At 44.0% G+C, this 134,388-nt stretch overlaps 1 protein-coding gene and 1 long non-coding RNA gene across 2 annotated transcripts; one reads left to right on the plus strand and one right to left on the minus strand.

The window, feature by feature from the left end:
* The first annotated feature begins 51,955 nt into the window (after positions 1 to 51,955).
* ARMC7 (armadillo repeat containing 7) lies at positions 51,956 to 99,193 on the plus strand. Its single transcript, XM_056550305.1, has 3 exons — positions 51,956 to 52,103; positions 83,273 to 83,416; positions 98,135 to 99,193. Exons 1-3 carry the CDS (start codon positions 52,019 to 52,021, stop codon positions 98,470 to 98,472), a joined length of 567 nt encoding a protein of 188 aa, XP_056406280.1. The 5' UTR covers positions 51,956 to 52,018; the 3' UTR covers positions 98,473 to 99,193.
* Positions 99,194 to 105,167: 5,974 nt separating this feature from the next.
* Positions 105,168 to 105,816, minus strand: LOC130297621 (uncharacterized). Its single transcript, XR_008849633.1, has 3 exons — positions 105,682 to 105,816; positions 105,561 to 105,581; positions 105,168 to 105,476 (listed from the first exon to the last, which is right to left on the minus strand). It is a non-coding gene; the product is annotated as an uncharacterized LOC130297621 (long non-coding RNA).
* Positions 105,817 to 134,388: the final 28,572 nt, after the last annotated feature.

Raw genomic sequence — 134,388 nt, forward strand, 5'->3', positions numbered from 1 at the left:
TGCTGGCTATCACTCATAATACTATTATCCCCTATGTATTCCTGTATGTAATCCCGTATAAGTCCTTCAAACAATTTACCCACAATGCACGTTAGACTTACCGGTCTATAATTGCCTGGCGAAGACCTAGAGCCCTTCTTGAAGATTGGTACCACATTCGCCTTGCGCCAGTCCCTTGGCACAATACCAGACACCAGAGAATCTCTAAATATCATGAACAAGGGTGCAGATATTACTGAACTTACCTCTCTAAGTTAAAGAAATTTGTAAATTATTTCTATAAAAAATACTAATCCTTCCAGCATTTCTGTCTGACAACAGTGCTCTCTGCTGCCACAGCTGTCAGTGTCAGGAACTGTCCAGAGTAGGAGCATATCCTCATAGCAAACCTCTCCTGCTCTGGACAGTTCCTGACAGAAAAGAACAACTCAACTTCCTCTGTAGTATGCAGCAGCTGATAAGTACTGCAAGGATTAAGACTTTTTAATATATATATATATAAATATATATATATATATATTTATTTATTTATTTATTTATTTATTTATTTATTTAAAATTTACAAATCTGTTTAATATTCAGGCACCAGTTGAATTTTTTTTCCCACCAGAGTACCCCTTTAATGCACAACTCAAGTGATGATTTGATTTGAAGAATATAGGTTTACATTTACATGTCACTTGAGTCTTCAGAGCCAGAGACTACATTGTTCAATCAAAGGATTTGAAACCGTAGATTGAATACCATAGTTTCATGCAAGTCTTGGGCGGTGGTACAAGAATTTAAGCAAATATCCTGCAGCCGAGCCATCACTGGAGTTGTGAAACCAAATGAAGACCCCTGAAGGTTCCAGGGCAATAAGTAATAAACAACCTTTAAGGGGTGAAACCCCTTGCGGGGACAACCCTTACTAGAAACCCCCCGTAAAATGTAATACTTTATTGGATGCCGATACTAAAATTTAAATACATATATACCATAATGACATACACTTAAAATTATCAGCGGTATCAATAGGTCAAGGAGGAGGAGAGAGGGTAGCCTCTCCTATATTCTCTATTATAGCTGACACTTATTTGTAAGTACTATGGGGGAGATTTATCAAAACCTGTCCAGAGGAAAAGTTGGTGAGTTGCCCATAGCAACCAATCAGATGTCTTCTTTCATTTTTAACAAGGCCTCTGCAAAATGAAAGAAGCAATCTGATTGGTTGCTATGGGCAATTCACCAACTTTTCCTCTGGATAGGTTTTGATAGATCTCCCCCATATGTGTACTGAATCTGTACACTTGTGTGTCAGACTTAATATGTATTATTAGTCACTGCCTATCCGCTGGATAAAATCATATATATATATATTTAAAATTTACAAATCTGTTTAATATTCTGGCACCAGTTGATTTGAGTTTTTTTTTCCACCAGAGTACCCCTTTAATGCACAACTCAAGTGATGATTTGATTGGCAGAATATAGGTTTACATTTACATGTCACTTGAGCCTTCAGAGCCAGAGACTACATTGTTCAATCAAAGGATTTGAAACCGTAGATTGAATACCATAGTTTCATGCAAGTCTTGGGCGGTGGTGCAAGAATTTAAGCAAATATCCTGCAGCCGAGCCATCACTGGAGTTGTGCTTTGAGGACCATGGCCCATTTTTTAAATCTGACCTGCTTAAATTTATCCAAAAGAATATGAGATTGGTGATGGCAATTTATGGCCAATACATGCATGAATTCCATGTGAGAAATGTTTAAATTTCCCTACAAATGTGCAATCTTTAAAATTTTTAAATTTCTGCTAATAAGGAAGATAGTTATGACATCACTAATTGCTGAATATATGCAGTTTTTGCTTTAAAAAATGCCATTGTGTCAGCATGCAACTTAACACCGAGATCAGGGAAGAAAAACCAAACCCAAGATGCAAAATGGGTTTGTCTTTTTCCTATTGACTCCCTGCCAACACTTGGCCACTACATTTTTCCCGCAAAAAAAAAGTTGTGTGACAACGTTGGCGGTTTTTCTGACATTTTGCCAAAAAAAGTGGAAACCTTTCCTAATGGTCATCCATGTGTAAATAAAGGTAAGTGGACCTGACAGGAGACAAAGCTGCCACTTGGCTGGATAACCACTCATAAGACTGTAATAACATATTCTAGTAATATGCCAGCCAATGTATTCAATAAGACAACACCCATAAAATTTTATAGACTGCATAACCAGAAAAGCTTTAAAAAAAATAAGCATAATAACACAAGCATGTTTGTGTCTACTGTTATATGAAGACTGTACATATGATCCATGGTATGTGATCACATATCAATTGCAGTGATCTTTTCTTCTGCATACAGAGGATTATACTGTCTGCAAGGAACAGCACATAAGATATTTATCAAATTTCTTTTGTTATGTAATAGGGTGATAGGTATTGCACAATTCATTTCTGCCAGTAAATAAAGAATATTTCTTTATATTGCCAGCTAGTCACAGTCTTTCCTTTGTCCTTTTCCTTGCTGTGTAATGAATATACCTGCATTGGGCCTTTTGTTCTCCGACAAGGAAAATAAATACGTCCATTATACTGTAAGCATGCAATTAATTATCCTATACCAGGCCAGACATGGTAGACCAGGGGGACTATGGATAAAGGTCACAAAATGCAGTGAAAAATGTATATTTCTATGAGATTTTACTGCGTCTAGCCTAGCTAGACAGAATAAGAAAAGCAGAGCTTCTTATAGGACAATATAGAAAAATGTAGAAAAAGAGTGTAGTGGCCCTCAGGAGGGGACTGCTTATTTTTATTGGTTGTGTAACAGACACAACCACTATGCAGACATGAGAAGGATGGTGCAGTCTCCTAGGTGTCGGAACTAGCTGAGGTATAGTTGAGAATCTGTAGAATAAAAGTCCTGGGTCTTCTGGTGAAATCCAATGGGAGAGATATAGTATCATAGTACGGATTAGTACTATGGACAATCTTCTTGTACAGCCTGGATCTGCTGGCTACACAAGAAAATTGGCAATCCTGCACACCATAGGTGTATAAGAGACCTCCAGCTGCCATTTGCTATGAGAGACCCCTGCCATTGCTAGGCGGGGCTCTGTAAGCCCACGAGGAACCCTCTGGCACTTCCATACATGATCGCTGATGTCCGCTATTAGTGTTGAGGATCCATCATGCATGGAGTGAGCGCTGCTCCTATGCTCATTTCATGTTCATGATGTAAATGTATTTCATGGTGTGCTAAGTCCCAGGGCAAATCATGGTACAATAGGATAAACAGACACAGAACTAAGGACAAAAAATAAACACAGGGAATAAATAAACAAAGAGACAGAAAAAGGGAAGTCAGACAGACTAAGTAGAAACCTAGAAGGGGCGCAGTACAAATACAGAAAGCAGAAGAATGGTCATAAAAATTGTCAAGATCAGAATACACAGGAATAAAGCAAAGCACAAGTCAGACACTAGTGTACAAAATGAACTATATCACAAGCAATAAGCAGACTAAAACCTTTTAAAGATAATCTTAGGAGGGTGCAGTCACTAAGGCCAGAGTTGATTAGCCCAGTGCCTGCAGCTCCTGAGTGGCCAGAGCACAGCATATAATGCCTGGTTAGGTGCGATCAATACACAATGAGACTGAATATGTGCGGCTACAATAATTAGTATGCTAGTAGTGCAGACTCTTAAGGATCACAGCAGGACTCAACTCTCCTGCAGTGGTTTAAGAAACACTCGCGCATGCCCAGTGCAAGATAAGATAATGATGATGATAGTCTACTATCAACGGTACAGAGCTAATGGCAGTGGGTATACAGAAAGTGGGGCTCCCGGCAAAACCTGTTTGTATATAGTATTGCTCCAGAGATTGAAGCGTGCATGGGCAAAAGTATGTTAATAAGGAAAAACTACATAAGGTAAAAGTAAAATATCTAAAAGGATAAACCTTAAAGGGGTACTCCACTGCCCCAGCTTTCAGAACATTTAGTTCCGAACGTGAGCTGCGGGGGTCGTGACGTCATGGCCATGGCCCTCGTGATGTCACGCCACGGCTCCTCAATGCAAGTCTATGGGAGGGGGTGTGGCAGCCGTTACGCCCCCCTCCCATAGACTTGCATTGAGGGGTTGTGGCATGACGTCACTACCCCTGCATCCAGCGTTCAGAACTAAATGTTCCAAATGCTGGGGCAGTGGAGTACCCCTTTAAAGGGGTACTCCCGTGGAAAACTTTTTTTTTTTTTAAATCAACTGGTGTCAGAAAGTTAAACAGATTTGTAAATTACTTCTATTAAAAAATCTTAATCCTTCCAGTACTTTTTAGGGGCTATAAACTAAAGAGGAAATGCTTTACTTTTTAGATTTCTCTGATGTCATGACCACAGTGCTCTCTGCTGACCTCTGCTGTCCATTTTAGGAACTGTCCAGAGCAGCATATGTTTGCTATGGGGATTTTTTTCCTGCTCTGGACAGTTTCTAAAATGGACAGAGATGTCAGCAGAGAGCACTGTGGTCATGACATCAGAGAAATCTAAAAAGTAAAGCATTTCCTCTTTAGTATATAGCCCCTAAAAAGTAGTGGAAGGATTAAGATTTTTTTAATAGAAGTAATTTACAAATCGGTTTAACTTTCTGGCACCAGTTGATTAAAAAAAAAGAAAAGTTTTCCACGGGAGTACCCCTTGGAATCTTCTACATTAGAAATATACAGCACTCGCAATGGGTGCAGGATACGGGGAACAGTAAAGGAGACAACGGGTGCAGGATGCAAGAAGAATATTTTGTAGTATGCATATGAGGGGAAGTGGCAGCAAAAACAAAAAAAAATCTATAAAATATAAATATAAAAAATATATTCATCTACGACATTAGAAACATACAGCACTCACAATGAGGATCGTAATGTAGAAGCACTGCATTAAAGTATTCTATGATAAAAGGGCCGGACTGGGTGTGCAAACCAGCCCTGGAAAAAATTACATACCAGCCCCATAGTGTTGCGTCATTATACCAGCACGTCGTCATTTTCTTGTTCATAAAAGGTAAAATCATGCATTTTAAAGCATATTAGTTCCCGCCACATTAGGTGCAGTACAGTTCCCCACATTAGGTGCAGTCAGTGAGGACAGGCAGGGCTCTGTACACTGAGGACAAGCGGGGCTCTGTACACTGAGGACAAGCGGGGCTCTGTACACTGAGGACAAGCGGGGCTCTGTACACTGAGGACAAGCGGGGCTCTGTACCTGAGGACAAGAGGGGCTCTGTACCTGAGGACAATTGTACACTGAGGACAAGCGGGCTCTGTAACTGAGGACAAGCGGGGCTCTGTACACTGAGGACAAGCGGGGCTCTGTACACTGAGGACAAGCGGGGCTCTGTACACTGAGGACAAGCAGGGCTCTGTACACTGAGGACAAGCAGGGCGCTGTACACTGAGGACAAGCGGGGCTCTGTACACTGAGGACAAGCGGGGCTCTGTACACTGAGGACAAGCGGGGCTCTGTACACTGAGGACAAGTGGGGCTCTGTACACTGAGGACAAGCGGGGCTCTGTACACTGAGGACAAGCGGGGCTCTGTACCTAAGGACAAGCAGGGCTCTGTACCTAAGGACAAGCGGGGCTCTGTACACTGAGGACAAGCGGGGCTCTGTACACTGAGGACAAGCGGGGCTCTGTACACTGAGGACAAGCGGGGCTCTGTACACTGAGGACAAGCGGGGCTCTGTACACTGAGGACAAGCGGGGCTCTGTACACTGAGGACAAGCGGGGCTCTGTACCTGAGGACAAGCGGGGCTCTGTACCTGAGGACAAGCGGGGCTCTGTACCTGAGGACAAGCGGGGCTCTGTACCTGAGGACAAGCGGGGCTCTGTACCTGAGGACAAGCGGGGCTCTGTACCTGAGGACAAGCGGGGCTCTGTACCTAAGGACAAGTGGGGCTCTGTACCTAAGGACAAGCGGGGCTCTGTACACTGAGGACTAGCAGAGCTCTGTACACTGAGGACTAGCGGGGCTCTGTACCTGAGGACAAGCGGGGCTCTGTACCTAAGGACAAGCGGGGCTCTGTACCTAAGGACAAGCGGGGCTCTGTACCTAAGGACAAGCGGGGCTCTGTACCTAAGGACAAGCGGGGCTCTGTACACTGAGGACAAGCGGGGCTATGTACACTGAGGACAAGCGGGGCTCTGTACACTGAGGACAAGCGGGGCTCTGTACCTGAGGACAAGCGGGGCTCTGTACCTGAGGACAAGCGGGGCTCTGTACACTGAGGACAAGCGGGGCTCTGTACCTGAGGACAAGCGGGGCTCTGTACCTGAGGACAAGCGGGGCTCTGTACCTGAGGACAAGCGGGGCTCTGTACCTAAGGACAAGCGGGGCTCTGTACACTGAGGACAAGCGGGGCTCTGTACACTGAGGACAAGCAGGGCGCTGTACCTGAGGACAAGCGGGGCGCTGTACACTGAGGACAAGCAGGGCTCTGTACACTGAGGACAAGCGGGGCTCTGTACACTGAGGACAAGCGGGGCTCTGTACACTGAGGACGAGCGGGGCTCTGTACCTGAGGACGAGCGAGGCTCTGTACCTGAGGACAAGCTGGGCTCTGTACCTAAGGAAAAGCGGGGCTCTGTACCTGAGGACAAGCAGAGCTCTGTACCTGAGGACAAGCGGGGCTCTGTACCTGAGGACAAGCGGGGCTCTGTACCTGAGGACAAGCGGGGCTCTGTACCTGAGGACAAGCGGGGCTCTGTACCTGAGGACAAGCGGGGCTCTGTACCTGAGGACAAGCAGGGCTCTGTACCGGAGGACAAGCAGGGCTCTGTACCGGAGGACAAGCAGGGCTCTGTACGAGAGAGAGAACAGCCAGGGAGGCGGGCGCACTGATCGGTGGCACAGTGAACTCCGACGTTGCACTGCTGCACTTAGACGTGAGGTCACGTCACCCCCACGGTGAAGTGACCTCACGTCTAAGCGCAGTGACGCGCCACGCCGGAGTTCAAAGCGCCTCTCCCAGGCAGCCGACCACCAAGGGCCGTAAGTAAGAAGCAGGGCCGTCCCCCTTTTTCTGTTAAGATATTTATCGTCGGCGCCAGGCGGCCTATGCGGTCCGCCTGTGCAGCCCGCCTGACCTATTTTCATTTAGGGGCCTGGAGCCCCTACGTTAATCCGGCCCCAAAGCGGCTCCAGGCCCAGCGGCCCACCGTGATAATTCCCGGTATCCCGGTAGGTCAGTACGGGCCTGTATGATAGTACAGCACTCAGAGTGAGTGTGGGATACAATGACAAGTGGTTATAGTGTTTAAACGGGAACTACAGTGAAAAAAGTGGACAATAAATGTTTTCAAATCAACTGGTGCCAGAAAGTTAAACAGATTTGTAAATTACTTCTTTGTCAAAATCTTAATCTTTCCAGTACTTATCAGTTGCTGTATACTACAGAGAAAATTGTAAAGTTCTTTTCAGTCTGACAACAGTGCTCTCTGCTGACACCTCTGTCCATGTCAGGAACTGTCCAGATCAAAAGCAAATCCTCATAAATCCCCATAGAAAACCTCTCCTGCTCTGGACAGTTCCTGACATGGACAGAGGTTTCAGCAGATAGCACTGTTGTCACACTGGAAAGAACTTCACAAATTTCTCTGTAGAATATCTGTAGTATACAGCAGCTGATACTGGAAGGGTTAAGATTTTTAAATAGAAGTAATTTACGAATCTGTTTTACTTTTAGGCACCAGTTGATTTGAAAAAATAATAATTCCACCTTTAAAGTGTACCTTTCGTCAACAAAAACCTTTTATAAAATAAAGATAATACAATTATATGTATATTTGTAATATTCATTGGTTAAAAATTGTGTATATTTTTGGGTGGAAAAAATGCTGTCCCTGCAGCTATTGTCTGTATGTCTCTATGAGGAGTCCAAAAACAGGAAGTGAGGGTAGGACAAGCCGGGCTCTGTGCACGCTCCTGGCTTGTCAGTCATCCTGATGTACAAGCTAAGAGCATGTTATACAGCCTCAGTGCACACTGTCCTGCTTTTTCTTAGTGCACAGAGCCCTGCTTGTCCAACCTCACTTGCTGTTTTTGATCTCCTCATAGAAACACACAGACAATAGCTGCAGGGACAAAAATATACACATTTTTTAACCAATGTATATTACAAAAATTATGCTCACCTGATGTCCCCCGCAGCGATCTCCTCCTCCTCCCCTCCTCCCCCGTGTCTTTTCCCCTCCACGGTACAGGCACCAATGAGTGACATCATCAGCACCTGTACTGCGTGCTACATAGGTGCAAAGGTCACATCTTTGTGTAAGGTGCAGATGCGGCTCAGACAGAGGGGACGCCTTCTCCAGTATATGCATGTATCGCACATACCAGAGAAGACAGCGCTGTCTGCTAGGGATCTGGGACGAGTGTCTCGGATCCTCAGTAGAGGCGGCGGCGGGCCCTTAACCCGGCCGGGCCCTCTGACGACGCCCAATCGGACCGGTCAGTCAATCCGCCCCTACATGTATACATACATATATAAAGAGATAAATTATATAAAGTGTAATGGGTCTACAATGGATAGCTGTTGTTATGATTCGGCTAGCTGGATACGGATCCTCTGTGTCAGCGAGGGATTGGCGTGGACCGTGTCGGTGGACCGGTTCTAGGTTGCTACTGGTATTCACCAGAGCCCGCCGCAAAGCGGGATGGTCTTGATGCGGCGGTAGCAACCAGGTCGTATCCACCGGCAACGGCTCAACCTCGCTGACTGCTGAGAAGGCGTGGGACAGAAGGACTAGGCAGAGGCAAGGTCAGACGTAGCAGAAGGTCGGGGCAGGCGGCAAGGTTCGTAGTCAATAGCAATAGCAAGAGGTCAGGTACGCTAAAAGACAGGGAGCAGGTGGAGGCTAATTAGACAGATTGGGCCAGGCATCAATCATTGGACGAGACAGCCGGGGACCGGGGCAGGTGAGAGTCTTGGGATGCGATTCGCGAGCGGGCGCGTCCCGCTATGCGAATCGCATCCCCGCCGGCAGTTTCAGTGCAGCGCTCCTGGTCAGCGGGTCTGACCGGGGCGCTGCAGAGAGAGGAACGCCGCGAGCGCTCTGGGGAGGAGCAGGGACCCGGAGCGCTCGGCGTAACAGTACCCCCCCCCCTTAGGTCTCCCCCTCCTTTTGTCCGGATGTCGCTCCACATGGGACGAGGACATTGGGAGTGATTGTAGAGTCTCCTTCTGGAGGACAGTGAAGTCCTGGGTATGGTCATCAACGGCAGGCAGTTCAGAAGGAATGGGAATGGGGAGGGGGGGCAGAGGGTGAAGCTTGGTACGGGGCCGAGTGTTACCAGGACTGGGGCTATGAGGAGGCAAAGCATAGTCCTGATAGGCCTTGGGGAGACCAGGTGTAGGAGGAGGCACTGAGGCTTGCCGGACGGGACTGGGAGCAGACGTGAGGCATTTTTTGTGGCAAGAAGTACCCCAGCACTTGATTTCGCCGGTGGTCCAGTCAAGGGTAGGAGAGTGGCGTTGGAGCCATGGCAGACCGAGGAGGACTTCAGAGGTGCAGTTGGGCAAAACAAAAAATGTAATTTTTTCGTGATGCAGTCCAATGCTCATGAGCAGGGGTTCTGTGCGGTAACGCACAGTGCAGTCCAATTTAACTCCGTTGACCGAGGAAATGTAGAGCGGCTTGACGAGACGGGTCACAGGGATGTTGAATTTATTAACAAAAGAGGCCAAAATAAAATTTCCCGCAGAACCAGAGTCCAAGAAGGCCATAGCTGAGAAGGAAGAGTTGTCAGAAGGAGAAATCCGTACGGGCACAGTGAGATGTGGAGAAGCAGACTTCAGATCAAGAAACGCCACTCCCACGTGAGCTGGGTGCGTGCGTGCGTTTCCCAGACGTGGAGGACAAATAGGGCAATCCACCAAGAAATATTCGGTACTAGCGCAGTACAGACATAAATTTTTATCTCTGCGGCGAGTCCTCTCTTCATGGGTCAGGCGAGACCGATCCACTTGCATAGCCTCCTCGGCGGGAGGCACAGGGGTAGATTGCAAAGGATACTGTGAGAGAGGTGCCCAGGGATCAAGGTCTTTTTCCTGGCGGAGCTCCTGGTGTCTTTCAGAAAAACGCATGTCAATGCGGGTGGCCAAATGGATAAGTTCATCCAGGTTGGCAGGAATTTCTCGTGCGGCCAGCACATCTTTGATGTTACTGGATAGGCCTTTTTTAAAGGTCGCGCAGAGGGCCTCATTGTTCCAAGATAGTTCTGAGGCGAGGGTACGAAATTGGATGGTGTATTCGCCTACAGAAGAATTTCCCTGGACCAGGTTCAGCAAGGCAGTTTCGGCAGAAGAAGCTCGGGCTGGTTCCTTGAAGACACTACGAACCTCAGCAAAGAAGGACTGTACAGTGGCAGTGACAGGATCATTGCGGTCCCAGAGCGGTGTGGCCCATGACAGGGCCTTCCCAGACAGGAGACTGACCACGAAAGCCACCTTCGACCGTTCTGTAGGAAATTGGTCCGACAACATCTCCAAATGTAGGGAACATTGTGACAGGAAACCACGGCAAAGTCGAGTCCCCATCAAATTTGTCCGGCAGGGACAAGCAGAGGCCAGGAGCGGGCACTCCCTGCGGAGGAGGTGCAGGAGCTGGCGGAGGAGATGGTTGCTGCTGTAGCTGTGGCAGAAGTTGCTGTAGCATGGCGGTCAACTGCGACAGCTGCTGTCCTTGTTGGGCGAACTGTTGTCCAAGTTGCTCTATCTGTTGAGACTGCTGGGCGACCACCGTGGTAAGGTCAGCGACAACTGGCAGCGGGACCTCAGCGGGATCCATGGCCGGATCTACTGTTATGATTCGGCTAGCTGGATGTGGATCCTCTGTGTCAGCGAGGGATTGGCGTGGACCGTGTCGGTGGACCGGTTCTAGGTTGCTACTGGTATTCACCAGAGCCCGCCGCAAAGCGGGATGGTCTTGCTGCGGCGGTAGCAACCAGGTCGTATCCACTGGCAACGGCTCAACCTCGCTGACTGCTGAGAAGGCGTGGGACAGAAGGACTAGGCAGAGGCAAGGTCAGACGTAGCAGAAGGTCGGGGCAGGCGGCAAGGTTCGTAGTCAATAGCAATAGCAAGAGGTCAGGTACACTGGTAAAGCAAACACTGTAACGCTTTCTCTGGCACAAAGGCAACAAGACCCGGCAAGGAAGTGAAGGGGAAGTGAGGTTAAATAGACAGGGAGCAGGTGGAGGCTAATTAGACAGATTGGGCCAGGCACCAATCATTGGTGCACTGGCCCTTTAAACCTTAGAGAGCTGGCGCGCGCGCCCTAAGGAGCGGAGCCGCGCGCGCCAGGACGAGACAGCCGGGGACCGGGACAGGCGAGAGACTTGGGATGCGATTCGCGAGCGGGCGCGTCCCGCTATGCGAATCGCATCCCCGCCGGCAGTGTCAGTGCAGCTCTCCCGGTCAGCGGGTCTGACCGGGGCGCTGCAGAGAGAGGAACCCGAGAGCGCTCCGGGGAGGAGCAGGGACCCGGAGTGCTCGGCATAACAGCTGTTACCTATATATTACTATAAAACATGTGACTGTAGTAGTATACATACAGTGCAGAAATGTATGAAAACTAGCTATTTACGGGCATATAAAAAATATAAAAAGGAATAGAAATATGATAATGCGTATTATTAGTGCGTATAAAAAACAAAAAAGCCATACATCTTAAAACCATTGAGTTGAGGGAACACAAACAGCACATGGTAACTCCAAGTCAAATCACACTTCTGTGAAATTACACTGTCCACTCAGGAAGCAACACTGAGTGACAATCAATTTCACATGCTGTTGTTCAAATGGAACAGACAACAGTTGGAAATTATAGGCAACTAGCTGAATACCCGGCTTGCCCGGTTTTTCCTTCCTAATCCTTGTTGGGGAGGAAAATAAACAAAGGAGTAATCTTTTGACTTCATATCCTGTCCTCATATATTGTTGTCATATCCCAACCCCATATCCCGTCCTCATATCCCGACCTCCTATCCCCTCATCAAATCTCAACCTCATATCCCATCCTCACATCTCGTCATCATATCCCATCCTCATATCTCGGCCTCCTATCCTGTCGTCCTATCGCGTCCTCCTATCCAGACCTCCTATCCAGTCCTCCTATCTCGACCTCCTATAATGATCTACTATTCCCGACCTCCTATCTCGACCTCCTATCCCGACCTCATACCCCGTCCTCCTATCTCGACCTCCTATCCCGTCCTCCTATCCCGTCCTCATATCCCGACCTCCTATCCTGACCTGTAATATGTGTACCAGGTATTTAAATATCGCCTGCCGTACGGAAGTTATGTGGGAACATACATTTACCATTCATTTGCATGGGACTTTAAACAAAAACCCAGACCCTCACAAATGGGGGTAGTTAAGGGTTAAATTACCTATCCTATATTTTAAGTGGACATATAAGTAACATGTGACCAAGTATTATCCAAATATATCCAGCCACTTGGAAGTTAAGCAGTAACTTAAATTTTCCATTGACTTGTATGAGACTTTAAACATCAACCCCGCCCCTGGCAAATGGGGGGGGTGAGTAAGGGTTAAATCACCTATCCAATGTTTGTTGTTGACATATAAGTAACATGTGTAACAAGTTTCATGTTAATATCTTTAGCCGTTTGGACGTGATGCTGGAACATACACACATTGAGTTTTATAAATATAGACTAGCTGAGTACCCGGTGTTGCCCGGTTTTTCCTTCCTAATCCTTGTTGGGGAGGAAAATAAACAAAGAAGGAAGCTTTTGACTTCACATCCAGTCCTCATATATTGTCATACCCCGACCTCCTATCCCGACCTCCAGTCCCGTCCTCCCGTCCTGACCTCCCATCCCGACCTCCTATCCTGTCCTCCTATCCTGACCTCCTATCCAGTCTTCATATCTCGACCTCCTATCCCATCCTCTTATCTCGACCTCCTATCCCGACCTCCTATCTCGACCTCCTAACCCGTCCTCATATCTCGACCTCCTATCCTGTACACCTATCTCGACCTCCTATCCCAACCTAGTATCTCGACCTCCAACCAGACCTCCTGTCCCGTCCTCATATCCCGTCCTCCTATCCCGACCTCATATCTTGATCTCCTATCCTGACCTCCCATCCGTCCTCATATCCCGACCCATAATATGTGTTCCAGGTATTAAAATATCTCCAGCCGTATGGAAGTTATGTGGGAACATACATTTCCCATTGATTTGCATGGGACTTTAAACAAAAACCCCAACCCTCACAAATGGGGGTAGTTAAGGGTTAAATTAACTATTCTATATTTTAAGTGGACATATAAATAACATGTGACCAAGTATTATCAAAATATCTCCAGCCATTTGGAAGTTATGCAGTAACATATATTTCCCATTGACTTGTATGGGACTTTAAATATAAACCCCACCCCTGGCAAATAGGGGTGAGTAAGGGTTAAATCATCTATCCTATGTTTGTTGTTGACATATAAGTAACATGTGTGCCAAGTTTAATGTTAATATCTTTAGCCCTTTGGACGTGATGCTGGAACATACACACATACATACACACATACGTTGAGTTTTGATATATATATATAGATTAGCAAGACACCGCCAATAAAGGAGCGGTTCTTCAGGTGGTGACCACAGACCACTTCTCAGTTCCTATGCTTCCTGGCTGAAGTTTTGGTCACTTTTAAATGCTGGCGGTGCTTTCACTCTAGTGGTAGCATGAGACGGAGTCTACAACCCACACAAGTGGCTCAGGTAGTGCAGCTCATCCAGGATGGCACATCAATGCAAGCTGTGGCAAGAAGGTTTGCTGTGTCTGTCAGCATAGTGTCCAGAGCATGGAGGCGCTACCAGGAGACAGGCCAGTACATCAGGAGATGTGGAGGAGGCCGTAGGAGGGCAACAACCCAGCAGCAGGACCGCTACCTCCACCTTTGTGTAAGGAGGAGCACTGCCAAAGCCCTGCAAAATGACCTCACAGGCCAAAAATGTGCATGTGTCCATTCAAACGGTCAGAAACAGACTCCATGAGGGTGGTATGAGGGCCCGACCTCCACAGGTGGGGTTGTGCTTACAAGCCAACACAATGCAGGATGCTTGGCATTTGCAAGAGAACACCAAGATTGGCAAATTTGCCACTGGCGCCCTGTGTTCTTCACAAATTAAGAGAGTATACGAAAAAAATCCCTCTTTAGGCCCTGCTTCTCCCAATAGAGTCCCGCAGAGATATGATTTAAATAAAAGTATTATTTATTAGCCAATGAAGCGTTTCGGGTATTACCCTTCCTCAGATTGGCATGAGAATAAGTATAGCAACACGGTATATATAAGATAAAAACACCCACAAAATACGGACAGGTGATGGGGGAGGGGTTACAAGTGCGGGTGTAATCCCATGACAATACCAATAGGTATACTTGTTAAAATGAAGATAAAAATACAGATAAAAATACAACTTCGGTAATGATATCAAGTTCTCAACTTTCGTAACAGTGTTCTTAATGTAGAAACTTAAAAACAATTTCTACGTTGTAATTCAATTACATGTAACCTTTCACACTATATATTTTACTACAAAAACACGTAACCTCGTTGAAATCATATCTAAAGAATACCGCAGAATTTATTAAAAATGATTAAACAACTAAAATGGGAAGATATGGATAAAGCTGATGTAAACAGCTAAAATACCAGTCCTTAAGGTATAATTAAGGAAGAAAGAGATAGTGGTCAGTAATAGATGATCCAGGTGTTAGTAATAAAAGTATTTATTTGATAATATGTATGTTAATAGCTACTTTTCGCTGTCCCTGCAGGGCCCTTGCATGGGACATAAAACACAGCAAAAATGTAGCAATGTAAAACACAGCTGCAGGGACAGTGAACAGTAGCTATTAACATACATCAAATAAATACTTTTATTACTAATACCTGGATCATCTATTACTGTCCACTATCTCTTTCTTCCTTAATTATACCTTGAGGACTGGTATTTTAGCTGTTTACATCAGCTTTATCCAGATTTTATGTATTAGACCTTTGGGTGAAGGTAACACCAGTGTTACGCCGAGCGCTCCGGGTCCCCGCTCCTCCCCGGAGCGCTCGCTTCACTCTCCCCGCGGCAGCGCTCCGGTCACGTCCTCTGACCCGGGGCGCTGCGATTCCGCTGCCAGCCGGGATGCGATTCGCGATGCGGGTAGCGCCCGCTCGCGATGCGCACCCCGGCTCCCCTACCTGACTCGCTCTCCGTCTGTTCTGTCCCGGCGCGCGCGGCCCCGCTCCCTAGGGCGCGCGCGCGCCGGGTCTCTGCGATTTAAAGGGCCACTGCGCCGCTGATTGGCGCAGTGGTTCCAATCAGTGTGTTCACCTGTGCACTTCCCTATATCACCTCACTTCCCCTGCACTCCCTTGCCGGATCTTGTTGCCTTAGTGCCAGTGAAAGCGTTCCTTGTGTGTTCCTTGCCTGTGTTTCCAGACCTTCTGCCGTTGCCCCTGACTACGATCCTTGCTGCCTGCCCCGACCTTCTGCTACGTCCGACCTTGCTTTTGCCTACTCCCTTGTACCGCGCCTATCTTCAGCAGCCAGAGAGGTGAGCCGTTGCTAGTGGATACGACCTGGTCACTACCGCCGCAGCAAGACCATCCCGCTTTGCGGCGGGCTCTGGTGAAAACCAGTAGTGGCTTAGAACCGGTCCACTAGCACGGTCCACGCCAATCCCTCTCTGGCACAGAGGATCCACTACCTGCCAGCCGGCATCGTGACAGTAGATCCGGCCATGGATCCCGCTGAAGTTCCTCTGCCAGTTGTCGCTGACCTCACCACGGTGGTCGCCCAGCAGTCACAACAGATAGCGCAACAAGGCCAACAGCTGTCTCAACTGACCGTTATGCTACAACAGTTACTACCACAGCTTCAGCAGTCATCTCCTCCGCCAGCTCCTGCACCTCCTCCGCAGCGAGTGGCCGCTCCTGGGATACGCTTATCCTTGCCGGATAAATTTGATGGGGACTCTAAGTTTTGCCGTGGCTTTCTTTCCCAATGTTCCCTGCATCTGGAGATGATGTCGGACCTGTTTCCCACTGAAAGGTCTAAGGTGGCTTTCGTAGTCATCCTTCTGTCCGGAAAAGCCCTGTCATGGGCCACACCGCTCTGGGACCGCAATGACCCCGTCACTGCCTCTGTACACTCCTTCTTCTCGGAAATCCGAAGTGTCTTTGAGGAACCTGCCCGAGCCTCTTCTGCTGAGACTGCCCTGTTGAACCTGGTCCAGGGTAATTCTTCCGTTGGCGAGTATGCCGTACAATTCCGTACTCTTGCTTCAGAATTGTCCTGGAATAATGAGGCCCTCTGCGCGACCTTCAAAAAAGGCCTATCCAGCAACATTAAAGATGTTCTGGCCGCACGAGAAATTCCTGCTAATCTACATGAACTTATTCACCTAGCCACTCGCATTGACATGCGTTTTTCCGAAAGGCGTCAGGAACTCCGCCAAGATATGGACTCTGTTCGCACGAGGCGTTTCTTCTCCTCGGCTCCTCTCTCCTCTGGTCCCCTGCAATCTGTTCCTGTGCCTCCCGCCGTGGAGGCTATGCAGGTCGACCGGTCTCGCCTGACACCTCAAGAGAGGACACGACGCCGTATGGAGAACCTCTGCCTGTACTGTGCTAGTACCGAACACTTCCTGAGAGATTGTCCTATCCGTCCTCCCCGCCTGGAAAGACGTACGCTGACTCCGCACAAAGATGAGACAGTCCTTGATGTCTACTCTGCTTCTCCACGTCTTACTGTGCCTGTGCGGATGTCTGCCTCTGCCTTCTCCTTCTCTACAGTGGCCTTCTTGGACTCTGGATCTGCAGGAAATTTTATTTTGGCCTCTCTCGTCAACAGGTTCAACATCCCGGTGACCAGTCTCGCCAGACCCCTCTACATCAATTGTGTAAATAATGAAAGATTGGACTGTACCATACGTTTCCGCACGGAGCCCCTTCTTATGAGCATCGGATCTCATCATGAGAGGATTGAACTTTTGGTCCTCCCCAATTGCACCTCGGAAATTCTCCTTGGACTTCCCTGGCTTCAACTTCATTCCCCTACCCTGGATTGGTCCACTGGGGAGATCAAGAGTTGGGGGTCCTCTTGTTCCAAGAACTGTCTAAAACCGGTTCCCAGTAACCCTTGCCGTAACTCTGTGGTTCCTCCAGTAACCGGTCTCCCTAAGGCCTATATGGACTTCGCGGATGTTTTCTGCAAAAAACAAGCTGAGACTCTACCTCCTCACAGGCCTTATGATTGCCCTATCGACCTCCTCCCGGGCACTACTCCACCCCGGGGCAGAATTTATCCTCTCTCTGCCCCAGAGACTCTTGCCATGTCCGAATACGTCCAGGAGAATCTAAAAAAGGGCTTTATCCGTAAATCCTCCTCTCCTGCCGGAGCCGGATTTTTCTTTGTGTCCAAAAAAGATGGCTCCCTACGTCCATGCATTGACTACCGCGGTCTTAATAAAATCACGGTTAAGAACCGCTACCCCTTACCCCTCATCTCTGAACTCTTTGATCGCCTCCAAGGTGCCCACATCTTCACTAAATTGGACTTAAGAGGCGCCTATAACCTCATCCGCATCAGAGAGGGGGACGAGTGGAAAACGGCATTTAACACCAGAGATGGACACTTTGAGTATCTGGTCATGCCCTTTGGACTGTGCAACGCCCCTGCCGTCTTCCAAGACTTTGTCAATGAAATTTTTCGTGATCTGTTATACTCCTGTGTTGTTGTATATCTAGACGATATCCTAATTTTTTCTGCCAATCTAGAAGAACACCGCCAGCATGTCCGTATGGTTCTTCAGAGGCTTCGTGACAACCAACTCTATGCCAAAATTGAGAAATGTCTGTTTGAATGCCAATCTCTTCCTTTTCTAGGATATTTGGTCTCTGGCCAGGGACTACAGATGGATCCAGACAAACTCTCTGCCGTCTTAGATTGGCCACGCCCCTCCGGACTCCGTGCTATCCAACGCTTTTTGGGGTTCGCCAATTATTACAGGCAATTTATTCCACATTTTTCTACCATTGTGGCTCCTATCGTGGCTTTAACCAAAAAAAATGCTGATCCCAAGTCCTGGCCCCCTCAAGCAGAAGACGCCTTTAAACGACTCAAGTCTGCCTTTTCTTCGGCTCCCGTCCTCTCCAGACCTGACCCTTCCAAACCCTTCCTATTGGAGGTTGATGCCTCCTCAGTGGGAGCTGGAGCTGTTCTTCTACAAAAAAATTCTTCCGGGCATGCTGTCACTTGTGGTTTTTTCTCTAGGACCTTCTCTCCAGCGGAGAGGAACTACTCCATCGGGGATCGAGAGCTTCTAGCCATTAAATTAGCACTAGAGGAATGGAGGCATCTGCTGGAGGGATCAAGTTCTCCTGTTATTATCTACACCGACCACAAGAACCTCTCCTACCTCCAGTCTGCCCAACGGCTGAATCCTCGCCAGGCCCGGTGGTCTCTGTTCTTTGCCCGATTTAATTTTGAGATTCACTTTCGTCCTGCCGATAAGAACATTAGGGCCGATGCTCTCTCTCGTTCCTCGGATGCCTCAGAAGTTGAACTCTCTCCGCAACACATCATTCCACCTGACTGCCTGATCTCCACTTCTCCTGCCTCCATCAGGCAGACTCCTCCAGGAAAGACCTTTGTTTCCCCTCGCCAACGCCTCGGAATCCTCAAATGGGGTCACTCCTCCCATCTCGCAGGTCATGCGGGTATCAAGAAATCTGTGCAACTCATCTCCCGCTTCTATTGGTGGCCGACTCTGGAGACGGATGTTGTGGACTTTGTGCGAGCCTGCACTATCTGTGCCCGGGATAAGACTCCTCGCCAGAAGCCCGCTGGTTTTCTTCATCCTCTGCCTGTCCCCGAACAGCCTTGGTCTCTGATTGGTATGGATTTTATTACTGATTTACCCCCTTCCCGTGGCAACACTGTTATTTGGGTGGTCGTTGATCGATTCTCCAAAATGGCACATTTCATCCCTCTTCCTGGTCTTCCTTCTGCGCCTCAGTTGGCTAAACAATTTTTTGTACACATTTTTCGTCTTCACGGGTTGCCTACGCAGATTGTCTCGGATAGAGGCGTCCAATTCGTGTCTAAATTCTGGAGGGCTCTCTGTAAACAACTCAAGATTAAATTACATTTTTCTTCTGCATACCATCCTCAATCCAATGGACAAGTAGAAAGGATTAACCAGATCTTGGGTGATTATTTGCGACATTTTGTTTCCTCCCGCCAGGATGACTGGGCAGATCTCCTCCCATGGGCCGAATTCTCGTATAACTTCAGGGTCTCTGAGTCTTCCTCCAAATCCCCATTTTTCGTGGTGTACGGCCGTCACCCTCTTCCCCCCCTCCCTACTCCCTTGCCCTCTGGTCTGCCCGCTGTGGATGAAATTTCTCGTGACCTTTCCATCATATGGAGAGAGACCCAAAATTCTCTCTTACAGGCTTCATCACGCATGAAGAAGTTCGCGGATAAGAAAAGAAGAGCTCCCCCCGTTTTTTCCCCTGGAGACAAGGTATGGCTCTCCGCTAAATATGTCCGCTTCCGTGTCCCTAGCTACAAGTTGGGACCACGCTATCTTGGTCCTTTCAAAATTTTGTGTCAAATTAATCCTGTCTCTTATAAACTTCTTCTTCCTCCCTCTCTTCGTATCCCTAATGCCTTTCACGTCTCTCTTCTCAAACCACTCATCCTCAACCGTTTTTCTCCCAAATCTGTTCCTCCCACTCCTGTTTCCGGCTCCTCGGACATCTTCTCGGTCAAAGAAATTTTAGCTGCCAAAAAGGTCAGAGGGAAAAATTTTTTTTTAGTGGACTGGGAGGGTTGTGGTCCTGAAGAGAGATCCTGGGAACCTGAGGACAACATCCTAGACAAAAGTCTGCTCCTCAGGTTCTCAGGCTCTAAGAAGAGGGGGAGACCCAAGGGGGGGGGTACTGTTACGCCGAGCGCTCCGGGTCCCCGCTCCTCCCCGGAGCGCTCGCTTCACTCTCCCCGCGGCAGCGCTCCGGTCACGTCCTCTGACCCGGGGCGCTGCGATTCCGCTGCCAGCCGGGATGCGATTCGCGATGCGGGTAGCGCCCGCTCGCGATGCGCACCCCGGCTCCCCTACCTGACTCGCTCTCCGTCTGTTCTGTCCCGGCGCGCGCGGCCCCGCTCCCTAGGGCGCGCGCGCGCCGGGTCTCTGCGATTTAAAGGGCCACTGCGCCGCTGATTGGCGCAGTGGTTCCAATCAGTGTGTTCACCTGTGCACTTCCCTATATCACCTCACTTCCCCTGCACTCCCTTGCCGGATCTTGTTGCCTTAGTGCCAGTGAAAGCGTTCCTTGTGTGTTCCTTGCCTGTGTTTCCAGACCTTCTGCCGTTGCCCCTGACTACGATCCTTGCTGCCTGCCCCGACCTTCTGCTACGTCCGACCTTGCTTTTGCCTACTCCCTTATACCGCGCCTATCTTCAGCAGCCAGAGAGGTGAGCCGTTGCTAGTGGATACGACCTGGTCACTACCGCCGCAGCAAGACCATCCCGCTTTGCGGCGGGCTCTGGTGAAAACCAGTAGTGGCTTAGAACCGGTCCACTAGCACGGTCCACGCCAATCCCTCTCTGGCACAGAGGATCCACTACCTGCCAGCCGGCATCGTGACAACCAGTTAACCTCAGGTATATATATTCCACTGAGTGAGCTACACTAATGTTTATATATTTAAAATGGGAAGATGACTGTATATTTGTCACTATGGACATAGCGTCTTTATATACAGTCATCGATCATGATCTTGGTATAAAAGCTATAGAGCACTTCCTTTCTTCAGACACATCTATGCCTACTTTACAAAGAAAGTTCGTTTTGGAAGCAATCACATTTATCCTAAAGCACAATTACTTTAAATTCAACCAAACCATATTTGAACAACTCCGGGGTACAGCAATGGGGACACGTTTTGCCCCAAGCTTTGCAAATCTTTTTGTAGGACTATTTGAGCAAAATGCAATATATATACCGGTAATTGTCTATATTTTAAACGTTATATAGACGATATTTTTATTCTAAACTTTGCATTATTTTTACAAAAGCACGATCTTTAAAAAATATTTTAGCCCCCAGCCATTTTTTAAATGTAACTAAAAACTCCACTAAACCTAACAAACTAACAAAAAATTTCTTCTCAACTCTAAAGAAATTTTAAAAGGCTCTTTTAAATGTGGACAACAAAGGTGTAAATGTTGCCTAAACATTGCACACAAAAAAAGCCTTGTTTTGTTCCTGTGTTAGACTGTGCGCTGACCCCGGGAACAGGTAATTATAAAACCGGGGATGGGGGAGGCAATGGGGCAGCAGTGGTGGTTGGCCTAAGGTCCGGCAGGGGGAGAGAAGCGGGTGGCGGCGGTCTCTGGGCAGAGGATAGGTGGGGGGGGGGGGGTAGGCCTCAGGAGGACCCCAGGACAGGCAGGGGGAGAGAAGCAGGTAGCCGATAACTTATACCAGAATATCGGTATAAGTTATCGGCTATCGGCCTTAACCTCCACAGATTATCGTATTAGCCCTAAAAAATCGATGTCGGCCGATCCCTAGTGATAAGGCTCACTGTACCCCTTGTTACGTTCCTTGAGAGGTGTAGTTTCCAAAATAGTATGCCATGTGGGTTTTTTTTTCTTTTCTTTTGCTGTTCTGGCACCATAGGGGCTTCCTAAATGCGACATGCCCCCCAAAAACCATTTCAGCTAAATTTTGCTTTCCAAAAGCAAAATGTGACTTCTTTTCTTCTGAGCATTGTAGTGCGCTCGCAGTGCACTTGACGTCCACACATAGGGTATTTCCATACTCAGAAGAGATGGGATTACAAATTTTGGGGGGCATTTTCTCCTATAACCCCTTGTAAAAAAGTTTTAATTTGGGGGGAAAAACAGCATTTTAGTGAAAAAGAAAAAATTTCATTTACACATCCGACTTTAACAAAAAGTCGTCAAACACCTGTGGGGTGTTAAGGCTTACTGGACCCCTTGTTACGTTCCTTGAGAGGTGTAGTTTCCAAAATTGCCATGTTGTGTTTTTATTTTTTTATTAATTTTTTTTTTTTTTTTGCTGTTCTGGCACCATAGGGGCTTTCTAAATGTGACATGCCGCCCAAAAACCATTTTAGAAAACTCACTCTCCAAAATCCCATTGTCGCTCCTTCCCTTCTGATCCTTGTAGTGTATCCACAGAGCACTTGACATGCACATATGAGGTATTTGCTTACTCAAGAGAAATTGGGTTACAAATTTTGTGGGGCTTTTACCCCTTGTAAAATTTCAAAAACTGGGTCTACAAGAACATGAGTGTAAATAATGAAGATTTTGAATTCTCTCCTTTACCTTGCTGCTATTCCTGTGAAATGCCTAAAGGGTTAACACACTTTCTGAATGTCATTTTGAATACTTTGGGGTGGTGCAGTTTTTATAATGGGGTCATTTATGAGGTATTTCTAATATGAAGACCCCTCAAATCCACTTCAAAACTGAACTGGTCCCTGAAAAATTCAGATTTTGAAAATGTTGTGAAAAATTGGAAAATTGCTGCTGAACTTTGAAGCCCTCTGATGTCTTTCAAAATAAAAACATGTCAACTTTATGATGCAAACACAAAGTAGACATATTGTATATGTAAATCAATATAGAATGTATTTGGAATATCCATTTTACTTACAAGCAGAGAGTTTCAAAGTTCGAAAAATGCTAAATTTTCATGAAATTTGGGGATTTTTCACCAAGAAAGGATGCAAGTAACAACAAAAATTTACCACTATGTTAAAGTAGTGTCGCAAAAAAAAATCTCTGAATCAGAATAATCGGTAAAAGCATCCCAGATTTATTAATGCATAAAAGTGACAATGGTCAGAATTGCAAAAAAGGCTCAGTCCTTAAAACGCAACTGTCATGGATATTATACCCCCCAGACTAATAACATGATAGTATAGATGATGACACTTGTAATGCAGCTATACTTTTGGCTGCTCTTTATCAGCAGGAAAATAGTTTTATTGTGCGGTCATCAACAGTCGGATAGGCGTGGCTTGTGATCGTAATGCCCCACCTATCCACTGTAAGTGAGCGCAGGGATCACTGTGTGATTGACACACAGGTCCCCACCCCCGATGTCCATGATGTGCGGTCCGGCGTGATTCCACTGAGCCTATACATATTATGTGCACCTTTATGATATACAGTGTCCGTTCTCCTCTTCTCCTGGTGCCGGAGACGCGCTGCTTCTGCTTTCACCAGAGGCTGAGAGCTCGCTCCCTGCCTCTAGCACTGCACAGGCGCACTGATCTGGTGGCAGACAACGGGAATGAGCGCTTTCTCTCTGCCTCTAGTGAAAGCAGAAGCAGCGCGTCTCCGGCACCAGGAGAAGAAAGGAGTACGGGCACTGTATATCATAAAGGTGCACATAATATGTATAGGCTCAGTGGAGTCACGCCGAACCGCACATCATGGACATCAGGGGTGGGGACCTGTGTGTCAATCACACAGTGGTCACAGCGCTCACTTACAGGGGATAGGCGTGGCGGAGGCATTACGATCCCCAGCCACGCCTATCCGATTGTTGATGACCGCACAATAAAACTATTTTTCTGCTGATAAAAAGCAGCCAAAAGTATAGCTGCATTACAAGTGTCATCATCTATACTATCATGGTATTAGTCTGGGGGTATAATATCCATAACAGTTGTGCTTTAAGGTGAAAAAGGGCTCAGTCCATAAGGGGTTAAAGGACATGAATGTGCTGGATTATCTACGGTTTAGTTTTTGTTGCGGAATTCAGTGCAGCACTTGCACTACAGGAGTCTGAAGTGGTGAGCTGGAAATAGTTTTTTTTTCTATGGTCAACTTCATTGTCATTCATAACCTGCAAACTGTCATGGCATTAATGCAGGCATATGTTTATAGTTTTTTTTTACTGTGCATACAGTCATAGCATTTATACTGTGCTTACACCCATAAGACTTATATTTTTCTTATGTTCATAACATTCATACCTTCCATACGTTCATAGCATTTATACAGTGCATACATTCATAGCATTTATACGGTGTATACGTTCAAGGCATGTTATTAGCAGTCCTACCAGGTATACGTTCATAGCATGTGTACAGCATGGAGATAGAATTGTCATGCATACATCATAGTATTTGTAATGCATACTTTCATAGCATTTGTTTCATGCTTATGTTTGTAGCATTTATATCATATATATGTTCATAGAGTGTCATGCATATTTTCATAGCATTCATAAGTTTATAGCATTTATATAATGCATACGTTCATAGCATGCTCACGTTTATAGCATTTATCATTAATACGCTCACAGTAGATGTTATGCTTACGTTAGTATAATTATGTCATACATAGGTTTCATAGCGCATATCATGCATATGTTCATAGCATGCACACGTTTATAGCATTTATATCATGAATACGCTCACAGTAGAGGTTATGCTTACGTTAGTATAATTATGTCATACATAGGTTTCATAGCGCATATATCACGCATACGTTCATAGCATGCACACGTTTATAGCATTTATATCATGAATACGCTCACAGTAGATGTTATGCTTACGTTAGTATAATTATGTCATAAATAGGTTTCATAGCGCATATATCATGCATACATTCATAGCATGTGTTTTATGCTTACCTTAGTATAATTTATATCATACATACATTCATAGCTTTGATAGCATGCATTCCTGCATAATATTGTGTTATGTTTACGTTAGTATAATTTATATCATACATACATTCATAGAGTTTGTCATATGTACGTTCTTAGTAGTTATATCATGCACATGTTCACAGCAGTAATGCACACGTTCATAGCAGTTATATCATACACACATGCATAGCATTCATGACAGAGTACCTTAATAGCTTTTATATTATGCATACGTTCATAGCAGTTATATTGTGCATATGTTCCTAACAGTTATATCACGCACAAGGTCATAGCAGTTAGAGTCATGGCCGTAAATGTTGGCACCCCTGAAATTTTTGTTAAAAATTAAGTATTTCTCACAGAAAAGGATTGCAGTAACACATGTTTTTCTATACACATGTTTATTCCCTTTGTGTGTATTGGAACTAAACCAAAAAAAGAGAGGGGGGAAAAAAGTAAATTGGACATAATGTCACACCAGACTCCAAAAATGGGCTGGAGAAAATTATTGGTACCCTTTCAAAATTGTGGAAATATAATATTGTTTCAAGCATTTGATGCTCCTTTAAACTCACCTGGGGCAAGTAACAGGTGTGGGCCATATAAAAATCACACCTGAAAGCAGATAAAAAGGAGAGAAGTTCACTTAATCTTTGCATTGTGTTTCTGTGTGTGCCACACTAAGCATGGACAACAGAAAGAGAAGAGAACTGAGGACTTGAGAACCAAAATTGTGGAAAAATATCAACAATCTCAAGGTTACAAGTCCATCTCAAGAGATCTAGATTTGCCGTTGTTCAGAGTGCGCAACATTATCAAGAAGTTTGCAACCCATGGCACTGTAGCTAATCTCCCTGGGCGCGGAGGGAAGAGGAAAAAAGATGAAAAGTGTCAACGCAGTATAGTCCGGATGGTGGATAAGCAGCCCCAAACAGGTTCCAAATATATTCAAGCTGTCCTACAGGCTCAGGGAGCATCAGTGTCAGCACGAACATATCCATCGACATTTCAATGAAATTAAACGCTATGGCAGGAGACCCAGGAGGACCCCACTACTGACACAGAGACATAAAAAAGTAAGACTACATTTTGCCAAAATGAACTTGAGTAAGCCAAAATCCTTCTGGGAAAACGTCTTGTGGACAGATGAGATCAAGATAGAGCTTTTTGGTAAAGCACATCTTTCTACTGTTTACCGAAAACTGAATGACGCCTACAAAGAAAAGAACACAGTACCTACAGTGAAATATGGTGGAGGTTCACTGATTTTTTGGGGTTGTCTTGCTGCCTCTGGCACTGGGTGCCTTGAATGTGTGCAAGGCATCATGAAATCTGAGGATAACCAATGTAGAAAGCTGGGTTTGCATCCGCGATCTTGGGTCTTCAGCAGGACAATGACCCCAAACAATGTCAAAAAGCACCCAGAAATGGATGGTAACAAAGGGCTGGAGAGTTCTGAAGTGGCCAGCAATGAGTCCAGATCTAAATCCCATTGAACACCTGTGGCGAGATCTTAAAATTGCTGTTGCTCCAATAAGAGAGACCTGGAGCAGTTTGCAAAGGAAGAGTGGTCCAACATTCTGGCTGACAGGTGTAAGAAGCTTATTGATGGTTATAGGAAGCTACTGATTTCATTTTTTGTTTTCCAAAGGGTGTGCAACCGAATATTAAGTTAAAGTGCCAATAATTTTGTCCAGACCATTTTTGGAGTTTGGTGTGACATTATGTCCAATTTGCTTTTTTTTCTTTCCTTTTTTGGTTTAGTTCCAATACACACTAAGGAATAAACATGCATAGCAAAACATGTGTTTCTACAATCCATTTCTGTGAGAAATACTTCATTTTCTAGAAAAATTTCAGGGGAGCCAACATTTACAGCCATTACTGTATATCATGCACACGTTTCATAGTAGTTATATATGTACATGTTCATAGCAGTTATATCATGCACACATTCATAGCATTCATGACATGCGTACGTTCATAGCGGTTATATCATGCATACATGCATAGTATTCATAACATGCTTATCTTAATAGATTTCATATTATGCATATGTTCATAGCAGTTATATCATGCATACGTTTATAACAGTTATATTATTCGCATGTTCACAGCAGTTTTCATCTATTCGTTTCATAGCAGTTATCATGCACATGATCATAGCAGTAATATCATGTACACGTTTCATAGAAGCTATATCATGCACACGTTTCATAGCAGTCATATTATGCACATGTTCATAGCAGTTACATTTTGCACAAGGTTATAACAGGTATATCATGCATACTTTCATTAGTCCTGCATACTTTTATAGCATCTACCTCTGGCATACTTTACTTTCTTAGCATCTACATTAGGCATATGATCGTAGCAATATATCTTGTATATGTTCATCACATTTATGTCAGGTATTTGGTTAGTATTTATGTCATGTATATGTTCTTAGCATCTATTTCATGAAAACGGTCATAGTGTTATGCTTACATTCATACAAGGTTTACTTGCATCAAAAAGTACATCATGTAAAAAAGTCAGTTGATATCATGCAGTTGTCAGGAATTTATCATTTGAAACTTTTCAGTTTGTGGCATCTTTTGTCGCAATAGCCCTTACTAAGTCGCAAATTTACACCAGCCCTAACTTGGCTTACAAAACTAACTGCATTATTAAAAAGTTGCACATTTTGTCGCACAAAATAAAAAGTTGCACAAAAATTTGCAGATGAAACCCCATACAAAAGGGGTACAAACTAAGAAAGGTGATCACCAACATATTTATCCCATGCAGTGTTCCATGTTATAAATTTTGGTGCAGGTACACACTTTTCAACACATGAATCAATGGGGTAAAAAGACATTACTACATTACTCTTGATGAATACCCCCCCCCCCCATAGTATTTATCACCCATATGTTCATAGCATCTATTTATGCATATGTTCATAGTTTTATCATGCTTCGCTTATATATCATTCATACAGTTATAGCATTTTGGTCGTTTACACGTTCATAATATTATATCATGTGTACATTCATAGGATTCTTAGCAGTTAGATTATGCATACTTTCATAGCAGTAATTATGCATATGTTCATAGTTTTTTATTATGGTTACGTTCTCTGTATTATATGATGCGTACGTTCATAGCATCTACATCATGCGTATTTTCATAACATCTGCATTATACAAGCGTTTAGTACTATATCTTGTATATGTTTGGTGCATGTATACGTTCTTAGTGTCTTTTGCATAGGGCAGTGTTTCCCAACCTTTTTCGGCTCAGGGCAGCCCTCAGAAAAAAAACTATTTTCGTGGGGCACCCCGACTGGAGTTGATGAGTACAAAAAAAAAAAAAAAAAAAAAAAGGGAAAAGCGTCGCAGGGTTGGGGTGCTGCCACACTGCTGCTTTAGACTGCAACTCACAAATTACGTCTTCTCTAATTTGCACTGTTCCCTTCTCTTCTCCATCTGGTTTGGGCCATCATGACAATTTCTTCCAGCCACATTTCTTCACCGTTAAACCTGCAAAACAAACCTATTAGGCTCCGCACTTTTTGGGTGACATTGGTGACAGAGGGGTGTAGGAGTGTACATGGGTGGCAGGGGGCAAAGGGGGTGATAGAGGGGTGTACATTGGTGACAGAGGGGTGTTGGGGGTGGACAGGAGTGTACATGGGTGACAGGGGGGTGTACATGTGTGACAGAGGGGTGTACATGGGTGACAGGGGTGGTTTAGAGAAATGTACATGGGTGACAGAGGAATGCAGAGGAGTGTACATGGGTGACAGAGTAGTGTACATGGAAGACGGGTGGTGTAGAGAAGTGTACATGGGTGACAGAGGAGTGTACATGGGAGACAGGGGTGGTGTAGAGAAGTGTACATGGGAGATAGAGGAGTGTAGAAGAGTGTACATGGGTGACAGAGGAGTGTAGAAGAGTGTACATGGGTGACAGGAGTGTAGAAGAGTGTACATGGGTGGCAGAGGGGTGTAGAGAAGTGTACATGGGTGATGGGGTGTAAGTGGGTGACAGAGGGATGTAGAGGAGCGTACATGGGTGGCAGAGGGGTGTAGAGGAATGTACATGGGTGACAGGGGGCAAAGGGGGTGATAGAGGGGTGTACATTGGTGACAGAGGGGTGTTGGCGGTGGACAGGAGTGTACATGGGTGACAGGAGTGTAGAGGGGTGTACATGGGTGACAGGAGTGTACAGGAGTGTACATGGGTGGCAGGGGGGTGTACATGGGTGGCAGAGGGGTGTAGAGGAGTGTACATGGGTGGCAGAGGGGTGTAGAGGAGTGTACATGGGTGGCAGAGGGGTGTAGAGGAGTGTACATGGGTGGCAGAGGGGTGTAGAGGAGTGTACATGGGTGGCAGAGGGGTGTAGAGGAGTGTACATGGGTGGCAGAGGGGTGTAGAGGAGTGTACATGGGTGGCAGAGGGGTGTAGAGGAGTGTACATGGGTGGCAGAGGGGTGTAGAGGAGTGTACATGGGTGGCAGAGGGGTGTAGAGGAGTGTACATGGGTGGCAGAGGGGTGTAGAGGAGTAACAGAGGGGTGTAGAGAAGTGTACATGGGTGGCAGAGGGGTGTAGAGGAGTGTACATGGGTGGCAGAGGGGTGTAGAGGAGTGTACATGGGTGGCAGGGGTGTAGAGGAGTGTACATGGGTGGCAGAGGGGTGTACATGGATGACAGGGGGCGTACATGGGTGACAGAGGGGTGAAAAAGTGTACATGGCTGAAGAGGGGGACAGGAGTGAAAAGGTGGTAACAGGGGTGACAAGGATGTGGTCAGAGGGGTGGACAATGGGGGGTGAACATGGGTGACACGGGGGTGGATAGGGGAATGGCCAAGGTGGACATGAATGACAGGAGGGTGGACATGGGAGACGGGGTCAGAGGGGTTGACATGGGTGACAAAGGGGTGAATAGGTAGGGTGGTGGACATGGGTGACAGGTGTAGACTGGGGGGGTGGTCAGGGGGGTTGACAAGGGGGGGATGAACATGTGTTACAGGGGAATGGACAGGGGTGACAGAGGGGTGTCCAAGGTGGACATGGATGACATGGGTGAGAGGGGAGGTGGACATGGGTGACAGGAGGGGGGGGGGGGTTGACAGAGTTAAGTGGTAACAGAGGGGTGGAAAGGGTACAGTACCTTAAGCAAGCCATTTTTCTTTACTACACCGGTACAGGAAACGGCGCATATTCCACGTTCTCCCCCGCTCCGGCAGGGCACACATTCACTGCGCCGCTGGGGGGGGCTAAACGCTGGGGCACGGGTCGTTTCTCCGACACCGGGTCGTTTCTCATTCATTGCACTGCAGCGGGAGGGGGACTCTGGGAACGGGTCACTACACCGCCAGAGCACTCACTCACTGGGCCGCAGGGGGATGCAGAGGGACGCTGTGTGCGCACGCATAGCAAAGTGTACACATACTTCCCTTCCCCCCTGTGGTGCTGTGAGTCACAGGCGTGCAGGCCGGGGAGGAAATAATTTTGACGGCAAAATCCCACGGCACCCCGGGCAGTGTCGAATGGCGCCCGGGGTGCCGCGGGATTTTGCCGTCCAAATATTATTATTTTATTTTATTTTTTTTCTGCCCCGGCCTGCGCGCCTGTGTTTCACAGTGCCGCAGGGGGGAGAAGGGAAGTATGTGTGCGCTTTGCTGTGCTTGCGCACGCAGCGTCTCACTATGGGAATCACTGGCATACGGTCATAGCTTCATCATATACAGTTTCATAGTATAGGTATAGAGGATGCATGGAGGAGCAGTGAACAGCAGCTGCTGCATTTTGTCTGAGACTTAGACTGCTTTAAAGGGGTTCTCCGGTGCTTAGACATCTTATCCCCTATCCAAAGGATAGGGGATAAGATGCCTGATCACGGGAGTCCCACCGCTGGAGACCCCCGGGATCTTGCACACAGCACCCCATTTGTAATCAGTCCCCGGAGCTTGTTCGCTCCGGGTCTGATTACCGGCGACCACAGTGCCGGTGGAGTGTGACGTCACATTCCACCCCTCAATGCAAGCCTATGGGAGGGGGAGTGATAGCTGTCACGCCCCCTCCCATAGGCTTGCATTGAGGGGCGGAGCGTGATGTCACACGGGGGCGGAGGCGTGACGTCACACGCCGCCAGCCCTGTGGTCGCCGGTAATCAGACCCGGAACGAACACTGATTACAAACGGGGACTGATTACAAACGGGGTGCAAGATCACGGGGGTCCCCAGCGGCGGGACTCCCGCGATAAGGCATCTTATCCCCTATCCTTTGGATAGGGGATAAGATGTCTAAGCACCGGAGAACCCCTTTAAAAGCAACCTAGATAGCGACGTGTGTGAGCGCTTGGTGTGGTTGGGCAATCTCTAAGTGAAGCAAGTGACTTGAAATTCTATGACTTTAGATTCTGGGAGTTTAGTAAAGTAATTTATAAATCACACCTGATTCTAAAGTTAACTGTTTAAGGTTCTGTTATCCACTTAAGTTTACAATGTCCTCCATGTTTGTAAATGTGTTCCATATGTATGCATTCCTTGAACAGCCGTTTGATGGGGAATATGTGATGTGAGCTTGTTGTGCTCTTGGATGCCCAGATCCTGGATCTAAGCGAACAACTGGCAAAACTGAGATCCATTGACAATATGTAGAGGAGTCTGCTGCTCACTGAGCAGGTACTCTAGGGCAGGGGTGTGGGAGGATAGTGGGATGGAGGTGCAGGACAGTCAAGCAGCTAACTGGGCTACAATTAGAAAAAGGGGTAGGGGAGGCTAGTTCTGATCTGGCACACCGCAACAAGTTTGCCCAGTTGACAGATGAGGGGGGATGTTAGTTCAGAGCTAGCACTACTGTAGCAAGACACTGCTTCTGACAGCAAGGCGGTTGTCTGCTCAAGTAAGGAGTGAAGGAGAAGTGCAGGGCAAGCCAGACAGGTAGTTGTAGGGTGGGACTCCATTATTAGGGGGACACACAGGGAGATCTGTCACAAAGACCTGGATCGTCGATCAGTGAGTTCAGCGTTCATGGTGCACATTGACACCAATGACAAAGTAAGAGGTAGATGGAGTGTCCTTAAAAATGATTTCTGGCCCTTAGGCCGCAAGCTTACGTAAAAGGACCTCCAAGATAGTATTTTCTGAAATATTACCTGTACTATGGGCCACACCAGAGAGGCAGCGGGAGATTAGGGAGGTAAACGAGTGGCTCAGAAGCTGGTGTAGGAAGGAGGGGGTTGGGTTCTGTGAGACATGGGCTGGATGCAAGCTATGACTGGGTGGTTAATATAAAGGGGTACAATCTGTTCAGGAATGACCGTACAGGTTAAAAATGGGGAGGGGTTTGCTTATACATAAAATCCTGTTTTGGGTAAATTCTGCAGAAGGAGTCTCTGTGGGTAGAAATAAGGGGAGGAGGTAAGAACAATAAATTACTGATAGGGGTTTGTTATAAGTAGTCTATTATAACAGAAGCAGCAGAAAATAAGACAAATAGATAGGGCAGCAAAGAAGGGTGACTCACAATCGCCGCGGTGTGTAAAGGAAAAATCTTACTTTATTCTGACGCCGGGCCCGAGTCGGATGGGCCGGCCAACTCCTGTAGCGGCACACCCCCTCCCCGCCTCCTCTCTGCTCCTAGCATGGTGGGCTGCACGTCAATCATGCTGATCTTGCTAGGAGCGAAGAGGAGGCGGGGAGGGGGGGTGCCGCTGTGGCAGTCAGCCTGCCCATCCGACTGTGCCCCGGCGTCAGAATAAAGTAAGAATTTTCCTTTACAAACTGTAGCGGATGTGAGTAAGAGCATCCGCTTTTACTTCACATTCCGCTCTATTCAATGGTAACTGCACCTCCGTACTGCGTTGCTCCCATCCTCTCCATCTTCTTTCACTTTTTATTTTTATTTTGTTATATATCAGTAAACAAGTAGTCCAATGAACCCAGGACACTTGTTTCATTGCTACATACCCTCAAGGCGCCATGGACATCATCCATCTTTTGTACTCTGGAAACTGCTGGAGCAGCTTCCTTTCGGGACCACTTCTCCACTTACTCTAGACTGACACAGCCGTTGATTGGGACTGAATGCCGGGCAGCCAGAGGACCTCGAGAGTATACTGCACTCCTCTACCTTTGCCCGCAGCAGATCTGACAATCACTGCTCACCATACACCTTGCCAATCTGTGTGTATGTATGTGTCTGCTTAGGGAGATGTATATATTTTTATATACACATATTCCCATATTTACTGGGACAATCAGCTCCAACCATAATTTACGGCACTTAGATAGCGCCATTCTGTTTGTTCCTATATTTTTTTCATATATACCGCATAATGCAGTGATAATGGATTCATCATAAGCAATTTGTTGCAGATTTGTCGCAGTGCCTTCAATTTGCCCCAAATCTACACAAGCTCAGACCTGTCCTAAAAAACTGCCTGTGGACAGTATTGTAGAGGAGCCATGTGTGGGACATAAAGGGGTATTCCGGTGAAAAACTTTTTTTTTTTTCATATCAACTGGCTCCAGAAAGTTAAACAGATTTGTAAATTACTTCTATTAAAAAAATCTTAATCCTACCAGTACTTATCAGCTGCTGCAGTTGAGTTGTTCTTTTCTGTCTGAGAAGAGTGCTCTCTGCTGACACCTCTGTTTCGGGAACTGTCCAGAGCAGGAGAGGTTTGCTATGGGGATTTGCTCCTACTCTGGACACTTCCGCAGCACTGTGGACAATCCGATCATCCATTCAAAGTACCGCACTGCCGTAGATGCCGTGATCTGAATTGATCACGGCATCTGAGGGGTTAATGGCGGACATCCGTGTGATCGCGGATGTCCGCCATTACCGGCGGGTCCCTGGGTGCTGATAGCAGCTGGGACCTCCCGCGCATGACATCGCGGTCATGGCGGCGTGTAAATGTACGTTATGGTGCGTTAAGTACCACGGCACCATGACGTCCATTGTTGTTAAGGGGTTTAAGAAGATGTCCAGCACTAAGCAATTTATCCCCTATCAACAGGATCGCGGGGGTCTGACTGCTGGGACTAGCACATGCCTGTACCACGTAATAAATTTGGTGTATGTACACATTTTCCAACACACACAAATTAATAGATAACAACAAAGAAACAATAGCATGCATTCCCCGCTCAAACAGTGTCTAGGTGCCCGAAGGTCTGAAGCCACGGGACAGCATACCGGGATGTGTAGAAGCGCTCAGAGGCAATGTCGGTTGTTTCACGCGACTATGCGCGCTTCTTCCGGCCTCCAGTCTACAGCATTACGCTGTGTCTTATGTGACTGCAACAGTAACCATAGCAGCGTGTAAACAAAGACACATGTCTTATGCAATAAGTATTAGCAGTGAATCATTTTATTCAAAACGTGAAGCTAAAATGGCACAAAGAAAAACCTATCGGGAGGTTAGAAAGACTGCATACTACTAGGACAGCTAAATTCTATTAGAGGGGTACTCCGGTGGAAAAAAATTTTTTAAATCAACTGGTGCCATAAAGTTAAACAGATTTGTAAATTACTTCTATTAGAAAATCTTAATCCTTCTAGTACTTATTAGCTGCTGAATACTACAGAGGAAATTATTTTCTTTTGCAACACAGTGCTCTCTGCTGACATCACGAGCACAGTGCTCTCTGCTGACATCTCTGTTTATTTAGAGAAGAAGAAAATCCCCATAGCAAACATATGCTGCTCTGGACAGTTCCTAAAATGGACAGAGATGTCAGCAGAGAGCACTGTGGTCATATCAGCAGAGAGCTGTGTGTTCAAAAAGAAAAGAATTTCCTCTGTAGCTAATAAGTACTGGAAGGATTAAGATTTTTCTATAGAAGTAATTTACAAATCTGTTTAATTTTCTGGCACCAGCTGATTTAAAAAAAGAAAGTTTTCCACCGGAGTACCCCTTTAAAAAAGGGGGATAAATCTACTCTGTGATTGAAGTCAGCTGGACCACTTCAAGATCCAGAGGATGCAAAACAAATTAATGGTGTAAAAAAAATGTTCACCTACACAAACCTTGATAAATTTCTGCCATAGTGTGTATACCATGCATACTTTCTTAGCATTCATACAGTACATAATTGTTTTACCTATTAAATAAATACATCAATAGTATTATGCTATGTACATGTTCATAGCTTTCACTCCAGTGCATATGTTCTCAGAATTTTACTGTACTTATTTTCAGAGCTTTTAGGTTGTGTTTTACACTCATCACATTGTTGTGTGCATGTGTGTAAATGTAAAAAAATACCAAACCACAGATTTGCAATTTTTATAAAATCCCAGAAAAAAAAGTAAAAAAGCGATTAAAAAGTCAGATCAATACCAAAATGGTACCGATACAAAAAACAGATTATATAGCCAAAAACAAAGAGACCCACAATACTAATATTATTTCAAAAAGTATAACAATCTTTATTAGACAATAAAAAACAGTTTTAAAAAATTAGAAAAAGGCAGAGGATGACCTTACACAGGAGACAACAGGTGCCAGTGGACCTGGTATGGGTAATGGAGGTATTCAGTCAAGAGTATACATAATATAAGGCTGGCATAGCTGCATGTTTACAATATCGTAACAATAGATATAATATCTAACATACATTGAGGTAACATAGGAAGCAGCAATGCAATACAACAGACATAAATAGGAAATACCTAAAAAGGACTACCTGTCATATACCCAAAGGCCAGGAGCACCAAGCACCAACACCCCAACGCACGTTTCGCGTATGGGCTTCGTCAGGGGGCGTGTCCTGATTCCCAAAAGAGGTAGGTATATAAGGGCTAGCATGCCCAATCAGTATCCGCAGATCATGGTGATGGACACTCGTCAGGGCCAATGATAATCCAGCCGATCCATAAGGTCAGACCAGATAGGGTAAGTATAAACCGCCCAATTACCTGTAAGACGGAAAGAGGGAGCGTCTCTCCTCATGAGCCGGAAATCCGGCGCTAAAGAATGACGGCGCTTATGTTTCCGGATTCCCGTGGTGACGCACAAAACATGATCCATAGTAGGCAGGCCACACAAATATGGCGCCCGTCAGTGTGGGTATGGCTACACAAAAATGGCCGAGCGATTAATCGCGCGCATGCGCCCAGAAGGGAACGTAGGGGAGCTCATGCCATCGCGCACGCGTCGAATAACGGCGCACGCGCGATAGGCGTGGGCTCCACAAAGATGGCGCCGGAACGGTGAGCGGAGACAATGGGGCCATGAGTGGCGATACTGGGAGGAGACGCTCGGAAGGCCAATCAACCCATACAGAATAGCAGCATACATGATATTATATAGGGGAAGGTTAAAAAAGATTAACCTGTAAATAAATAAAGACCAGTAAATAAGAAATAGGGGAGATGAAGAGAAACCACCGACGTGAAAAAGTGTGTGAAAAATAGGAAAATAAATGAAAATAATGAGAAAATACCTACCACCAAACAATAAAATAAAATGAATAAATAAAATAAATGAACACCTATAATGGACATAAAAATAAATAAATAAATGAATAAGCGAAGCACAATTAATTATATAAAAAAGGGGGGAGAGTGAATATGCAGAATATATATAAAAAACATAATATGAATAAATTAAGGAAACAGGTGAATTGGATAAAAATATAAATATAATGGACTGTATAAAAAGTGTAATAAAACGCACATGTACAGGTTTATTGAAGTATGAATAAGCATACAAAAAGTGACCAGTGAAACAGCCGAAATGACAAATGTGATCCAAGTAAATAGGGTAGAAAACCCCGTGTAACAACCATGATAGCATACTGAAAAATAGTGATATAGGTGTGAAAGATGCAAATGTAAGGGCAATCGTATCAGACAGTTACGATATAGAGTGCCATAAAGTGCCAAAAATGGTGTAAATACATGTGTGTAAATAAGTGACCAAAAATGGAAATAAAGAGTGACAACATGATAAATGTCAAATGAAAATGTGCAAAACTGAATAAAAAATTGAATGAAAAAAAAAAAAAAAAAAAAATTGTGATAAAAATCTGAAATGAATAATAATAAATATTGGTAATAATGATAGTAATTTATATGAACAATATCCCCTATAGTAAATAAAAAATAAATAAATTCATACATAAATTCATTAGTAAATGAATTAAGCCCCAATATTAATCAAGCGTAGCTAAAAACTAAGCAACAGTGAGTATACAAAAATTAGTGCTTGGTGGTATCGGCCTGTGGGTATATGACTGGAAGGACAAGTACATCATCATGACCTAGCGGAAAAAAGGAAAAAGAAGAGCAGAGAATATAAAACCAATTAAAACCAAATAAAAACATAACACAATACCTCAAAAGAGGAATAGGATCACGATCTAGAGTATAATACATATAATAATACAGTTGGTTTAACCTCTTCAGGACATAGGGCGTATGGATACGCCCTGCATGCCGAGTCCTTAAGGACCGAGGGCGTATCCATACGCCCGTGGGAATTCCGGCCCCCACCGCTAGCCGGTTGGGGACCGGAGCCGGATGCCTGCTGAAATCGTTCAGCAGGCATCCCGGCATATCGCCCAGGGGGGTCATTATGTCCCCCCATGTCGGCGATCGCCGCAGATCGCTGGACAATTCAGTCCAGCGATCTGCGGCGATTCCGGGTCAATCGGGTCTCCAGTGACCCGGTGACCCGGAATTACTGGCTGTTCGGGGCCGTCTCTGACGGCCCCGAACAGCCAGAGCCTGCAGGGGTGAGGTGGCACTGGTGCCACCTCACGATCGCCCTGATTCGTCGGCCGGATTACCGGCCGACCAATCAGGGCGCCTGCTGCGGGTGTCACTCCCGCACCCGCTCCGCCCCTCTTCCGGAGGACGTGAGCGGGTGCGGGACGTGCACCCCGGGTGCTGGGGACCCCGATCCCCGGCGCCCCTGTTGGGATCGGGGCCCCAGGAGCAGCTGCGGCGGCGGAGACGACGAGGGACTGACCTGTGCGGCGAGGATCGTTGGAGGTGAGTGACAGCCTCCTGCTGTTGCTTAGCAACAGCTCCCAGCATGCAAAAAGGGCATGCTGGGAGCTGTAGTTATGCAACAGCAGGAGGCAGACCACCACAACTCCCAGCATTCCCTTATGGGCATGCTGGGACTTATGGTTTTGCAACAGCTGGAGGCACATTCTTTCCATGGAAAAGTGTACCTTCAGCTGTTGTATAACTACAACTCCCAGCTTGCACAAACAGCTAAAGTGCATGCTGGGAGTTGTAGTGGTGCATCTGCTGGTTGCATAACTACAACTTCCAGCATGCCCGTTGGCTGTCGGTGACTGCTGAGAGTTGTAGTTTTGCAACAGCTGAAGGCACACTGGTTGTGAAACTCAGAGTTTTTTTTTACCTAACTCAGTGTTTCACGACCGGTGTGCCTCCAGCTGTTGCAAACTACAACTCTCAGCAGTCACCGTACACCATGCACCGTACATGCTGGGAGTTGTAGTTTTGCAACAGCTGGAGGCACACTGTTTGTGAAACACTGAGTTAGGTCACAAACTCAGTGATACATAACCAGTGTGCCTACAGCTGTTGCAAAACTGCAACTCTCAGCAGTCACCGACAGCCAACGGGCATGCTGGGAGTTGTAGTTATGCAACAGCTGGATGTCCCCCCCAATGTGAACGTACAGGGTACACTCACATGGGTGGAGGATTACAGTAAGTATCTGGCTGCAAATTTGAGCTGCCGCAAACTTTCTGCTGCAGCTCAAATTGCCAGCGAGAAACTACTGTGAACCCCCGCCCGTGCGACTGTACCCTAAAAACACTACACTACACTAACACAAAAAATAAAATAAAAAACACTACATATACACATACCCCTATACAACCCCCCTCCCCTCCCCAATAAAAATGAAAAACGTCTGGTACGCCACTGTTTCCAGAACGGAGCCTCCAGCTGTTGCAAAACAACTCCCAGTATTGTCGGACAGCCGTTGACTGTCCAGGCATGCTGGGAGTTTTGCAACAGCTGGAGGCACCCTGTTTGGGAATCACTGGCGTAGAATACCCCTATGTCCACCCCTATGCAATCCCTAATTTAGGCCTCAAATGCGCATGGCGCTCTCACTTTGGAGCCCTGTCGTATTTCAAGGCAACAGTTTAGGGCCACATATGGGGTATCGCCGTACTCGGGAGAAATTGTGTTACAAATTTTGGGGGGTATTTTCTGCTTTTACCCTTTTTAAAAATGTAAAATTTTTGGGAAAACAAGCATTTTAGGTAAAAAAATTTTTTTTTTTTTTACATATGCAAAAGTCGTGAAACACCTGTGGGGTATAAAGGTTCACTTAACCCCTTGTTACGTTCCCCGAGGGGTCTAGTTTCCAAAATGGTATGCCATGTGGGGGGTTTTTTGCTGTCCTGGCACCATAGGGGCTTCCTAAATGCGGCATGCCCCCAGAGAAAAATTTGCGTTCAAAAAGCCAAATGTGACTCCTTCTCTTCCGAGACCTGTAGTGCGCCAGCAGAGCACTTTTCACCCCCATATGGGGTGTTTTCTGAATCGGGAGAAATTGGGCTTCAAATTTTTAGGGGTATTTTCTGCTATTACCCTTTTTAAAAATAAAAATTTTTTGGGAAAACAAGCATTTTAGGTAAAAATTTTTTTTTTTTTTTACATTTGCAAAAGTCGTGAAACACCTGTGGGGTATTAAGGTTCACTTTATCCCATGTTACATTCCCCGAGGGGTCTAGTTTCCAAAATGGTATGCCATGTGTTTTTTTTTTTGCTGTTCTGGCACCATAAGGGCTTCCTAAAGGTAACATGCCCCCCAAAAACCATTTCAGAAAAACGTACTCTCCAAAATCCCCTTGTCGCTCCTTCCCTTCTGAGCCCTCTACTGTGCCCGCCGAACACTTTACATAGACATATGAGGTATGTGCTTACTCGAGAGAAATTGGGCTACAAATACAAGTACAAATTTTGTCCTTTTACCCCTTGTAAAAATTCAAAAATTGGGTCTGCAAGAACATGTGAGTGTAAAAAATGAAGATTGTGAATTTTCTCCTTCACTTTGCTTCTATTCCTGTGAAACACCTAAAGGGTTAAAACGCTGACTGAATGTCATTTTGAATACTTTTGGGGGTGTAGTTTTTATAATGGGGTCATTTATGGGGTATTTCTAATATGAAGACCCTTCAAATCCACTTCAAACCTGAACTGGTCCCTGAAAAATACTGAGTTTGAAAATTTTGTGAAAAATCGGAAAATTGCTGCTGACCGTTGAAGCCCTCTGGTGCCTTCCAAAAGTAAAAACACATCAATTTTATGATGCAAACATAAAGTAGACATATTGTATATGTGAACCAAAAAAAAATGTATTCGTAATATCCATTTTCCTTACAAGCAGAGAGCTTCAAAGTTAGAAAAATGCAAAATTTTCAAATTTTTCATCAAATTTACGGATTTTTCACCAAGAAATTATGCAAGTATCGACAAAAATTTACCACTATGTTAAAGTAGAATATGTCACGAAAAAACAATCTCGGAATCAGAATGATAACTAAAAGCATCCCAGAGTTATTAATGTTTAAAGTGACAGTGGTCAGATGTGCAAAAAACGCTCCGGTCCTTAAGGCCAAAATGGGCTCCGTCCTGAAGGGGTTAAGGAGAACTATAATTAAATAAATGGTACAAAACTAACATGATCATTAAGTCCCAAAGGTGAAAGATACCTCGGACGCCTTGAGGTGTATGGAAAATATCCATCTCGATGATGATATGCTAATTGTGACATGTGATGTCGAATCTTTATATACGTCAATACATCATGATGATGGAATCAGAGCCACACAACTTTTCCTGGGAATGTCGGATGTGGATAGACTATTGGGTGAGTTTATCACTGAGCTATTGCAATTCACTCTTACACACAATTTTTTCATCTTTAAAGAGGTCTATTACTTACAAATCCGTGGCACTGCTATGGGCTCGGCATGTGCGCCCGCCTATGCAAATTTATTTCTTGGTGCCTGGGAACGTGCGATTTTTTTGACTGATCCACTACCCTTTATTGATAAGGTACAGACCTGGGCAAGATATATCGATGATATTATCTTTATATGGAAAGGGAGTGATGTGGAACTTAAACAATTCATCGATCAGCTAAATCACAATGACCTGAATATAAAGCTGACTTATAAATCAGGCCGTGAGAAAATGGATTTTCTGGATGTGTCTTTTGGGGTCGATGAACATGGCTATATCCAATCTGATTTATTTAGAAAGCCTACTTCTACTAATTCACTACTCCATGCTCAATCGTTCCATCCACCAAGTCTACTCAAGGGCATTCCCATGGGTCAGTTTTTACGTTTGCGTCGTATATGCTCAACACCCTCACAATTTGAATTACAGGCCATTGACCTTTCCGAAAGATTTCGGGAGAGAGGATATAAAGAACAATGGATCAGAAGAGCCTATCTACGAGCTAAGCATGCGAAAAGGGAAGATCTCATGCAGCGCAGGACGAGAAAATCTATCACTGATAATCAGGTGAGGCTCATTTCGGCATACCATGCACAGGTCCCACAGCTTCGTGACATACTGAACAAATTTTGGGATATATTGCTTTTAGATCCCATTTTGAAACTCTATTTACCTCCCCAACCATCCATCACATTTAGGAGATCTCCTAATCTCCGCGACATGTTGGTGAGGAGCTACTATAGAGTTCCCAAGAAACCATGTCCCTTCGGCTCAAAACTCCCCAAATGGGGATGTGCCCCATGTGGTAAATGTGTCACATGCCCTAATATCTGTACGGATCATGAATTCTCTGATTCAAACGGGACACGTCGATTCTCCATCACTCATAAGATTAACTGTCAAACCACAGGTGTCATTTACCATGCTACGTGCCCATGTGGCTTGATTTATGTCGGTATGACCTCTCGCGAATTTCGTCGTAGGATCCGGGAGCACATCCTTGGGATCATGGCCGCAAAGGATGAAATAGATCCACATAAACTCACCACCATTCCACGTCATTTCAAGCAATTTCACGCATGTGACCCAAGTGGACTTATGGTAAGAGGAATTGATATGGTATACGTGGGCTCCAGGGGAGGTAATTGGAAACTACGTCTGGCACAGTTAGAAACCCGTTGGATCTATCGCTTGAAAACATTGTCACCTTTGGGACTTAATGATCATGTTAGTTTTGTACCATTTATTTAATTATAGTTCTCCTTAAACCAACTGTATTATTATATGTATTATACTCTAGATCGTGATCCTATTCCTCTTTTGAGGTATTGTGTTATGTTTTTATTTGGTTTTAATTGGTTTTATATTCTCTGCTCTTCTTTTTCCTTTTTTCCGCTAGGTCATGATGATGTACTTGTCCTTCCAGTCATATACCCACAGGCCGATACCACCAAGCACTAATTTTTGTATACTCACTGTTGCTTAGTTTTTAGCTACGCTTGATTAATATTGGGGCTTAATTCATTTACTAATGAATTTATGTATGAATTTATTTATTTTTTATTTACTATAGGGGATATTGTTCATATAAATTACTATCATTATTACCAATATTTATTATTATTCATTTCAGATTTTTATCACAATTTTTTTTTTTTTTTTTTTTTTTTTCATTCAATTTTTTATTCAGTTTTGCACATTTTCATTTGACATTTATCATGTTGTCACTCTTTATTTCCATTTTTGGTCACTTATTTACACACATGTATTTACACCATTTTTGGCACTTTATGGCACTCTATATTGTAACTGTCTGATACGATTGCCCTTACATTTGCATCTTTCACACCTATATCACTATTTTTCAGTATGCTATCATGGTTGTTACACGGGGTTTTCTACCCTATTTACTTGGATCACATTTGTCATTTCGGCTGTTTCACTGGTCACTTTTTGTATGCTTATTCATACTTCAATAAACCTGTACATGTGCGTTTTATTACACTTTTTATACAGTCCATTATATTTATATTTTTATCCAATTCACCTGTTTCCTTAATTTATTCATATTATGTTTTTTATATATATTCTGCATATTCACTCTCCCCCCTTTTTTATATAATTAATTGTGCTTCGCTTATTCATTTATTTATTTATTTTTATGTCCATTATAGGTGTTCATTTATTTTATTTATTCATTTTATTTTATTGTTTGGTGGTAGGTATTTTCTCATTATTTTCATTTATTTTCCTATTTTTCACACACTTTTTCACGTCGGTGGTTTCTCTTCATCTCCCCTATTTCTTATTTACTGGTCTTTATTTATTTACAGGTTAATCTTTTTTAACCTTCCCCTATATAATATCATGTATGCTGCTATTCTGTATGGGTTGATTGGCCTTCCGAGCGTCTCCTCCCAGTATCGCCACTCATGGCCCCATTGTCTCCGCTCACCGTTCCGGCGCCATCTTTGTGGAGCCCACGCCTATCGCGCGTGCGCCGTTATTCGACGCGTGCGCGATGGCATGAGCTCCCCTACGTTCCCTTCTGGGCGCATGCGCGCGATTAATCGCTCGGCCATTTTTGTGTAGCCATACCCACACTGACGGGCGCCATATTTGTGTGGCCTGCCTACTATGGATCATGTTTTGTGCGTCACCACGGGAATCCGGAAACATAAGCGCCGTCATTCTTTAGCGCCGGATTTCCGGCTCATGAGGAGAGACGTCTTACAGGTAATTGGGCGGTTTATACTTACCCTATCTGGTCGGACCTTATGGATCGGCTGGATTATCATTGGCCCTGACGAGTGTCCATCACCATGATCTGCGGATACTGATTGGGCATGCTAGCCCTTATATACCTACCTCTTTTGGGAATCAGGACACGCCCCCTGACGAAGCCCATACGCGAAACGTGCGTTGGGGTGTTGGTGCTTGGTGCTCCTGGCCTTTGGGTATATGACAGGTAGTCCTTTTTAGGTATTTCCTATTTATGTCTGTTGTATTGCATTGCTGCTTCCTATGTTACCTCAATGTATGTTAGATATTATATCTATTGTTACGATATTGTAAACATGCAGCTATGCCAGCCTTATATTATGTATACTCTTGACTGAATACCTCCATTACCCATACCAGGTCCACTGGCACCTGTTGTCTCCTGTGTAAGGTCATCCTCTGCCTTTTTCTAATTTTTTAAAACTGTTTTTTATTGTCTAATAAAGATTGTTATACTTTTTGAAATAATATTAGTATTGTGGGTCTCTTTGTTTTTGGCTATATATTGGTACCCCCGGGACCTACATACGGCACGCATTGCTTTGCCGTTTTTGTTGTTTGGCTAAATTAAAAAAAAAACAGATTATGGCGCAAAAAATGAGCCCTCATACAGCCTGGTATGCGGAAAAAAAATAAAGCTACAGGGGTTAGAAAATGGCAATTAAAAAAATTAGAAAAAGTTCAGAATTAGTAAAACATGACGTAAACGATACAAATCTGGTATCGCTGTAATCAGGCGCCTAAAGTATAAAACTAACATGTTACCTCAACCACAAGGTAAATAGCGCAGAAAAGAAAAACACCAAATCTGCTAAATTATCTTTTACTATTTCAATTTCACTTCCCTAAATATATATATATATATTATTTTTATTTTTTGGTTCAGAGAATGTTATTGAAAAATTAAAAGGTATCCTTATAGTAGGTTGTTATGGCTATTATAGGGCGAGGAGGAAAAAATTAGAGCGTAAAAGCGAAAATTGTCCCGGACAAGTGGATCGTCATGAGGGACAAGTAGATTTTGCTCCATTTTAGTCCCGTGGACAAGTAGTTTTTTTATGAAATTTCCACACCCCTGATTTTTCATGCAGATTGATATAAATTAACCCCTTAAGGACACAGCCTATTTTGGCCTTAACCCCTTAAGGACTCAGATCATTTTCCCCTTTAAAGGGGTACTACGCCCCTAGACATCTTATCCCCTATCCAAAGGATAGGGGATAAGATGTGAGATCGCCCTGGGGACCCCTGGGATCTCCACTGCAGCACCCCGCTATCATTACTGCACAGAGCACACTCGCTCTGTGCGTAATGACGGCGATACAGGGGCCCGAGCATCGTGACATCACGGCTCTGCCCCCTCGTGACATCACGGTCCGCCCCTTAATGCAAGTCTATGGGAGGGGGCATCTGCCACGCCCCCTCCCATAGACTTGTATTGAGGGGGTGGGCCGTGACGTCACGAGGGGGCGGAGCCGTGACGTAACTATGGGCGATTTAAACTTTTATTGGGGGGGGCTTATTCACATGTATTATAATTTTTTTACCACTTTTTTTTAGCCCCCTAAGGAGGCTATACTATGCAATCTTCTGATTGCATACACTGTTCAATGTTATGCCATATGCATCAGTGTTACCGGCGCTATGCTGCTCTAGCCTGCTGCGCAGACATGGAGCAGTAGATCGCTGATCGGACGATGACGAAGAAGGTGAGGACCCTCCTGTCGTCCAGTAAGCTGATCGGGACATCGCGATTCTGTCGCAAAAGTCCCGATCAGTTTAGACGCTGCAATCAACTTTGATCGTGGCGTCTAAAGGGTTAATGCCGGGCATCGACCCAATCGGTGGTGCCTGGCATTAGCCGTGGGTCCTGGCTGCCCGTAGCAACAGGGACCCACGGGGTTTTAGCTTGTGAGAATGGTTTAGACCCCGTTAGCGGGACACAGGACGTATAGGTATGCCCTGAGTCCTTAAGGACTCATGAACAGGGGCGTACCCATACGCCCTTAAGGGTTTAACCCCTTAAGGACAATGGACGTACTCCTACACCCCCGTTTCCGAGTCCTTAAGGACCGAGGACGTAGGAGTACGTCCTGTCCTTTCCCGGCCCCCTGCCGCTAGCCGGAGGGGAGCCAGTGCCCGATGCCTGCTGAAATCGTTCAGCAGGCATCGCGGCATATCGCCCAGGGGGGTCATTATGACCCCCCATGTCGGCGATGGCCGCAGATCGCTGGACAATTCAGTCCAGCGATCTGCGGCGATTCCGGGTCAATCGGGTCTCCAGTGACCCGGTGACCCGGAATTACTGGCTGATCGGGGCCGTCAGAGACGGCCCCGAACAGCCAGAGCCTGCAGGAGTGAGGTGGCACTGGTTTTGCAACAGCTGAAGGCACACTGAGTTAAGTAGCAAACCAGTGTGTCTCCAGCTGTTGCATAACTACAATCCCCAGCATCCCCAGCCAAAGTAGTATGCCTCCGGCTGTTGCATAACTACAACACCCAGCATGCCCTTCCGCTGTCCGTACATGCTGGGGGTTGTAGCTTTTGCAACAGCTGAAGGCACACTGGTTGCAAAACACTGAGTTTGTTGCCAAACTCGGTGTTTCACAACCTGTGTGTCTCCAGCTGTTGCAAAACTACAACTCCCAGCATGCACTGATAGACCGTACATGCTGGGAGTTGTAGTTTTGCAACAGCTGGATGTTCCACCCCCCCAATGTGAACGTACAGGGTACACTCACATGGGCGGAGGATTACAGTAAGTATCCGGCTGCAAGTTTGAGCTGCAGCAAATTTTCTGCTGCAGCTCAAGCTGCCAGCGAGAAACTACTGTGAACCCCCCGCCTGAGTGACTGTACCCTAAAAACACTACACTAACACACAATAAAATAAAAAGTAAAAAAACACTACATATACACATACCCCTACAATAAAAATGAAAAACGTCTGGTACGCCACCGTTTCCAAAACGGAGCCTCCAGCTGTTGCAAAACTACAACTCCCAGCATGCACTGATAGACCGTACATGCTGGGAGTTGTAGTTTTGCAACAGCTGGATGTTCCCCCCCCCCCCCAATGTGAACGTACAGGGTACACTCACATGGGCGGAGGATTACAGTAAGTATCCGGCTGCAAGTTTGAGCTGAGGCAAATTTTCTGCCGCTGCTCAAATTGCCAGCGAGAAACTACTGTGAACCCCCCGCCCGTGCGACTGTACCCTAAAAACACTACACTACACTAACACACAATAAAATAAAAAGTAAAAAACACTACGTATACACATACCCCTACACAGCCCCCCTCCCCTCCCCAATAAAAATGAAAAACGTCTGGTACGCCACTGTTTCCAAAACGGAGCCTCCAGCTGTTGCAAAACAACTACTCCCAGTATTACCAGATAGCCACTGACTGTCCAGGCATGCTGGGACTTTTACAACAGCTGGAGGCACCCTATTTGGGAATCACTGGCGTAGAATACCCCTATGTCCACCCCTATGCAATCCCTAATTTAGGCCTCAAATGCGCATGGCGCTCTCACTTTGGAGCCCTGTCGTATTTCAAGGCAACAGTTGAGGGTCACATATGGGGTATCGCCGTACTCGGGAGAAATTGTGTTACAAATTATGGGGGGTATTTTCTGCTATTACCCTTTTTAAAAATCAAAAATTTTTGGGAAACCAACATTTTAGGTAAAAAATTTTTTTTTTTTTTTTACATATGCAAAAGTTGTGAATCACCTGTGGGGTATTAAGGTTCACATTACCCCTTGTTATGTTCCCCGAGGGGTCTAGTTTCCAAAATGGTATGCCATGTGTTTTTTTTTTTTTGCTGTCCTGGCACCATAGGGGCTTCCTAAATGCGGCATGCCCCCAGAGCAAAATTTGCTTTCAAAAAGCCAAATGTGACTCCTTCTCTTCTGAGACCTGTAGTGCGCCAGCAGAGCACTTCTCACCCCCATATGGGGTGTTTTCTGAATCGGGAGAAATTGGGCTTCAAATTTTGGGGGGTATTTTCTGCTATTACCCTTTTTAAAAATGTAAAAATTTTGGGAAACCAAGCATTTTAGGTAAAAAAATATTTTTTTTTTTAACATATGCAAAAGTCGTGAAACACCTGTAGGGTATTAAGGTTCACTTTACCCCTTTTTACGTTCCCCGAGGGGTCTGGTTTCCAAAATGGTATGCCATGTGGTTTTTTTTTGCGGTTCTGGCACCATAGGGGCTTCCTAAATGCGGCATGCCCCCAGAGCAAAATTTGCTTTCAAAAAGCCAAATGTGACTCCTTCTCTTCTGAGACCTGTAGTGCGCCAGCAGAGCACTTCTCACCCCCATATGGGGTGTTTTCTGAATCGGGAGAAATTGGGCTTCAAATTTTGGGGGGTATTTTCTGCTATTATCCTTTTTAAAAATGTAAAAATTTTGGGAAACCAAGCATTTTAGGTAACATTTTTTTTTTTTTTTTAACATATGCAAAAGTCGTAAAACACCTGTAGGGTATTAAGGTTCACTTTACAACTTTTTACGTTCCCCGAGGGGTCTGGTTTCCAAAATGGTATGCCATGTGTTTTTTTTTTGCGGTTCTGGCACCATAGGGGCTTCCTAAATGCGGCATGCCCCCAGAGCAAAATTTGCTTTCAAAAAGCCAAACGTGACTCCTTCTCTTCTGAGACCTGTAGTGCGCCAGCAGAGCACTTTTCACCCCCATATGGGGTGTTTTCTGAATCGGGAGAAATTGGGCTTCAAATTTTGGGGGGTATTTTCTGCTATTATCCTTTTTAAAAATGTAACATTTTTGGGAAACCAAGCATTTTAGGTAAAACATTTTATTTATTTTTTTACATATGCAAAAGTCGTGAATCACCTGTGGGGTATTAAGGTTCACTTTACCCCTTGTTATGTTCCCCGAGGGGTCTAGTTTCCAAAATGGTATGCCATGTGTTTTTTTTTTTGCTGTCCTGGCACCATAGGGGCTTCCTAAATGCGGCATGCCCCCAGAGCAAAATTTGCTTTCAAAAAGCCAAATGTGACTCCTTCTCTTCTGAGACCTGTAGTGCGCCAGCAGAGCACTTCTCACCCCCATATGGGGTGTTTTCTGAATCGGGAGAAATTGGGCTTCAAATTTTGGGGGGTATTTTCTGCTATTACCCTTTTTAAAAATGTAAAAATTTTGGGAAACCAAGCATTTTAGGTAAAAATTTTTTTTTTTTTTTTAACATATGCAAAAGTCGTGAAACACCTGTAGGGTATTAAGGTTCACTTTACCCCTTTTTACGTTCCCCGAGGGGTCTGGTTTCCAAAATGGTATGCCATGTGTTTTTTTTTTTTGCTGTCCTGGCACCATAGGGGCTTCCTAAATGCGGCATGGCCCCAGAGCAAAATTTGCTTTCAAAAAGCCAAATGTGACTCCTTCTCTTCTGAGACCTGTAGTGCGCCAGCAGAGCACTTCTCACCCCCATATGGGGTGTTTTCTGAATCGGGAGAAATTGGGCTTCAAATTTTGGGGGGTATTTTCTGCTATTATCCTTTTTAAAAATGTAAAAATTTTGGGAAACCAAGCATTTTAGGTAACATTTTTTTTTTTTTTTTAACATATGCAAAAGTCGTAAAACACCTGTAGGGTATTAAGGTTCACTTTACCCCTTTTTACGTTCCCCGAGGGGTCTGGTTTCCAAAATGGTATGCCATGTGTTTTTTTTTTGCGGTTCTGGCACCATAGGGGCTTCCTAAATGCGGCATGCCCCCAGAGCAAAATTTGCTTTCAAAAAGCCAAACGTGACTCCTTCTCTTCTGAGACCTGTAGTGCGCCAGCAGAGCACTTTTCACCCCCATATGGGGTGTTTTCTGAATCGGGAGAAATTGGGCTTCAAATTTTGGGGGGTATTTTCTGCTATTATCCTTTTTAAAAATGTAACATTTTTGGGAAACCAAGCATTTTAGGTAAAACATTTTATTTATTTTTTTACATATGCAAAAGTCGTGAATCACCTGTGGGGTATTAAGGTTCACTTTACCCCTTGTTACGTTCCCTGAGGGGTCTAGTTTCCAAAATGGTATGCCATGTGTTTTTTTTTTGCTGTCCTGGCACCATAGGGGCTTCCTAAAGGTGACATGCCCCCCAAAAACCATTTGACGCTCCTTCCCTTCTGAGCCCTCTACTGCGCCCGCCGAACAATTAACATAGACATATGAGGTATGTGCTTACTCGAGAGAAATTGGGTTTCAAATACAAGTAAAAATTTTCTCCTTTTTACCCCTTGCAAAAATTCAAAAATTGGGTCTACAAGAACATGCGAGTGTAAAAAAGGAAGATTGTGAATTTTCTCCTTCACTTTTCTGCTATTCCTGTGAAACACCTAAAGGGTTAATACACTTATTGAATGTCATTTTGAATACTTTGGGGGTGTAGTTTTTATAATGGGGTCATTTATGGGGTATTTCTAATATGAAGACCCTTCAAATCCACTTCAAACCTGAACTGGTCCATGAAAAATAGCGAGTTTGAAAATTTTGTGAAAAATTTCCAAATTGCTGCTGAACTTTGAAGCCCTCTGGTGTCTTCCAAAAGTAAAAACTCATAAATTTTATGATGCAAACATAAAGTAGACATATTGTATATGTGAACCCCCAAAAAAAATATTTTGAATATCCATTTTCCTTACAAGCAGAGAGCTTCAAAGTTAGAAAAATGCAAAATTTTCATTTTTCTCATCAAATTTTGGGATTTTTCACCAAGAAAGGATGCAAGTTACCATAAAATTTTACCACTAAGTTAAAGTAGAATATGTCACGAAAAAACAATCTCGGAATCAGAATGATAACTAAAAGCATTCCCGAGTTATTAATGTTTAAAGTGACAGTGGTCAGACTTGCAAAAAACGCTCCGGTCCTTAAGGTATAAAATGGCCTGGTCCTTAAGGGGTTAAGGACACAGACAATTTTATTTTATTTTATTTTTTTTTCCGTTTTTTTTCCTCCTCGCCTTCTAAAATCCATAACTCTTTTATATTTCCATTCATAGACCCATATGAGGTTTTTTTGCGTGACCAGTTGTACTTTGTAATGACCTCATTCATTTTAGCCTAAAATGTATGGTAAACCCCAAATTTTTTTTTTGTGTAAGGAAATTTAAACGAAAATAATGTAGCAAATTTTGTAGGTTTCGTTTTTACGCTGTATACTTTACGGAAAAAAAATACATGTTCCGGTCAATACGATTAAAATGATATCCATGGTTACATACATTTCTATTATTGTACTGCTTACAAAATCAGTAAGTTTAAAATTGCCCTATTTTGGCCACCTCTAACGCTTAGTTTTCCGTATTAAGGGATGTGTGAGGGCTCATTTTTTGCGCCATTATCTGTAGTTTGTTTTAGTACCACTTATGTGTATGTGGCTTCTTGATCACTTTTTCTTGATTTTTTTTTTTTTGCAGTTTGATGTGAAAATTTAGGACTTTTTTTATTTTTACATTTACGCCGTTCACTGTAGGGGATCATGAACATCATATTTTTATAGTTCGGACATTTACACACGCGATGATACCAAATATGTCTATCTTTTTTCATGCTTTTTTGTATTAATATGGGGAAAAGGGGTGATTTAAAACTTTATTGGGGAGGGGCTTTTTCACTTTTATATTTTACTTATTGTAAAAAATGTTGTCCCCATAGGGGACTATTTATAGCAATAATTAGATTGCTAATACTGTTCAGTGCTATGCATAGGGCATAGCAATGATCAGTATTTTCCCTGTCATTCTTTTGTATGTATCGGCCCTGGACATATGTGTACTTCCCCCGAATTTACCAATAAGGTGCAAATTCTTTAGAGATTAGATTTACGGTGATACTGTGTGATTTTTCACATTTTCGCATTTAAAAACCTGCAGTTGTAAGCCATGTGAACATAACCTATTATAAAGGTTGTCTATTAACATTGACAGTCTTATATCCTATTTTCAAAACCTGTGCAGTTAAGCGGTGCAATTTCCCATAGAAAGCAATCAGATTGCTTCTTTCATTCATCAGAGGCCTCTTTAAAAAAAAAATCAAAGAAGCTATCTGGTTGCTATGGGCAACTGCACACATTGAACGAGCTATAACTTAGGGTAACAAACGCTTCTGCACACGTCAATGGTTTGGGAACAAGGAAATGATAAATCATTGGGGCCAAAAGTAAAAGCAATGAACAATCTTTGTGAATGCATGATAAACGGTAGGCTACTAGCACTAAATAGGGTGTTACCGCCATCTAGCGGCCATTTCCATTACCTACGTTCATCAAGGGAACAAGCAGAGCGGCCCAGGTGCCTAAGCCCTGTTCTCAGCATTTCACTTCGGCCATGTAGTAAACCATGCGTAACTATAAAAACTAAAAGAGTCTAAGCTAGACCAGGACCTTACAAGGTTCACTTCCGCTAGGAACGTGACGTCACGTCCGCTCAATCTGATGCTGATTCTTACCGGTGCCCTGCTATTCTGCGGGAGAAGATGAGCGGCGGGCACTGCGCAAGCGTAGATCGCTTTCAGTATTTGCAGTCTTTGGTCACAGAGTTCCAGGACACTGATAGTACAGGTGAATAAGTCGTCTCCATACAGTTCCGATATGTGAAGACAGGACAGGAGTGTGTCTCATATATGCACTATATCGGTGCTTCCCAACCAGTGGGCCTCCAGCTGTTACAAAACTTCAACTCCCAGCATGCTAGCCAAGCCCATGCTGGGAGTTGTAGATTTGCAACAGCTGGAGGCACCCTGGTTGGGAAATATTGCACAATACTATAGGAAAAGAGACAGGGAATAATGCATTGTAATGTACGGCTCTGTTCATGTCAGCATAATTGTGTTCTGTGTGGTTGGCACATAAAAGATCTCCCAACATTTACAAATGTACACTGCTCAAAAAGATAAAGGGACACTAAGATAACACATCCTAGATATGAATGAACTAAGCATATTAAATACTTTCATCTTTACATAGTTGAATGTGCTGACAACAAAATCACACAAATTATCAATGGAAATCAAATTTATCAACCCATGGAGGTCTAGATATGGAGTCACACTCAAAATCAAAGTGGAAAACCACACTACGGGCTGATCCAACTTTGATGTAATGTCCTTTAAAGGGGTACTCCGGCGTTAAGACATCTTATCCCCTATCCGAAGGATAGGGGATAAGATGCCTGATCGCGGGGGTCTCACCACTGGGTACCACCATGATCTTCCATGCCGCACCCCGTTAGAATCAGTCCCCGGAGCGTGCTGTCACCCCCTCTCCCATAGGCTTGCATTGAGGGGATGGAGCGTGACGTCACTATGCTCGCCAGTAATCAGACCCGGAGCTAGCACACTCCGGGGGCTGATTCTAACTGAGTCCGGCGTGGAAGATCACGGGGGTCCCCAGCGGCGGGAACCCCGCGATCAGGCATCGTATCCCCTATCCTTTGGATAGGGGATAAGATGTCAGCGCCGGAGTACCCCTTTAAAACAAGTCAAAATGAGGCTCAGTAGTGTGTGTGGCCTCCACGTGCCCGTATGACCTCCCTACAATGCCTAGACATGCTCCCGATGAGGTGGCGGATGGTCCCCTGAGGGATGTTCTCCCAGACCTGGACTAAAGCATCTGCCAACTCCTGGACAGTCTGTGGTGCAACGTGGTGAATGGAGCGATACATGATGTCCCAGATGTGCTCAATCGGATTCAGGTCTGGGGAACAGGCGGGCCAGTCCATAGCATCAATGCCTTCCTCTTGCAGGAACTGCTGACACACTCCAGCCACATGAGGTCTAGCATTGTCTTGCATTAGGAAGAACCCGGGGCAAACCGCACCAGCATATGGTCTCACAAGGGATCTGAGGATCTCATCTCGGTACCTAATGGCAGCCAGGCTGCAAGCATATGGAGGGCTGTGCGGCCCCCAAAGAGATGCCACCCCACACCATTACTTACCCACCGCCAAACCGGTCATGCTGGAGGATGTTGCATGCAGCAGAACGTTCTCCACAGCGTCTCCAGACTCTGTCACATGTTCTCATTGTGAACCTGCTTTCATCTGTGAAGAGCACAAGGTGCCAGTGGCGAATTTGCCAATCTTGGTGTTCTTTGGCAAATGCCAAACATCCTGCACCGTGTTGGGCTGTAAGCACAGCCCCCACCTGTGGACGTCGGGCCCTCATGGAGTCTGTTTCTGACCGTTTGAGTAGACACATGCACATTTGTGGCCTGCTGGAGATCATTTTGCAGGGCTCTGGCAGTGCTCCTCCCTGCATAAAGTCAGAGGTAGCAGTCCTGCTGCTGGTTTGTTTCCCTCCTACGGCCTCCTCCACGTCTCCTGATGTACTGACCTGTCTCCTGGTAGCACCTCCATGCTCTGGACACTACGCTGACAGACACGGCAAACCTTCTAGCCACAGCTCGCATTGATGTGCCATCCTGGATGAGCTGCACTACCTGAGCCACTTGTGTGGGTTGTAGACTGCGTCTCATGCTACCACTAGAGTGAAAGCACCACCAGCATTCAAAAGTGACCAAAACATCAGCCAGGAAGCAAAGGAACTGAGAAGTGGTCTGTGGTCACCATCTGCATAACCACTCCTTTATTGGAGGGTGTCTTGTTAATTGCCTCTAATTCCCACCTGTTGTCTGTTCCATTTGCACAACAGCATGTGAAATTGATTGTCAATCAGTGTTGCTTCCTGAGTGGACAGTGTGATTACACAGAAGTGTGATTGACTTGTAAGTTACATTGTGTTGTTTAAGTGTTCCCTTTATATTTTTGATCAGTGTTTAAGGCCGGTTTTGCCAGGATCTATTATGCCATAAATTCAGGTCATTCTGGTACTTGTCATAATATGGATGCAAAATTGTGCCCATATTATACTTGTGTCAAACTGGCCTAAGGTTATGTCCAGATGGTGAGCTTGTTGTATACCACAAATTTTTGTGCATTAATTGAGCTTTACCTCAACCTGCTGTGGTTTTGTACCAATTTACAGTTAACCTGGTCACCCACACTAAACCCAATACACGGGGTTATAGCATGAGTTACCAGAAGTCCACAAAGCATTTACTTTCTACAATCGGTCCAGTGGTTCCTGCGATATGGGCTCCAGAAGATCTTTGGCTATATTCAGTCAATTACGCGCAGAAGGTGGGGCCCTGTAAGCTGGCTGCCTTGCCTCGGTCCGTTTCCTAATAAAGCCACCCCCTCAATTAACACACATCTTCAGCGGCTCCATGTCCTAGTGATGTGAAGTCACCAGTCTCGTGAGTGCTCCGCTCTGTAGCAAGCACAGTTCTCACGTATTTTGACGTGAGAGCTGTATATATTCTGCCGGTGCATCCGCTCTTGCTACAAAGACCTGAATGGAGGGGGCGTGGTGTGGAGTCATGAGGGGGTGTGTCGTGACGTCATGACCACGGCCTCCTGAACCCAACTTATTGAGCATAATTGTTTAGAATGCCGGGTGTCTGCACGGAGATCGCGTGGGGTCACAGTTCACAGCAGCTGGACCCTCAGGATCAGACATCTTATCCCCTATCCTTTGAATGGGGGATATGCTGTCTAGCAAGAGAGTACCCCTTTAAGGGTAGGCTCTCTCAAAATGCAGACACACAGGGCTTCCTGGCCACAGCCCTGTGTGTGCAGTGAGGTTTGGAGGCTGGGGGAGCGCACCAACATAACTGTGACATGCTCGCCCCGCCTCCAATCTTACCTCACACACAGGGCTGTGGAGGGGAAGCCCTGTGTGTCTGCTCATAGTGAAATACACAGTGTATTTCCTGCTGCCTGGCAGATTTATAGCAGTGTGAAATATGCTGTATATGCGCAGTGTGTCATCCTACCTAAAGGGAATCTATCATCAGCATCAACCGCACTAACCTATACTTATAGAGTTGCAGTGTGGGTGACACTGATGACAATGGAGCTTTGTTTTTTAATCAGTACCTCTGTTTCTGCCTTATTTCAATTATCTAGGTATGCAAATAAAGGAGCTTGGTGCACATAAGGTGTTCCCAAGCCCTGAGTGCACTGCAACGTCCGGTCGGCATCCTCATTGCAACGCTGATCCTCCTCCACTGTAAAATAGAGTTCAAATTTGCATCTAGACCCCTCTCCTCCAGTGTGAAATCTACCATGAGCAGAGAGGGTAGATGCAGAGTGGAGCTCCATCCTGGAGGGAAGTGGGGCGTTACTATGAGGATGCTGTCCGGAATGTTGTGTTTCTGGCAGGGCTGTGGAGTCGGTAGATAAATGTTCCGACCCCCGACTCCCCAGTTTTTTGTACTTCTGACTTTCCGACTCCTCTGTATTAATATGCAAATGTATTTTATACATTCCTTGAAGGAAAGAAAGGCAACATACATGTCATTACCACAGGACTACTGGCTGGGAAGATAAGTCTACTGTATTGAACAGTTTGTGTGCTGATCTGCTGCTGAAGATAGGGCAGTGGGAGGATCCAGGAAGGGGCATTTATTATAAAACATGATTTCCCTAGTAGAATCCCATAGTCATGTTTACTTAATCCCTTATCAGTGATAGGCTAGGTTACCCATGGGTTCCATGTAACAGCAGAACACAACACTATGGAAAGTATAAGTATTGCCGCTCCTAATTGTGCGTTGCGTGCCATATAGTGAAGCACATGAAAAGCACGCTTCTTCACGGTCACTTAATGTGTTCGTTTTGTGGTTACGTGAGGCACTGCATGCATTGGTCTTTATTCTTACAGTAGAGAAGTCATTAATTATAACTTTTTGTGAATTGGGACATTCCAATCTAAATTTAGTCTGAGTCGGTTTGCTGACTCCCACTCCAGGTAACCAAAATTTCGTCCGACTCCACAGCCCTGGTTTCTGGACTTTTCTAAGGCATTTAAAGAAGAAGTCTCATGCCCCGTAGTACAGAAAAACTTATCCCCTATCCGCAGTATAGGGGATAAGTTTTAGATTGCGGGGGGTCCGAGCGCTGTGGCCCCCTGCGATCGTTTGTGCGGTGGAGCCCCGGCTCTCCCACAGAGCGGCGCGTCACGACCCCCGCCCAAAGCGCCGTCACGCCCCCTCCATATATCTCTATAGGAGAGCCAAAGAGGGCTCTCCCATAGAGATATATGGAGGGGGCGTGGCAGACCCCGCTTTAGGTGGGGGTCATGACGTGCCGCTCTTTGGGAGAGTCGGGGCTTCGGTGTACAAACGATCGTGGGGGGGCCACAGTGCTCAGACGCCCCACGTCCCTTAAAGGGGTAATCCGGTGAAAAACTTTTTATTTTTTTTATTTTTTTTTTTTTTAAATCAACTGGTGCCAGAAAGTTAAACAGATTTGTAAGTTACTTCTATTAAAAAATCTTAAAGGGGTTCTCCGGTGCTTACACATCTTATCCCTTATCCAAAGGATGGGGATAAGATGCCTGATCACGGGAGTCCCGCAGCTAGGGACGCCGTGATCATGCACGCGGCACCCCATTTGTAATCAAGCGTGTTCGCTCCTGGGCTGATTACAGGTGACTACAGGGACAGCGGCGTGTGATGTCACGCCTCCGCCCCCATGTGACGTCCCGCTCCGCCCCTCAATGCAAGCCTACGGGAGGGGGTGTGATAGCTATCACGCCCCCTCCCGTAGGCTTCCATTGTGGTATCACCGCGTGCGTAAATGTCCGAACTATAAAAATATATCATTATTTAAACCGCACGGTCAATGGCGTACGCGCAAGAAAATTCCAAAAAAGCATATTTTTGGTCACTTTTTATACTTTTAAAAAATGAATAAAAAGTGATCAAAAAGTCCGATCAAAACAAAAATTATACCGATAAAAACTTCAGCTCACGGCGCAAAAAATGAGTCCTCATTTTTTTTTATAGGGGTCAGAAGATGAAATTTTTTAAACGTATAAATTCTCCTGCATGTAGTTATGATTTTTTTCCAGAAGTACGACAAAATCAAACCTATATAAGTAGGGTATCGTTTTAACCGTATGGACCTACAGAATAATGATAAGGTGTCATTTTTACAGAATTATGCACTGCGTAGAAACAGAAGCCCCCAAAAGTTACAAAATTGCATTTTTTTTTTTCGATTTTTGTCGCACAATGATTTTTTTTTTCCCATTTCACCGTGAATTTTTGGGTAAAATGACTGTCACTGCAAAGTAGAATTGGTGACGCAAAAAATAAGCCATAATATGGATTTTTAGGTGGAAAATTGAAAGGGTTATGATTTTTAAAAGGTAAGGAGGAAAAAACGAAAGTGCAAAAACTGAAAAACCCTGAGCCCTTTAGGGGTTAAGGACGCAGCCCTTTTTCACCTTAAGGACTGAGCCCTTTTTCGCAATTCTGACCACCGTCGCTTTACGAATTAATAACTCCAAAACGCTTTTACCGAATATTCTGATTCTGAGATAGTTTTTACGTGACATATTCTACTTTGTTTTGATGGTAAATTTTCGGCGTTAATTGCATCCTTTTTTGGTGAAAAATCCCAAAATTTCATGAAAATTTTGAAAATTTAGCATTTTGCTAACTTTGAAGCTCTCTACTTGTAAGGAAAATAGATATTCCAAATAAATTTTATTTTTATTCACAAATACAATATGTCCACTTTATGTTGGCATCATAAAATGGACATATTTTAGCTTTTTGAAAAAATTAGAGGGCTTCAAAGTAGAGCAGCAATTTTCAAAAATTTCATGAAAATTGCAAAATCTGAAGGGACAGATGTTACAGAACTACAACTCCCAGCATGCTTGGGCAGTCTAGGCATGCTGAGAGTTGTAGTTTGGCAACATCTGGAGGGCTACCGTTTGGGCACCATGTTGCAAAACTACAACTCCCAGCATGCTGGAAGTTGCAGTTTGGCCTTCCTAGTGGTTGCCACAGTAAAGATCACATTACTTTCACTTTCATTCCCCCCCTGGTTTCCCTACCTGAGCCAGGATCCAGCAGTCGCCAGCGACGATCGTGGCTCCCCAGGCATCTTCTCCTCCAGGTAATGGCCTCCATCTTCTCTCCATCTTCCCCTCGACATCCAGGGGGTGGGCAGAACAGGGGGTTGCCATGGCAACCCACTGTCCTGCCCTGACATTGGTCAGAATCAGTTCTGCCCAATGGCAGGGGATAGGAGGAGATCGCAGCACTGCGACCTCACTCCTAGCCCTCAGGATGATCGGGGCTGTCCCTGACAGCTCCGATCATCCCTATTTTCCGGGTGATCGGGTCACCGGAGACCCGATCAGCCCGGAATAGCAGAAAATCGCATGTCTGAATTGACATGCGATTTTCTGCGATCACCAACATGGGGGGGGTCTCAGGACTCCCCTCGGCGATGTGCCGGGATTCCTGCTGAATGATTTCAGCAGGCATTCCGGTCCGGTCCCAACCGGCTAGCGGCGGGGACCGGAATTCCCACGGGCGTATGTATACGCCCCACATCCTTAAGGACTCGGGATGCAGGGCGTATGCATACGCCCGGCGTCCTTAAGAGGTTAAGGACTCAGCCCATTTGGGCCTTAAAGGAGTACTCTAAATCAAAACATTTAACTGCCATTAGCAATCATTTATCAAGTTATACAATAGTGTAAATTACCTTCATAACCTATATAGAAAGCATACCTTGTTTTCACGTAATCCGGAAGTTCATCCTCTGACTGTGAGCTATGACGTACGTTCCGCATGTTCTGGCCATCTGTCGCCATCTTTGTAACGAAACGTTATCATTTCTGTGATCCTCCCTGCAGTCTGCCGGCCCCCACAAGCCAGAGTCGGTCCCTCCCCCTCTGAATATTCATAACCCCTCTCATTTCCTCAGCCGGCATTCGCTCAGCTGTGGAAAAGCCTCCCTAACCTCCCTCCTATCATGCTGCGAGTCGCGCGCCTGCGCACTCAGCAGCATCTTTGGCCCGGGCATGTGATTACTTTTGTCCAGTAATATAACTGATAGTTACTTCGGCGTAACTATCAGTTATATTCACAAAGCAACTTATGCATATTGTAATGTGTAGAGAACAAGTTCCATGCGCATTCGTACCCGACCATACAAACCAATGTTTATTGAGAAAAACAGTTCCATTACATCTGTGAAGACATACCATTGCCATTGTTTTTGATTTTGCTGCTCCGGTCCACGTGTGCTACAGCGATGTGAGCATAGTATGCTTACATTACTGTAGCCAGCGTGAGCCGGGTGCAGCGATTGTTAAATGATTGGATGAGGCAGAGAGGGAGGAGATGGCGTAGTGGATGGGGGTGGTGGTTAGGGAAAGGGGAGGCAGAGAGGGGCGTAGTGCTGAATATTATTAGGGGTGGGGAGCTACAGTGAGGGAGGGCTTGAGACCAGAGGAACAGGCAATATGAATGCTGGGTAGCATCAATTATGACGTCACTTTGAGACATACAGTACCCGGAAGTAAGAGAAATTACAGCGGGCTGTAACGGGAGAACCGCTGGACCGATTCGGGAGATCAGCACCTCTATTTAAAGGTATTTAGATACCCTATTCTATGGGGACATTTTTTTCAATATCATAGTACTCCTTTAACCCCTTAAGGACCGGGGTTTTTGCATTTTCGTTTTTTGCTCCTTGCCTTTAAAAAATCATAACTCTTTCAATTTTGCACCTAAAAATCCATATGATGGCTTATTTTTTGCGCCACCAATTCTACTTTGTAATGACGTCAGTCATTTTGCCCAAAAATCTACGGTGAAACGGAAAAAAAAAATCATTGTGCGACAAAATTGAAAAAAAAAAACGCAGTTTTGTAACTTTTGGGGGCTTCCGTTTCTACGTAGTACATTTTTCGGTAAAAATGACACCTTATCTTTATTCTGTAGGTCCATACGATTAAAATGATACCCTACTTATATAGGTTTGATTTTGTCGGACTTCTGGAAAAAATCATAACTACATGCAGGAAAATTAATACGTTTAAAATTGTCATCTTCTGACCCCTATAACTTTTTAATTTTTCCGTGTATGGGGCGGTATGAGGGCTCATTTTTTGCGCCGTGATCTGAAGTTTTTAACGGTACCATATTTGCATTGATAGGATTTATTAATCGCTTTTTATTCATTTTTAAATAATATAAAAAGTGACCAAAAATGCACTATTTTGGACTTTGGAATTTTTTTGCGCGCACGCCATTGACCGAGCGGTTTAATTAATGATATATTTTTATAATTCGGACATTTCCGCACGCGGTGATACCACATATGTTTATTTTTATTTACACTGGTTTTTTTTTGTTTTTTTTTATTGGAAAAGGGGGGTGATTCAAACTTTTAATAGGGGAGGAGTTAAATGATCTTTATTCACTTTTTTTTTTCACTTTTTTTTTTTTTTGCAGTGTTATAGGTCCCATAGGGACCTATAAAACTGCACACACTGATCTTCATCATTGATCACTGGTTTCTCTTAAGAAACCAGTGATCAACGATTCTGCCGCATGACTGCTCATGCCTGGATCTCAGGCACTGAGCAGTCATTCGGCGATCGGACAGCGAGGAGGCAAGTAGGGGCCCTCCCGCTGTCCTGTAAGCTGTTCGGGATGCCGCGATTAGCCGCGGCTATCCCGAACAGCCCGACTGAGCTAGCCGGCAACTTTCACTTTCAGCCGCGCGGCTCAGCTCTGAGCGCGCGGCTAAAGGGTTCATAGCGCGCGATGCTGCAATCGGCGCTGCGCGCTATTAGAGGTGGGTCCCGGCTTTACTATGACGCTGGGCCCGCCGTGATATGACACGGGGTTACTGTGTAACCCCGCGTTATATCAGAAGAGCAGGACAAAGGACGTACCGGTACGTCCTTGGTCCTTAAGGGGTTAAGGACTCATTTTTACGTTTTGTTTTTTTCCTCCTCGCCTTCAAAAAATCATTACTATTTTATATTTTCATCCACAAACTAGTATGAGGGCTTGTTTTTTGCGCGACCAGTTGTCCTTTGTAATGACATCACTCATTTAACCATAACATTTATGGCACAACCCAAAAAAAATACTATTTGTGTGTTTTCTTTATTCTGTGGGTCAATTCGATTAAAATGATACCCAAGATTACATACTTTTCTATTATTGTACCGTTTAAAAAAAAAAAAAAATCGCTAACTTTTTAACCAAATTAGTGCATTTAAAATCCCTCTACTTAGCTGACCTATAACTTAATTTTTTTTCATTTTTCCGTTTAAGTGGAGGTATGAGGGCTCATTTTTTGAGCCGTGATCTGTACTTTTTTTTAAATGCCACATTTGCATATGTAAAACTTAATACATTTGTGGTAGCCTGGGGTTGTAGGGCATAAGGGGTGTTGCGGTTCTGTATAATAAAGGGCGCTTTTAACCCTTGTCACTCGTGACGCCATGGTGAGGGTTAAAACTCTGTAGTGATGCTGGGCCTATCGTCACCCTTCCCAAGAGCGATAGGTGAGTGTAAAATAAATGGATTGTCCACAGCAGTGCTGAACTTAACCCCTTAAGGACCAGGAGGTTTTCCGTTTTTGCACTTTGTTTTTTTTTCCTCCTTACCTTTTAAAAAATCATAACCCTTTCAATTTTGCACCTAAAAATCCATATTATGGCTTATTTTTTGCACCACTAATTCTACTTTGCAGTGACATCAGTCATTTTACCCAAAAATGTACGTCGAAACGGAAAAAAAAATCATTGTGAGACAAAATTGAAAAAAAATACGCCATTTTGTAACTTTTGGGGGCTTCTGTTTCTACGTAGTAAATTTTTTGGTAAAAATGACACCTTCTCTTTATTCAGTAGGTCCATACGGTTAAAATGATACCCTACTTATATAGGTTTGATTTTGTCGTACTTCTGAAAAAAATCATAACTACATGCAGGAAAATGTATATGTTTAAAATTGTCATCTTCTGACCCCTATAACTTTTATATTTTTCCACTTACAGGGTGGTATGAGGACTCATTTTTTGTGCCGTGATCTGAAGTTTTTATCGGTTCCATTTTTGTTTTGATCTGACTTTTTGATCACTTTTTATACATTTTTTTTTATGGTATAAAAAGTGACCAAATATATGCTTTTTTGGACTTTGGAATTTTTTTACGTGTACGCCATTGACCGTGCGGTTTAATTAACGATATATTTTTATAGTTCGGACATTTACGCACGCGGTGATACCACGTTTATTTTTATTTACAATGTTTTATTTTTTAAATGGGAAAAGGGAGGTGATTCAAACTTTTATTAGGGAAGGGGTTAAATGATCTTTATTAACACTTTTTTGTTACACTTTTTTTACTTTTTTTTGCAGTGTTATAGCTCCCATAGGGACCTATAACACTGCACACACTGATCTCTCATGCTGATCACTGGCGTGTATTAACAAGCCTGTGATCAGTGTTATCGGGGCTTGACTGTTCCTGCCTGGATCTCAGGCACGGAGCAGTCATCCGCCGATCGGACACCGAGGAGGCAGGTAAGGTCCCTCCCGGTGTCCTGTAAGCTGTTCAGGATGCCGCGATTTCACCGCGGTGGTACCGAACAGCCCGACTGAGCAGCCGGGATACTTTCACTTTCGCTTCAGACGCGGCAGGGTTAATACAGGGCATCACCGCGATCGGTGATGTCCTGTATTAGCCGTGGGTCCCGGCCGTTGATCGCCACCAGGACCGACCCGATATGATGCGGGGTCACCGCGTGACCCCACAGCATATCGCGGGAGCCGGCAGAGGACGTAAATATACGTCCTTCGTCGTTAAGGGGTTAAAATGTGACCTGTGCTGTCCCGTGACTCTGTCATTGATAGAGCCTGACTGGACTAGGCTTTATCAATGGAGCGCAGAGCACACAGATCAATTGAGTGCAATAGAACTCTATATTGATCTGTATGAGGAATCTAATGATTCCTCCTAAAAGTGTAATAAAGTGGGGAAAATAAAAAATAAAAAAAAGTTTTAATAAAGCTTAGAAGACACACATTAACCCCTTCCATGTTAAAAGTTCAAATCACCCCCTTTTCCTTTATAAAAACATGTAAACATAATAGAAATAAACATGTTTAGTATCGCTGCGTGCGTAATTGTCCGAACTATTAAAATATAACATTATGTATCCCATACGGTAAATGACATAAATGTAAAAAAAAAAAAAAAAAAACACAGAATTGCAATTTTTATAATATCCCAGAGGAAAAAGTTCAAAAGCAATTTAAAAAGTCAGATCAATACCAAAATGGTACCGATACAAAAAACTGATTATGGCGCAAAAAATGAGCCCTCATACAGCCTGGTATGCGAAAACAATATATTAAAAAAGCTACAGGGGTCAAAAAATGGCAATAAAAAAAATTCTAAAAAGTTCAGAATTTTTTTTAAATTAGTAAAACATGACGGAAACTATACAAATCTGGTATTGCTGTAATCAGGCCGCCATAAAATAACATGTTAACTCAACCACAAGGTAAATGGTGTAGAAAAGAAAACCACCAAATTAGCAAAATTATCTTTTACTATTTAAATTTCACTTCACCAATTATATATTAATTTTTTTGGTTCGAAGAATGTTATTGAAACATTTAAAGGTATCCTTATGTAGGTGGTAATGGCTGTTATAGGGCGAGGAGGAAAAAATGAGTGTGTAAAAGTGAAAATTGGCCCTGACAAGTGGATCGTCATGAGGGACAAGTAGATTTTGCTCTGTTTTAGTCCCGTGGACAAGTAGTTTTTTTTATTAAATTTCCACACTCCTGATATTGCATAGCACTGATTAGTGTCATCGGCTATCTTCTGCTCTTGTCTGCTCGACCTCAGACCAGAGCAGAAGACTCAGGTGAGGGGACCTCCGTCCGCCATTACAGATGATTGGATGGCAGCGCTGCGGGCGATCCGATCATCCATTTTTCTGACCGCACTCCCGCAGATGCCGTGATCTGTATGGATCACGGCATCTGAGAGGTGAGTGGCAGACATCCGCGCGATCACAGATTTCTGCCATTACCGGCAGGACCCTGGCTGCTATGTACATTTACGTCCTGCGTCGTTAAGAGGTTAATACCGTGCCACACAAATAGTGAAAGATATATGGGAGGGAGGATATATTTAAATGGGTCAGCAACTGGCAGTGATAGTAAGGGGTAGGTATCAATGGAACTTACTCTGGTTGGGTGACAGTTACTAGTGGGGTACCACAGGGGTCAGTACTGGGTCCACTTCTTTTCAATATGTTTATTAATGACCTTGTAGAGGGATTGCAGAATAGAATTTTAATATTTGCAGATGACGCTAAACTGGGTAGGGTGATTACCACAGAGGAGGATAACATAATATTACAGAGGGATCTGGGGAATCTGGAGGCTTAGGTATAGACATGGCAAATAAAGTTTAATGTGGATGAATGTAAGGTTATGCACCTGGGCTGTAAAAACATAATGTACTATTATGTGCTAAGTAATAAAACATTAGGTAAAATTACTACTGAAAAGAACTTGGGGGTACTGGTGGACAGTTCAGGCAGGGTCTGCCAAGGCAAAAAAAATTCATGGGATGTATCAAGTGAGGCATAGAAATTTGTGACAGGAACTTAGCTTTGCCTCTGTATAAATAATTGGTCAGACCACATATGGCGTATTATGTCCAGTTTCAGGCCCCTGTATATAAGGACATGGCTGAACTGGAGCAGGTGATAAGGATGGCAACCAAGGTAATTGATGGTATGGGAGGATTACAGGACCAAGACAGGTTATCAAGCTTGGGATTATATAGTTTGGAGAAAAGACGTCTTAGGGGGGATCTGATTACAATGTACAAATACCGTATTTATCGGGGTATACCAGGCACCGGCCTATAACACGCACCCTCATTTTACCTAGGATATTTGGGTAAAAAAAGTTTTTTACCCAAATATCCATGGTAAAATGAGGGTGCGTGTGTGCGCGTGTATACCCCGATACACCCCCAGGAAAGGCAGGGGGAGAGAGGCCGTCGCTGCCCGCTTCTCTCCCCCTGCCTTTCCTGGGGTCTAGAGCCCTGCTGCCGGCCCTTCTCTCCCCCTGGCTATCTGCGCCGCTGCCCGTTCTGTCCCCCTGACTATCGGTGCCGGCAATGGGGCGCCGTGCAGCGCATAGCAACGACGCAGGGGACGCATGCCGGAGGCCTGAAGCAGCGCGGACCCGACCCCGGCAACAGGTAATTATGTCACTGGGGATGGGGGGAGGCAACGGGTCAGCGGCGCCGGCAATGGGTGCCACTGCCCCTTCTCTCCCCCTGGCTGATAGCCAAGGGGAGAGAAGGGCCGGCAGCAGGGCTCCAGACCCCAGGGCAGGCAGGGGGAGAGAAGCGGGCAGCGACGGCCTCTCTCCCCCTGCCTTTCCTGGGGGTGTATCGGCGTATAGCACGCACATAGACTTTAGGCTAAAGATTTTAGCCTAAAAAGTGCGTGTTATACGCAAAAAATTCCAAAGTCCAAAATAGCGTATTTTTGGTCACTTTTTATATCACAAAAAAATCTATAAAAAGTGATCTAAATTTCCGATCAATAGATACATGGTATCGCTAAAAACTTCAGATCATGGCGCAAAAAATGAGCCCTCATACCACCCCATACGCAAAAAAATAAAAGTTATAGGGGTCAGAAGATGACAATTTTAAACGTATAAATGTAGTTATGATTTTTACCAGAAGTAATACAAAATCAAACCTACCGTATTTTTCGCCGTATAAGACGCACTTTTTTCTTCCCCAAAACTGGGGGAGGGGAAAGTTGGTGCGTCTTATACGGCAAATACACATTAAAACCCTGTCCTATCGCGGCGGTCCCTGCGGCCATCAACGGCCGGGACCCGCAGCTAATAAAGTGAAACTAACCCGGCTCAGTCGGGCTGTTAGGGACCGCCGTGGTGAAATCACGACGTCCCGAACAGCTTACAGGACACCGGGAGGGACCTTACCTGGCTCCTCGGTGTCCGATCGGCGAATGACTGCTCCGTGCCAGGCTCCCCTGCATGACCGGCGCTCTCCTTCGTCGTCATCACGTTGTCGCGCACACCGTCCCGTCATCCAATAGGAGCGGTGTGCGTAGCGACGTGATGGCGGCGACAGAGAGTGAGGATCCCGGGCAGCAGAGACGTTCCGGAGCGACGGGGACACCCCGACAGCGATGGAGGGCGACATCCAGGGCAGCGGTGACGGGTGCAAAGCAGCAGGGACACTTGAGTATTACCTCCTATACCAGTGGTCTTCAACCTGCGGACCTCCAGATGTTGCAAAACTACAACCCCTGGCATGCCCGGACAGCCGTTGGCTGTCCGGGCATGCTGGGAGTTGTAGATTTGCAACATCTGGAGGTCCGCAGCTCATTTTTTGCACCGTGATCTGAAGTTTTTAACGATACAATTTTTTGCATGGATAGGACTTATTGATCGCTTTTTATTAATTTTTCCATGATATAAAAAGTGACCAAAAATGCACTATTTTGGACTTTGGAATTTTTTTGCGCGCACGCCATTGACCGTGCGGTTTTATTAATGATATATTTTTATAATTCGGACATTTCCGCACGCGGCGCTACCATATATGTTTATTTTTATTTACACTGGGTTTTTTTTATGGGAAAAGGGGGGTGATTCAAACTTTTAATAGGGAAGGGGTTAAATGATGTTTATTCACATTTTTTTTTAAACTTTTTTTTTTGCAGTGTTATAGCTCCCATAGGGAGCTATAACACTGCACACACTGATCTTTATCATTAATCACTGGTTTCTCATAGGAAACCAGTGATCGATGATTCTCATGCCTGGATCTCAGGCACTGAGCAGTCATTCGGCGATCGGAGAGCGAGGAGGCAGGTAGGGGCCCTCCCGCTGTCCTGTAAGCTGTTCGGGATGCCGCGATTTCGCCGCGGCTATCCCGAACAGCCCACTGAGCTAGCCGGCATGCTTTCGGTTTCACTTTAGACGCGGCGTTCAACTTTGAACGCTGCGTCTAAAGGGTTAATAGCGCGCGGCACAGCGATCAATGCCGCGCGCTATTAGCCACAGGTCCCGGCCGTTGTTAGAGGCCGGGCCCTGACCCGCTATGATGCGGGGCCACGCCGTGGCCCCGCGTTATAGATCGGGAGTGGACACATGACGTTCCAGTACGTCATGTGTCCTTAAGGGGTTAAAGGGGTACTCCGGTGAAAACCTTTTTTCTTTTAAATCAACTGGTGGCAGTAAGTTAATCACATTTATAAATTACCTCTATTAAAAAATCTTAATCCTTCCAGTACTTATTAGCTGCTGAATGCTACAGAGGAAATTCCTTTCTTTTTGGAACACTGATGACATCACGAGCACAGTGCTCTCTGCTGACATCTCTGTCCATTTTAGCAACCATGCATAGCAGATGCATGCTAAGGGCAGCATGGTGGCTCAGTGGTTAGCACTGCTGCCTTGCAGTGCTGGGGACTTGGGTTCAAATCCCACTAAGGACAACAATAAATAAAGCAGAGAGAACTGTGCTCGTGATGCCATCAGAGAGCATTTCAAAAAGAAAATAATTTCCTCTGTAATATTCAGCAGCTAATAAGTACTGGAAGGATTAAGATTTTTTAATAGTAGTAATTTACAAATATGTTTAACTTTCTGCCACTAGTTGATTTAAAAGAAAAAAGGTTTTCACCGGAGTACCCCTTTAAGGTCAAAATGGCAGGGATGTGGAATTTGTATCGTCCGACGCCCAGGACATGCAGTATCGGGCGTCGGGCAGGTGATTTCTTCAGGCATTTAGTACTTGCTTCGGGCAAGTAGCGTTAAATGTGACCCCATTTTGGGAACTAAACCCCTCACAGAATGTAATAAGGGGTGCAGTGAGCATTTACACCCCATTGTTTGACAGATTTTTTGAACAGTTGTCCATAAAAATGAAAAATTTTATTTTTCATTTGCACAGCCCACTGTTCCAAAGATCTGTCAGACACCAGTGGGGTGTAAATGCTCACTGCACCCCTTGTTACGTTCCGTGAGGGGTGTAGTTTCCAAAATGGGGTCACATGTCGGGGGTGGGTCCACTGTTCTGGCACCATGGGGACTTTGTAAATGCACATGGCCTTCAATTCCAGCCAAATTCTCTCTCCAAAAGCCCAATGGCGCTCCTTCTCTTCTGAGCCCTGTAGTGCACCGGCAGATCACTTTACGTCCGCATATGGGGTATTTCCTTACTCAGAAGAAATGGTGTTACAAATTTTGCAGGGGCTTTTTTCCTATTACCTCTTGTGAAAATGAAAAATTTGGGGTAACGCCAGCAGTTCAGGGGAAAAAAAAAACAAATTTGTAATTTTCATGTCCAACTATAACGAAAATTTGTCAGACCTGTGGGGTGTTAAGGCTCACTGTACCCATTATCACGTTCCCTGAGGGGTGTAGTCTTCAAAATGCAGTCACATGTGGGTGTTTCCTTTTCTGCGTTCATGTGAGAACCGCTGTAACTATCAGCCACCCCTATGCAAATCACCAATTTAGGCTTCATAGTGCGCTCTCACTCCTGAGCCTTGTTGTGCGCCCGCAGAACATTTTACGTCCACATATGGGTTATTTCCGTACTCAGGAGAAATTGCGTTACAAATTTTGGGGGTCTGAACTCCTTTTACCTCTTGTGAAAATTAAAAGTATTGGTCAACATTAGTATGTTAGTGTAACATGCTGGTCTAGCCCCTAACTTTACCTTTTCATAACGGGTAAAAGGAGAAAAAGCCCCCCAAAATTTGTAACACAATTTCTTCCGAGTAGGGAAATACCCCATATGTGGCCCTAAACTGTTGCCTTGAAAGACGACACGGCTCTGAAGTGAGAATGCGTCATACGCATTTGAGGCCTAAATTAGGGATTTGCATAGGGACAGACCCAGATACAAGCATGGCGCTTGCCTCCACCAAAAATACCCTACAACAGTGTTTCTCAAACAGGGTGCCTCCAGCTGTTGCAAAACTCCCAGCATGCCAGGACAGTCAGAGGCTATCCAGCAATGCTGGGAGTTGTTGTTTTGCAACAGTTGGAGGCTCCTTTTAGGAAACCCGGCCATACGAGACATTTTTCATTTTTATTGGGAAAGGGGGGGACCGTGTCTGGGGGTGTATGTAGTGTTTTACTTTTTATTTTGTAATGTTTTTAGGGGGTTCACAGTGAGTTTCCCGCTGGGAGTTTGAGCTGCGTCGGAAAATTTGCGGCAGCTCAAACTTTCAGAAGGAAACTCACTGTAAACCCTGCCTGTGTGAATGTACCCTGTACATTCACGTGGGGGGGGGGGGGGGGTAAAGATCCAGCTGTTACAAAACTACAACTCCCAGCATGCACTGACAGCCGCAAGACATGCTAGGAGTTGTGTAGTGGTCTCCAGTCTGTGGCCCTCCAGATGTAGCAAAACTACAATTCCAAGCATGCCCAGAGTCCAGGCATGCTGAAAGTTGTAGTTCAGCAACATCTGAAGGGCCAGATGTTGCAGAGCTACACCGCCCAGCATCCCTGACTGTCTGGGCATGCTGGGAATTGTAGTTTTGCAACATCTGGAGGGCTACAGTTTGGAGACCACCGTATAGTGGTCTCCAAACTGTGCCCCTTCAGATGTTGCAAAACTACAACTTCCAGCAGGGATGCTGGGCGGTGTAGTTCTGCTACATCTGAAGGGCCAAATGTTACAGAACTACAACTCCCAGCATGTCTGGACTGTCTGGGCATGCTGAGAGTTGTAGTTTTGCAACATCTGGAGGACCACAGTTTGGAGACCACCTACCGACCCATATGAGGGCTTGTTTTTTGCACCACCAATTTTATTTTGTGAAGATATCAATAATGTCATGACAAATGTCATGACGAAACCAAAAAAAATAATTGTGGGGCAAAATTGAAAAAAAAACAACACTTTTTTGTAACTTTTGGGGTCGTCTGATTCTACACAGTGCACTTTTTGGTAAAAACGACACCTTATCTTTATTCTGTAGGCTCATACGGTCACAAGGATACCTATTTTATATAGGTTTTATTTTATTTTACTACCAACATTTGTATGTTTAAAATTGTCATCTTCTGACCCCTATAACTTTATTTTTATTTTTCCGCATATGGGGATGTATTAAAGCTAATTTTTTGTGCCGTGATCTGAAGTTTTTATCAGCAGGATGGAGCACAGGTCATTTTTCATCTGACCTGACCTAGATCTGACATCTTATTAAGTTTTAGTGCCGTATATACTGCAAAGTTGAAAACGAGCAAAAAGAAATAAAAATTATGGATTGAAGAAAGTCTTCAAGTTCGTGAGTAACTTTATTGGGAGATGTCTAGGCACCTAATGCATTTTTATAGTTTGGACATTTACGCACGCGACGGTACCACATATGTTTGTTTATTTTTGTTTGTATATGTATAATATATATATATATATATATATATATAATTATAATTTGTTATGGGAAAAGGTGATTCAAGCTTTTATTAGGGAAGGGGTTAATTCACATTAACTTTTTTTTTTTTTTTTTTTTTTTTTTACTTTTACACAATTTTATACAATTTTATAGCAATTTTATAGCAACCTAGCAATGACAGGATGGCGAGGAGGCAAGTAAGGGCCCTCCTGCCATCCTCCAAGCTGATCGGGATACCGCAGTTTCGCCATGGTTGTCCCGATCCGCTCCACTGGGCTCCAAGGATACATTTTTTTTCTTCCTATTTTAGACTCCGCAATGAACTTGGATTGTGGTGTCTTAGGGGTTAACGCGATCTGTTATGTCCAGTATTAGCCACTGGTCCCAGCTGCTGAAAGCCGTCGGGACCACCCCGCTATGACACAGGGTTAGCCCGTGATCCCATGTCATAGAAGGGGAGCGGGATGAGGGTACACCCTTCATCCTTAAGGAGTTAACCCCCTCTGTGCCTTCCATGTGGTGGGATCGCTGCTGATAGCTATCAGCAGCCATACCACCACATCGGCCCTTTGGGTGTCCTCAGACCCCCCCCCCAAATAACGGCGACCATGGCTTTTCCAGGCCAATCGGGTCTCTGGTGACCCGATAGCCGAGAAAATAAGGGCACATTGCGCTCTCTCACTCTTGAGCAAATATGGGGTATTTCTGTAATCAGGAGAAATTGTTACAAATTTTGGGGGACTTTTACCACCAAAAATTTGGTCTACACCAGCATGTTAGTGTAAAAAATTTATTTTTAAAACTTACTTGCTGGTGTTGTCCCATAAAAGGAAAAAAATTCCCTTTAAAATAAGTTACACAATTTCTCCTGAGTACAGAAGTACCCCATAGGTGGACATAAAGCGATCTTCGGGTGCACAAAAGGCTCACATGTGACCCTATTTTGGATACTACACCTCTCAAGGAACATAAGGGGTGGTGCAGTGAGCATTTGGACACTACAGGTGTATGACAGATTTTTGGAACAGTGGGCCGTAAATTACTGCACCCAGCCTACATGCTGTATTCACTGCTGCAGAGTCAGTCACAGTAAAGGATATCTATCAGTCCCAAACTTCCTAGCTTAAGCACCAAGTGAGTTTTAACCCCTTTAAGGATGAAGCCCATTTTGGCCTTAAAGGGGTAGTCCGGTGGAAAACTAATATATATATATATATATATATATATATATATATATATATATATATGGTAAACTGGGGCCAGAAAGTTAAACAGATTTGTAAATTACTTCTATTAAAAAATCTTTATCCTTTTAGTACTTTTTAGCAGCTGTATGCTACAGAGGAAATTCTTTTTGAATTTCTTTTTTTTCTTTTTGTCCATAGTGCTCTCCGCTGACACCTCTGTCCGTGTCAGAAACTGGCCAGAGTAGCATAGGTTTGCTATGGGGATTTTCTCCTGCTCTGGACAGTTCCTGATACGGGCATCAGGTGTCACAGAGAGCACTGTGACACCTGATACTATGGTGGTCTTTCTGCCATCCGTACAGCAGCAGATGCCGGGCGCTTCATAATTGCCCCCTCCCTCCCCCTAGGCACTCTGCTCAGTTTGACAGGAACCCCTCCAGTGTTCTGGACCCAGTCCCCTGGCATAGCATCTCCAGCTCCCACCTTTATTCAAGGTGACCGCTCAGCCACTCCAGCCCTGGAGGCCTCCTCATCCTCACCTGATGGCCATCTGGTGACTCTGGTAGACCTCCGCTCCCTGGTTATATCTCTGCCTACTAAAGAGGACTTTTCATCCTTAGATAAACAAGTGGTCGCAGTTTGCTTAACTCCGCATTGACCTCTCAACCCAGTCCGCTGAAGATCTATTCCAAGTTGCTGGCCAACCGCCTTAACTCCAATCTCCCTTCCCTCATACACTTGGACCAGGTGGGTTCCATGCCAGGGAGGGAGTCACGGGACAACACGCTTTATACTTTAGATATCATTCATTATGCTCATACTCAGGAGATCCTTTTGATGGTCCTCTCCTTGGACCCAGAAAAGCTTTTGATCGTGGGTCCTCCTTAGTTCAAACCCTTCGGCATATTTGATTGGGCCTGATATTCACGGACAAAATATAAGCACTGTACCGGTCTCAATGGGTCCCTGTCTGCCCCCTCCTCGATTTCATACTGGCACCAGGCAGGGTTGTCGCCTTACCCCTCTCCTGTATGTCCTGGTGATGGAGCCTCTATACGCGTCGACCCTGATATTCATGGAGTCACTGTTGGCGACCGTGAATATACGGTAAGTGCTCGGCTTTTGCGGATAACCTATTAGTCTAACTAATCTGTTAGTATCTCTTCCTGCACTCCTGGCTCATCTCCAAATCAGAGGAGCTGGGTGTTTTACTGCTAGGGCGTACACTAGATTCCCTTCATGCTTTGTTTCCATTTACTTGGCCCTCTCGTGATCTAGCCTCTTTATTCCATCTTAAATTCTCCCCCTGCTAGCCTGTTTTTCAACAAACTTTGCTTCCTGGGATCATGGGGAATTTTCCTGGTTCGCCAGGGTCAACATACTAGTCATGTGCGAAGGGAGAGACGTCATGGCGTGAGGTCACGTGCAAGGCTGGCTCCTCCTCCCTGGTGCCACTCCGATGGCTTGACTGAACATCCCCCTCCTACCTCCGCAGCGGCTCTGGTCCTCGGAGTCAGCGATACTGTATGGGGAGGGCGGCCGAGGTTGTCGGTGAAGAGGCATGTGGTTCCTTTCTTTTTCTCCTTGGTCTCCCTCACCTTGTTCTGCAGGGACCCCAGGACCCTCTGGAGGGAAGATGGCTGCTGGAGCTCTAGGACGAAGTTTGATGCAAGGGGGTTAGGAGATGGGGGTAGGTGCTTACCTCCCCTCTGCTGTTGAGTGAGAGTGGTTGCGCCCTGGGACGTATGGAGAGCGGGAGTGGACAGATGCCGGCTCACAGCAGTGTGGCCAGAAGAAACGTGGGCGTCGTGGCTCGGACCACAGCCCATGCTATGTCAGAAACAGTGGAACTGGGAGGCGTCAGGACACTTTCGCTACTACAAGATAAACATGCTGGCTTGACTGGGAGCTGTTTTTAACTTTGCTAGACAACACTATAAAGAGGGGAATACCGCCCAGTATAAGCAATCCACTCTTGAAGCATCCCAGACATTTACACCAGGCTCCAGAGAGGAAATTCTGATAAAATAACAATGGCACCCAAATCAGATCCAAGGCGCTCCAATGGTGTAAACTTCCCTAAATATGCAACCAGAAGGTCCAGAACAAAATCACAGATCTAGAAGATAGATCACGGAAAAATATTAGAAAAGTTTGAATGCCTGAAGACCTTGAGACTGGGGACATGAGCGTATTTTGTACAGAATGGATACGGGACATTTTGGGGCACAAGCTTTGTCTGCATTTTTTGGGGTTCAAAGAGCCCATAGAGTTCCTACTAGGAAAATTGCTCACTCTCTGTGGGAATTTTGGGAAATAAATACATTTTCTACAAGCCACCAGGTACTATGGGATGCACTTAAGGCTAAGGCATTCCTTAGGGGATTATTGTTCAAAGTGGTTAAAAGGAAAAAGCAGGAATTTTATAGAACAGAGAACCAACTGAAGGAAAGGGTTTTGTTTGGCTTGTTGGAATTTGCACGGGTACAGAATGAGGAAAATTATAAGCAAATGAAAGGAAATCAGGAAGAACTAGAAAAATACATGTTAAAAAAAAAAAAGGATCAACAAAGGGTATTCTTTAGAGGGCAAACATTATTTGTAGAAGGGGGACGCCCTGGGAAACTCCTAGCAAACATTGTGAATGCACAAAAAACTGATTCTAGCACTACAGAAAGATACTGGCCAGATCATTAATGACCAAAAGGAGATACAGGCAGAAGTAGTAGATTTTTTTTTTTTTTTGTAAACTTTATTCCACAGAAGGTACACCCTCAGAAGAAAATATCAGAGTTTCTCTCTAACTAACTGCGATCTCCCGAAAATCTCAGAGGCCCAAAGGGAGCTACTGTATAGGAAGATTATAGTGGAGGAATTAGGAGAGGAGTTATCCATCTGTTACGGTACTTCCTCTCCAAGAGCGGATGGATTACCATTTGAGGTCTACAGAGAGTTTGGGGATATTCTCCTTCCAATAATGAATGAGGTGTTTACCAAAGCGTGGGAAACAGGGTTTCATCCACAATCCATGATGGAAGCAGGGCTGGTTTTGATTCCTAAAAAGGGTACAGATGTGATGAAAATTGGTTCATATCGTCCCATTTCCTTGATTAATGCAGATGCAAAAATTCTGGTGAAGGCTCTGGCAAGAAGAATGGCAAGGGTGATACCAAGTTTAATAGATCCCAATCAAACATGATTTGTTCCTGGTAGGTCCATATTCTAACTTGCTGTGAGTCTTTGGCAATATGGAAATAAGTCGTGCTCCTCTCTGCTCCATCCTGTCACTAGATGCAAAAAAAGCATTTGACAGGGTGGAGTGGAGGTTTTTATGGAACACATTAGAGGCTTTCGGATTTGGAAAGGAATTTCTAAAATGGATTACCCTTTTTTATAACGCACCTAATGCTAGAGTAAGGATCAATGGGAGGCTATCCGACCCCCCCCCCTTTTTCCCCCTGCTGTTTATTCTCTATATATAGCCATTTGCAGCTCTGTTGAGGAATTCAAGGACATTTATGGGTTTTGGGTTAAGAGGGAAAGACGATAATTCACTATTAAATGCAGATGACCTCCTTCTCTTTATTGAAGACCCTAGTGCTATGTTACCAGAAATTATTAGAATTGTGGAAGAGTTTGCCAACTTTGCCGGCTTAAGAATAAATTGGGAAAATCAGCCTTACTGCCAGTGACCCAGAGGGAGCTATCAGGGATTCAGAGGGTTAAGGTGTTGGGGGAAAATGAGACTATGAATTATCTAGGGGTTAAGATTAATGGGAAAGTAGAACAATTTTGTAAACTAAACTTGACTCCCGCGATAGCAAAAATTTAAAAGATAGGGGTATGAGGAAAACTCTCTTTTATTGTTTGCAGAAGAACTACCATTTTAGTCAATGAAACTCTGTTGGCTGATATTGTATCTATTATCTGCCTCACCAATGTGGATACCGGGAAAATGGTTCAAGGAATTGAAGGCAATGTTGGGTAAGATGCTCTGGGGAAGAGGTAGAGTTCGTATGAAAAACTTGTTGGCCAGGAAGGGAAAGGATCCTGGGCCCTTTCTCCTCCTTAGGCTATATTTTCTTTCGACATAGTTGCAGAATTTGAAACAAGGATGGAATAATTAGGTTCTTTGTAATATGTTGGATAAACAAAGGGAATATTTCCTGGACACGTTGGAGGTGTTAGAGAATAATTATAAGGGGGATACAAGTAGCTGCACTTTATTGAGTATGTACTATAAGGTCTGGATAGAAACAAAAAACATTTGTAATCTAGACGGGAGTTGTACTTTCACACATTTGTGGGATAATCAAAATGTTGATCAATTTAATCAGGGATTATGTAAGGGTTTTTGGATCCATAAAGGGTAAAATATGTTCATGAGCTATTTCACGAGGGGGAAATTAAAGGGGTATTCCAGGCAAAACCTTTTTTTATATATATCAACTGGCTACTGAAAGTTAAACAGATTTGTAAATTACTTCTATTAAAAAATCTTAATCCTTCCAATAGTTATTAGCTTCTGAAGTTTTCTGTCTAACTGCTCAATGATGATGTCACGTCCCGGGAGCTGTGCATGATGGGAGAATATCACCATAGGAACTGCACAGCTCCCGGGACGTGAGTCATCAGAGAGCAGTTAGACAGAAAACAACAACTCAACAACTCAAATTTACAAATCTGTTTAACTTTCAGGAGCCAGTTGATATATAAAAAAAGTTTTGGCCTGGAATACCCCTTTAAAGAGTTTGAGGTATTTAAAAAGATAATAAAATTTTGACAGAATTGTGATTCTGTTGTGATTCTATGTATAAATATGTCAGGAGGCAGTACAGAGATCTCTCCCATGATCTAGTTATACCCAGGACTGTATTTATTACAAGGGGGCATCCTCTACGTTTAGAGGAAAGAAGGTTTCTACACCATCACAGATGGGGGTTCTTTACTGTAAGAGCAGTGAGACTGTGGAATTCTCTCCCGGAGGAGGTGGTCATGCTGTAAAAGAGTTCAAAAGGGGTCTAGATGCATTTTTGGAGAAAAATAACATTGATGGTTATGTATACTAGATATTTAGGGACAGCATGTTGATCCAGAGATTTATTCTGACTGCCATATTTGGAGTAGGGAAGGAATTTTTACCTCTAGTATGAGGGTTTTTTGCCTTCCCCTGGATCAACTCAGTAGGGACTCATTAGGGATGTAGGTTGAACTAGATGGACTCTGGTCTTTTTTCAACTTTACGAACTATGTTACTATGTTACATCAGGATCATTGACAAACCAGGAGCCTGCACAGAGCCCTGTTTGTCCTAACCTCACTTCCTGTTTTTGGACTCCTCATAGAGACACACAGACAATAGCTGCAGGGACAGCATTTTTTCACCTAAAAATATACACAATTTTTAACCAATGTATATTACAAATATACATATAATGGTATTATTTACTTTATATAAAAAGTTGCTTTTTTTGACAACAGGTACACTATAAGATGATACTAATGCCGCGTTTATTAGATTTGCTCCAGACCCATTCTATATCCCTACTGGGTTTTGGACACAGCTGCAGTGGTGTTTTGACGCCTTTGCTTTTTTATGGTCTTCCTCCCGTCCCAGAATCAGCAGACTTATTCTGTCTAGACAAAAGCTTCTGGGTGGAGTTCGGCTGCAGGACAGCAGGCTTTATTATATGGCCACAGTTTTGGACATGTTTCACAGTGTTGACCAAAAACTCTAGGTATGTTTGGCGCAGGACCTCTGCCTGCCGTCTCTATCCTTGCTCCCTTGGACCTGGTTGCCCTCGATTTATGACACATTGCCCCTGTTTTTCTCCACACAGCACACTTTGCCTTCCCTGCACATGTCTGTTGCTGCTAGCTCTTTAGTGGATTGGTCTGGCCCCCTTCTTCCTATATCTGATCACCCTGATGTCAACCCTGTCTTATCTTTGTCTGGCAGGATCCTGGGTTCCTCCCTCTCCCGTCCGTTACGTTTTATGTCCTTGCTGGGGGTGCTCTTAAACCCCTTGATGTCCTCTTGAAATCCTGTCTCGCCGAGCACCGAGTATTGCAATTTCTTTTTTGGATGGACCGAACAGGTCCATTTTGTCTTTCTATTGGATTTGTCATAACTGCTCTGTATGTTTTATTGAATAGAAAAATTTGGGGATACAACATGTTAGTGTAAAAAATTTACATTTTGACACTTCACCTCCACTTTGCTGCTATTCTTGCAAAACACCTAATGGGTTAGCAAACTTTTTGAATGTAATTTTGAATACTTTGAGGGGTGCAGTTTTTATAATGAGGTCATGTATGGGGGATTTCTTGAAGGCCCTTCAAATTGAACTGGCCCTTGAAAAATTCAGATTTAGAAATTATTGTGAAAAAAATAGAAAATTGCAGCTAAACTTTGAAGCCCCCTAATGTCTTCAAAAAGTAAAAACTTGCCTACTTTATTATGCCAACATAAAGACCTATTGTATATGTAAATCAATGTCATTTATTTAGCATGACCATTTCCTTACAAGTAGAGCATTTCAAATTTAGAAAAAATACAAACTATTCCTTTTTTTTTTTTTCCTGAAATTTTTGAATTTTTCACAAAGAAATGTATACAATTATCGACCAAAAGTTACCACTATCTTAAAGTAACATAGTAACATAGTTCATTAGGTTCAAAAAAGACCAGAGTCCATCAAGTTCAACCTATAACCCTAATAAGTCCCTATTGAGTTGAGTTGATCCAGAGGAAGGCAAAAAACCCTCATACTAGAGGTAAAAATTCCTTCCCGACTCCAAATATGGCAGTCAGAATCCCTGGATCAACCTTCTGTCCCTATAAATCTAGTATACATAACCAGTAATGTTGTTATTCTCCAAAAATGCATCCAGCCCCTTTTTGGACTCTATTACAGAGTTCACCATGACCACCTCCCCCGGGAGAGAATTCTACAGTCTCACTGCTCTTACAGTAAAGAACCCCTGTCTGTGCTGGTGTAGGAACCTTCTTTCCTCTAGACGTAGAGGATGCCCCCTTGTTATTGATATAGTCCTGGGTATAAATAGATCATGGGAGAGATCTCTGGTCTCCTGATATATTTATACATAGTTATTAGGTCTCCCTTAAGCCTTTTTGCTAAACTAACCCTAATTCTGATAATCTTTCTGGGTACTGTAGTCCTCCCATTCCCCGTATTACTCTGGTTGCCCGTCTTTAAACCCTCTCCAGCTTTACTATATCTTTCTTGTACACTGGTGCCCAGTACTGTACACAGTATTCTATGCCCCTATTGATTCACCCCATGATTTTATTTGCCTTGGCAGCAGCTGCCCGACACTGGTCACTACAGCTAAATTTACTGTTAACTAAGACTCCTAAGTCCTTTTCCATGTTTCACAGTGTAGGAGGTATGCTGGTAGTTGTAGTTTTTTAACTTGTCTGGGATGCAGTCACTGCTGTAAATTTCCCATGATGCTGTGCAATATAGACTACAAACCACAACGTCACCATTCCAGTATACAGACCGCTTTACAATGGCCCACAATAGGTAATCCATACCTATAGTGACATCATCACCTTCCATCTGACGTAGAGACGTCACCAGTGATTGCTCATATGGGAAGATAAGGGGACACTATTGACTGATCATTTAAGGTTGCGCTGTAGGAGAGCATCCTAACTCTTAATTTTGCAGTAAAAATATTGGGCATAAGTCACAATATGACTACACATTGTCACAATCAAAAACCCTGTAACATATATCAATGTTTCTTAACCTATGGCTCTCCAGCTGTTGCAAAACTGCTGTTGAAAACCTGCAGCTCCCATGAGCAAAAGGCTGTTAGGGAATCAGAAGACAACAAGCATCCCCCTAAATGTAAAAATACACATACATGGGATAATACAAAACCTGTTAAAAGAAAATGAGGAAAAAATCTTAGTGTGATAACAAAATTGAAGAGACAATCTCTCTCCGATTACATATATGAAAAAATGCCAGTTGGTAGTTTCCGGGGGATGGGATGCAACATCCCACCTAATATACCTTTTATTATTTCATGGGCACTTTAAAATATGCTTGCAGACATGAAGTCTGGGTAAGGGGCTCAGCATCAAGAAAAAAGTAGAACTCTGCAGCACACAAAGTCAGGTAATAAATAAGGTGCAACTTTATTGCATGACCAGTGTACAAGCCGGCTTCTTACATGACTTACAGTGCGCTCAACCGATGTTCCGCCTCGGCCGGTGATAGGCTGACTGCTCTCCGACATTCCCGTCCCCAGGAAGAAGATGAGGCCGGTACTGAAGGTGAGTTAAAGTTTATTTTGTTTGTCTTTTGCAGCCCGGGCATAGGGATACAGCGTACAGTACAGAGTTCCAGCGCCGGCAGCCCGCAACAAACAGGAGGACGAGGAGGGCGGCGCTTGCGGGTGACATGTGATTAGTTCCCCGATGGGGACAGTGCAGTGCTGGGCTGATAATTAATTGGGGGGGGGGGGGAGGAGAACAGCGCTCGTGGGTCACATATGATTAGTTCCCCGATGTGGGGACAGCGCAGCGCTGGGTTGATAATTCATTCATTTCCCGAGGGGGAGGGGCCCAACCGGTATTGTGGTATGGGAAAAATTCAGGACAAAAATTTCGGTATTCGGTATGAACCGGTATACCGCCCAGCACTAACAAGTACTCATGCAAATGCCCAGTATTGATCCCGATACCCATACCGGTATTGGGACATCCATACTAACTACCTACCTACATACCTGGCTACCTAGCTAGCTATCTACTTACATACTTGACTACCTAGTTAGCTACCTAACTACCTGCCTTTTACTGTGTGGGACACAAAGGGGGCATTATAACAGTTCGGGGCCTATAGATGGGGATAGTGTGTAGAGGAGGGGAGGTCATTTGTAAAATGTGATGTCTTATATGCTTGACCTGCAAATGCTGATGAGATGAGTTTTGGGTGGAAGAAGTCGACTTGGTGGTCTGATCCGGACAGAGAAAAAAAGGAGAGGTTGCCGCTGATAAGAAAATGTCAGTTGTGAATCCCTAGATGTAACTGTAATCACTTACATAGCTTGTATCTACTTTTTATATGGTCCTGTATAGTGCTGGGTGATATGACCAAAAAATGAGTATCACAGTATTTTTCTAAAGTATCACGGTATTTCACGGTATATATATTTTTTTTTACATTGAGACTTGCATTGAGTTGCCGTAGCAGAACTTAATGGGCTTTTGGAACTAAATGATCTGAACACTGGGGCAGTGGAGTACCCTTTTAAATAGATGTAACAAACAACCCTACAGCCTCCAGCTGTTGCAAAACTGCTGGGAGTTGTAGTTTTGCAACAGCTGGAGGGCCTTAACAGCTGGAGGGCCTACTGTAGGTATAGTATATTATACAGACCCCTGTCCATCCCAGAACCCTGACTCACCTTCCCAGTTGCTGCAGGGACCTTCCGGGGAGGGTGGTCCGGGCCATCCATCCTTCCTGTAGTGTCCGGCGGCATTCCGGGTGGAGGGTGAACCGGTCCGGGCTGTCCTTCTCCGGGGGTCATCTTCTCCACTCCGGGCAGGCTCCGGCCTAGTAACTCTGCATAGACGCCGCTGCGCAGTGACGCCCGTGCGCAGCGACACACCTGACGTCACGGACGTAGCGGCGTCTATGCAGCGTACTAGGCCGGAGCCTGCCCGGAGTGGAGAAGAGGATCCCCGGAGAAGGACAGCCCGGACCGGTTCACCCTCCACCCGGAATGCCGCCGGACACTACAGGAAGGATGGATGGCCCGGACCACCCCCATTACGGGCAAGTTTAATTTTTTTTATTGACTCGGAGGGTGGGGGAGGGGCCCGACTGGTATAGCGGTATGGGCAAAAATCCATACCGTGGGAGAAAAAAAAACGGTATACCGCCCAGCACTAGTCCTGTATATAATCACTTATTCTGTGCACAGCAGGAATCTACCTCTATATGGTGATCGCATGTGGGAATATAATTTTATTTTTATTTTTTTTTGTATAGTGGATTTTTCCCATTACAATATAGTGGTAATGGTTGTGGTGGTCATCGTGTGCCGGTAATACTTGTCCCTTACTGGCAATACACAAAACTAGCACTGTGCATGTATTTCATTTTGTAGGAAGGTGATGGACAGTTTTTTTTTTTTTGTACTGGTAATATTAATACTAGTGGGCTCAGATTTAGTCAGCAACAGTATTATGGTAATATGTATGCTGATAATGTTCCTCCTTGTATATTGGTCAGTAACAGTATTATGGTAATTTATATATGGTGAGAATATTCCTCCTTGTATATTGATATTATTGGTAACATTGGTCAGTATACAGGATTTGTCTGTAATTGGTCAGTAATAGTATGATGGTGATATTTATGGTGATAATATTCCTTCTTTGTATATTGGTAATATTTACCCGGATTTGATCTGTAACAGTATATGTATGGTAATGATATTCCTCTTTGTATATTGCTATGGTTTCAGTATACAGAATTTGGTCAGGAACAATATGCTGGCAATAATGTATGGGGATATTCGCTCCTTGTATATTATTTTGTAACTGTGGGGCTATCTTTTAGGGGTACAATGTTAACATTGCATATAATGTCTTACTTTTCTTTTGATGATTTTTTCTTTTTAAAACTAGCTGGGAGATCTTGGCATGTACAGACTACCGAAGTATGCGGAGGGTGATAGTATGGTTGCAGCAGTGTCTCTCTTATTACCCTAAGGCATTGTTTATATGCTGAGATCTGAAGGTCATAGGAGTGTGATTGCTGAAACCACATTGTACAGTCGGCCCCGTTAGTAGTGAGTATATTTAGGCAGGAGACTGTGTGCAGTTAGGAGGTGTGGCTTGGGCTACGGCTCTAGCCCTTTTGGTCTTTTGGAGATCTAGCAACGCTCTTAGCGGCAACACTGTAAATGGGACACTGGAACCAGACTGAGACTGCTAAGATTAGTAAATTAGAAGGTTGTGTTTTCTCTTTAACTCCCAGAAAACCTCTTTAGGTATCACTGACATCCAAGCAGCAGATTGGGTGGAAGTATGTGCTGGACACATGCACGTTGTAATGTAATGGCAGGGTTAGATGTATGGAGGCACCAGCAAAGGGAGAGAAGAGTATATCCTACCATTTCCATCTGCACTAAACCGATTACAAATACACTTTTTTTTTTCTTTAGATCCAAAAGAACAGGTCCTGGCAAATCTTGCCAACTTTTCCTATGACCCTAAGAACATTCTGTATCTTCGACAGTTGCAGATTCCAGATTTGTTTTTGGATATGTTGACTGAAGATAATGAAACTTTGGTGGAGTTTGGAATAGGTATGTATGCAAGAATAACTTCACATTCTGTGATTCTACACAATCAGGATAATACAACTTAGACACGGGGGGGGGATTTATCAAAACCTGTGCAAAGGAAGAGTTGACCAGTTGCCCCCAGCAACCATTCAGATTGCTTTTCTTTTTCATAGGTCTTTTTAAAATGAAAGCAGTAATCTGGTTGCTATGGGCAACTGGGCGACTTTTTCTCTTCACAGGTTTTGATACATTTCCTCTATGGAGCTATGCAGTAAATGATACTAAGAATTCTTTTGCAATTTTTGTTTGTTTGTTTTTTACCTCACCTTCTAATAATCATAATTTTTTTAACTTTTCACCTACAGACCAATATGAGGGCTTTTTTTATTAGGGATGTTACTATTACTTGCAATCTTCAGATTGCATACACTGTACAATGGTGCTCCATAGAACAGCATTGCTCAGTGTTATCAACACTCCATTGCTTCAGGCTGCTGAGGTTTTCTGGAGCATTGGTGCACCGATCGGACTGCAAGGAAGGGGGTAACTGCCCTCTCGCTGGCCTTTCAGATGATCGGGACCCACTATTTCACCACAGGTGTCCCAATTAGGCCGACTGAGCTTTAGGGATTAGTGTTTTTTTAAATGTTTTTTTTTACATTTTAGTACATTTTAGTTGCCTCGATCAAAAGAGTTAATGCTAGGCATCACCCTGCTGATAGCTGCCGGGGCCATCCTGCTATGATGCGCACTCAGCCCCTGCGTCCTTCAAATAGTAAAGACAGAAAAACACACACTGCTCCCTAAATGGAATCAGTTAAAAAAATAATAAAACTGCCTTGACAAAAATGATTTCTGTAACTCTCAGAGACTTCTGTACTTGTCTCAAGGTATCTGGAGCAACTGCTCCTGCTGTCTCAAGTTTGAAGAGTACCTTCACCAGACTGCATATTTCAGCTCCTTACATAGTTACATAGCTCCCTTAAGGAGAATGGACGTACATGTACGTCCTGATGCGGTGGTACTTACATCCTGTACATGACACGAGCACCGGACCGGTGCTCACATCATGCAGGGCAGGTCCCGGCTGCTATCAGCAGCCAGGAACCCACCGGTGATGGCGGACATCAGCGATCAGGCTGAGGTCAGTCATTATCCCCTTCCCTCTCGGGCCATTTTTCATTTTTGCAGTTATGTTTTTCTCTCCTCACTTCTAAATATCACTTTCGAAACACTTACAATTTTCCACCTACAGACCCATATGAGGGCTTGTTTTTTGCGCCACCAATTTTACTTTGCAATATCATTAATCATTTCACCACAAAATCTACAGTAAAACCAGAGAAAAAAATATTTGGGCGGCAAAATTGAAAAAGAAATGCCGTTTTGTAAATTTTGGGGGCTTCTGATTCTACACAGTGCACTTTTCAGTACAAATTACACCTTATCTCTATTCTGTAGGTCCATACGGTTCCAAGGATACCTAACTTTTTTTTTATTTTTATTTAGGTTCTATTTTAGTACTTCTAAAATTGTACACTTCTGACCCCTATAACGTTTTTATTTTTCCATATATAGGGATGTATGAGGGCTCATTTTTTGCGCCATGATCTGAAATTTTTACTGGGACCATTTTTATTTTGATGACACCTTTTGATCGCGTCTTAGGAAAATAGGAATTTCTGGACTTTGGATTTTTTTTTACACTTTCACCTTTGACCATGCGGTTTAATTAACATGATATTTTATTAGTTCGGACATTTACGCACATGGCAATACCACACATGTTACGTTTGGTTTTGCATAGCACTGTTTAGTATATTCAATCTAATGATTGCTGTAAATACAGTGGTCCCTCAACATACGATGGTAATCCGTTCCAAATGAACCATCGTTTGTTGAAACCATCGTATGTTGAGGGATCCGTGCAATGGAAAGAATAGGAAGTTATACTCACCTGTCCCCGCCACTCCGGACCGTCACCACTCGTCACCGCTGCCCTGGATGTCGTCCTCCATCGCTGTCACCGCTTCCCCCGGGTGTCCCCGATGCTCCGGACGTCTCTGCTTCCCCGAGATCCTCGCCCTCCGTCGCCGCCATCACGTCACTACGCACGCTGCGCCTATTGGATGATGGGACAGAGTGCGGCAATGTGATGACGACGTAGACCGCCGGCGATGCAGGGGATCCCGAAGAGGACGCTCCGGAGCCCCGAGGATAGGTGAGTGTCACGATCACACCCTATTGGTCCTGCCAAGACGCTAGAGAGAGTGTGATGGTGCAAGGGTTAAGGCCACCAGACCTCTGAGTATCCACTACTAGTCCCAGCAAGTCACCAAATTAACCCTTAGATAAACGTGTTTCCACCAGAGCTGCCTTCAGAAAAGTGAGCTCATATATTTAGAGATCAAAGACCAGAGCTGATTAATTAAACATTTAATCTGATAAAAGGTATCACAGTGCTACATATATATATATATATATATATATATATATATATATATATATACATATAAAAGAGTTTAGCAAGACAAGTTCAGAAAACAAAAAGATGAAGTTCTTACAGGATGGTCTTGTCAGCTTGTGGCACAGCCTTGAACACCCTACTTTGAGTCTAGCATTGTTTTAAATATCATATCTGCTTTCTTGGGAGGGAGACTCCATTCCCCCCTCCCGTCTGATCCCACCAGGGGGTCTTCTCTCTTCCTGGCCCCCTTATCTGTGTGATTATATGATGGGACCAGAGTGCCCCTTACATCCTGCTGCTTCAAAAAAGCCTTTGACTTCAAAGGAGATGTAAACATACAGCCAGAGCCCCAATAAAATGCAATACACAAAAGGATACACCGTCTGAATGACCTTTTACCCATGTCTTGGATAATACATCACACACAGTTATAATTTATAATACACATATAGGATTTAAATAATCAGGCCTTGGGCCTGACAGTGAGTAATCATCACCACAGCACACGGGGCACCGTAAACGGCTATCCGGCGGCAGCTGAAGCAGTCTGCGCTGCCGGATAGCCGTTTATGTGATGGCCCCGACATACAAAAGCATTGTATGTTGATGCTGCCTTCAACATGCGATGGCCTCTGAGAGGCTATCGCATGTTGAAATTATTGTATGTCGAGGCCATCGTCACTGTAGTCCCCTATGAGGACTATAAAAGTGTGAAAGAAAAAACATATTCGGTATTGCCATGTGCGTAAATGTCCACGAACTATCAAAATAGAATGTTAAATGTCCTGTATGGTGAACAGCGTAAACATAAAAAATTGCTGCTTTTTATTTACATTTTATTAAAAAAAAAAAAGTTATAAAAAGCTATTATAAAGTTAAATATAGGCAAAAGTGGTATCTATAAAAACTACAGATCACGACGCAAAAAATGAACCCTCATACCGCCCCAAATAAGGAAAAAGTTATAGTGGTGGTCAAAATAGGGCAATTTTGAACATACTAATTTTGCTTAAAAAGTTTGAGATTTTTTTTAAAGCAGTACAATAATAGAAAATCATGTAACAATCATTTTAATCATACTGACCCACAGAATAAAGAAAACTTGACATTTTTACCGTAAAGTGTACAGCATGAAAACGAAACCTTCCGAAATGTGTTAAATTGTGTTTTTTTTTTTTTTTTATTTCCCCACACAAATAATAATTTTTTTGGTTGCGCCATACATTTTATGGTAAAATGAGTGATATCATTGCAAATTACCATTGGTCATGCAAAAACAAGCCCTTATATTGGTCTGTGGATAAATATAAAAATTATGATTTTTAGAAGGCGAGAAGGAAAAAACTAAAATGCATAAATAAAATTGAACAGGAGAGGTTTGCTATGGGGATTTGATTGTACTCTGGACAGTTCCTGACATGGACAGAGGTGTCAGCAGAGAGCACCTTGGTCAGACAGAAAAGAACAACTCAACTTACTCTGTAGTATTCAGCAGTTGATAAGTACTGGAAGGATTAAGATTTTTTCATAGTCATTTACAAATCTGTTCAACTTTCTGGAACCAGTTGATTTAAAAAAAAAAATTCCACTGAAGTACCCCTTTAAGGTTATAATGGCAAGAGTCCTTCAAGTTCAACCTATACAATAAAAATAAAAATGTTATAGAAGTCAAAATAGGGCATTTTTAGGCATATTCATTTTCTTTAAAAGTTAAAGGGAAACTGGCAGCTTTGATATGCCCGCCTATATATCGGAGCAGAGGGGATAAAGGCAGTGATGCTGGGTATGCCTGGTTCCGACACCAATGCGCAAAGCAGGCCATTTACATATTAGCAACGGAGGCTAATACAGCATGGATCTCCGGAACGACAACACCTATCTGGGTAAATGACACATCATTTTTATCTGGTTTCCCTGCACTATACCCCGTGTATTGGGTACCTGTACGCCCTATGCCCGGTCCCGGTGTTTAAAACGGGGTCACACCGGGCTGGTCCCAGCTGCTAACGATAGCCGGGACCCTGGGCTAATAGCGTGCATCACCGATCGTTGTGCCGTGCGCTATTAACCCTTTAGACACGGCGATCAAAGTTGATCGCCACATCTAAAATGGAAGTAAACGCTTCCTGGCAGCTCAGTCGGGCTGATAAGGACTATCGCGATAAAATCGCTATGTTCCGATCCGTTAGGACGCGAGCGGAGACCCCCTTACCTTGCTCCGTTGCGTCCGATCGGCATTAGACTGCTCCAAGCCTGAGCTACAGGCTTGTGCAATCAAGCCCCTAGAACGCTTATCCATGCAAAGCTATGGCTTTGCAGGGATCAGGGTAAAAGATCAGTGTGTGCAGTGTTATAGCCCCCTATTGGAGCTATAACACTGCAAAAAAAAAGCTAATTTAACCCCTTCCCTAATAAAAGTTTGAATCATGCCCCTTTTCCCATTAAAAAAAAAAAAACTGTGTAAATAAACATGTGGTATCGCCGCGTGCGGAAATGTCCGAACTATTAAAAAAATCGGTAATTAAAACTATATGGATCAAAAAACTATATGGATCAAAAAGTCCGATCAATACAAAAAGGGAACCGATAAAAACTTCAGAGCACGGCGCAAAAATGAGCCCTCATACCGGCCCGTATGCGGAAAAAGAAAAAAATTATAGGAGTTAGAAGATGAGAATTTTTAATGTATAAATTTTTCTGCATGTAGTTATGATTTTTTTTTCCGAAGTATGACAAAATCAAACCTATATAAGTAGGGCATCATTTTAATCGTATGGACCTACAGTGTAAAGATAAGGTGTAATTTTTACCGAAAAATGCACTGCGTAGAAACGGAAGCCCCCAAAATTTACAAAATTACTTTTTTTCTTCCGTTTCGCCGTGGATATTTTGGTACAATGACTAATGTCACTGCAAAGTAGAATTGGTGGTGCAAAAAATAAGTCATCATATGGAATTTTATGTGCAAAATTGAAAGCGTTATGATTTTTTGAAGGTGATGAGGAAAAAATTTAAATGCAAAAACTGAAAAACCCTGCCTCAACTTGGCTTCAACATACAATAGTTTCAACATACAATGGTCTTTTCTGGACCATTGTAACTTGAAATCAGACTCAACATACAATGCTACGGACAGTCCAGATCTATGAAACGTGTCAATGGCTGTAAGAACCAACCAATTAGAATGGGCATTCACTGATAAAAACACCTGTATTACTGAAGCGTATGCACTGACTGGCTGTCTACTAGCACCTCCCTAAAGTATAGGGAGGTATTAAATGTTCTGTACTACCCTTAACCTATGCCACAGTTAGCTGCTCCTTTGGACACCAAGTAAGGGCAGCTTCAGTTTACTATTTTAGGACGTTGTGTGTACTGTACAGGACCCTGAAGAAGCTCCTGTCCTCTACATAGTGATTTACAGCTTTCAGTATCTCTTTCTTTTATATCTAAGGACTTGCTTTATCTGTATTAGTTATCTACTTATTTTTCTTTAACCCCTTAAGGACCAAGCGTTTTTCAGTTTTTTTGCACTTAAGTTTTTTCCTCCTTACTTTTTAAAATCATAACCCTTTAAATTTTGCACCTAAAAATCCACATTCTACTTTGTAATGACATCAGTCATTTTACCCAAAAATCTACGGCGAAACGGAAAAAAAATCATTGGGCAACTAAATTGAAGAAAAAACACCATTTTGTAAATTTTGGAGGCTTCCGTTTCTACGTCATACATTTTTCGGTAAAAATGACTGTCAGGATTCGGCAGGCCGGAGGTGGATCCTCTGTGTCAGAGAGGGATTGGCATGGACCGTACCGGTGGACCGGTTCTAAGTTGCTACTGGTATTCACCAGAGCCCGCCGCAAAGCGGGATGGTCTTGCTGCGGCGGTAGCAACCAGGTCGTGTCCACCGATAACGGCTCAACCTCACTGACTGCTGAGAGTGGCGTGGGACAGAAGGACTAGACAGAGGCGAGGTCAGACGTAGCAGAAGGTCAGGGCAGGCGGCAAGGTTCGTAGTCAAGGGCAACGGCAGAAGGTCTGGTAACACTGGTAAGGGCAAACACAGAAACGCTTTCACTAGGCACTGAGGCAACAAGATCCGGCAAGGACAGGAAGGGGAAGTGGGTTTAAATAGGCATGGAGCAGATGGGAGCTAATTACACTGATTGGGCCAGGCACCAATTAGTGGTGCACTGGCCCTTTAAATCTTAGAGAGCCGGAGCGCGCGCGCCCTAGAGAGCGGAGCCGTGCGCGCCAGGACGTGACAGCCGGGGAACGGGTATGCGAATCGCATCCCCGCAGTGACAGTGCAGCGCTCCCGTTCAGCGGGTCTGACCGGGGCGCTGCAGAGAGGAGAACGCCGCGAGCGCTCCGGGGAGGAGCAGGGACCCGGAGCGCTGGGCGTAACAATGACACTTTATCTTTATTCTGTAGGTCCATACGGTTAAAATTATGCCCTACTTATATAGGTTATATTTTGTTATACTTTTGGAAAAAATCATAACTATGTGCACGAAAATTAATACATTTAAAATTGTCCTCTTCTGACCCCCTATAACTTTTTTTTATTTTTCCGTGTACTAGGCGTTATGAGGGCTCATTTTTTGCGCCATCATCTGAATTTTTAATCGATACCATTTTTGTTTTGATTGGACTCTTTGATCGCTTTTTATTCCTTCATTTTATGGTATAAAAAGTGACCAAAAATACGCTATTTTGGACTTTGGAATTTTTTTGGCGCTCATGCCATTGACCGTGCGGCTTAATTTATGATATATTTTTATAGTTCGGACATTTACGCATGCGGTGATACCACATGTTTATTTTTACTATGTTTATATCTTTTTTATATGGAATTTGGGAAAAGGGGGGTGATTTAAACTTTTAATAATGAAGGGGTTAATGTGTGTGTTTTTAAACTTTTTTTATTTTTTTATTTTTTTTTACACTTTTAGTCCCCTTAGGGGACTTTTAGGAGGAATCATTTGATTCCTCATACAGATTAGGGGTTGAGCACCTCCTGCCATTTCAGACCATGTCAATGTAGTTGTTTAATGCCTTCTCTTTCCACCACACCTCCTTGCCTTGGCTGATGGAAGTACAGAGCTTGGCTCCCCGCACTAAGCTGTATATGCAAATCATTCACGGTGGGGAGGGAAGATGGCATGCTGCAGACCTGCACCGCTTTGTTGACACATGAGCTTTTCGCATGATGTAGAGTATGCAACAGGTAGATGCACTTTTTAGAAGTGTGCCTCCAGCTGTTGCATAACTACAACTCCCGGCATGCACAGACAGCCAAAGTCCATGCTGGAAGTAGTAGTTATGCAACAGCTGGAGGTCCACAGTTTGGAGATCACAGTGCAGTGGTCTCTATCTGTAGCCCTCCAGAAGTTGCAAAACTGCAAATCCCAGCATGCCGAAACAGCTGTCTGTTGTAGTTGCGATCCCTCCAGCTGTTGCATAACTAGATCTCCCAGCATGCCCTTCGGCGATCAGTACATGCTGGGAGTTGGTTTTGCAACAGCTGGAGGCACACTGGTTGGAAAATACTGAGTTAGGTAACAGAACCTAACTGAAGGTTTTCCAACCAGTGTGCCTCCAGCTGTTGCAAAACTACAACTCCCAGCATGCACGGTCTGTCAGAACATGCTGGGAGTTGTAGTTTTGAAACAGCTGGAGGTTTGCCCCCCCCCCCCTCCCCCCCCCCAATGTGAACGTACAGGGTACATTCACACGGACAGGTTTACAGTAAGTTTCCTGCTTCAAGTATGAGCTTTTTGCCGCAGCGCAAATTTCTAGCGGGAAGCTCACTGTAAACCTGCGCCCGTGTGAATGTACCCTAAAAACACTACACTACACTACACTAACACATAATGAAGGGTAAAACACTACATATACACCACCTTACACTGTCCCCCCAATAAAAATTAAAAATGTATTGTACGGCAGTGTTCCCAAAACGGAGCCTCCAGCTGTTGCAAAGCAACAACTCCCAGCATTTCCGGACAGCCACTGACTGTCCATGGATGCTGGGAGTTTAGCAACAGCTGGAGACACCCTGTTTGGGAATCACTGGCGTAGAATACCCCTATGTCCACCCCTATGCAATCCCTAATTTAGTCCTCAAATGCGTATGGCGCTCTCTCACTTCAGAGCCCTGTCGTATTTCAAGGAAACTGTTTAGGGCCACATATGGGTATCTCCGTAATTGGGAGAAATTGCGTTACAAATTTTGGGGGGCTTTTTCTCCTTTTACCCCTTATGAAAAGGAAAAGTTGGGGGCTACACCAGCCTGTCAGTGTAAAAAAAAAATTCAAATTTTACACTAACAAGCTGGTGTTGTCCTTTTACTTTTTATTTTCACAAGTGTTAAAAATAGTGGAAAAATAGACCCCCAAAATTTGTACTGCAATTTCTCCTGAGTACGGAAATACCCCATATGTGGGCGTAAAATGCTCTGCGGGCGCATAAAAAGGCTCAAGAGTGAGAGCGCACTATGTACATTTGAGACCTAACTTGGTGATTTGCACAGGGGTGGCTGATTTTACAGCGGTTCTAACATAAACGCAAAAAAATAAATACCCACATGTGACCCCATTTTGGAAACTACACCCCTCACGGAAAGTAAGAAGGGGTATAGCGAGCCTTTACACCCCAAAGGTGTTTGACGAATTTTCATTAAAGTTGGATGGAAAAATGAAAAAAATAAAATAAAATTCACAAAAATGCTGGTGTTACCCCAAATTTTTCATTTTCACAAGGAAACCTAGGAAAGAAGCCACCCAAAATTTGTAACCCCATTTCCTCTGAGTAAGAAAATACCCCATATGTGGATGTAAAGTGCTCGGCGGGCGAACTACAATGCTCAGAAGAAAAGGAGCACCATTGGGATTTTGAAGATAAAATTTGTCCGGAATTGAAGGCTACGTGTGTTTACAAAGCCCCCATAGAGCCAGAACAATGACCCAATTTTGGAAACTACACACCTCACGTAATGTAATAAGGGGTACAGTGAGTATTTACGCCCCACAGGTGTCTGGCAGATCTTTGGAACAGTGGTCCGTGAAAATGAAAAATTAAATTTTTCATTTGCACAGCCCACTGTTCCAAAGATCTGTCAAACGCCAGTGGGGTGTAAATACTCACTGCACCCCTTATTAAATTCTGTGGGGGGTGTAGTTTCCAAAATGGGTTCACGTGGTGGGGTCCACTGTTCTGGCACCACGGGGGGGGGTTGTAAACGCACATGGCCCCCGACTTCTATTCCAACCAAATTCTGTCTTCAAAAGCTCAATGGTGCTCCTTCTCTTCTGAGCATTGTAGTGCGCCAGCAGATCACTTGATGTCCACACATTGGGTATTTCCATACTCAGGAGAAAATGACCCCCAAAATTTGTAACCCCATTTCTTCTCTTACCCCTTGTAAAAATATAAAATGTGGGGGAAAACCAGCATTTTTGTGAAAAAATTTATTTTATTTTTTTTTCATTTACACATCCGACTTTAGCAAAAAGTCGTCAAACACCTGTGAGGTTTTAAGGCTCACTGTACCCCTTGATGTGTTCCTTGGGTGGTGTAGTTTCTAAAACAGTATGCCATTTTTTTTTGCTGTTCTGGCACCATAGGGGCTTCCTAAATGTGACATGCCCTCCAAAAACCATTTCAGCAAAATTCGCTTTTCAAAAGCCAAATGTGACTCCTTCTCTTCTGAGCATTGTAGTGCGCCAGCAGAGCACTTGACGTCCACACTTGGGGTATTTCCATACTCAGAAGAGATGGGGTTACAAATTTTGGGGGGCATTTTGTCCTATTATCCCTTGTAAAAATGTAACATTTTGGGGAAAACTAGCATTTTAGTGGAAAAAATAAATAAATAAATCATTTACACATCCAACTTTAACAAAAAGTCGTGGGGTGTTAAGGCTCACTGGACCCCTTGTTATGTGCCTCGAGGGGTATAGTTTCCAAAATAGTATGCCATGTGGTTTTTTTTTTTTGCTGTTCTGGCACCATAGGGGCTTCCTAAATGCGACATGCCCCACAAAAACCATTTCAGAAAAACTCACTCTCCAAAATCCCATTGTCGCTCCTTCCCTTCTGAGCCCTCTACTGCGCCCGCCGTACACTTGACATACACATATGAGGTATTTCCTTACTCAAGAGAAATTGGGTTACACATTTTAGGAAGATTTCTCTCCCTTTACCCCTTGTAAAAATTCAAAAACTGGGTCTACAAGAACATGCCAGTGCAAAAAATCAAGATTGAATTTTCTTCTTCAATTTGCTGCTATTCCTGTGAAACACCTAAAGGGTTAACAAACTTTTTGAATGTCATTTTGAATACTTTGGGGGGGTGCAGTTTTTATAATGGGGTCATTTGTGGGGCATTTCTAATATTACAGCCCTTCAAATCCACTTCAAAACAGAACTGGTCCCTGAAAAATTTTGATTTTGAAAATTTTGTGAAAAATTGGAAAATTGCTGCTGAACTTTGAAGCCCTCTGATGTCTTCCAAAAGTAAAAACATGTCAACTTTATGATGCAATCATAAAGTAGACATGTTGTATATGTGAATCAATATATAACTTATTTGGAATATAAATTTTCCTTATAAGCAGAGAGCTTCAAAGTTAAAAAAAATTCTAAATGTTCAATTTTTTTCATCAAATTTTGGAATTTTTCACCAAGAAACGATGCAAGTATCGACAAAATTTTACCACTAACGTAAAGTAGAATATGTCAAGAAAAAACAATCTCGGAATCAGAATGAAAGGTAAAAGCATTCCAGAGTTATTAATGCTTAAAGTGACAGTGGTCAGATGTGCAAAAAATGGCCGGGTCCTACAGTGAAAATTGGCTGGGTCCTTAAGGGGTTAAAGGGGTACTCCGGTGGAAAACATTAACTTTTTTTGGCACCAGTTGATTTAAAAAATAAACAGATTTGTAAATTACTTCTATAAAAATAAAAAATCATTCCAGTACTTATTAGCTGCTGAATACTACAGAGGAAATTATTTTATTTTTGGATTTCTTTTCTGTCTGTCCACAGTGCTCTCTGCTGACAACTCTGTCCATTTTAGGAACTGTCCAGAGCAGCATATGTTTGCTATAAGGATTTTCTCCTGCTCTGGACAGTTCCTGACATGGACAGAGGTGTCAGCAGAGAGCACTGTGGACAGACAGAAAAGAAATCCAAAAAGAAAAGAATTTCCTCTGTAGTATTCAGCAGCTAATAAGTACCGGAAGGATTAAGATTTTTTTTTAATAGAAGTCATTTACAAATCTAGAAATAAAGGTGTGTAGCTCACTCAGGTATTTTATCAGGGATAAAAATAATATAGACAAAATGTATTACAATATCACACCTCACATCTAGGCAGGGCCCTTGCACCAGATGTTAAAAATATCATAAGTAAAAATGAATTAAATATATAGAGCAACCACCTTTTTAGATTAAAAAAAAAAAGTGTGTGTGTGTATATATATATATATATATATATAATACAGGTATTTAGGTGCACTACTGATACATATATATAATACAGGAATTTAGGTGCACTACTGTGGTAGATGTAGACAATAACATTGGCTAACCCTTGGCTAACGCCATATGTAATGTGCCTTGAACACTTTCTAGGCAGCATTACGGTGCACATGTGAGGCCAGCAACTATATCAGCCAACTTAGGTGGGGCTTGTAGTCTGCCTCCCTCCTCCCATTGTATGTGTGCCTAGCCACACTGGAGGGTACCTGGGAGGAGGTTGTGAGTTGGCCTAATGCTGCCGTAATTGCCCACTGGCCGCTGGTTTTGCTTATCATGCACAGGTAGGTTAGTGTTAAGTCCCGTGCCACTTGAGAAACTTTGGCGTTGGTGTGCGGGCTCAGGTATGTAACATAGTAAGATAGTTCATAAGGTTGAAAAAAGACCAGAGTCCATCCAATTCAACCTATATCCCTAATGAATCCCTACTGAGTTTATCCAGAGGAAGGCAAAAAACCCTCATACTAGAGGTAAAAATTCCTTCCCGACTCCAAATATGGCAGAATAAATCCCTGTATCAACGTTCTGTCCTTATAAATCTAATATACATAACCAGCAATGTTATTACTCTCCAAAAATGCATCCAGACCCCTTTTAAATTCTTTTACAGAGTTCACCATGACAACCTCCTCCGGGAGAGAATTCCACAGTCTTACTGCTCTTACGGTAAAGAACCCCCATCTGTGCTGGTGTAGAAACCTTCTTTCTTCTAGACGTAGAGGATGCCCCCTTGTTATTGATACAGTCCTGAGTATAAATAGTTTATGGGAAAGATCTCTGTACTGTCCCCTGATATATTTATACATAGTTATTAGGTCCCCCCTAAGCCTTCTTTTTTCTAAACTAAATAACCCTAATTCTGGTAATCTTTCTGGGTACTGTAGTCCTCCCATTCCCCGTATTACCCTGGTTGCCCATCTTTGAACCCTCTCCAGCTCCACTATATCTTTCTTGTACACTGGTGCCCAGTACTGTACACAGTATTCTATGTGTGGTCTGACTAGTGATTTGTACAGCGGTAGAACTATTTCCTTGTCGTGGGCGATTATGCCCCTATTGATGCACCCCATGATTTTATTTGCTTCTGGCACCAGTTAATAAAAAAAAAAAAAAGTTTTTCACCGGAGTACTCCTTTAAGGGGTTTAAGAGCCCTATGGTCACCCTGAACAAAATGAGTTGCAGTAATAAGAAGATAGCATGGGGGGGGGGGGGGCTGATCACATTTCATTTTACAGCATGATGGCCCCCTTCCTCACTGTTCCAGAGTTTTAAGACTTTATATTCCCCTCTAAGTTAATTCGTCAGATGGGTGGTGCTTAATATTCTTTGCTGTGACTGTGGGCGGGGTGCATGTTAATCAAAGGGGTGTGGCCTCACACTCATGATATTTGCTATTTGTGGGAGACCACACCCCCTTGATTAAATATGTCACTGCGCCAAACACAGCTAATATGAAAACTAAGTCCAGCCTATCTGACCGGTTCACTAAATCGGAGAGGATTACTTAATATATAACTTGGCAGAGGGCAGTCCTCATTCTGGAAGCAAGTATGTAATCAGCATCCCACTAATCTACTGGTTACTGCTAATATGTTTTTTTTTATTTAGTATGTCCACAGGTCCTCGTTGAAGATATGTGTATGTGATGGTGATGTAGGCTGTAGGGGCAGGTCAGAGGTGGTGACACCATTAAGAAGGCTGGGCTGGAGCTTAGAGACAAGATCAAGCCACACCTCCTCAGACAGCAGGTGATGGTGTGTTGTCTTGGGAGACATGGAGAAGCCGGGGAGTTGGAGACAATTCCATATTCAAAATGAACTACACAACTTCTTGTCGGGGTGAATCGCATAAAAGTATATTATTAAGTTATACAAAAAGAAGGTTGCAGCAGCACTCTTGGCCAAAGAATGGAAGCTCAAGTGCACTTTTTGATAAAAACGTGGGTGTGGCAAATTTTAAGTATACAAAAAAGAAGGTTGCAGCAGCTGCAACCCTCTTTTTTGTGTACTTTGTATCTGCCTCAGCAGCATGCACCTGTGTATTAGTTGTGCTGGCTATTTGTCTGTGTATTGTTGTTGTTTTTTGCAATGCAAGTATGGGGGAATGGCACCCTCTTTAGCCATACACCCTTCCCTGTTCACAAGGTTATTTTAAATTCATAGTGGATCCTGCATGTCATCCAATCAGAGGCTGTATGCCCAGCAGAGGTGAGTAGAATGAGCGTGTTAGGGTCCCATGTTTGATCGAAAAGTTTGCCAAGAGTGCTGCTGCAACCTTCTTTTTGTATGCTTTGTACACCAGTGTATTAGGTAGTTGTGCTGGCTTTTTTCTGTGTTGTTTTTGCAATATTAGAAGATTTTATTTATCTTGCTATGATAGTCTTCTTTTAATTACATTTTCTGAAACCCAGACTACATTCAGGTCAATGAAGGGGGCTCATGCTTATCTGAGCACTGATAAGTCAGTAGCCGATTTTAGGAATTTGCGTATCTGTGCTTCAGAGGCACAAATCGTGATGTGAAAGTGGCCATAGAGTTCTAAAGAGAAGTTCCTAACAATGGCTAAATATCTTTGTGGTATAGGAGCACTATGACTGATGCTTTTGTAACAGTAACCTATAAATCTCTAAAAAATTGTGCATTACCTTGTGTTTAGGACTTTCAACACAAGGATGATCTGATGACAAGGTGCTAATATTTTAATTCTCTTTTTCTTTCTTTTCCAAGGAGGTCTTTGCAATTTATGTCTGGATAAAGTCACCAAGAGTCACATATTGGCTGCAGGAGGTCTGAGTCTTGTGATAAACTGTCTATCCAGCCCACGAGAAGAGACTGTTCTCTCTGCTATAACAACACTCATGTACCTGAGTACAGGCTCTTCCTGTGCAGAAATTACCACACCGCCGGTTGTGGAGTGTATGCTCAGATTCTCACTTTCCAACAATCGTAGACTTAGCAACCTAGCTAATGTTTTTCTGGAGGATTATTGCTCAGAAAAACAAAGAGAGGAAGCAAGGACTCTAAACCAACCCACTGCACTAGGAATACCTCTCCCCAGAGACTGATCTTGGCAATGATTTCCCATGTGACACTTATGCAAGTTATGTTCTAAAGACCATAAATAGTTACCATACATGCAATAGTTCTGCATTGGCATCTGCAACATACTGGTAAATACAGTATAATTAAAATATCTAGAAGGATGCAAACTACAACAAGCCTCAGAATTAAAGTTCATAATTTACTGCAATAATGTATACAGTGTTGTCTTTCTTAATATTTTCAACAGAATCACTGCAGAATATACTGGAAGAGTGCTCTTTTTGCTACACAAATAAATAAAGGCCTTTGGATAGCTAAAACCAGACTTTGGGTATCATACACTTCAATACCCCTCAACAGTTTGGGAAAGTCAGTATGGTTTCTTGTGCCATGACAGATTTACTATAGAAAATGGCAGTAACTATGCCAAAAATCTACTCTATTGTGAATGCACGAAAAAAGAGACCGCACGCCGGCGCCTTGTGTATTACCCAAAGACAAAAGTAGAAATAAAAGCCACAGAGATTGACGTCTCTGATAGATGGCCACTTACCACAAGTGAGTGATAAGAGCGCCTTTTACCCCAATTCCGTACTGAATGCTTGGAGAAGCTGCTGAACCTGGTGAGTAACAGAATGACGGAGGCAGACTGTCCTGTAGAAAATCCAATATGGTGGTAAAAAAAAAAACTTGTACCTGTCACTGCTACCTCTGGTCAAGGAAAGAGGAGAAACAGCTCCAGAGATACTCCCATTAAGTAAAGTAATAAAATCCAGGTACATTGACTCGTTTTGGGGGTCACCACCCCCTTCTTTAGATTATTTTTTTATATATATATATATATATATATATATATATATATATATATATAATATAAATATATAAAAGGGGTCCTTAACAGGAGCTTAGCTGATACCAGGGAAAACTACCTGAAAAGGTTGTGTAATGAGCTGCTTTGCATATTCCCATATATATATATATATATATATATATATATATATATATCAACAAAATGGTACCCAAACATATTGGGGGGGGTGTCACAGTTACCACTGGTGGTATAATACATCAAAAATTCATCATGCACATATATGACTATAAAGGACAATTACAATAAGTTTATACTAAGTACATATAGAAAATAATGCACACATAAAAAGTATGAAGCTTGAAGTTGAATGGGAATGAGGTTTGTTTACATAAAGCATATCCTGTTGGGCAGCCACAATTAGACTTGAATTTGAATGATAATTTGGCTTGACACACAGTGGATAAACAGCAAATCCTGTTGGGCAACCACGATGAGGCTTGAAGTTGAATGTGGGAATGAGGCTTGACACACAGTGGATAAACATGTGGATTAAGCGACTAGTAAACAAAACAAAGCATGGCAACACTGAGCGCAGTGGAGATCGCTGATACAGTTTAACCATAGATACTGTCGAGCATCAGTAGCAGGACATAGCGCAGCAGAAATAAATATAAGAATTGGATGTGTACCGAGGCAAAGTATGGAGAAGCATGGCCGCATGAATATTTAATACATAATATGCAGTATATAAAAAAATAAAAAGGAAATGGCTGAAATTATACAAATAAACTAACCAAAAAAAAAAATATATATATATATATATATATATATATATATATATATATAATGTGCATATGATTTATACATATAAAAACATTCTATATGGGCTGATGGAGACGTGATAAAATAAATGATTTTCCATAAGAACAGAAAGTCAGGGCACTCAACAACGTCAGGTCTTCAAACTTCTTTTTTTCAAGATATATAAGCTCTGCTGGAGCTACCCCTGCCATTGCCTTTTTCTCTATTATCCTATTTGAGCACTGATGTTTGTTATATACATCTTGAAATAAAGTGTGAAGACCTGATGTGGGTGAGTGCCCTGACTTTGTTTGTATGGAATATTACTTTATTGGACTAAAAATATGTCAGTGAGCACCATTAGTCAGTCTGCTACCTGGAAGGATGGTGGAAATATCCTATAAGGAGGCATACTATTCACAGTAGTGCATACAATTAAATACAGCTCAAACATTTTTGAATATATAAGTTAAAAACCACAACTCCTTCAGTTCTAAACAAGCTTATAGAATGTTCCTTAGGCTAGGACCACACTGAGATTTTTGCCCTGCGATTTATGTGGCCTAAAAACGCCAGAAAAACTGCCACAGTTTTCCCCTGCGTTTTGGCTTTTTTTTCTGGCGTTTTTGTGTGGAATTTGCCTTTTTGGCCCCTTTTTGTGTTTTTTTTTACAAAATAGTTGGGTACCAAAAAAAAAAAAAGATGCAGTAGGGATATAAAAATGTATTTAACTAAATGTTTATTTTTTAAAACAAAATTTGAATACATTTTTTTGTAAAGTGTGTGGCCCTTATTTAGGTTTCTTTGTGGGTTTTAATATCCTCCGGTATAATGTATGGATGCGGCGGCTGCTCTCCTATGGTCCCCTGCACGGCCATATATATATATATGCACATTTTCCTATTTCCCACAGTGAGCTGTGATTGGCTGGAACCATCTGGCCAATCACAGCTCTGCGGGAAATATGAATATGTGTATATATACGTCAGTGCAGGGGACCAGAGAAGAGCGGCCGCCGCATCTATACATTATACAGGAGGATCGCAACGAACCCTGGCGATCTGTCAATAAGTACAGGTAACTACTACTCCCATCATGGAACAGTGTGTGAGTAGTACTACCTAAAAAAAGTGAAAAACACACACACACTACATTTTTATTATTGTCGGCTACATTTTTAGTGCTTTACCCACTCACATAAATTGATCCCTGTCTAAAAATTTATAAACATTTTGTAAAAAAAAGATATATTTCGTTAGATACAAATTTTTCCATCACTACTGTATCTTTTTTTTTTTTTTTTTTTTTTTTATGGTACCCTACGAAATGTTAATAAAAAAGGTATCTCCATAATTTTTTTTGATCGCAGCAAAATAAAAACCGCCAGCAAAAACGCAAAATTTAAAACCAACATGGCGTTTTACTTGGCGTTTTTGCTCTCCCATAGACTTCTATGGGATGAAAACGCCACGATTTCAGGGGAAAAAACGCCAAACTAGGTTTTGTCCGGCGATTTCAAAATCCAGCCTCTGAGCCCGAAATTGCTGAAAAACGCTAAAAGAATTAAAAAAAACGCCAAATTGAAAAGCGCCAAGTGAATCTGGCATTTTGCAGTTTACTATTGACTTGTAGCTAACATCTGGACGCTGTGCGGGAAAATTGGCGTTTTTAATGGCATTTTTGCAAAAAAAACCTCAGTGGAGTTCCAGCCTTATAATCGTGAAATATGACTTTAAAGTGTACCTTTCATCAACAAAAACTTTTTATATAATGTAGATAATACAATTATGTGTATATTTGTAATCTACATAGGTTAAAAAATATGTATATTTTTGTCCCTGCAGCTGTTGCCTGTGTGTCTCTATGAGGAGTCCAAATACAGGAAGTGAGGGTGGACAAGTATGGCTCTGTGCACTGAGGACAAGCAGGGCTCTGTGCACTGAGGACAAGCAGGGCTCTGTGCACTGAGGACAAGCAGGGTTCTGTACACTGAGGAAATTCAGGGCTCTGCACTGAGGACAAGCAGGGCTCTGTGCACTGAGGACAAGCAGGGCTCTGTGCACTGAGGACAAGCAGGGTTCTGTGCAGTGAGGCTCTGTGACATGCTACAGGCTCACACATGAGGATGATTGACAAGCCAGGAGCCTGCACAGAGCCCTGCTTGTTCTGTCCTCACTTCCTGTATTTGGACTCCACACAGGCAATAGCTGTAGGGACAGCACTTTTCACCCATAAATATACACATTTTTAACCAATGTATATTACAAATATACATATTGTATTATATAAAGTTTTGGTTGACAACAGAGGATAAGACCTTATGTTACATTATGAAAGGGGAATTGAAAAAGGTCTTATCTTAACAAAAGGTTTCAGACCATGTTCCCTATCCTAAAGGACCAATTATCCTCGTGGGGTCCTGTCCCCTAGGTTGATATGGCTTATAGCCAAAATGTGTACCCTCCTGAAGAAGCAGTAGCGAAAACCTACATTTGGGGTAAGGAAATGAGGTGGTTTTATGCAGGGTGCATGGCAGGAATCTTTTATAATGTGGCCCATGTGAGGTTTTGTAAGTACTCAGTATTGCCTGTTTCTCTATTGCTGTTTGATACTGTGATCATTTACCAGTGTGTGCAAGATACTGGCCCTCATTTACTATTGCAAACCCGACATGTTTTGTCGTGTTGTGCGCCAGTTTCGGGCGCATTGCGCCTGAAATTCTGTCTGCGCCAGAATATGCGCCTGAAATTCTGTCTGCGCCTGAATTTGCGCCTGAATTGAAAAAACACCAACTAACTCTCCATTTTGCTAAGAAAACCCGAAAAGGGGGCATGGCCACAGAAAAGGGGCGTGTTCCCGACATTTTCACAAAATCCTAACATATTTACTAAAGTTTCCACAGAAAATGTGGTGGATTTCAGCTGAAGAAACCCCTACAGATCAGAGCATGTGTAAAAAATGCTAAGTGTAGGGAAAGTGTAAAATGTAGGGAATTAAAAGTAGTAAATACCGTGGAAAATAAATTGTAGGGAATTAAAACCCACAAAGAAACCTACACAACACTCTTAGTAAATAAGGGCCACTATCTGGATTTTCACCTGTAAGTGCTGTTTCTATCAGCATTTATTCACACTGCATATCCATTGTATTGATATTGTTATCCTTTACCCCATGATATCCCAGCTACCATCTGCATGTGTACCTTGGTGCCTTATCTTCTATGTCTGATTTCAATGATATGTATGTTATTCAATAAAGAAATTGTTTATTCTACTATCGTAATTGGCCTCTATTTTTGGAGAGGCTATAGCCAAAATGTCAAACAAAATATTAAGTTAAGGGTGCCAATAATTTTGTCCAGACCATTTTTGGAGTTTGGTGAGACATTATTCCAATTTGCTTTTTTTCCTCCCTTTTTTGGTTTAGTTCCAATACACAGAAAGGGAATAAACAGGTGTATAGCAAAACATGTCTTACTGCAATCCTTTTCTGTGAGAAATACTTCACTTTCTTGAAAAATTTCAGGGGTGCCAACATTTACGGCCACGACTGTATATTGTGCCTCTGAACTGTTTGTAAAAGGGGGTTGTGACCCCCAAATGTGTAATTGTGGCTGTATTTTATGTAATAAATTGCTTGGAACTATCTCTAAAGTTGTTTTTCCTTCTTCCTTGACCAGAAGTAGCAGCGCCAGTTGCAAGGGTTTTTGGCACCACTATATTGGAAAATTCAACTCTGGCTCACAGCTGGCATAGACTTGTCACACAAAGACAATGAAAGCTGACTAATCACCCACAGTATAGGGGATAAGTATCTGATAGCTGTCAACCTGATTGCTGGGACCCTCACATCCTCCAGAATTGGGCCCTGACTCCCATCAAAGTAAATAAAGCCTGTGCGGTCTACAGCATGCACTCTCTCTGTGAGCTGGGCCCCAGAAAGACGATTGGGGTCAGAGGACGGGAGACTGATATCAGCGGCACAGTGGAAGCTTAAAGAGTACCTGTCACCAAACTAACCTGCTGCTACAAGCAACAGGGGTGTGGAAATTTTTATAAAAAACTACTTGTCCACATGACTAAAATGGAGCAAAATCTACTTGTCCCTCATGACGATCCACTTGTCCGGGCCAATTTTCGCTTTTACGCTCTGATTTTTTTCTCCTCGCCCTATAATAGCCATAACTACCTACTATAAGGATACCTTTAAATTTTTCAATAACATATTCTTTGAACCAAAAAAAAAAATATATATATATATTTAGGGAAGTGAAATTGAAATAGTAAAAGATAATTTTGCAGATTTGGTGGTTTTTCTTTCCTGCGCCATTTACCTTGTGGTTGAGGTAACATGTTAGTTTTATACTTTAGGCCGCCTGATTACAGCGATACCAGATTTGTATAGTTTACGTCCTGTTTTACTAACTGGACTTTTTCTAATTTTTTTATTGCCATTTTTTAACCCCTGTAGCTTTATTTTTTTTCCACACACCAGGCTGTATGAGGGCTCATTTTTAGCGCCATAATCAGTTTTTTGTATCGGTACCATTTTGGTATTGATCTGACTTTTTAATCGCTTTTTAACTTTTTTTTCTGGGATATTATAAAAATTGCAAATCTGTGGTTTGGTATTTTTTTTACATTTACCGTACGGTATACATAATGTTATATTTTAATAGGTTGTACAATTACGCACGAAGCGATACCAAATATGTTCATTTTTATTATGTTTACATGTTTTTATATAGGAAAAGGGGGTGATTTGAACTTTTAACATGGAACGGCTGTCCTGGCATGCTGGGAATTGTGGTTTTGTAACATCTGGAGGGCCACAGTTTGAAGACCACTGGGTTAATGTGTGTCTTTCAAACTTTTATTAAAACTTTTTTTTTTTTACACTTTATTAGATTCCTCAGACAGATGAATAGAGTTCTATTGAACTCAATTAATCTGTGTGCTCTGTGATCCATTGATAGAGTTAGAAAAAAACAAATATAGGGGTGTTGCTAAAATATAACATTTATTCTTATCCTTTAAAAACCACCAAATTGAAAAAAGTGATACCCAGAAAAAAGACGTGTAGGGAAACACAGTAATAGGTCCTGATCTTATCCCTTATGGATATCCGGGATCAATCACAATGGACCTATCCTATAGTAGTATTGGGGATGTTCCAGATTCCTCCCTCATACTATTCATTACATCACAATATGTATTACATACAGCCAAGGTGTTCCCTTATGTTATGTCAGTTGTTCCCAACACGTTTCTGTCCATGTGCCAGTGAGAACGCACAAGGACGTCCTCAGGGGAACCTATTAATGCAGTAGTATAGAATATAATATATTATGTAATACAGATGGGCTTAATTTGCCCCCAACATGATTTTCATTTTATCCAGGGAAGTAGTCAGCCCCTGCAAAGAAAAATGAACATAATAAATAATTGACCTACCCCTTTCCAGCTGCCATGATAAGGGTGCAGATATTTGCATACTCACAATTTTAACATGTGGGAACCCCTATAATGATAAGGCAGAGGGGATAGGGTTAAGTCACATGCCTAAGCAATTAGAAAAGACCCTACAAAAAAAGCAGACAGCAAGTACATCCGCTACTTACAGTTAGCGCCGTCTGTGTTAAAGTATAGTTGCAAGCATAAGAGCCAGCAAAGACCCCCTCTGTATGTGCACGTGGTCAGCCAACTAGCAAGTCAGCAGTCCATAAGCATGCAATCTCCACCACAGCACAAAAAGTAAGAGGTCCAGGATAAAGTGGAAAGGCTTCCAAGTTTATTCACACCATAAATGTGGTAGTGGTGCAACGTTTTGGCAAACTGCCTTTGTCAAGCTTGACAAAGGCAGTTTACGTTGCACCGCTACCACATTTATGGTGTGAATAAACTTGGAAGCCTTTCCACTTTATCCTGGACCTCTGACTTTTTGTGCTGTGGTGGAGATTGCATGCTTGTGTTAAAGTATAAATAGTCCTGCAATGGCAGGAGAAACAGGAAAGTGTCCCGGTCTCGGTGTTTGGCTCAGTGAAGCCGGCGTCTGACTAATACATCCACACTTCTGGCTTTTAACCGCATCCGGGTCGCTTACCTCCCGACGACCGGGGACGGGGCGTGACCAAGCTCATGAGAGCGCTCGCGTCACGGCGCTCAAGTGGAGAATTGCGGTGGCCGGAAGTGGATGGAGTTAAGGGTAAGCAAGTGGCCATCTTGGTTTAGGGCAGGATTGAGGGTAAAAACGCTGAAGTAAAACCCTACTTGGCTAGTTCCAGCATGCAGCATTGCAACTAGCATGGACCAGGCTGCAAGGCTGGACAGCAGTCAAATATGAGAACACTATTATAAAACTTGATTGTGCACTTATACTATATCTTAGAGGCCTGATTATGGGAATTTTAAACATAAGCCATGTAGATGAATCTTGTATCAGGACCGGGAAGAGGCGATTAGCGAATAATAAAATAAATAACTCCCTGGGGGATTAATAGGACCACTACACACAACAGGGCCCCAGATTAAACATAGGAGTAAATAAATAAATAAGGATGGATACAAAGCATATGCATATCAATGAGGAATATCCCTTACCAAAAAGAAGTCATCCTGAAATATAATGATGACATTATAATTGAAATTCAGATTTTTAATTTATAAATTTAAATTGTTTCAATATTCTTTAGTCCCGAGGTTTTCACAAGGTGAAATAGGGGGGGTTTTCCTACCTGTCTAAAGGGTGGGGTATTTGTCATGGCCCTAGGGTGCTAACTTCCCCTATTCATTAACCTATTGTGGGGCCCTCCTCCCTAAGCGGCAGGGACGTCCTTAAAAGGACGGTACCGATGGACTGGATACATCCTAATATAACCTATTATCCCCTATGCTAAGAGGTGGTACTAGAGACCTGGTCCACTGGGACCCTCCCTAACTACCTACCCACCACCTCTGATCATTCTTGAGGAAACCTCAGGACAAACTACAATTTAAATAAAGGGGGAAAAGTTAATGTGCTCATTTAATCCATGGGGGGCTATCATCTGTAGATTAAAGATCCATCTGCATTCTTGTTGTAACAGTATCCTAATATAGTCACCTCCCCTTGTATCTCCTGTATGGTATTCCCTCATATGTGCTGCCACTGGGGTATCCCTGTTGTTCCTTATGTCTCCTATATGCTTCAAAATTCTCTTCCGCAGTTCTCTGTAGGTCTTACCTACATACCTTTTCATACATGGACATGTCGCTACATAGATTACTCCCTTCGTGGTAAAGTTGATGAAACTCTTGATATAGTATGTCTTATTTGTTTTGTCATCTACCAAAGATTTTGTTTTTTCCAAGTTGCCACAGGCTCGGCAGTGGCCGCATGGAAAGCAGCCTGTCACAGGGGTGCGGTTAAGCCAAGTCACTCTATCCCCTGAATTCTAGATGCTAGATGACTATTTGTAAGCATATACGATAAATTTTTCCCTCTACGTTAATAGATGGAGTTTCTGTTATAACCTCTTTCAAATCTGGATCAAGCCTCAAAATGTGCCAATACTGTTCCATACTTTGGCATACTTGTGGAGCCTTGCTATCATATGTCCCAATCAGCCAGATAAGTTGTTGTTCATTTTCCCTGGGTTTTGGCAACAGCAAAGATTCTCTAGGGGTATGTAAGGCTTCCTAAAAAGCCTCTTTCAATACTCCGTCGGGGTATCCCCTTTCTCTAAATCTTAATCTGAGATCAGCCGCCTGTTTCCTAAAGTCGTGTGTGTCTGAGCAATTCCTCAGACAGGCGGAGATACTGCCCCCTAGGGGACCCGGGTGGCAGCTCTCCCACCTTAGGAGACTATTTGTGTCACGATGCCGGCTGGCAGGTAGTGGATCCTCTGTGCCAGAGAGGGATTGGCGTGGACCGTGCTAGTGGATCGGTTCTAAGTCACTACTGGTTTTCACCAGAGCCCGCCGCAAAGCGGGATGGTCTTGCTGCGGCGGTAGTGACCAGGTCGTATCCACTAGCAACGGCTCAACCTCTCTGGCTGCTGAAGATAGGCGCGGTACAAGGGAGTAGACAAAAGCAAGGTCGGACGTAGCAGAAGGTCGGGGCAGGCAGCAAGGATCGTAGTCAGGGGCAACGGCAGGAGGTCTGGAACACAGGCTAGGAACACACAAGGAAACGCTTTCACTGGCACGATGGCAACAAGATCCGGCAAGGAAGTGCAGGGGAAGTGAGGTGATATAGGGAAGTGCACAGGTGATAACACTAATTGGAACCACTGCGCCAATCAGCGGCGCAGTGGCCCTTTAAATCGCAAAGACCCGGCGCGCGCGCGCCCTAGGGAGCGGGGCCGCGCGCGCCGGGACAGGACTGACGGAGAGCGAGTCAGGTACGGGAGCCGGGGTGCGCATCGCGAGCGGGCGCTACCCGCATCGCGAATCGCATCACGGCTGGAGGCGGTATCGCAGCGCCCCGGGTCAGTGGATCTGACCGGAGCGCTGCAGTGAGGAGAGTGTAGCGAGCGCTCCGGGGAGGAGCGGGGACCCGGAGCGCTCGGCGTAACAGTACCCCCCCCCCTTGGGTCTCCCCCTCTTCTTAGAGCCTGAGAACCTGAGGAGCAGACTTTTGTCTAGGATATTGTCCTCAGGTTCCCAGGATCTCTCTTCAGGACCACAACCCTCCCAATCCACTAAAAAAAAGGTTTTCCCTCTGACCTTTTTGGATGCCAGAATCTCTTTGACGGAGAAGATGTCCGAGGAGCCGGAAACAGGAGTGGGAGGAACAGATTTGGGAGAGAAACGGTTAATGATAAGTGGTTTAAGAAGAGAAACGTGAAAGGCATTAGGAATACGAAGAGAAGGAGGAAGAAGAAGTTTGTAAGAGACAGGATTAATCTGGCACAAAATTTTGAAAGGACCAAGATAGCGTGGTCCCAACTTATAGCTAGGGACACGGAAGCGGACATATTTAGCGGAGAGCCATACCTTGTCTCCAGGGGAAAAAATGGGAGGAGCTCTTCTTTTCTTATCCGCGAACTTCTTCATGCGTGATGAAGCCTGTAAGAGAGAATTTTGGGTCTCTCTCCATATGATGGAAAGATCACGAGAAATTTCATCCACAGCGGGCAGACCAGAGGGCAAGGGGGGAGGGAGGGGGGGAAGAGGGTGACGGCCGTACACCACGAAAAATGGGGATTTGGAGGAAGATTCAGAGACTCTGAAGTTATACGAGAATTCGGCCCATGGTAGAAGATCTGCCCAGTCATCCTGGCGGGAGGAAACAAAATGTCGTAAATAATCACCCAAGACCTGGTTAATTCTTTCTACTTGTCCATTGGATTGAGGATGATATGCAGAAGAAAAATTTAATTTAATCTTGAGTTGTTTACAGAGAGCCCTCCAGAATTTAGACACGAATTGGACGCCTCTATCCGAGACGATCTGCGTGGGCAACCCGTGAAGACGAAAAATGTGTACAAAAAATTGTTTAGCCAACTGAGGCGCTGAAGGAAGACCAGGAAGTCCAAGGAGAATTTCAGAAGTGTAATTGGGGAGGACCAAAAGTTCAATCCTCTCGTGATGAGGTCCGATGCACATTAGAAGGGGCTCCGTGCGGAAACGTATGGTACAGTCCAATCTTTCATTGTTTACACAATTGATGTAGAGGGGTCTGGCGAGACTGGTCACCGGGATGTTGAACCTGTTGACGAGAGAGGCCAAAATAAAATTTTCTGCAGATCCGGAGTCCAAGAAGGCCACAGCAGAGAAGGAGAAGGCAGAGGCAGACATCCGCACAGGCACAGTAAGACGTGGAGAAGCAGAGTAGACATCAAGGACTGTCTCACCTTTGTGCGGAGTCAGCGTACGTCTTTCCAGGCGGGGAGGACGGATAGGACAATCCTTCAGGAAGTGTTCGGTACTAGCACAGTACAGGCAGAGATTCTCCATGCGGCGTCGTGTCCTCTCTTGAGGTGTCAGGCGAGACCGGTCGACCTGCATAGCCTCCACGGCGGGAGGCACAGGAACAGATTGCAGGGGACCAGAGGAGAGAGGAGCCGGGGAGAAGAAACGCCTCGTGCGAACAGAGTCCATATCCTGGCGGAGCTCCTGACGCCTTTCGGAAAAACGCATGTCAATGCGAGTGGCTAGGTGAATGAGTTCATGTAGATTAGCAGGGATTTCTCGTGCGGCCAGAACATCTTTAATGTTGCTGGATAGGCCTTTTTTAAAGGTCGCGCAGAGGGCCTCATTATTCCAGGATAATTCTGAAGCAAGAGTACGGAATTGTACGGCATACTCGCCAACGGAAGAATTACCCTGGACCAGGTTCAACAGGGCAGTCTCAGCAGAAGAGGCTCGGGCAGGTTCCTCAAAGACACTTCGAATTTCCGAGAAGAAGGAGTGTACAGAGGCAGTGACGGGGTCATTGCGGTCCCAGAGCGGTGTGGCCCAAGACAGGGCTTTTCCAGACAGAAGGCTGACTACGAAAGCCACCTTAGACCTTTCAGTGGGAAACTGGTCCGACATCATCTCCAAGTGCAGGGAACATTGGGAAAGAAAGCCACGGCAAAACTTAGAGTCCCCATCAAATTTATCCGGCAAGGATAGTCGTAGACCAGAAGCGGCCACTCGCTGCGGAGGAGGTGCAGGAGCTGGCGGAGGAGATGATTGCTGAAGCTGTGGTAGTAACTGCTGTAGCATAACGGTCAGTTGAGACAGCTGTTGGCCTTGTTGCGCTATCTGTTGTGACTGCTGGGCGACCACCGTGGTGAGGTCAGCGACAACTGGCAGAGGAACTTCAGCGGGATCCATGGCCGGATCTACTGTCACGATGCCGGCTGGCAGGTAGTGGATCCTCTGTGCCAGAGAGGGATTGGCGTGGACCGTGCTAGTGGATCGGTTCTAAGTCACTACTGGTTTTCACCGGAGCCCGCCGCAAAGCGGGATGGTCTTGCTGCGGCGGTAGTGACCAGGTCGTATCCACTAGCAACGGCTCAACCTCTCTGGCTGCTGAAGATAGGCGCGGTACAAGGGAGTAGACAGAAGCAAGGTCGGACGTAGCAGAAGGTCGGGGCAGGCAGCAAGGATCGTAGTCAGGGGCAACGGCAGGAGGTCTGGAACACAGGCTAGGAACACACAAGGAAACGCTTTCACTGGCACGATGGCAACAAGATCCGGCAAGGAAGTGCAGGGGAAGTGAGGTGATATAGGGAAGTGCACAGGTGATAACACTAATTGGAACCACTGCGCCAATCAGCGGCGCAGTGGCCCTTTAAATCGCAAAGACCCGGCGCGCGCGCGCCCTAGGGAGCGGGGCCGCGCGCGCCGGGACAGGACTGACGGAGAGCGAGTCAGGTACGGGAGCCGGGGTGCGCATCGCGAGCGGGCGCTACCCGCATCGCGAATCGCATCCCGGCTGGAGGCGGTATCGCAGCGCCCCGGGTCAGTGGATCTGACCGGAGCGCTGCAGTGAGGAGAGTGTAGCGAGCGCTCCGGGGAGGAGCGGGGACCCGGAGCGCTCGGCGTAACAATTTGTTGAGGTCGCTTTTCGATAAATAGTGGTGTTAAGTGTCCCATCCCTCCTTTTGGAGATGTACACATCTAAAAAAGCCAGACCTGTACAAGAGATTTCACTAGTAAAAAATAAACCGATGTTATTGGAGTTTAAGGAAGTAATTAAGGCATTAAATTGGATCTCAGTACCCGTCCATAGAACAAAAATATCATCTATGAAGCGGGACCAGGTTAAAGCGTATTCAGAGAAATGCTCTCTTTCATCCTGAAAGACCGTTGTAGCCTCCCACCACCCCAATACTAGATTGACGTAGGTTGGGACGCAGGGACACCCCATGGCGGTACCCCTTATCTGATGATAGATGTTAAATAGAAAGAAATTGTGAACAATAATAAATCAAGTACAAACTGATTATGCGCTTGCATATAAGATCCCCTAGTAGAAAGGAAGTACCCCACTGCCTCCACACCCACTCGATGTGGTATGGAGGAGTAGAGCACCTCCACATCAATGCTGCCCAGTAAGGTATCAAATTCCACTGTTTCTCCTTCCAATTTATTCAATAGATCCATTGTGTCACGAGTGTAAGATGGTATCAATGTAGATACCGACATTTTGGCAAATACTCCCAATACCTGCTACAATGGGCCTTCCCTTCAGGGGTGAAAGCCCCTTATGTATTTTGGGAAGTGAGTAGAAGGTAGAAACAGTAGGGATATTAGGAGCCAAAAAGCCGTATTCACATTCATTAATGAGCCGGTCATTCTTTCCTCGATCCAAGATTTTTTACAATTCACAGGTGTATTTTTTAGTAGGGTCACCATCCAGAATCTCATATGTATCGGCATCGTTCAGCAGCCTATAACACATCTGTACATAGTCTGTCCTGTTCAATAGTACGAGGTTGCCCCCTTTATCAGATTTTTTTGATAACCACTTTTTTATTGTTCATTAAAGATCTTATGGCTAGCCTTTCTCTCTTGCTACAGTTAGGTGGGAGAGAGACCCGATCATGTGTAATAGTGCCTAAGTCCCTGGTCACCATATCTGCAAATACTTCGATACATGAAACCTCATTTAATGGTGGAAATGATTTATTTTTAGGTCCACAGTCTGTGAATGGTCCCTCCCCCCTTGCTCTCTCATTTGAGTCCAAGAGAGAGGACAATTCCCTCACAGACTGTAGTTCTCCTGATGGGATACCTAGTTGATGGGCCTCTCTTCTCTCTCTTATTTTATGGAATTTATGCCACCTTAGCTTCCGCAGAAAGAGATTAAGATCTTTGACCCATATGATGTTATCATATGGGGTAGTGGGGACGAATGAGAGTCCCTTCTTGAGGACATTTTCCTCTTCTCTAGTTAGAGAAAAAATAGACAGATTAATGATTTGAAAGGCACGACTAAAATTCACCGGTATCGGGGTTGATCCTGGCGGACCCGTAACTGATACTGATCCTTTGGCTCCACCCCTAAAAAAGAGGAGCAAGCAGTACCGAGGTTAATTAATAGGGGAAGTTAGCACCGTAGGGCCAAGACAAATACCCCACCCTTTAGACAGGTAGGAACCCCCCCCCCCCTATTTCATCTTGTGAAAACCTCGGGACTAAAGAATATTGAAACAATTTAAATTTATAAATTAAAAATCCGAATTTCAATCATGCCATCATTATATTTCAGGATGACTTCTTTTTGGTAAGGGATATTCTTCATTGATATGCATATGCGTTGTATCCATCTTTATTTATTTATTTATTTATCCCTGTCACGATCACACCCTAGCGGTCCAGCCAAGACGCTAGTGAGAGTGTGATGGTGCAAGGGCCTACCTCTGGGTATCCACTACTAGTCCCAGCAAGTCACCAAATTAACCCTTAAACGTGTTTCGCCGGAGCTGCCTTCAGAAAGGTGAGCTCATATATTTAGAGATCAAAGACCAGAGCTGATTAATTAAACATTTAATCTGATAAAAGGTATCACAGTGCTATGCATAAAAATTAACAAATGACATACAGGTATAAGAACATATATAAGAGTTTAGCAATCAAGTTCAGAAAAGTAAAAATGAAGTTCTTACAGCGTAATAGTATAGCAGTCCATGAGAGTGGGTCTCCAGCTGTTGTTAGGATGGTCTTGTCAGCTTGGGGCACAGATCTTAACCACCGACTCTAGCATTGTTAAATATTATATATCTCCTTTTTGGAGGGACTCCATTCCCCCCTCCCCTCTGATCCCACCAGGGGGCATCTGTTATTTCCCATCCTGCCACTTCAAAGAAACTCCTGACTTCAAACAAACCACCAGCCAGGCCCCCTAATAAAATGCAATACACAAACAGGGACACACCGTCTGAATGACCCCTCACCCATGTCCTGGATAATACAGTACACACAGATGCAATTATAATACACATATATGATTTAATACTCAGGCCTGGGCCTGACACCTCCCCCTTTAGATGGGGACAGGGAGATCTTGCCTTTCCAGGCTGATAGACCTGTCTCCTTTACTCCTCTATTTCCCTTCTTGATGCATTCCCAGGCAAAGATGGCACTGAAGGGGCCTAGTACCTGGGCTCCTAGCATGCCTTTGGAAAGGGACTCCCAGTACAAGATATCATTTTCCCAATATACCCGATGCCCATCTGTGTCAACACCTGAATCTTCAGCACGTTGTCTCAGCCCTTCAAGGGAAGAGTCACTGCGCAGAGCTCCCTGGAAATGCTCATTTCCCTCCCCCCATCTTGGGGCATCAGGGAGCACATTTCCCCCAGGTGGACTAGCATCTCCACCTTCCTCTCCCTCAGTTCCAGACATAACAATACAGGCATCATACACAGGGCTATCACTCCTTCCCTCCTCCTCCTTAGGCTCACAGGATTGGGACATATCGCTCACTGCTGATCCCTCATCCTTCTTAGGCTCACAGGATTGGGACATAAAGCTCACTGCTGATCCCTCATCCTTCTTAGGCTCACAGGATTGGGACATAAAGCTCACTGCTGATCCCTCATCCTTCTTAGGTTCACAGGATTGGGACATAAAGCTCACTGCTGATCCCTTATCCTTAAATGTCACCAGGGGCACACCAACCCCACCCCCCTAGCCCATCTCCACTAGGTTTTGGCATTGGCAATTCATTGTCACCACATTTGACAATACACCCCATTCCACTTTTGAAAAACATTACTGGTTCAGTCACAGGTAAACAATTATCAATCCCCTGCACCCCCTCCCAGTTACCACATTTCGCAGTGTCTCCCAAAGTCTTACACAGTACCTCAGAATGAACAGGGCTCTCTCCTAGCCCTTCCGGTGTCCTCTGGAGCATAATGACAGAGCATCTGACCCAAATTATTCCCCAGCAGAACATTAACAGGGATGTCCTCAGAGACCCCCCACTTCCCGCAAACCTTTGCCTGTACCCCAATCCAGGTACACACGGGCCATGGGCACAGCAGGCCGCACACCTCCAATTCCTTTTAAAGCCATGGTTCTTCCAGGGATGATGTCCTCTGTATCCACCACTTCAGGCCGCACTAAGGTAAAGGAGGCCCCAGAATCTCGCAAACCCACTGTCACCCGTTCACCCAAAGTTAAATTCTGCAGGTTATCCACTCTTTTCTCCACCGCTCCGGACACCAGAAGAACGGCTGTGTGTCCTCCAGCTACTGGTGGACAATCCTTTTTGTTGGGGCAAGTGGCACTCAGGTGCCCAAGATTGTTGCATCTGTAACATCGGCGGGTGTCCCCCTGACCCAATGTGGCTCCTGTTGCTTTTGGACTTGCTCCGGCTTGTGCAGATCCACGCTTTGCTGTCGGTGCCCAGTTGTTGGCGAAGTCATCTCCAAGTTCTGCTGCTTCCGTGGCTGCCTTGGGCTTGCGGTCCAATATCCACTCTCTGGCTTCAAAGCTCCGTGTTTGGAGAAACTGATCTAGGACCATTAAGTCCTCCAGGGCCTCATAGGTAGTGACTTGTAGGCCCCCAGTCCATTGCCTGAATGCAGTCCTTAGCTGACCTGCATGTTGAGTGCAGCTTTCTATGGCACTTTGTTGCAAAGTCCAAAACTTTTTCCGATAAGCCTCTGGAGTCAGATTAAAACTTTTTAGCAGGGCAGATTTTATTGCCTCATAGTCCTGGTCACTCTCAGAGGGAAGCGAAGCAAACACATCCAGAGCTTTCCCTCGCAACCGTGGGGTTAGATATCATCCCCACTGTTCCTTAAGTTGATGGAACTGCCGGCAAACCTTTTCAAATCCCCTCAGGAACACATCCAGATCACCATCTTTCTCCAACATGGGGAAATGTTCCAAGCGGGGTTTGTGGTCTCCTTGATCCTGCACATCACTCCATATGGATGAAGCATCCCCTCTCAGCCTCAGAACCTCCAGTTCATGCCTCCGCTGGGCCTCTCTTTCTGCCGTCTCTCTCTCTCTGCAGCTCGTATCTGTGCCTCTCTCTCAGCAGTTTGGTACTGGAGAAGCAGTTGGAGTTTCATATGGGCATCCACATTCCCAAGGTGTTGTAAGGCAGTCCGCATATAAGAGTCCAAGGCCTCATGTGGAGTACTGTCCTGATGGGGAGTAATGTTGTATTCCCCAGGAGATATCAGTCCTTGGATGGCAGTTCCAGCTGTAGGACTTTGTCTCATGTCACTTAGCTCTTCTGCACGGGCATCATACTCCACAAGATCAGCAATAAGTTGTTCCTTGTTCTTTCCTGCAGTAGGGATGTCCTTTTCTTCGCACATTAGCTCCAGTGCAGGCTTGGACTGCTTGCGATATGCCTCCATATTTCCGAGATGAGACAGAGGAGGTAAAACAGGAGATGGGGAGGACAGAACTGTCTTGCACTCTTTTTGTATGTCTTTTAAACCAGCACTGAGCTCTGTCTTTGGAATTTACACACAAGAAGATGTGTGTAATTTCTTTTTTAGTGCTAAGATTTCCTTACAGGTCAAATCCAGCAAGCACTAAAAATCTCTAAATATGTCCCAACGCTGCCACCAGTTGTCACGATCACACCCTATCGGTCCAGCCAAGATGCTAGAGAGAGTGTGATGGTGAAAGGGTTAAAGCCGCCAGACCTCTGGGTATCCACTACTAGTCCCAGCAAGTCACCAAATTAACCCTTAGATAAATGTGTTTCACCCGAGCTCCCTTCAGAAAGGTGAGCTCATATATTTAGAGATCAAAGACCAGAGCTGATTAATTAAACATTTAATCTGATAAAAGGTATCACAGTGCTATGCATAAAAATTAACAAATGACATACAGGTATAAGAACATATATAAGAGTTTAGCAATCAAGTTCAGAAAAGTAAAAATGAAGTTCTTACAGCGTAATAGTATAGCAGTCCATGAGAGTGGGTCTCCAGCTGTTCTTAGCGTGGTCTTTTCAGCTTGGGGCACAGATCTTAACCACCGACTCTAGCATTGTTAAATATTATATATCTCCTTTTTGGAGGGACTCCATTCCCCCCTCCCCTCTGATCCCACCAGGGGGCATCTGTTATCTTCCATCCTGCCGCTTCAAAGAAACTCCTGACTTCAAACAAACAACCAGCCAGGCCCCCTAATAAAATGCAATACACAAACAGGGACACACCGTCTGAATGACCCCTCACCCATGTCCTGGATAATACAGTACACACAGATGCAATTATAATACACATATATGATTTAATACTCAGGCCTGGGCCTGACAACTCCTATGTTTAATCTGGGGCCCTGTTGTGTGTAGTGGTCCTATTAATCCCCTAGGGAGTTATTTATTTTATTATTCGCTAATCTCCTCTTCCCTGTCCTGATACAAGATTCATCTACATGGCTTATGTTTAAAATTCCCATAATCAGGCCTCTAAGATATAGTATAAGTGCACAGTCAAGTTTTATAATAAAGTTCTCATATTTGACTGCTGTGGAGCCTTGCAGCATGGTCCATGCTAGATGCAATTCTGCATGCTGGAACTAGCCAAGTAGGGTTTTACTTCGGCGTTTTTGCCCTCAATCCTGCCCTAAACCAAGATGGCCACTTGCTTACCCTTAACTCCATCCACTTTCGGCCACCGCGATTCTCCACTTCAGCGCCGTGACGCGAGCGCTCTCACGAGCTTGGTCACGCCCCCTCCCGGACATCGGGAGGTAAGCGACCCGGATGCGGTTAAAAGCCGGAAGTGTGGATGTATTAGTCAGACGCCGGCCTCACTGAGCCAAACACCGAGACCGGGACACTTTCCCGTTTCTCCTGCCATTGCAGGACTATTTATACTTTAATACAGACGGCGCTAACTGTAAGTAGCGGATGTACTTGCTGTCTGTGCTTTTTTTGTAGGGTCTTTTCTAATTGCTTAGGCATGTGATTTAACCCTATCCCCTCTCCCTTATCATTATAGGGGTTCCCACATGTTAAAATCGTGAGTATGCAAATATCTGCACCCTTATCATGGCAGCTGGAAAGGGGTAGGTCAATTATTTATTATGGTCATTTTTCTTTGCAGGGGCTGACTACTTCCCTGGATAAAATGAAAATCATGTTGGGGGCAACTTAAGCCCATCTGTATTACATTATATATTATATTATATACTACTGTATTAATAGGCTCCCCTGAGGACGTCCTTGTGCGTTCTCACTGGCACATGGACAGAAACGCGTTGGGAACAACTGACATAACATAAGTGAATACCTTTTGGCTGTATGTAATACATATTGTGATGTAATGAATAGTATGAGGGAGGAATCTGGAACATCCCCAATACTACTATAGGATAGGTCCATTGGGATTGATCCCGGATATCCATAAGGGATAAGATCAGGACCTATTACTGTGTTTCCCTACACGTCTTTTTCCAGGGTATCACTTTCTTCAATTTGGTGGTTTTTAAAGGATAAGAATAAATGTTATATTATAGCGACACCCCTATATTTGTTTTTTTTCTAGTCTGTGGGGTTATTAACTGAGGTTGTGTAGACCCAAAACTTCTACTACACACTGTAGTCCAGCCAGGCTCTATCAATGACAGAGCGGGACAGCAGGGAACAGAGGTAAGCCCTCCGGCTACCTCCATAGTGGATCGCCCGCCTGCGATCGCGCTGCGGGGGGGGGGGGGGTCATCCACCCCACTAGCCCACCAGGGAGTATTCACATGTCCCTTTAGACGCCGCTGTCAGCTTTGACAGCGGCGATCTAAAGGGTTAATAACCAGCCGCTGCGATCGCCGCATGCTGGCTATTAGCGGTGGCCCCCGGCAACTGAGAACAGCCGGGGGCTGCAGAGTATGGAGAGGGCAGGAATCCCCAGCCCGCTCCATACATACTGCAGAGCGCCGCATGCATCTCCCCGTGCAGACGTGCCTCCTCCCCTCAGCTCTCCGAAGCTACAGCTGGGGGAAGTGAAGGCAGAGGACACAGGTCTGCATGGGGAGCAAGAAGGGACGCCCCCTCATCTCCCCCCGCAGGTCTGCAGAGCAGGGGAGAGAAGAAAAATACACAGCTTCTCATCTCCCCTGCTCTGCTTCGGAGGACACAGGTTTTTAAAGCCGGGGGCTGCAGAGTATGGAGCGGGCAGGAGTCGGCAGCCCGCTCCATACAGACTGCAGAGGTCCGGCCGGCCCTGCTTGCCCGAAGCCGGGCTAAGGGCCGGACAAATTCAACTGCCCGGCGCCCGAAACTGCATGTCCCGGGCATCGGGCGATAGGAATTCCACATCCCTGGGCAAGTAGTGCAGATAACACTGATGACAACCATACTTACATGTCCGCATTCCTAACTTTTTTATTCTTCTGTGTATGGGGCGGTATGAGGGCTCATTTTTTGCGTCATGATCTGAAGTTTTTAGCGGTACCATTTTTGCATTGATAGGACTTACATAGTTACATAGTTAGTACGGTCGAAAAAAGACATATGTCCATCAAGTTCAACCAGGGAATTAAGGGGTAGGGGTGTGAATTAAGGGGTAGGACTTATTGATCACTTTGTATTCATTTTTTCATGATATAAAAAGTGACCAAAAATGCACTATTTTGGACTCTGGAATTTTTTGCGCATACGCTATTGACCGTGCGGTTTAATTAATTATATATTTTTATAAATCGGACATTTACGCACGCAGCGATACCACATATGTTTATTTTTATTTACACTGTTTTGTTTTTTAAATGGGAAAAGGGGAGTGATTCAAACCTTTATTAGAGAAGGTGTTAAATGATCTTTATTCACTTTTTTTTCCACTTTATTTTTTCGCAATGTTATAGCTCCCATAGGGGGCTATAACACTGCACACACTGATCTTTTACATTGATCAGTGGTTTCTCATAGGAAACCACTGATCGATGATTCTGCCGCTTGACTGCTCATGCCTGGATCTCAGGCATTGAGCAGTCATTCAGCGATCGGACAGCATGGAGGCAGGTAGGGACCCTCCGGCTGTCATGTAAGTTCGGGATGCCACGATTTTGCCGCAGCGATCCCGAACAGCTCCTTGAGCTAACCGGCATTGTTTTACTTTCACTTTCAACTTTGAACGCCGCGTCTAAAGGGTTAATAGCGTGGCCCCGCGTTATAGAACGGGAGCGGACTCATGACATACCGGTACGTCATGGGTCTTTAAGAGGTTAAGAATCTCCTCTGTCCTCCACCAATTACCTGTATTAATGGCACCTGTTTGAACTTGTTATCAGTATAAAAGACACCTGTCCACAACCTTAAAGGGTAACTCTCATTAAAATTAATTTTTGCTATTGAACTCCTTATGGTAAATAAAAAATATTTCTCATATACTTTGTTTTAAAAAAATGAAGTTTTCTATGTTTTATTTGTGCTTAAAAAAGCTCAAGACCACAATTTCCCCCATCTTATACACAGACATAGGACCGAGATCCAGTCTCATCCAATCATAGCTCCTCTCATACTAAATTGCCATTGGTTGGAACCCCCCCCTCTCAGCACTCCTAGCTGCGCTTCCTGTGTTTAGGCTTTGGTCCTAAGTCTGTGTAAAAGATGAGGGAAGATGAGGGAAAATGAGGGAGCTTTTTAAGCACAAATAATACATAGAAAACTTCATTTCTTTAAACCAAAAGTATATTAGAAATCTTTTTTATTTACCATTAGGAGTGCAATAGCAAAAATTAGTTTTAATGAGAGTGCCCATTTAAACAGTCACACTCCAAACTCCACCATGACCAAGACCAACGAGCTGTTGACGGACACCAGAAACAAAATGTTAGACCTGCACCAGGCTGGGAAGACTGAATCTGTAATAGGCAAGCAGCTTGGTGTGAAGAAATCAACTGTGGGAGCAATTATTAGAAAATGGAAGACATACAAGACCACTGATAATCTCCCTCGATCTGGGGCTCCACGCTAAATCTCAACCTGTGGTGTCAAAATGATCAAAAGAAGGGTGAGCAAAAATCCGAGAACCACACAGGGGGTAACTTGTGAATGACCTGTAAAGACCTGGGACCAAAGTGACAAAGGCTACCATCAGTAACACACTACGCCGCCAGGGACTCAAATCATGCAGTGTCAGACGTGTCCCCCATGCTTTAGCCAGTACATGTCCGGGCCCGTCTGAAGTTTGCTCGAGAGCAATTTGGATGATCCAGAAGAGGATTGGGAGAATGTTATTAGGTCAGATGAAACCAAAGTAGAACTTTTTGGTGAAAACTCAACTCGTCGTGTTTGGAGGAGAAAGAGTGCATCCAAGAATGCAGAGTTCCATCCAAAGAACACCATACCTACTGTGAAGCATGGGGGTGGAAACATCATGCTTTGGGGCTGTTTTTCTACCAAGAGACCAGGACGACTGATCCATGTAAAGGAAAGAATGAATCGTGAGATTTTGAATGAAAACCTCCTTCCATCAACAAGGGCATACAAGATGAAACGTGGCTGGGTCTTTCAGCATCAAGAAACCAAGAGAGCGGGGGGCTCAATCAAATCACAACTGTATGGGTGCTCATCAGTGTACCAATAAACATAAACCAAAAAGGAAAAAGAAAGAGTAACATTGAAAAAATATATCAGCACACCAGTGATATAATGTTAATAAGACAAATTTTCATTAAGAACAAACAAATCCAATGTAAACAACTACACACATACATTTGGGGAGGGAGAGTGATAAAACCAATAAAAATTATGGGCTGATAAACAAAGCCCAAGCACAACCCTAGGTAGGGGCCATGAACCCCCTCAACTAGATATTGGCACCCGTCCTGCTGTATTTTAGATGTTAATACACTCCCTGAGGAAGTCGCCTTGGGAGCGACGGAACACATGGGGTCTTCTGTGGCCCCGTCCTCATGCAAACATCATTATTATTTGGTCTCTCCATTCAGTCTGGGACACTTGCTTCCTATTATTTCTATGACTGCAAGTATACAGGGGTTGTGTTATTGAGGGTGATATTACTCACAGCATCTTGATATTATTATTGTTGTACTATTTTATTCCGTACCATATAATTTACTGTACTTGTTCCATGAATAGAGTGTATTAACATCTAACATACACCAGGACATGTGCCAAAATCTAGGTGAGGGGGTTCGTGGCCCCTCCCTAGGGTTGTGCTTAGGCTTTGTTTACCAGCCCATATTTTTAATTTAATCACTCTCCCTCCCCAAATTTGTATGTGTAGTTGTTTACATTGGATTTGTTTGTACTTAATAAAGATTTGTCTTATTAGCATTATATTACTGGTGTGCTGATATATTTTTTCAGTGTTCCTCTTTCTTTTTCCTTTATGGGTCTTTTAGCATGACACTGATCACAAACACACTGCCCGGACAAAGAAGGAGTGGCTTTGTAAGAAGCATTTCAAGGTCCTAGAGTGGCCTAGCCAGTCTCCAGATCTTAACCCCATAGCACCAAAACATCACTGCTCTAGAGGAGATCTGCATGGAGGAATGGACCAAGATACCAGCAACAGTGTGTTAAATGTTTGAACTCTGTTGTTGCCAACAAAGGGTATATAACAAAGTATTGAGATGAACTTTTGTTATCGACCAACTAATTATTTTCCACATCAATTTGCAAATAAATTCTTTAAAAATCAGACAATGTGATTTTATGTTTTTTTTCTCATTATGTCTCTCATAGTTGAGGTATACCTGTAATGAAAATTCGGGCCTCTCTCATATTTTTGAGTGGGAGAACTTGCACAATTGGTGGCTGACAAAATACTGTTTTGCCCCACTGTATATATATATGTGGTAGCCCTTGGGGGGTATTGGTAGTGGGAGTATTGTTTCGGTAATTGAGGGGTTAATGTTAACCCTATAGTTCGTGATGCCAGGCTGTGGGCTAGTATGCTGAGATGATTCTCCGGCCTATCGCCGCCCTTCCCAGTAACGATAGATGCATAAGAATAAAGACCGAAGGTCCACAAGGTAGATGAATTTGAACTTGCATAAACTTTACTTAACAGCTTGCGGTACATCCACAGTAGTAACAGTCTCAATCAAACAGTCTCCATATACCTCAATGACTGACAATTGTTGCGGTCCTTGAAATAAATTAAAGTCCCTGAAGTTAGGGTTATTATTATTGCAGATCCGTCCGGACTTAGGGGATAGATAAGGTCCGGTGATCCTGCAGAGTGCTTAGGGATTGATGCACTTGCGATCCTAGCTATATCAGCCGTTGCCGCAAGGCTCAGGCCTAACTCACTGCGATAGAATTTCTGGATTTCCTAGTGACATCGGAAAATGGTGACGTCACAACTACTGGCTTCAGGAAGCCAACAGCGTGCAATTCTCTCCTTCATTTCACCAGTTACCATCCCTCTCATGTGAAACGTGCGGTGCCATATGGGCAGTTTTTACGCCTGCGCCGCATTAAAAGCACAGTAGAACAATTTAGAGTGCAGGCTAGCGAACTGAGGGAGAGATTGCATGCAAGGGGCTATCCCCTCTCTGTTCTGGACCAGGCTTATGAGAGAGCTCTGGCCCAGAACAGAGAGCAATTACTTTTCATTTAAGTACAGCCCAATGGCAGATTGTGTGAGAAAGGCTGTATTAAGTAATTGGCATATGATTAAAAGTGATCCAGAACTTGGTAGGTTGGTACCCAATCGCCCGATGGTGACTTTCCGAAGGTGCAAAAACCTAAAAGATCAAATCATGAGATCCACATTTACCTCAAAGATAAATCCACAGTACGAAAGTAACTGGCATAGCAACGCCTGCCCAAAAGGGAATCAGTGGTGCGGGTCATGCACCTGGTGTCCGTTCTTTAAACCAGGAAAACTGGTAAAAGTCGGAGGTGTCGAAGTGACAGTAAAAGGTTTGATCACATGTAGGACCCCATGGGTAGTATATGTGATCACCTGTGGTTGCGGCAGATTTTACCTGGGCAGCACGAAGAGACCTGTTCACACCCGTTTTCAGGAGCATGTCTATTCTGTGCGCTCAGGTAAGGGCTCACCACGCTTTATCGCGCATATGGTTGATGTGCACGGGGGTGACTGCAAAAACTTGTCGTTTCAAGGGGTACAGCATATCCAGAACAAGGTAGGCAGTGATTTGAGGAAAAGTCTGCTCCAAGCAGAAGCCAGATGGATTCTTAAAACGAATGCCCAAGGTAATTTGGGCCTTAATGAGAGGCTTGATTTCAGTGTTTTCTTGTAGGGTACCTGCAAAATGTCCTGTTTTTTCTAAATAACTAAACAACTTAAAATGGTGCCTGCATTGGTTTTAAAATTTTAAACATTGTCTATATGAATGTTTTCTGTATATTACTGTTATGGTGTGAGGATGACATAATGATGATTTTATGTAAACCCAGTTACCCCTCCCATGGTTACGTCACCAAGCAGGTTTTGCTATATATAGGTGGCTTACCCAGGGGAGGGGAGGGTCTGATGAAGCGTGCATGCGCACGCACAACGGCTGTCACCCTGTCATGAATCGATCCACCTGCTGTATCCTGCCATGCTGCTTGTTTTAACTGTACCTTTGGAATAAATATAACCACAGTTTTTTGCACCTGATGCCTGCGAGTGCGACCCTTGCTTCTTTCTACGTGAATTTTGTTTGAACTGGTGTTTCTTTGGGGTGAGCACCGCAACAGGTGCATTGGAAACTGATCTCCTCCTCCGGAGCATAGAGCGGACCAAGACGCCATATAGCTGCAAGAGGGGAAGGTGCCGACCGCTTTCTTCTTTGTTCATCATTTGGATTCCAACTTGGAGAAGACATTGGCACCATGTAGATGGTCAAAAAGTTAGATAAGAGGTAGAGGGTAACGGTTCTTGACTATGATTTTGTTAAGTCCCCTGTAGTCATTGCATGGACGGAGTGAGCCATCCTTCTTCCCTACAAAGAAGAAACCTGCTCCAGCAGGAGAAGAGGACTTATGTATAAATCCCTTTTTGAGATTCCCCTGGATATACTCAGCCATGGATTTGATCTCAGGAACTGAAAAATGGTATATCCTGCCACGAGGAGGAGTGGTACCAGGCAGAAGATCAATAGGGCAGTCGTAAGGACGATGTGGAGGTAGAGATTCGGCCTGTTTCTTTCAGAAAACATCCAAGAAATCTTGGTAAGGTGGCGGCAGGCCAGGTAAAGGAGGAAGATGAGAAACAACTTTACGCAGAACAGGTTGGAGGCAAAAATTTTGACAGGATTGTTCCAAACAAATTATTTCTCCAGTTCTCCAATCCAGTTGCGCGGAATGGCGTTGCAGTCAAGGAAGACCAAGAAGAATCTCAAAAGTACAGTGTGGTAGAACATAGAATGAAATCTTTTCTTTATGCGATACTCCCACTTGCATGACGAGAGATTCAGTACAAAAGTGAACCTTACAGTCCAGATTTTGTCCATTAACAGCAGAGATTAACAAGGGCTTGGCAAGCCGAGTAAGGGGAAGATGATACTCGTGGACTAAAGTCGCATCAATAAAGTCACCTGCTGATCCGGAATCCAAAAATGCTGTACCGCTGAAGGAAGACTTGGCTGAAGTGAAGACTTGTACAGGAATAGTTAAGCGTGGAGAGGTAGTATTCACACCCAGGGACGCCTCTACCACGTACCCTAGGTGCGGGCGAACTGTACAGTCCTTGAAAAAGTGCTCTGGGCTAGCACAGTACAAACACAAATTCTCATTGCGTCGTCATGACCTCTCCTGTTGCGTAAGACGAGAACGATCTCCTTGTATAACCTCTTCAGCAAGAGGCGCAAGAGACAGAAGAGGAGGACGTTGGAACACAGGTGTCAGACGGGCAGATTCCCTCTCAAAACGCACTTCAATGCATGTGGCCAAGTGGATAAGTTCAGTCAAAGAAGATGGAGGATCTCGTGCTGCAAGGGCATCTTTAACCCCTTAAGGACCAGGCCCATTTTGGCCTAAAGGACCAGACCAATTTTAGTTTAGCATTTTTGTTTTTTCCTCCTCGCCTTCTAAAAATGATAACTCTCTTATATTTCCATCCACAGACCCATATGAGGGCTTGTTTTTTTGCGTCACCAATTGTACTTTGTAATTACATCACTTATTTTACCATAAAATTTACGGCACAACCAAACAAATATTATTTATGTGGGAAAATTGAAAAGAAAACCTCAATTTAGCAAGCTTTGGAAGGTTTTGTTTTCACGCTGTACACTTTCCGGTAAAAATGACATGTTTTCTTAATTCTGTGGGTCAATACGATCTATAATTGTACTGCTTAAAAAAAATCTCAAACCATTTTAACAAAATTAGTATGTTTGAAATTGCCCTATTTTGACCACCTATAACTTTCTAATTTTTTCGCATATGGGGCGATATTTTTTGCACCATGATCTGTAGTTTTTATCTGTACCACTTTTAGGTTTTACTTTTTATATATTTTTAATGGAATAAAATGTGACAAAAAAGCAGCAATTTTTGATTTTTTTTTTAAAAAATTAAGTTTACGCCGTTCACCGTACAGGATACCGCGACGATATCAAATATGGGTATAAATTTTTTTTTAACGCTTTTTGGGGGGTAAAATGGGAAAAATGGATGTTTAACTTTTTTATTGGGGGAGGGGATTTTTCACATTTTTATTTAAAAAATTTTAACTTTTTTTTTTTTTTTTTACACTTTTTATGTCCCCATAGGGGACTATTCATAGAAATTAGTTGATTGCTAATACTGTTCAGTGCTATGCATAGGACATAGCACTGATCAGTATTATCAGTGATCTTCTGCTCTGGTCCGCTCGATCTCAGACCAGAGCAGAAGACCCCGGGAGACAGCTGGAGCCAGGTGAGGGGACCTCCGGCCGCCATGCTGGATGACTGGATCCCCGCGGCAGCGCTGCGGGCGATCCGATCATCCATTCAAAGTACCGCACTGCCGCAGATGCCGTGATCTGTATTGATCACGGCATTTGAGAGGTTAATGGCGGACATCCACGCGATCGCGCATGTCCGCCATTACCGGCGGGTCCCTGGCTGCTGGTAGCAGCCGGGACCTGCTGTGCAAGACGCGAGCACTGGAGCATGGTGGCGCGTAAATGTACGTCATGGTGCGTTAAGTACCACGTCACCATGACGTACATTTACGTCCATTGTCGTTAAGGGGTTAATCCTGCTTGACAGGCCTTTTTTGAATGTGGCACACAAGGCCTCATCATTCCAGGCAAGTTCAGAGGCTAGCATGCGGAATTGAACCGCGTAGTCACCAACGGTAGAATTCCCTTGACAGAGGTTCAGCAATAACGTCTCAGCTGAAGAGGCATGTGCGGGTTCCTCAAAGACACTGTGAAATTCTGCCAAGAATGCTGACAAATTGGAGGATACTGGATCACCACAATCCCAAAGGGGCGTAGCCCAAACCAGAGCTTTTCCGGAAAGTAGACTAATGACAAAGGCCACCTTACTACGTTCCGTCAGAAACAGTTCAGACATGAGCTCCAAATGCATGGAGCACTGTGTAACAAAGCCTCTGCATGACTTGGAATCCCCATTATACTTGGAAGGCAAAGGCAGGTGCAGCTGGGAGCCAGGAGATACTGCAGGAGCTGGGAGTGGGCCAGACTGTGGTATCTGCTGCTGTTGCAAGGCCAAAAGCTGTTGCATCATGGCTGAAAGTTGAGAAAATTGCTGCGCTTGTTGTGCCAACTGCTGTGACTGACGTATCACAATGGAGGAAAGATCCGCAACTTCAGGCAGGGGTACCTCAGCAGGATCCATGGCCGGATCTTACAGTAACACTCACGTTTCTGAAGACAGGAACTCCGGTGTATGTGGATCCGCTGGACCTGTGTGGCAGATGACTCGAACCGTACCAGGGAGCGGAGTCTAAGGTGCCGCTGGTTTTCACCAGAGCCCGCCACAAAGCGGGATGGGCTTGCAGCAGCAGGCGACACCCAGGTCGCTACCCATGGCACGGCTCGACCACACAGGCGGCTGAGGAGATGTGAGGCACAGGAGGGATGAGGCAACTCATAGTCTGGATAGCAGAAGGTCAGGGCAGGTGGCACAGTAGCGTAGTCAGGACAAAGCAGGAGTTTGGTAGGCAGGCAGCAGAGGAGCAAGGTCAAGTCACAAAATCAGGAGATCTGGTACACGGCAAGGCAATACAATGGAATGCTTTCTCTAGTGCACAAGGCAACAGGTGGATTACACTAATGAGCGTACTGGCCCTTTAAATCTTAAAGATCCTGTGCGCGCACGCCCTAAGGAACAGGGACACGCGCGCCGAGGCAGAGGCAGGAGAAACACCCGGAGAGTGACAGACTGGGGCTCGCATGCGGGTGCGTCTTGCGATGCGAGTCCCAGCCCCGTCGGCAGCAGAAGGTAAGGGGACCATGCGCTCACAGCCAGCATGTGTGGCCAGAGTGCATAGCGTAACAGTTAGTTTGATCTTGTTTCAGTGCCTCTCGTTGTAGTGGGAATGACTGCCACAGCTCTTCGGTATCAGGCATCGATTACTAGCCCAGCTAGTTCGCAGATCCTCTATTTTCTATATCAAACTACAGGCTAAAATTGGGTTTTGTGTGAGGGTTGTGGTATTGGTTGCATGATTATAAATTCTGTTATTTCCTACTAAGTTCACTTTTGCCTACTAAAGGCGTGCTCTCTGTCCCGGTTATGGGCACAAATCTGACCACTTTGTTTAGTGTAATGTCTTCCATACAGGTATGTATGTATGTATTGTTGTAATCACGAGCACAAGTGTAAGTCTATCAGGCTGTATTTGTGTGAGGGGCGTGAGCATTTTCCGCCCTGCACTTCTAGGCGGGGCATTAAGGAATGGGGCAGGGGTATATTACGCCCCTGCACCTACTGGTGGGGCATACATGATGTTTTGCAGACCTTCTCAACCCTCCCTTTTTTCAATTCATCCATTACAGGGTATGCCCACTAAAGGTGTGCCCTCCGTCACAGTTATGGGCACAAGTCTGCCCGCTTTGTTTGGTGTAATGTCTTCCATACAGGTATGTATTTATTGTTGTAATCAGGGTACTGCAGGAATATATGACGTCATGGAACCCAAAAAGGACATTGCTTCCCTTATGGTGGAAACCTTCTTTTGATTTCCTGACCTTTTGGAGAATTGACGAGACCTTGTCTTGATGGAGAAACATCATCTGGCTGCTTGAATCCAAGATCATTCCCAAGAATTTCTTCTTCACAGGAAGAAGATCTGACTTCACAAAGTTCACAATCCATCCTAGATTTTGGAGAGACAGAATTGTCAAATGAACATGCTGGGACAGAAGTTCCTTTGTTGGAGCCACAATCAAAAGATTGTCTAGATAGGGCATAATGGTGATATCTTTCTTTCTGAGATACGCCGCCACCTCTAATTCTTGGAGCTGCCAAAAGGCAGCGCTGATAATTGAAAGTGGAAAGATTGGTTGTTTAGAAAAATCGCAAATCTCAGGTATTTTTGATGAAGAGGGAATATAGGAAGATGAAAGTACAGCATTCTTTAAGTCTATTGTCGCCATCCAGGCATTTTGTGGAATTAACAGAATGGCTGTTTTCAGGGTCTGCATTTTGAAGCGTTTGTACACTATGAAATGATTGAGATTTTTCAGATTTATAATTGTTCTCCACTTTGTAACCCACTTTTATGGTGTTTAGTATAAAGGGATTACAAATTATCTTTTCCCATCGATTGAGGAAGAGAGATAGTCTATCATATCCTTCCGGCAGTTTTTCTGAGCATAGTAAACATTTTTTAACCCCTTAACGACCACGGACATAAATGTACGTCCTGGTTTGGCGGTACTTCGCGCACCAGGACGTACATTAACGTCCTGTGTATGACTGCGAGCATCAGAGCGGTGCTTGCGTCATACGCGGCAGGTTCCGGCTGCTATCATCAGCCGGGGACCCACCGGTAATGGCCGACATCCGCGATTGCATGGATGTCCGCCATTAACCCCTCAGATACCACGATTAGAGATAAGCGAACTTACAGTAAATTCGATTTGTCACGAACTTCTCAGCTCGGCAGTTGACTTTTCCTGCATAAATTAGTTCAGCTTTCAGGTGCTCCGGTGGGCTGGAAAAGGTGGATACAGTCGTAGGAGACTCTTAGGAATGTATCCACCTTTTCCAGCCCACGGGGGCACCTGAAGGCTGAATTAATTTACGCAGGATAAGTCATCAACTGCTGAGCCGAGAAGTTCGTGACAAATCGAATTTACTGTAAGTTCGCTCATCTCTAGCCACGATCAGTACATGCGGCAATGTGCATGTTAAAATAGATTATCGGATCGCATGCAACGATCCAATCATCTGTAATGATGGACAGAGGTCCCCTCACCTGCCTCTGTCCATCTCCCGGCATCTTCTCTGGTCTTAGATCGAGCAGAAGATCATGATAATACTGATCAGTGCATAGCACTGAACAGTATTAGCAATCAAATGATTGCTATAGATAGTCCCCTATGGGGACATAAGTGTTAAAAAAATTGAAAAATGTAAAAGAAAAACTCCCAATAAAAATTGTCAGTTTTTCCCATTTTACTCCCAAAAAAAGTGTAATTTTTTTTAAACATATTTGGTATCGCCGTATGCATAAATGTACTTTTTATCAATATCACATTTGTATATATAAAACTTTTAAATCTGATCTTAAATCTTTTAAACTTGTACTGTACCTAACCCTGACATTTCCATCTCGGTATGTGGGACTACCATAACTCCCAGGCAGCAGGCTCGCTGTCTTGGAGTTATACTTGACTCTGGTCTGTCTTTTACTCCCCATATTCAGTCTGTCACCTGCATCTCAAAACCATTTCCAGAATCCGCCCATTTCTCACTACTGAAACTGCTAAAACTCATTGTTTTGATTCACTCCCGCCTCGACTACTGTAACTCTTTACTAATAGGCCTTCCTTTCTCCAAACTCTCTCCTCTTCAGTCCATCCTTAATGCCGCAGCCAGACTCATCTTCCTCTCCAGCCACTACACCGACGCCTCCTCCCTGTGCCAGTCACTACACTGGTTACCAATTCAGTCCAGAATACAGTACAAAGTCCTCAGTCTCACACACAAAGCTCTCCACAATGCTGCACCTCCCTACATCTCCTCTCTCATCTCTGTCTACCATCCTACACGTTCTCTCCGATCTGCTAATGATCTCACACTAACATCTTCTATAATCCGAACTTCTCACTCCTGTCTCCAAGACTTCACTCGTGCTGCAACGGTTCTCTGGAATGCTATAACTCAATCCCTCAGACTCAACAACAACATCCACAGTTTCAAACATGGCCTCAATACACATTTCAGACAGGCCTATAACATTCTTTATTTGGCCTCAACATATCCCCACACCTTGTTTGAATAGTTTATGTAATATGTCTGATACTTGCCTTTGTTTGTACCCCACAATTGTAAGCACTGCGGAATCTGTAGGCACTATATAAATAAATCAAATCATTTTTTATAATTTTTTGGGGAATAAATTATATTTTGATAGTTTGGACAGAGAACAGTGCAAAAAAATAATAAATGAGCCCTCATACTGCCCTAGATATGGAAAAATGAAAAAGTTATAGTCAAAATAGGGCAATTTTAGATTACTGATTTTGTACAAGAAGTTTGATTTTTTTTAAGCAGTACAAAAATAAAAGTATCTAGCCATGGGTCTCATTTTAATTGTATTGACCCACAGAATAAAGAACATGTCATTTTTACTGTAAAGCGAAACCCTCCAAAATTAGCAAAATTGTGGTTTACATTTCCTCCCCAAAAAAAAATGTTTGGGTTTGCTGTACATTTTATGGTAAAATGAGGTTTCATTACAAAGTACAATTGGTCATGCAAAAACAAAAGCCCTTATATGGGTCTGTAGATGGCAATATAAGAGTTATGAATTTTAGAAGGCGGGGAGGGAAAACGAAAACACAGAAATAAAATTGGCCTGGTCCTCAAGGTTAAAATGGGATTGTCCTTAAGGAGTTAATTTTTTGCTTTGACTTTAGTTTTTTTTAACAGCCCGAGACCCCTGCAACATAAACTCCTGCAGCAGGTAAACCAGGTCCGGGAGGCATACTGTGGAGCAACTCGGGGCAGTGACTGCAGGAGGGGGGACCTGAAAGACACCACCCTCCACTGTATGGCATACCAAAAAATCACTGATCCCATTGCCAGCCATGAGACCAGGAGGTACAACCTCTATGCTTCCTATAGGAACAGGAAACAGTGGTTATCTGGGGAAGGGCCTTTTTAACTTCTGTGCTTCCTGTTCCTTTAGGATGAATGGGGGAAATCTCATGTGGTGCTGTTGGGATGACGATTAGAAAATACCCCATATGGGGCCCTTAATTGTTGCCTTGAAATATGACACGGCTCTGAAGTGAGAGGGTGCCATGTGTATTTGAGGGCCTAAATTAAGGATTTGCATAGGGGCAGACCCAGATGCAAGTATGGTGCTTGCCTTCTCCACCAAAAATACCTTATGGCAGTGTTTCCCCAAACAGGGTGCCCCAGCTATTGCAAAACTGCCTCAATGGGGTCTGGATGCATTTTTGGAGAGTAACAACATTACAGGCTATGGACTTTAGCTCGATACGGACAGAACGTTGATCCAGGGATTTATTCTGACTGCCCTATTTGGAGTCGGGAAGGAATTTTTACCTCTAGTATGAGAGTTTTTTCCTTCCTCTGGATCAACTCCGTAGGGAATCACTATGGTTATAGGTTGAACTGACTTCTTTTCTCAACCTTATGAACTATGTTTCTATGCCTGGCCGGCAATGCTGGGAGTTTTTCAACAGCTGGAGGCTCAGTTTAGGAAACAGTGCTGTACAAGGTGTTTTTATGGGGGTGTAACAGTTTATATTTAGGGTCTTACTCTATTTTGTGTAGAGTTTTAGGGTATATTAACACAGGCAGGGGTTTACAGCAAAGTATCTGCGGCTCAAACTTGCAGCAGAAATCTCACTTTAAATCCCCACCTGTATGAATCTACCCTGTATTTTTTTTTTTGGGGGGGGGGGGGCGGCATGCTGGGAGTTGTAGTTTTGCAACAGCAAGAGGGACACTACAGTGGCAGTCACTCTCCCACCCTTAGACAAATGGAGGGTAGGGAGTTTTTTGTAAGGCAAAAACAAAATGTAACATTTTTGCAGATTTTGCTTATGCCCCGAGTCCGATATAAAAGATGTGCCAAATTTCTAGAAGATTGGATAACATTTGGATGAGTTTTTGAAAGATTGTGTTTCCTACTTTTACATGTTACTTTTATTGGGAAAACTAGAAATCAAACTTATTAAAACTAGACACTAAGATTAATAAGTAGCATTTTAGGCAAAACATGTGTTACATCAACTTTGAACGTTGCAATCCCTTTTGTTCGCTTTGTGACAACTTTTCTGTGATGCTCAACTACCCTCAACAAGAATTTTTGTTTGTCCCCAACAGATTCATAAAATTCAGAGCAATACCTCTTTCCGCAGTCATTGACCACCTTATAAAAAAAAAAAAAAAAAAAAAAAAAAAGGGGGTACTCGGTGGAAAACCTCATTTTTTTAAATCAACTGATAACTTTCTGGTAAGATTTGTAAATTTCTATTAAAAAAATCTTAATCCTTCAAGTACTTCTTAGGGGCTGTATACCAGAGGAAGTTCTTTTTGGATTTTTCTGTCTTTGGAACAGTGGGCTGTGCAAATGAAAAGTTAAATTTCATTTTCACAGACCACTGTTCCAAAAGTCTGTCAGACACCTGTGGGGCGTAAATGCTCACTGTACCCCTTATTACATTCTGTGAGGGGTATAGTTTCCAAATTGGGGTCATGTGGGTATTATTTGACATTTATATCAGAACCGCTGTAAAGTCAGCCACCCCTGTGCAAACCACCAATTTAGGCCTCAAATGTACATAGTGTGCTCTCACTCCTGAGCCTTGTGCTCCCACAGAGCATTTTATGCCCACATATGGGGTATTTCTGAAGAAATTGAGTTACAAATTTTGGGGGTCTTTTTTCCCCCTTTTACTGCTTGTGAAAAAAAAAATGTACGGTGCAATACCAGCATGTTCGTGTAAAAAAAAAAAAATTAATTAGCGTACTAATTGGTACTAAGTATTGTTGGTGACCATGTCCATCCCATTATGGCTGCAGTGAACCAGTCTTTTCATTGCTACTTCCAGCAGCATAATGTACCATGTCAAAGATCACACCATCTTTAAATTCTTTGTATATAAGAAGAACTTCCCTGTAGAGATAATGTGTTAACCAAGTTTTACAGGACTAAAATGCATTTAAATATTCTTTATTATGTTAAACATTAATAAAACAAAATGTTGCAACTAGAAAAAAAAGACACATTGCTCTTTCAGTGGTTCCAGGGAAAAGGGAAAATACATATAACCATTTGTACAAAA

The sequence above is a fragment of the Hyla sarda genome, chromosome 13, assembly GCF_029499605.1.
Source record: "Hyla sarda isolate aHylSar1 chromosome 13, aHylSar1.hap1, whole genome shotgun sequence".
Lineage (NCBI taxonomy): Eukaryota > Metazoa > Chordata > Amphibia > Anura > Hylidae > Hyla > Hyla sarda.

Bases quoted from the DNA above. Each gene is read 5' to 3' on its own strand.
- ARMC7 (XM_056550305.1), top strand. From the start codon at position 52,019: ATGAGCGGCGGGCACTGCGCAAGCGTAGATCGCTTTCAGTATTTGCAG. The intron at 52,104-83,272 runs GTGAATAAGTCG...TTTTTTCTTTAG, and splicing joins CCAGGACACTGATAGTACAG to ATCCAAAAGAACAGGTCCTG. The intron at 83,417-98,134 runs GTATGTATGCAA...TTCTTTTCCAAG, and splicing joins TTTGGTGGAGTTTGGAATAG to GAGGTCTTTGCAATTTATGT.